General features: G+C 46.2%; 2 protein-coding genes across 3 annotated transcripts in view; both read right to left on the reverse strand.

The window, feature by feature from the left end:
• Window positions 1-14,329: 14,329 nt before the first annotated feature.
• On the reverse strand, window positions 14,330-85,241 carry LRRC43 (leucine rich repeat containing 43). Of its 2 annotated transcripts, XM_075341825.1 has the most exons (12): window positions 85,133-85,241; window positions 84,737-84,985; window positions 68,999-69,109; window positions 67,160-67,299; window positions 64,400-64,638; window positions 62,713-62,885; window positions 53,411-53,486; window positions 37,592-37,728; window positions 34,525-34,632; window positions 34,057-34,254; window positions 31,862-31,952; window positions 14,332-14,568 (listed from the first exon to the last, which is right to left on the reverse strand). In XM_075341825.1, exons 1-12 carry the CDS (start codon window positions 85,217-85,219, stop codon window positions 14,471-14,473), a joined length of 1,707 nt encoding a protein of 568 aa, XP_075197940.1. In that variant the 5' UTR covers window positions 85,220-85,241; the 3' UTR covers window positions 14,332-14,470. The 2 variants fall into 2 exon arrangements, with proteins under 2 accessions (XP_075197941.1, XP_075197940.1); XM_075341826.1 differs by lacking the exon at window positions 34,525-34,632 and having other exon boundaries at window positions 14,330-14,568.
• Window positions 85,242-101,713: 16,472 nt separating this feature from the next.
• Window positions 101,714-144,179, reverse strand: part of MLXIP (MLX interacting protein) — a 154,656-nt gene continuing 112,190 nt past the window's right edge. The window contains 10 exon segments of the mRNA XM_075323284.1: window positions 101,714-102,353; window positions 105,132-105,261; window positions 109,021-109,144; window positions 110,117-110,244; window positions 116,871-116,972; window positions 126,182-126,285; window positions 133,753-133,933; window positions 134,783-134,904; window positions 136,676-137,270; window positions 137,686-137,795. Coding sequence (XP_075179399.1) covers window positions 102,244-102,353; window positions 105,132-105,261; window positions 109,021-109,144; window positions 110,117-110,244; window positions 116,871-116,972; window positions 126,182-126,285; window positions 133,753-133,933; window positions 134,783-134,904; window positions 136,676-137,270; window positions 137,686-137,795 — 1,706 coding nt within the window. The 3' untranslated portion in view covers window positions 101,714-102,243.

Genomic DNA, 144,179 nt, shown 5'->3' on the forward strand with positions numbered 1-144,179 from the left:
CCACAGTCCGATCTACCAGAACCAGCAAGTCATGTCCCACAACAGCGGCCGCCTTTAAACTAGACGCCCCTGCCAAAGAGGCTCACTCGGCAGGGGACGCCAAAGAGAGGGGTGTAGGAAAACAGAGCCAGCCACGGAACAAACTTGCATCAAATAGCCCCACCCTGGAAGTATTACTGGAAGGGATCGCCGTACAAGGGTTAATGGATACTGGGTCTCAGGTATCCACCATCTCCGAGCAGTTCTATGAAGAGTGTCTAAAGCCGCGGGTTGCCTATGACCCTGATACCGCCATCAAGATCAAAGCAGCCAATAATCTACCCATTCCGGTGACGGGAGTTGCCTGGATGAACACCGAAATCTGTGGCCAAGATCTCGGGAAGAGAGGGATAATCGTGGTCAGGGAAGGCTTTGGATCAGAGACGCCCATGATTATTGGGATGAACATCTTGAAAGACCTCAATCTGGTGTTGTTTACCAAGAAGGGGCCCAAGTACTGGCAAGAAGTGACCGCACATAGGGCCACCCGCCGTGCCTTTCAGCAAGTGGTCCGGACCTGCAACCTCCAGCGAATGACAGAAGAACAACTGCCGCTGGCCATGATCACCGTACCCCGCCATACTAGGATCACCTTACCGGCTGGGAAAGAGACAGTTATCTCACTACCCCTTAGCACCACGAGACAGCTTGAAGGCGTGGAGGTGCTGATCGAGCCGCGCACCCCGAAGGAAGGGAAGCTGAATCCACTAGTCGCTCGAACTCTAGCAGTAGTGAAAAAGGGAAGAATTCCTGTCAGGCTGGGCAACACGGCTAACGTGAGCGTTGACCTAGAAGCCGGGACACAGCTCGCCCGAGTCTACGCTCTAACCGAAGAGGTGAACCCTATGAGCCCCCTCCAGTTTGTACCGTCTACAGAGGGAGATTGGACAGTGACGGTCTCTGCCATGGCCGCTGTCGCGGGTGACACCAACGCGGGGCGAGAACTACGAGAGAAGTGTCAGTTGGACGTATCCCAATACTCCAAACGGGAGGTGTCCCAGGTGGAAGAGCTACTTCAAGAGCATCAGGCGTCCTTTGCCCGGCATGACACCGACTTTGGGTGCACCACCAGTATCAAGCACGAAATCCCCACAGGTGACACTGCTCCTATCCGTGAAAGGTACCGCCAAATACCTCCCCAGCAATACCAAGAAGTGAAAAATCTCCTGAATTCCATGCTACACGCTGGAGTGGTACGAGAAAGCCAGAGCCCCTGGGCTGCACCGGTGGTGTTAGTCAAGAAGAAGGACGGGTCCCTGAGATTCTGTGTGGACTACCGCCGTTTGAATGCTTGCACCATCCGGGACTCATACCCTTTGCCAAGGATCGAAGAATCCCTGACAGCCCTGAAGAAAGCCAAATACTTCTCTTCGTTGGATCTGGCCAGCGGATATTGGCAGGTACCTATGCACGAGAAAGATAGAGAGAAGACTGCTTTCATCCTACCCATGGGCCTGTACGAGTTCGACCGGATGCCCTTTGGTCTGAACAATGCGCCGGGGACTTTCCAGCGGCTGATGAAGCGCTGCTTGGGAGACTTCAACTTCGACTTCACCCTCATCTACCTGGACGACATTGTAGTCTATTCGGCCACATTTGAAGAACACCTGCACCAGCTGGGCCGTGTGTTCAGTAGGTTGAGAGAACATGGCCTGAAGTTGAAACCCAACAAGTGCCGTCTTCTGCAGCCCGAGATCAATTATCTGGGCCACCGGATCTCAGCCAAAGGTGTCCAGCCGTCTTCAGAGAAGATAGCTGCCGTACGGGATTGGCCGCAGCCCACAAACGTCAAGGAGGTCAGGGCTTTCCTGGGGTTGGCCGGCTACTACCGCCGGTTCGTCAAAAACTTCGCCCGGCTTGCTGCACCCTTGCATGACCTGCTTCGAGGGACCACCAACAGCCCCAGAGGACAACCCATCAGCTGGGGACCCAGCCAGGAAGAGTCCTTCCAAGCCCTAAAGGGTGCCTTAACGTCTCCCCCCATCCTGGCATATGCGGACTACAACCTGCCCTTCCAACTACACACCGATGCCAGCCTACAGGGTCTAGGGGCAGTACTTTCACAGGTCCAAGAAGGCAAGGAACGGGTCATAGCCTATGCCAGTCGGTCCCTACATGAGGATGAGAAGAACCCCACCAATTATAGCTCGTTCCGGCTGGAGCTGTTGGCCCTAACGTGGGCTATGGCGGAGAAATTTGCGGGATACCTCACGGGGGCTGAAGTACTAGTCCTGACCGATAACAACCCATTGGCCCACTTGGAAAATGCGAAGCTCGGAGTCATGGAGCAGCGTTGGATGGCTCGGCTCTCCAAGTTCCATTACAAGATCAAATATAGGGCTGGAGCCGAGAATCAAAATGCGGACAGCCTGTCTAGAGTGTCATACCCCTTACTCAACCGAGACCGGGATGAAGAATTAGAAGGGGACGAGACGCCTGACTTTGCAAAGCTCGCCCAACAGATGATGGATTACCGCCAGTTCGTTGTGGGCGAAGCTGGAACTCCAGTGGGGGTCGCCTTGCCACCCCAGGAGTGGTGCAGGCTCCAGGATCAGAACCCTGAATGGGCTCTACTCAAACAATGGGTGAAGCGGCAGCAGAAGCCTCCCGCCGATATACGGGCACGACTGTCTACCGGGACCTTGACCCTGCTCAGTCAGTGGGACCGGCTGATTCTGAGAGAAGGAGTGCTATACCGGAAGGTTCTCTTGTCGCACATGCTGGAGGAATGCACACAAGTTGTGGTGCCTGAGCAATTGGCCCGTGAGATGGTGGCCCAAGCCCACAAAAGGAATGGACACTTCGGAATAGACAAGACCTTTCGATGGATTCAACAGTCCATCTATTGTCCGGGGCTCCGCAAGCTGGTTGAAGACGTCTGCCAGACCTGTCGCACCTGTGAACTACACAAGTCCCCTGAGCAGCGGGCACCTGTCCAGTCAATTATATCATCCAGGCCCCTTGAGCTGTTGATGGTGGACTACCTGCTGATTGGGACGGCGAGCAGTGGCTATCAGTACTGCCTAGTCATGGTGGATCACTTCACAAAATTCGCTGTCGCTGTTGCTACCAAAGACCAGACGGCTGAATCGGCTGCACGGGCCATCTGTCGACAGTTCATCCACGTCTATGGGTGTCCGGAGAGGTTGCACTCCGACCAGGGGGCTTGTTTCGAAGGCCGAGTCATCGAAGAGCTGCATCGGATGTATGGGATTCAGAAGTCGAGGACCACTCCTTACCACCCACAAGGGAACGGTGCATGTGAACGCTTCAACCGGACTCTACTCCAGCTGATCCGCACCCTGGCCGATGATAAGAAAGACCAATGGCCCCAATTCCTTCCTGATCTAGTATGGGCCTACAACAACCAGGTCCACTCCGTGACTGGTTACACCCCACACACCCTTCTCTTTGGCCGCCCCGGAAAAGGGGTCCATGACCTGAACCTATTCCGCCCTGGAGATGATGTCTGCCATAACTACCCCTCCTGGCTAAATGCTCACCGACAGAAGATGGAGACTGTACACCGGCTGGTGAGCCAACAAATCCGGGGCCAGATACATGCTGATCCACTCCCCTTGCAAGAGCAACCCTTGAAGTTGGGACAGCTAGTCCTGCTCCGTATCAAGAAGCCACAAGGGAAACTTCGAGCCAAGTGGGAGACTGAAGTCTACCGGGTAATCGAACGCCCCTACCCCAACGGGCATGTATACCGAGTGCAGGGTGAAGACAGTCGCAGCATTCGCACTGTGCACCGAAATATGTTGCGTCCCTGCCGATCCCAGCCTGACTCCCCTACCACGGTACCCGGAGGGGGTGACGCTGCTAACACGACTGACATCACGGACGTTTCCCAGCATAGTGATCACGTCGACTCTGAGACCGGTGACCCACCTACACAACCCAGTTCTTCCCCCGGAGTGCTGACTGAAGTGGGGCGTAAAGGCGGTGACTGGGAGGGGAACAACCGACCCTTGAGACGCACTGACCGCACCACTGCTGGGATCCCGCCCGGGCGGTCTTACAGGGACCAGTAAGTATGGCCCACTTCTCAACCAACCCCTGTGACATCTGCAGTCATCGCTGCCTGGGAACCGACGGTAGTTGACAGGGACTGCCAACCTTTAAGTGGGGGGGTATGTAATGGGATCAACAATTCAGACTGCATCATTAATGTAGAAATGGATTTGAATATTGCTTCAGCACTTGCCCACAAGGGGGCAGTGTCAGACTGTGCAATCACAAACACAGAGGTGGGAAATCCCCTGCTGCAGCTTGTGTGTTCTAACCAGGAAGAAAAAGTGCAGGAAGATTATTCAGCCCCGGAGTTCAGTCAGGAGAGAGCTGCGTGTGGTCTCCCTGAACAGAGGGCTCTTTTGCCACCGGATTCTTGGAGGAATCACCCTGTGGAAGTGGTTTCTGCCAACCCCGGTCTCAGAGACTTTGTTTTCCCTGAGAATCTAACCGGACTGCAGAGCATCGCACCCGGAGTGCATATCCAGGGGCTGTGATAACTTGACTGCAGAGCATCGCCCTCTGAGTGCAAGTGCAGGGGCCGTGACCTCCCTTCTTCTGCTCGGTGTGCCCCGGGACTAAAAGACTGACTAGAATCCGTTACCAGCGGGAGAAGATCAAAGGAAAAGACCGAGGAGCTGCATCCCTTCAGCGCTGCACCGGGACCCATCATCGTGAGACTACAGGCCTGCGACGTGGGAGCGGCATCTTCTTCTGGGATAGACTGGTACGTGATTGTAGGGAAAGTTAGGGAAAGTTGCCGCCATTTCTTTGTTGTTTTTTTCTCTTTTCTTTTTTTTCTTGCTGTGCACCCGGAAGGAGTGAAGATCCGGGGACTCCAGTATACACATGTGCGCAGATAGTTCGGTTGATTGTGTTATAAATATGTTTCATAGTAAAGAAATGTTACTACCGGTAAAATCTGAGTATGGTGATTTTGTTGGAATAGAGCATACACACAGACCCGCGGCCCTACCACCGGTCGCTTCAAGATCACAAATTATTCTAATGGCCATGCCCTCATAACCTATAAACATAAGATCATAGTGTTGTTCCCCACCCTCACACTACCTATAATTCAGTGTGAAGCTGGAGCTACTCCTCAGTACTCCCGCTCTGTTTTGGGATGTTACATCACACATCAGGGTGCATGCTGCTAGTAATAGCCAGCCACCTGATATTATCTGCTTCTGTTCGGTCTGACAATAGGGGGCGTGATCAGGCCTCCTGTTCTTGTACTGCAGAGAAACAGATATTTTCAGGGGGCTGGCTGATAGCAGCCAAGAGCAGGCCATGCCCCTGATTGTGTGATGTAATGTCCCAGAAGGTAGAGGGAGCACCAAGGAGCAGCTCCAGAGTCACATTGAACTACAGGTACTGTAAGGCTGGAAAACAGAACTATGGATCTCCTCTAAGTTTACAAAGGAACGGCCATTAGAATAAGTTGGGGGTTTTTTGTTTTTTTTTTAAATCTCATTTTAATCTCCCCTGGGTACCCCTTTAAGAGTGTTTCAGCGGTTTCTCAACATTTTGCACGTTCATACTAGGAACGTTGGTAGTATGGAAGCTAAGGTGAAACAAATTATTAAAATAGGTGTCAGAGGAGATTGTAGGAGATGGCTATTAGGTAGAGAAGCCCATTGGATATTTGTCCTACAAACCAGACAGCCAAATGGATAAAATTTGCAACAGATTCTTATCTACCATGTTTTTCCAAAAATAAGACACTGTCTTATATATTTTTTTGCCCCCCAAAAAAGCACTAGGGCTTATTTTTGGAGGAGGTCTTATTCTTGGAGAAACACAGTTTACCCCCCAAAAAAGCAGACCTCCCCACTTCCCAGGAGACTCATACTCACCAGACCTGGACGTCTGCGTGGCTCACAGGTCCTCCCTGTGATCTCCGGTCGGTGCTACACGCCGTCCTACCCTGCTGCTAGCTGACATACTGACACACACAGCCGATCGCAAACACACACAGCCGATCGCACACATCACATAACATCCAGCGCTTACGGCCGCAGGGAATGATGAGAGCAAGTCACATGTCCCGCTGCAGGTCCTGTTCGTTGCGCTCCACCGTACTGCCTCTCAGGATTCTGCCGGCGAGAAGAGATCGGTGTCGCTGGATGAGGTATGCGATCCGATGTGTGTGCCATCCGATGTTTTTGTGTGTGATTTGATGTTTGCGTGTGATCCAATGTTTGTTTGTACGATCTGATTATGTGTGCGATTTGATTGTGTGTGCGATGTGTGTGTGTGCGTGCGTGTGTGCATGTGTGCGCGTGTGTGCATGAGATCTGATGAGTGTGGGTGTGTGATCACTGCAGGTCCTGCCGCTCAGCGTCGGGTCAGTGTAATTGCCGGGTGCCGCTGTTTGTAATGAAGTGTCCTGCAGTATCTGTAACCTTTTTTAGCTGCACGGACACTTCATTATTGATCCGGGACTAGGGCTTTTTTTCGGGGGAGGGCTTATATTTAAGCCTTGCTCCGAAAATGCTGAAAATTCCTGCTAGGGCTTATTTTTGGGGGAGGGCTTATTTTTGGAAAAACACGGTAGCGTTATTGAAGATATAATAAAAAGGAATTTGTGTTTTCGATATTTTTTTTTTGTTTTGTTTCTAGTTATTTTTTTATTATTTTGTGGTTTTGTAATTCAATATCTGAAGGTTATCTTCATGTGGAAAATGCACACCCACTGAATAACTGTGATGGATTTGAGAAAGGTTAGAGGGGTGGGGTGCATTTAATTTTAAATTTCCTTTTTTTTTTTTTTTTTTTTAAACTTTGAATTTTTATTGAGATTTTCAATTTACGTTTTTCATACATAAAATAAAACATAAAATTCACAATTCTTATCGAACCTAGACAAACAATGACAGGACAGGTGAGGAGGGTTAGGAGGGGAGAGGAGAAATAGGAGGGAAGAGGGAAGGGTTTCAAGAGTCCATGCTCTTTCCATAGGACCCATAGGCCTCAGTCTCACAGATCCTCCTGTCCCGCAAAGTAGTCCCATGGTGCCCACACGGCCTGGAAGCGGTCAACTGTGTCATGCAATAGTGCCGTGAGATGTTCCATGCGTCTAACGTCCAGTAATCTATACTTGAGGCTCTGGAGTGAGGGTGTCCCTGGCTGCCTCCAATTCTTTGCAATTAAGCATCTGGCCGCCGTAAGGATGTGGGACAAAAGCTTAGAGGCCGTTTTTCCCAATCCCCCATTCCCAAGACCCAGAACATAGATCAGGGGATCAAGATCAACCTCTATATATAGTACTTTATGGATCAACCCTCTAACCCGCTCCCAGAAGGGGACTATCCCTGGACAGGACCAGAATATGTGCAGAATGGTGCCCCTGCCTCCCCCGCATCTCCAGCAACAAGCCGGTATGGAGGGGTCTATGCCATGAAGGAAATCTGGAGTGTGGTACCAAAATAGCAAAATTTTATAGATATTTTCCTTATATAGTGTGCATATTGACGTCTTGGCGGCGTTTCCCCAGATTGCTGCCCATTCCTGAGGAAGTATCCGCCTTCCCAATAGAGACTCCCATTTCCGCATGTATGGAAAAGACCCCTCGGGCCCCTCCCGTGAATCAGAAAGCAAAATGTAAATTTCCGAAATCAGCCCCTTAGTATCAGTGCCCCTTCTGCAAATTTTCTCAAAATCTGTGGGAATCGAGGCCCCTGCCCTGCCAAACAAGGAGCCAGCCAAGTCTCTGATCTGCAGATATTGGAAAAACTCTCGATTAGAGAGAGAGAATTTATCTCTAAGGTACTCAAAGGAATGGATCTGCATTGTACTTCCATCTATAATGTCTGCAAATCTGAATAGACCTGCCTTGAGCCAGGGGTGCACCATGTCCGACTCCAGACTGCTTGGGAGCAAGGGTTGGTATATGAAGGACACCAGAGGGGAGCAGGGGGATGCCAAAGGAAATCTTCTAATGCAAAATGCCCAGAGGTCCCTAGTGAACTGCATCGGTCCAAGAAGAGGGGGGGGCGAATCACACCGGGCCGGGGGCCACAGGAGCGCGTTTGGATGTATAGGCGCCAGCCAAAGTTTTTCAATCTCAGTCCACCTGTTGTATGCCCAAAGGGACACCCAACAGGGGATCCTCCTAAGATGGGCCGCCCAATAGTATTTTAGGATGTCCGGGACAGAAAGCCCCCCCCTGTTTCTCCGAGCCATCAACACCTCCCTGGCCACCCTATGACGTTTGTTACACCAAATAAATCTAAGGATAGCCGCCTGAAGGGACTTCAGCTCCTTTATTGGTACCTTAACTGGGAGGGTTTCAAAGAAATATAATAATTTTGGGAGCAAGCTCATTTTAACCGCCGCAATGCGCCCCATCCACGAAAGAGGGAGGGGCAACCACTTGCTCAAAAGAGTTCTCAGCTCTCGGAAAAGGGGGGGAAGTTAAGGTTATAGAGGGAATCATAAGTAGATGTGAGGTTAACCCCCAGGTACTTGACCGCATCTGTCTTCCAACGAAACTTAAAATTCAAACGCAGGTAATCCAGGGCCACCGGGTCGAGATTCAAGGGCATTGCCTCCGTTTTGCTAGAGTTGATCTTATACCCCGAAAGGCTCCCGTACCTACCCAAGGTGCACATTAAAATTGGAAGGGACACATGGATGTTAGTAAGTGTAATGAGCACATCGTCGGCAAAAAGTGAGATTTTAAACGGTTTATTCCTGACCAGGACCCCCGAGATGTCTGGGTTGCTCCTGACCGAGGCCGCGAGGGGCTCTATGCATAGCGCAAAAAGGAGGGGGGACAGGGGGCACCCCTGCCTGGTGCCATTGGAGATGAGAAAAGGCTTAGAGATGTGGAGGGGGAGTTTGATAGAGGCCGTAGGAGCGCTATACAGGGACTTCAAGGCCCGCATAAAGCCACCCGAGATCCCAAAGACCTCCATTGTCTTGAAGAGAAAAGGTCACGCAAGGCGGTCAAAAGCCTTCTCTGCATCTAGACTCAACACCAACGCCTGTTGCTTCGTCCGATTTGCCACATCCACCAGGTCTATGACCTTCCTGGTGTTGTCCCCCCCCTGACGGCAAGGGACAAAACCCACCTGGTCTTTATACACGAGTTGGGGCAACCATCGATTAAGCCTGGCTGCCAAGAGCTTGGTGAACATCTTCAAATCGGAGTTCAAAAGGGCTATTGGTCTATAATTAGCACAGTCCAATGGGTCCCTGGGTGGCTTGGGCAGGAGGATTAAATGGGAGTGTAGCATGGATGGAGGGATAGGGTCACCCTGAAGGAAAGAGTTAAACAAGGCGGCCATGTGTGGGAGGAGCTCCGCCGCAAACACCTTGTAATAAAAATAAGTAAAGCCGTCCGGGCCCGGTGACTTCCCGCCAGGCAGGGCTTCCAGAACTTGCTCCAGTTCCTCTGTAGTAATCTCTTCATTCAAAGCCGCGGCTGCTCCGCAAGGCAGTGAAGGGAGCTCAAGGGCCGAAAAATAGTCCCCAAGTGCCCCAGCCCCGCGCGAAGCCATGCCCGGGGGAGCCGGAAGGTTATAAAGCTTGTTGTAGTAATTGAAAAAAATGTCAGCTATTGAAGCGGGGTGATAGTGGATAGTGCCCTTTTCGTCGCGCAGAGCCTGAGGGCATGAGGATGTAGCGCGCTCCTTAAGCTGCCTGGCGAGTAAGGTATGAGCCTTATTACTCCTTTCATAGTATCTTTGTTTGGAAAAGGTTAGCAATTTTTCTGCTCTGCCAATTGCCAAGTCTCTCAACTTTTCCCTAAGGCTGATGACTCTCCTAAGAATAGTCAGTGATGGGGCAGCCGCCAGTCTCCCCTCCTGTAGCTTAAGATGGGCCGTTATAGAGTCCCGCTGGCTTGTGGCATTCTTTTTAGCCCTGGCGCCCTCTCTAATGCATAGTCCCCTCATCACTGCCTTGTGAGCTTCCCAGAGTGTTGCCGGCGACGTGACCGTGCCCGTGTTCAACTGAAAGAATTCGACCAGTTGCTTATTTAAAAAGGCCCTAGTGTCGGGATTTTTGATCAGAGATTCATTAAGGCGCCAATGCTGAGGCCTAGGTCGAGGACCATCTTTCTTGAAGTCCATTATGAGTGGGGAATGGTCTGACCACGTAATGGATCCCATTTCCACCCTCTCAAGACGCCCCAGCAGCTGTGAGTCAATGAAAAAATAGTCTATTCTGGTGTGCGTCTGATGCGGATGCGAGTAGAAGGAAAAGGCCTTCTCTCCCGGGTGGTCCACCCTCCAAGCGTCGTATAAAGCCCCTGATCTAATGAGCCTCCGAAAGTCCCGGGACAAATTTTTCAAAGCACCCGATGGAGGGTGTCCACCCACAGAGAGTCTGTCAGCCACCTCCGAAAAAGGGATGTTAAAGTCTCCCCCCAACACCGTAGAGGCCGGTGCCAGTCCGCCTATCAGATCGAGTATTTTCTTAAGAAAGCGTATCTGCCCTTCATTAGGTGCATAAATGTTGGCCAGTATGTGCGGGGATCCCCCCAGTTGGCCCTCCAGAATCACATATCTACCCTCTGGATCGCAGTGAGAACCCGTAATTTGTAGAGGACAACTGGAGGATATTAAAATAGCAACTCCCCCCCTCTTGGAGCCCGAGTAAGCCGAGTAATGGATGGGAAAGCGGTGGGACGCAAATTTGAAAGTGTTTGATTCCACAAAATGTGTTTCTTGGACAAAGGCTATGTCTGCCCCTGATGTTTTCAGTTCCTGTAGCAGCAATTTCCTCTTACGGGGTGAATTCAGACCTTTTACGTTAAGAGAGATAATGCGGGTCATATCTAAAACTTAGAAGTAAGAAAAAGCTAATGGCACACCTATACCGTCGGGGGCATGACTTCCCCTGTGAAGCCGGCCAGAGGAGATGGTCCATACGACAAAGGGCCGCAGCTCCCAGGGACTCTAGAAGGGGTGGTACCTGAAAGGACACATAAGGAAAAAACATCGGGGAGGGGGGAAGACAAGGACAAACATAGAAATGAACATGAATTAAGAACAATAACCAAAATGCATAAACCTTAGGCATAGATTCCCGGGGGGTCAACCAGGAAGGGAGAGACCTAGAGGGAGGTTCCCCAACCCGTCTGAGCTAAGAGAGCCACCCACCTCACTCCCCAGTAGCCCTCCCACGGGGGTCAGTCCAGTGGGCACAGGCCCGTGCCAAAAGGAAACAAGGGAAAAAACAAAAAAAAAACAAAACAAAACAAAAAACCTCAACCACTAACTCCAAGTAAGGGGACCGGGCTCCCGCCAACCCCCTACCACCCACGGCATCATTGTGGCTACAGCCCCCCCCCCTTATGCAGCTCAACAGACCCAGAGGGCCGCAGATGACACAATGGACAGTCAGAGGCTTGCTGTAGAGAGAGTCACAGTATCACAAAGCATGCTCAGCCACTGGAACTCAGAGGGTATAAGAAATAGGCACCAACCAGGTTAAGAAGTGTCCTCAACGGTGAGCCGGGGAGGGGGGCGACCCGCGGCCCCTACCTCCTCTCCCCCCCAAAGCCCCACGCCCTCCACCCCTCACCTTGGACCACACGGGAGGGGGCGGCCCTTCTAACCTTTGCAAGTCCCAATCTGGGATACAGACCGCTGGAATGTCCAGTGCTTCACAGAACAGAGTGGTATCTGCTGGAGTGCGAAGGGTCGCCGATTTACCCCCTCTGCGCGCTGTTAGTGCAAACGGGTAACCCCAGCGGTATGGAACCTGGTGCTCCTTCAGGCTCGTGAGGAGGGGTTTGAGGTGCCGCCTTTTCTGGAGTGTGATGCGAGAAAGATCCGGGAAAAGCTGGATTTCCTTGCCATTGAACACAGGTGCCGTGCGCCTCATTCTAGCCTTAGCCATGATCAGTTCTTTGGTGGAGAAGTCGTGAATGCAACAAATGATGTCCCGGGGTTGGGTGGATAAATTCTTCGGCTGTAAAGCCCTGTGTGCCCTGTCCAGCTTGATGATGTTAGAAGGGGGAGCGTCCAACACTTCATTAAAGATGGATTGTAGTATGGAGTTTGTGTCCTCGGGCCCATCTGACTCTGGGACCCCCCTCACACGGACATTGCAACGGCGTCCTCTGTTGTCGAGATCCTCTATGTGAGACTGCATATCCTCCATTATTTTTTGTTGCGATGTTGCCAGTTTGTGTAATTCTGATACATGGGATCTGGTGATGTCATGCTCTTCCTCCAGGGATTCAATTCTGCCAGACAATTGCTGCAAATCTCTCCTCACTTCAGCTATTTCTGACCTGCAAGTTGCTTTAACCTCACGTATGAGGCATTGAAAGTCCTCTTTAGAAGGAAGTTTACTTATGAAATCATGCATGTCCTTATAGAAGGTGTCTGGCCCTTTAAGGTGAGCACCTGCAGTAATAGACGCTGGAGTTTTAGTCTGGTGCTGGGGAGGATGATCTCCACACCGAGGCCCAGAGGGGGGAAGCAGGCTGCTCTGTTCCCTGATATTACCAGCTGTAGCTGCAGTCCCTTCTTCTCCCGGCAGTGGGGAGGGCTGCCCCCCGACCTCCACCTTATCTCCCACAGCCACTATGTGCTCCTGGGCCTGCTGCTGCTGTGCCTGAGGATCCGATGCAGTGCAGGGCTGCTGAGCCAAGGCATCCCCTGTTGGATCTGCTGCAGAGATTCCTCCACTCCCCCCTGTGTCCCCGCTCACCCACTCCTCCTTCTCTTGCTGCTTAGCAGGCCGGGCCAGTGCCTCCATTTCCCCTCCATGCTCCTGGAAAGATGGCATCCGGGCCTCCCCTGGACCCTGTTCCAGGCCCAAGAAAGTATCCAGCGCCGTGGTGTGCAGCGGGGGGGCCACCGATGCCTGCTGCGACGGTTTAATCCTCCGTGGTCCCATCCTGAGAGCCGGTGAGTAGGTTTGTGCTTATGATAAGTGCTAATTTAGCTGAGGGTCAACAGGAGCTCCTCTTCCCCACGTCCACTCAGCTCAGCATCCTGGACACGCCCCCCTAAATTTCCTTTTTAACGGAGAAGTTAGTACATTGACCATCTATGGATTAAAGAATGATGATGTGACATCTACTTAGAATGTTGTGTTTTCACATGGATTTTGAATAAAGAATTAAGAGTTTATCCTGGAGCATGGAGTGCCAACTTTTTCTTTAGTTGGATTTATATTCAAGCCTTCCCAGGCTGTCAAGCAGTGGGTATGTCAAGAGTTCAAGCGCAGGTAGCTGTCCCATTTGTTTGTGCATACACATTACATGGTACAAAGTTCAGGTGCCCAATTCCTAGTTGTGAGTGACACATCCTCCCCCCTTCCCTCTGCGCTGCTGCAGAGGCTATGTCCCTAGTAGCAACAATACAGTCATGGCAGATAGTGTTAGTACCCTTGAAATTGTTCCAGAAAAGAAAGTACCGTATTTTTTCCAGAAAAGTATAGTAATTACACATGTTTAATTCCTTTATGTGTATTGGAATTGGAAAGTACCAAAGGATTTTGGGTCTCAATGTAGTGCCCAGTGTCAGAAAGTTGGGTTGCATCATAGGTCAAGGATCTTCAGCAGGACAATGATTCCAAACATAAGTTAAGAAGCCCCCAGAAAAGGATGAAAACAAAGTGCTGGAGAGTTCTATAGTGGCCAACAATGAGTCTGTATTTAAATCTCATTAAACACCTGTGGAGACATCTCAAAATTGCTGTTGGGAGAAGGCGCCTTCAAATATGAGAGACCTGGAGCAGCTTGCAACAGAACAGTGGTCCAGAATTCCAGTTGAGAGGTGTAAGAAGTGATTGATTGCAGTTATGTATTCCTAAGGGTGTGCAACCAAATATTAAAGTTAATGGTGCCAATAATTTTGCCTGCCCCATTTTTGGAGGTGGGTGTGAAATTATGTTGCATTTTCCTTTTACTTTTATTTCTGTGTTGTTCCAATGCGCACAAAGGAAATACCCATGCGTATAACAAAACTTTTAATTGCAATAACGTTCTGGGAGAAATAATTTATTTTCTGGAACCATTTTAAGGGTGCAAACCCTTTTGGCCATGGATGTATCTATCCAACCCCATCCGATTGATAACGGATCTTTACGACACAACTACGGTAGCACTATGCTAATACAGTATGTAATATGGGAGCCCATATGACCACTCAGGTGCGACCTGTCTTTGCCATGAATTGTTACTGAATTTGAGAATATTTCTTAGTTTGCATGTTGAATAATAAAAGAATAGAACTGATATAACCTGCAGTGAAGCAAAAAATAAAAAATAGCACTGGCATAAATCTACACACACATTCTGACACTGTACGTGGCTTGGAGAGTTAAAAAATAAGGTAGAGACTTCTTTGCACATCATGCAATTCAAATGTATTAACATAGGAGCTGTGCCACAGTAAATAAGCATCTGTTCTCAGTAGTCACATTGCTGGGCGACAGCAAACACGGCTCAGCACGCGAGCTGGACTGAAATCTCTACAGATAGGGCCATCAGGGGAGGGGACTCTTCTGTTGGTTTATTTTCAGCATCTTTTCGTTTTTCTTTTCCTGTTTAATACAACAACAACAAAAAAAGAAAACTGGATAAAGCTGAATAATATAACACATGAAAGTGGTCTCCAAATATAGAGCAGCTGCAGCCAAAATGTTCAAAAATATGTAAGCGGAAAGAGGTCTGAAAACATTACACTTTTTTTAAACTTATACGAGGACTATATTTAAAGAGTTAGAAATGCAATTTATTGGAATGAGAAATAATTTAGAAATGTTCACGAAAGGTAAAATTATGACATTATTAAATGCAACAAGGCCTCATTCAGACATCTGTGCTTTCACTCTCATCTTCTATTCTTGTTTTTCGTTGATAGAATATGGAACCATTATAGTCTATGGGGCTATTCAAATGTCCATGGTTTTTTTGGACTGAGCATCCCGTAAAAAAATGAGACTTGTCGTTTTTCAATTTGACTATGGGGAGATAAGGTATGCACACCAGTGACTATGCAAGGGGAATACATGAAATAGCAGAAACTGCTGTGTGAATACTGACTTGAAAAATCCAATAGCTATGTGCAAGAGTGAATATGTGAAAAATGGAATCTGCATTACTGCCATGAACATATGAATCAAAAGAAATTTAGCTACTGAATTGATCAATGCAATAGAGCCCCAACACTACGCCAAAGTATTTCTCTACGTTGGGGTCCCTAGCTTGTGTGTGTCCTCTCATGCAGTTAAAAAACCTACCGTGTATGGGAAGCTGAGACCCAGGCTATTTATGCGTATGATATGGATTGGCAATAGGTGTGGTTGGGGAGGGTTCACAAACAAAAAAATACTAACAAATAGGAATAACGTTTGGAACACCATTCTATTTGTTAGTATTTTTTTCGTTTGTGAACCCTCCCCAACCACACCTATTGCCAATCCATATCATACGCATAAATAGCCTGGGTCTCAGCTTCCCATACACGGTAGGTTTTTTAACTGCATGAGAGGACACACACAAGCTAGGGACCCCAATGTAGAGAAATACTTTGGCGTAGTGTTGGGGCTCTATTGCATTGATCAATTCAGTAGCTAAATTTCTTTTGATTCATATGTTCATGGCAGTAATGCAGATTCCATTTTTCACATATTCACTCTTGCACATAGCTATTGGATTTTTCAAGTCAGTATTCACACAGCAGTTTCTGCTATTTCATGTATTCCCCTTGCATAGTCACTGGTGTGCATACCTTATCTCCCCATAGTGATGTTTTTTTAGGTTTTTGCACCCAGTTCGGACTTAGAATGGTGTTCCAAACGTTATTCCTATTTGTTTTTCAATTTGAGTCACTGATCAAATTCACCCATTCAAGTCTGTAGGTCCTAGAAAAACTCAGACACCACCTTAGCTACATCCTAGTACTGTCTGTATTTCAGGTTTCTTTGCTATAAAAAGCTTTGAAAATCTACATCATCACTTAAAGGGCACTTACCAGGTGTAATATGCACACAGAACCACGAGCAGTTCTGGATGCATATTTCTAATCCCTGCCTATAGTAGCATAGATAAAGGGATCTTTTGAAAAAAGTATTTCTAAAGAGCCTTTATGATATGCTAATGAGGCTAGGGACAAGTCACAAGGGCGTTATTTCCCATGGCTAGTCTGCCCCCTTAGTATGTTAGTACGCTCCTGTGAGCAATGTCCCTTTATGAGGTAATAACTCTGCAATCGATAGTGGACGCCATTATTCGGCCCTGGATCACCATAAAGACCATTGGCATAACATGATCGCAATTGGGTTTTGGTGATCGGAGCAGAGAGGGATCCTCTCCCTCTACAAGCAGATCGATGTCGCTGTCATTATTGACAGCGACATCAGAGGGGGTGAATGCACGCGATCCGTTCTCGCACTGATCGTGGACGTTACACCAGGGTGTCAGCTAGGATACATAGCTGACACCCACTGACGATATCGCCGGCACTGCACATGAGCCAGCGCAAGTGTACTGTCATTACGGTGGTTTACGAACTCTGCACCGTACATGTACAGCAGATGTCGTGAAGGGGTTAAGATAAAATACTAATAATGTTTCTACCAAAATATATTCTCATAAAAGTAGCTTGATATTTAAAAGCTAGGAACATCTTTGACATAAAAAATAATTTATATTCTTTACATGTTTGTGGTTATTCTTATTTAAAGGGAACCTGTCAAGTGCAATATGTGTCGCGGGCGGAGGAGGGAGCGCTGCGCTCACCACGCTCGGGTCCGGCGCTGTTGCTGCTGCTGCTCGGTGGCTCGAGCGGTGGGCCGGATCCGGGGACTCGAGCGGCGCTCCCGCCCGTGAGTGAAAGGGTGTAGTTTGGGTTTGGGGACTTGGTTCGTGACGCCACCCACGGTTTGTGGTGAGGTTGGGACACCCCCGCTGCTCTGGACGGGGATCCTGGGAGCGATGATAGGGAGCAGCCGAGATGGTTCTCTCCCCTCCGTGGGTAGGGGGGTTTGTGGTCCCGGGGCCCGGTGAGGTGACTGGGAGGCAGGGTTGGCGAGGTGCAGGGTCGCAGGGGCAGCACGGTGCCAGACGTACTCACTCAGCCAAGAATGGATACAGAGTCTCCGGTAAAACAAACGTCTGGATGGATGGGTCCCGCAGCCGGCTGCTGTGGTTACCCCCGGAAGGTTGGTGGTGGCTGCCTTTCCCTGCACCTGTTGTGTATCTTCGGTCCCGATGGCTTCCCACCGGTAACCCGCTCCCCAGCTTGGATAGGTGCCGGAGGAGCCCCTTTTGCCCGCAGGCTCTGGCCCTGGGAATTCTAGCTGTGGCGGTAGCTGTATTTCCCTTTCTCGGTTTGGAGGGTTGCCTTCAGTCAGGTCTTTGCTGCTAGGAAACCCCAGAGGTTCCGGTCGCTAATGGATTTGACCGGTTTAACGGCGACTCCTAGCCTGGTCGAGGTCCGTAGGCCCTGCCGGTTTGTGCTGGCTTCTCTTCGCTCCCTGGTTCGGTACCGGCGGGCCACCGCCCGTCCCCGGTCCTACGGTTCCGCGTCAATCAGCCTCTCCTGCAGACGGCCACCACCGTCTGCCAACCTTGCTCTTGGTGCCCGGGCCACGAACCCGGACATGGTCAGTCTGCTCCTCTACTGCTACTTTCCTCCTCCTTCACTCTCCCTAACTTCACTGACTTCCTTTGCCGCCTCCAGGACTGTGAACTTCTCAGTGGGTGGGGCCAACCACCTGGCTCCAACCCACTTGGTGTGGACATCAGCCCCTGGAGGGAGGCAACAAGGATTTGTGTGTGACTGGTGTGCCTATCTCGGGGTGTGGGGTGTGTTGTTGCAGTACCTGTGACGACCTGGCTTGTCCAGGGCGCCACATTCCCCCTTGGTTAAATGCAGACCGTCCGCGGGCTGCCCATCCATCACCGGTTTTATTTTTGTAAAACTGTAAAAGAGGTAGAAAACATGTAAACAGTAAACACAAGTATTTTTATAAATCTTCCCATAACGGGAGGCACGGTACTTTTAACGTTACAACATATTTTATTAACAGTCGGCTTCCGCTCTCTCCCGCCCAAACAACCTGGCCCTGATGCTGCCCCTAAGAAGTGGGCAGCACCCCTTGACCCCAGTCCATATCCAGGCTGGCCGAGCGGGTACGGGTACGGTATTTCATACCCTACGGTCACTTCAGGGGACCCGCGTCCATGGGAAACCCCTGACCCCCGGAGGATGGCCACCGGTCCAGGTGGTGGCCGGGCCCCAGCCTACTCTGCTGCGGGCCCTTCCTCCAATCTGCCTCTCCGGAGGCGGCTATGGAACTAAGCCAATTATTTACATTCCACAAGTTTGTGGTTGCCCTGCTAGTTCTCGGGCTTGTCCGTAAGTAGTTCCTTACACACGGTGAAAAGGGTCCCTACGGGGGACAAACTTGTCGGCAATGGCCGGTTCAATCACGGTTGATAATCAGGTTAACATCGGTTGATTACTTTTCATTCATTTGACAACGGTACTGGTGGTCCCAACGGGGACAACGGTGCAACGGAGGGACCGCTGACTTTGGGGCAGCTACCACCGCAGGGGGTCGGCCCACTCAGGGACCGGACGGTACATCGCGTTCTCCTTCCATAAGCAGTGCAGCCCGGAACCGCTTGATCGCCGCCGTTGGAAACGGTGGCGGGGGCAGCGTGCTCGGAACCTCCTCCATCAGCTGCACTCTCTCTGGACCTCCAGCTGTGGTGCTGGCCCCCGGTTCCCACGCAATCAAGGCTGGTTCAGGAGCTTGGGTGGCCTGATCGCGACGCGGCACGGCCGCCGCGGCCCATTGGTCACGGGCCCATACCACGGCAACCATTCTGCGCATCTCCGCCTTCCAATCCAGCAGCTGCTGCAAGCTCTGCGCCCTCACCTTCAAGCAGAACCGGCCCAGCTCCCGCTCCAGCCTAGCAGCGGTCCCGGCAGGGAGCTCACCCGGGCCACAATCTTCAAAGGCTACTCCTCCTCGGTTCCCCCAGAGCTTAGACGCTCCGGTAGCGGGTGCTCCCGCGCTCCAGCCCGAGGGCGACGCCATCTCTCCATCCGCGTCCCCCCCTTGGTCTTTTCTCAGCACCTCCTCTTCATGGGCGGAGCTTCGGCTTTCGCGCCTCCACTGCTCGAGAACACGCTCGAGCGGGAAAATCTTCGCGCCCAAGATGGCGGCTTCTAAGATTTTTCGTCCGGACACCACCGGCGGGACACAAGGCGCACTTCTGCCAGCCGGCAGAACGGTAAGATCCTGCTCGTGACACCAAGTTGTCGCGGGCGGAGGAGGGCGCGCTGCGCTCACCACGCTCGGGTCCAGTGCTGTTGCTGCTGCTGCTCGGTGGCTCGAGCGGTGGGCCGGATCCGGGACTTGAGTGGCGCTCCCTCCCCGTGAGTGAAAGGGGGGTAGTTTGGGTTTGGGGAGTTGGTCCGTGACGCCACCCACGGTTTGTGGTGAGGTTTGGACACCACCACTGCTCTGGACGGGGATCCCGGGAGCGATGACAGGGAGCAGCCGAGATGGTTCTCTCCCCTCCGTGGGTAGGGGGGTTGGTGGTCCCGGGGCCGGTGAGCTGACGGGGAAGCAGGGTTGGCAAGGTGCAGGGTCACGGGGGCAGCGCGGTGCCAGATGGCACGGTGGTACTCAATCAGCCAAGAATGGATACAGAGTCTCCGGTAAAACAAACGGCTGGATGGACGGGTCCCGCAGCCGGCTGCTGTGGTTACCCCCGGAAGGTTGGTGGTGGCTGCCTTTCCCTGCACCTGTTGTGTATCTTCGGTCCCGATGGCTTCCCACCGGTAACTAGCTCCCCAGCTTGGATAGGTGCCGGAGGAGCCCCTTTTGCCCGCAGGCTCTGGCCCTGGGAATTCTAGCTGTGGCGGTAGCTGTATTTCCCTTTCTCAGTTTGGACGGTTGCCTTCAGTCGGGTCTTTGCTGCTATGAAACCCCGGAGGTTCCGGTCGCTAACGGATTTGACCAGTTTAACGGCGACTCCTAGCCTGGTCGGGGTCCGTAGGCCCTGCCGGTTTGTGCTGGCTTCTCTTCGCTCCCCGGTTCGGTACCGGCGGGCCACCGCCCGTCCCCGGTCCTACGGTTCCGAGTCAATCAGCCTCTCCTGCAGACGGCCACCACCGTCTGCCAACCTTGCTCTTGGTGCCTGGGCCACGTATCCGGACACTGTCAGTCTGCTCCTCTACTCCTACTTTCCTCCTCCTCCTTCAATCTCCCTAACGTCACTGACTTCCTTTCCCGCCTCCAGGACTGTGAACTCCTCAGTCGGTGGGGCCACCTGGAGGGAGGCAACAAGGATTTGTGTGTGACTGGTGTGCCTATCTCGGGGTGTGTTGTTGCAGTACCTGTGACGACCTGGCTTGTCCAGGGCGCCACATATGCACCCAGAACCACGATCAGTTCTGTGTGCATTTTGCTAATCCCTGCCTAACTGTCCCTGTATCTAGTAGCATAGATAAAGGGATCTTTAGAAAAAGTATTTCTAAAGATCCTCTATGATATACTAATGAAGCCAGCAACTAGTCGCAAGGGCATTACTTACCCCAAATAGCCACCCTCTTATCATGTTAGGATGCCCACAGGGGCGTGCTAAGATGCTATTCAATGTAGCATCATCAGTGGTGATATGCGTAGCTGTGTCTGCGATGAACGCTGAGCTGAATGCCCCACTTTGCTTTGCTTAGTAACCCGATGTGCACCTTGGCTACGTGTGCAGGGAGCCAGCGCTAAGCAGTGTACGCTGGTAACCAGGGTAAATATCGGGTAACCAAGCAAAGCGCTTTGCTTAGTTACCCGATATTTACTCTGGTTACCAAGCGCAGCACTGTTACACGAGTGGCTGGTGGCTGGTCACTGGCGAGATCTCTGATTATAGGCCACTAAGATCAAAAGGACCAAATAATCAGGTACGACGCACAAAAACACTTCCTCACTCGGTCAGGCAAATAGCCACTATACCTTATTGTTCTCAACAGTTATTCCAGGGAACCGCCCTCTACAATCTGTCTCAGAGATTCATTAGTCATATATGAGGAATAAACTGGTGAAAAAACACTACCACTTAATTATATATATATATATATATATATATGTAATTTCTTCTATCTCATAAATGACTATTATAGAAATGGAGTGATCTCACCACACGGCGGGCTTAGTATTTCATCAATATTCCATATAGCGTGGAAAAATGCTAGTTAGCCTCCTTGGCTCTCCTATGGCTCCATCCACATTATGAACCCGGCAGACATCATATAACTCCCACGTTTATATGATGTCTGCCGGGTTCATAATGTTGATGGAGCCATAGACGAGCCAAGGAGGCTAACTAGCATTTTTCCACACTATATGGAATATTGATGAAATACTAAGCCCGCCGTGTGGTGAGATCACTCCATTTCTATAATAGTCATTTATGAGATAGAAGAAATGACATATATATATATATATATATATATATATATATATATATATATATAATTAAGTGGTAGTGTTTTTTCAGCAGTTTATTCCTCATATGACTAATGAATCTCTGAGACAGATTGTAGAGGGCGGTTCCCTGATATAACTGTCTGTTGAGAACAATAAGGTATAGTGGCTATTTGCCTGACCGAGTGAGGAAGTGTTTTTGTGCGTCGTACCTGATTATTTGGTCCTTTTGATCTTGGTGGCTTATAATCAGGGATCACATTTTATATTCACGGTTTTATTGATTGGATATAATTTTAACAAGCACTATTAAAAGTTATATTTTAAGAGAAAAAAATTTCTTTCATGCTGTTCTACTCCTGCTATAGTGAATAATTGACCATTTGGAGGGATAATATATATTTTTTCATACAGTATCGTGCTATATTGGATCGCTGGCGAGATCTGCCTGATTGACAGCTCACCAGCGACCATGTAGCGACGCACCAGCGATCCTGACAACGTCGTATCGTGGTCGGAATCGCTGGTACGTCGTTTAGTGAGACGGTACCCTAAGTCTGCAATGGAAATTCAACACTGCCGTTTGTAATTCTGACTATTTCATACAGATAGAAACATATAACATTAGGAAACAGGACACAAAAACACAGACTATCTATTTTCCCTACATTATTTTCTTTTATTTCATAATAGGAAAGATACCGTATATGTTTATCTCCTGTTCAGATTCGATTATTGTTGATTTTCTGATTACATTTGCTGGAAATTTGTTCAAAACATTTTTCTTATGTACTAGATTTTCGGACTCGTAGAAGCGCGTTCACAATCAAAACGGCTGTCGTATAGCTATACTATACAAACTCCCTGACTTACCTGTATATTTTAGGCTGGAGCCACACAAGCATATGGCATCCGATGTGAGAGCAACGGATGCAATATGCTAATGACCCCTGCCTCCCGCTGTGCTGGAAGTGTAAACCAAGTGTTGTCATGCCACTGTGATCTGATCCTGCGATCGCAGCACAGCCTTGGAGTGGGAGGGATTAATCTTTCTATCTCCTCCATTGCCAGCTGTTGCAATTTTCGCACTGCACTCTGGTGTCATCTGAGTGCAGGGCGATGTTTCACTCGCAGCCATAGACTAGTATGGGTGCGAGTAAATACGGATTGGATTCCACCCGCAGCATGCTGCAACTATTTTCTCAGTCTGAATAGGGCTGAGAAAATAATCGCAGATGGGAACGGCCACACAGAGTAACAAGGGTCCAAGTGGAATGCAATTTTTGTTTATCACATTCCACTCTGACCGTTTTACTTGCCGTGTGTCCTAGTCCTTAAAGGAACCCAATAAAGACTGAAATTTTACTGCACATGGTGAATGCCGCTACATATTTTTCACAATTGATATATTTTCTGACATTGCCTTTTATCTTCTGCTTTTCAATTCTAAGATTGCGCTCCCTGTGTGTGATCTTTAGATACTTCCTGAATTTTATGGAAATTTTTAACATATTTAAAAGGTTTTAATCATCCCCCACCCTCTCAATATTCCCCTTCTTTCCTTAAGGGTAAGCAAATTAAGTTCTTTTAAGGCAATCTGTTGCTAGCTGTATGCTGCCCTAACAAGGAGCATTGTATTACCTGCTGGATTGCATCCAATAGCGCCGATTAAAAACAAAAACCTTTTTTCCTCTAGCAGCTTTCACGAGCCAACTATGTCCTGCGACCACCCAGTCCTCAGGAATCATTATCTGCAGCAGCTCTTTTAATGGGCATTTACATTGCAAGATAATAGTTACAACTCGTCGTATAAACAGGCTGCTGAATACCCGACAAATGAGATTTTTTAAATTATCTTTTGCTCAGCGTAAAACATTATCGCTCCTGGTGATGCATAGTCTCACACTGCCGAAAAGCATGGCATTCTGTGTGCACTAAGTGATCTATAACGCCATGTGCACACATTGAGTATTTGGTGAGAAGTGCAGTGGACAGGAGAGGTCTATAAATCCCATCCACTTTGCTGGAACTGTAAAACGCTGTGTTTATGATGCAGCAAAAATACACAGCATCAAAAACTCAGCAAAAGCTCATTGTGGGCACACAGCATGATGGATCGCTCAGTGTGCATCATTTGCTTTGGTCTGCTTGTTAAAACAGGCAAACGGCCGCTGAGCTAAAGGCCCATTTACACACAACGATATCGCTAACGATATGTCGTCGGGGTCACAGAATTCGTGACGCACATCTGGCGTCGTTAGCGACGTCGTTGCGTGTAACAGTTCAGAGCGAGTGTTAACGATCAAAAATACTCACCTAATCGTTGATGGTTGACACGTCGTTCATTTTCAAAATCTCGTTTGTCATTGTGGACGTAGGTTGTTTGTCCTTCCTGAGGCAGCACACATCGCTATGTGTGACACCCGAGGAACGACGAACAACAGCTTACCTGCGTCCTCCGGCAACAAGGTGGGCGTGTCGTTAATGTGACTGGTTTCCTCCCCTCTGCTTCTATTGGTCGGCCGCTGTGTGACGTCGCTGTGATGGCGCACGAACCTCCCCCTTAACAAAGAGGTTGTTCGCCGCCCACAGTGACGTCGCTAGGAAGGTAAGTATGTGTGACGGGTGTTAGCAATATTGTGTGCCATGGGCATTGATTTTGTAGCGTGTAAATGGGCCTTTATACCTCAAGTTGGTCCGTGTAACTGACCTTTAGCTTATGGTATCCACATTCAGTGTTGGGTGAGTGTTTCCACATCAATCCTGCACCTAAGTTCACTTGTGTCTCTCTATAAGCATTTTTTACGCATGCATGTTTGTCTTAAAGTGGGTTGAAACACAGGCAGCAGAGAAAAGTTGCCCGAAGAAAATAAACAAGTTTATTATTTCAGATTATAGTGGTATAAAGTCATGCATAATTATAGCTTTCACCATCTCATAATGAACACTATAACTTCCCACGTCCCGATACAAAAAAAATATAAAGATATAGGTACTGTAGATAATTGATAGAAATACAGTGTATTAGATAAAGAGATGGATATGCTACAGCTATTTTATTTCACAACCCCCCTTACATATTATTCACTTGCATTCTTTAGTGCCTTTCATGTGGCACTAAAGAATGTTTAGCCTGATTTAACCTAATAAATAAATAAAATAAATAAATGAAAAACCTGACATGGGATCACCTCTATTTTTGCTAACCAGTAAAGGTAAAGCTGATAGTTGCGAGTTGATATTATCAGGATGGAAAAGTCCATGGTTATTCGACCCTTCCCAGCCTAAAAATAGCAGCCCTCAGCCTCCTCAGAAGTGGCGCATCACATTAGATGCTGAAATTCTGGTGCTTCGCCTCGGCTCTTCCCGATTGTCCTGGTGCAGTGGCAATCAGAGTAATGGTTTGTGGGGTTGATGTCAGTTGTGTAGTGTCAGCTGGCATCAAGCCCTAAATCAAAGGCTATGAAGTGTCAAAATGAAGCTCCATAGGCTTGAAGCAGCAGCCAGTCCCAGCTCACGCTGCGCTCAACAAGACTTGGGATTCTGATGAGCGGGATGTCAGGAATGTCACCACTCATCATTCCTTGGACTAAGTCGGAATCCCTGGACTATGGTGGACCTGCATTGTCTTTTTTTTTTCTTAAATAAAATGGTGAACCAGGGAAAGTGTGAAGGAGTGTTTTTTTTCTAATAAATTATTTGCGTGCGCGTGCGTTTTTTCTTTTCACTTACTGGGTTAGTAATTGGGGTGTCTGATAGCTGCCTCTCCATTGCTGACACCAGGGCTTGATGCCAGCTGACACTACACAGCTGACATCAACCCCAACTGCCACCACACCAGGGCAATCTGGAAGAGCTGAGGCGAAGCGCCATAATTGGCGCATCTATTGTGCTGCTAATATCAGCCCACAGCTGTCTGGTTTACCTTTGCTGGTTAGCAAAAATAGGGGGAACCCCACTTGTTTGTTTTTGTTTTTTTAAATGTATTTATTTAGAGAGATGTCCAGCAAGCACTTCCCGGTCGTATTAAAATAAAAAAATATATTTTATTCAATCCATGTTAAAAATCCTTCCGTATATGACACCATTATAAAATCAAATGAAATATATGACAAGGACACGTTTCGGACTCTATGTCCTTATTCATTCCTAGTATGTTATACAAAGGATCAAAAATAAAAGGGCGTGAAACCAGAAAAACCAGGTGAGACATACTGAATTATATGAGTGTAATTGTCCGAAACGCATCCTTGTCATATCTTTCATTGGATTTTATAATGAATGTCATCTATGGATGGATTTTTAAAGTGGATTGAGTAAATTTTTTTTTATTTTAATGACCAAGACATGCATACCAAACATCTCTCCCCCTTCTTGTACATGGGGAGGCTCTGTGGGGGCTCATACTGTATATAGGGATTATGTGGGGGATCATACTGTATATAGTGAGCTATGTGGGGGCTCACACTGTATATAGGGAGGCTATGGTGGGGCTCATACTGTATATAGGGAGGTTATGGAGGGGGCTCATCCTGCATGTAGGAAGCTTTGCGAGGACTCCTGCTGTATGTAGGGGGCTGTGTGTGAACTCATACGGTAAATAGTGGGATATCAGCATACTTAATTCTGCTCAATATTAAGTGATACAATCTATTAATATAACAATTATTTTTAATATTAATATTGAGCAAAATTAAGTTCAGCCTATTGGTTTGGCCCTGCACAACATTCACGTGCTCTCATGTGACCCCTAAGGAAATGTAATCTTCCTATAGCTTAGTCCAGTCATGGCATGGCCCAAACTGTAGCCCTAAACCCAATTTTTTTCCAAAGTGCCAACATGGCAAATAATTGATTTTAACCCCTTTACGACCGGCCGATTTTTCGCTTTCCGTTTTTTTTCCCGCCATTCTTCCAAAAGACATAACTTTTTTATTTTTCAGTCAATATGGTCATGTGAGGGCTCATTTTTTGTAGAACGAGCTCTACTTTTAAATAAAACCATACGTTTTACCATATAATGTACTGAAAAATGGCAAAACAATTCCAAATGTGGAAAAATTGCAAACAAATTGCTATAACACTATTGTTTTTGATATATTTTATTCATTATGTTTACTATATGATAAAACGGATGTGTGAGTATGATGCCTCAGGTCATTGCGAGTTCGTAGACACCAAACATGTATAGGTTTACTTTTATATAAGGGGTTAAAAAAAAATCAGAAGTTTGTCCGAAAAAAGTGGCGCACGTTTCATGCCATATTCCGTGACCCATAGTGTTCTCATTTTTCTGGATCTAAGGCTCATTGATGGCTTATTTTTTGCGTCTCAGGCTGCCATTTTTAACGGTACTATTTTTGCGCAGATGCAACGTTTTGATCACCTGTAATTGCATTTTGCGCAAAATTTGTGGCGACCAAAAAATGTAATTTTGTCGTTTGCAATTTTTTTTGCCGCTACGCCATTTACTGATCAGATTAATTGATTTTATATTTTGATAGATTGGGCGTTTCTGAACGCGGCGATACCAAATGTGTGTATATTTTTTATTTTTTTAACTTTAAATTTTCAATGCGGCGAAAGGGGGATAATTTGAACTTTTAGGTTTTTGGTTTTTTTGTTTTTTTAATTTTTTTTTTACTTTTTTTTATTTTACTAGTCCCCCTAGGGGACTATATGGATCAACAATCCAATCGCTCTGCCATATCTGCTGATCACAGCTATACAGCTGTAAACAGCAGATATGCTAATTTTCTGTCTCACTCAGCTCTGGGCCGATTGAAACCGAAAGTAATTCATGTGAGCTACAGGAGTCATCACATGACCCTGTGCTACCATGACAACCACCGGAAGTCACGTGATCACGTCACGTGACTTCCGGTATCGGCTGGTAAGTAAATGTTTACCGTCGATGCCGTTATAATGGCGCTGTCACATAATGACAGCGCCATTTAAGGGGTTAAACGGCACGAGCAGATAACGATTCTGCTCGTGCCTAGCAGGGACACATCTCAGCTGTGAAAATCAGCTGAGATGTGCGCCGAACGCTGCATGCTGCCGGTGGCAGACTGCGGGCAGTAACACTATGACCGCTAGGGCGTAATATTACTGCCCGCGGTCGTTAAGGGGTTAAACTTACCTTTGCAGTCTTCACTTCTCCTCAGCAGGGGGCATCAAGCTTAGGCGTGCTTACCACACATTGAAGCTCAGCCACTCCCACTGCCCTTTCCAGACACAGCAGTTGGATTGATTTTTATGGAAAGAAAATACAGAATATTAGACAGGCAGACAGATTTTAGCCTGGAATGCAATTAGATTTCACCCTGAAATCCACATCTACATTTCAAAGTCTGAACATCTTGAAATCCCATAAAGACAGTCCTCCTGTTTTGTGACTGTGTGTGACGCCTGACACTCGCAGAGCACCGCAGGGCCTGACACTCGCAGAGCACCGCAGCGCCTGACACTCGCAGAGCACCGCAGCGCCTGACGCTCGCAGAGCACCGCAGGGCCTGACGCTCGCAGAGCACCGCAGGGCCTGACGCTCGCAGAGCACCGTAGGGCCTGACGCTCGCAGAGCACCGTAGGGCCTGACGCTCGCAGAGCACCGTAGGGCCTGGCGCTCGCTGAGCACCGCAGGGCCTGGCGCTCGCTGAGCACCGCAGGGCCTGGCGCTCGCTGAGCACCGCATAATACTACTATACATTGCAAAATAATTCTGCCACACCATGACCAAACATTATCACCACATTGAGTCTGAATATAACCACCATCCTGTTACTGAGCAAAGCCCACTGCACCAAGACCTGTGGGTTCACACCACAAATCCCCAGGGATAATACACACAGTGATGTCACAGTACAGAAATAATATACAGTGGAACCTTGGTTTACGAGAACAATCCGTTCTGGGAGTGTGCTTTTAAACCAAATTACTCGTTCAGCAAAGCAATATTTCCCACAGGAAATCATTGCAATACAGACAATTCCTTCCACAACTTGTTCAATGTCCCATCCTGGTCCCCTATTGTGCCATTCCACACATGCACAAACACACACATATTATGCTCACCTTACCTTCCATTCCATAGCCGGCCTCCTGGTTCTTGCAGTTTGCCAGTACAGGATGTGTATCGGGTAACCATTGCGATCGATGCCGGATCTTCCGCTGCCAGAGTGCTGACATCAAAGGCAGGAGCCACTTGCCTCTGATTGGTCAGCGCGCTGCCTTTGAGAAGCGGCTGACAGTGGAAGTTTCTCCATCGTCACGATAGTTACCCGATACACATCCTATAACGGAGAACTACAAGATTCATGAGACCGGTGATGGAATGGAAGGTAAGGTGAGCATAATATGTGTGTGTGTGTGCGCGCGTGTTTGTGCATGTTTGTGCGGACTGCAAGAGCGGGTCAGAGCGCGGTTAAATTACAGAACCGGAAGTGTGTGCGGTGAGTATTTGCTCGAATAGCAAAGCTTGCTCATAAACTGCGTTACAAATTTCAAAAAAAATTGTTTAAAAGAACAGAGAGTCCTCAGTGGTTGATACCTTTTAATGGCTAACTGAAAGCCATTAAAAGGTATCAACCACTGAGGACTCTCTGTTCTTTTAAACAATTTTTTTTATCTCTACTGGCTAACACGGTACAAAGATATATTTTACTTGTTACAAATTTCAGCAAGCTTTGTTCGTATAGCGAAATACTCGCACATCAAGTTACTCGTAAACCGAGGTTCCACTGTATATACAAAAAAGGGGTGCACACCCAGACAAAATCAATAAAACCGCTGTATGATCACAATATGACAAAAACAGAAGACGAAAAAACTCACACATAATGGATGCCCACACCAGAAAATGGAAATGCTAGATATAAATATAACAATCTTTATTAAATCCAAAAGGACAGTAAAAACACATAATAAAATTATTTAAAGGGAATCTGTCACCAAATTTGGGGCCTATAAGCTGCAGCCACCACCACTGGGCTCTTTTATATGCAGCATGTTAGAATGCTGTATATAAGAGCCCAGGCCGCTGTGTAGAACATAAAAATCACTTTATATTACCTACCGCTCGCCTAAGGGGTCAGTGCGGCGCAGATCGGTCGGACGGGTGTCAATGACAGGATAATGACAAACATTGTGTCAGTAAACATAAACATAATACAAACATTGCAAGAACAATTGTTGATCTATGATCCTGTTATGTTTATGGGATATAATTGTGATATAATGTACTGGTGAATGTGTTATAACATAACAGGGGTGATTGAATATTGCCTATGGGATGTATATTATGTCCAAAAAAACATCTAGTTATTACTTGCAATGTTTGTATTATGTTTATGTTTACTGACACAATGTTTGTCATTATCCTGTCATTGTATCACGTTGTTGATAATGTTGTGATATATAAGATCTCCTTGAAATGTGAGGTTGTTCGTTGGAAGCCTAATGGGTTTAAATATCCTCATTTTGTTTCTATGTATAAGAATTTACCTAGTGCGCATGCCTGCTGTGCTGCCCGCTGGCTTCCCATGCCGCGTCTGAAGCGTCCCGTGGTCTCCATGGCTCAATTATCACATGGGCCATGACGTCACGGGCACGTGATCGCGGCATATGGGATGCCTATTTCAATAGCGGTGGTGGCAACGGTTGTCATGCGCCGCGTCATCAGGTTAAATTCTTCTCTGTCCAGCCGATCACATGATCCAAAGGTACACCTCCATAGGTTGCTCCAGCCTTTTTAACCAGCCTGCCCCTCACCTCTTCCTTGAGAAAGCTACTGCGAAACACGTGTCGGAGTGTGAGGGTCACGGCAGGATATTTTCAGGTGATGTAATTTGTTACTTTTTACTTGTCTGTGTGCCTGTTTCGCCAGCTTGCCCATCAACACCCGCTCCCCTTTTTGGCATTGACTCAGCTGCCTGTGCGTTGCATGCACTGTGCTTTGTTAACATACATATTTGTTCACCTTATTTGCTTGGTGAACTTTATATTATATATCCAGCCCCATTTTGGGATGGTTGCCCCGTTAAGGGGTGGGAATTGCACTGGTAGGATCCTGGTGTATGCTGTGCACAGGTAGCATGTAAGTCGAGATTAATGAATGGTAGTAAGTGGTTGTATTCTATTACTAATGGAACGCCTTATTGCTGTACTCTGAGTCCTGCACATGGTGATTTATTTATATGCTTTGCATTTTGGTGGAGTTCCACCTGTATGGCAATTAATTAATTATTTATTATAACCAATGTGTAATACAGGTCTATAGGATACAGCAATGCGTTCAGCTTTCATTATTTAATCTAGAGGTGTGCTGGCGCAGGTGTATATTCCTCCACCTGTGAAAAATCATTTTTCTTCTAATTTTTCCTGTCTGTGTCCCTCTTTTGTATACGGTGCCTTTTGCTTGTTTTTAAATATTTAATGAATATCAATAAAGGTGTCTTTTTTACTGTTCTTCTGTGTCACTCCCTTAATATGGGCGTCTACTGATGTCCATGGTTGTGTTCAATTCTGTTATCTTCTTGTCAGGTCTCAGCTTCTTCTGCTCTGTCATCTTCTTGCCAGGTCTGTGCTGTTTCTCCTGCACTGTTAAGCTTTCATTTTTCCCGCGGCTGTGCTGAACAAGCTCCGCCCCTCTCCTGATTGGCTGTTCTCCTCCTGGCCGCTCTCACAGTTCTCTGACTGATAGAAGACGCTGCCTGGCCACTCCCCCTCTACAGCAGGGGCCGCGCTGTGCAGTGTGGGTGAGTCTGCTCCTCTGTTGGTTCCTGCAGCTATTCACATAGTGCGGGCCCCACCACCCCCCTTAATCAGCTGCTTGGTCACGGCCCGGGGCAGCCTCCCGTGCTGGCAATGATTGAAAGTAAAAGTGCACACACCGTGGGAAGCCACTCTGGGCCCCTTTAGGTCAGGGGCCCCGTAGCAGCCGCGTGGTCTGCCTCTATGGACGGTACGACACTGATCTGGGACATCATTGGTCGGCAATTTCAAAGGGAACTGCCAGCAGCGTAGCTTGATGATTTGCATGCCAAACTACATTGAGTGGCAGAACCTTCCTCAGATCCTCAGACAATCATTGATAACCTCATTAAACCCATTAATATCATGCCTGGTGTGTAAGTGATTGTATTTCTGCATGTGGTGCTCATATTTGATACTGAAAAATCGAGATATTTTTAATTTTGTTTCCATTTTTTCAAAATTTGCACATAATTATAAATGCCTTCCAATCCTGTGAATTCCATAACTCTACAAATGTTCCTTCTTAGTGCTTCAATTTCAATGATAAGTTGTGTAAATATAAATGGATATGATTTCAGATTATTTCAGCAATCTCATGAAAAAAAAAGAAAAAAAAAAAGTAAAATAAGTCAAAAGTTACCTGATAAAGAGCGAGGTGTTTTAGGAGATTCTGCATTTTCTCTACCACTTTTCGTCTTCCGCTCCTTGGTTTTGTTGCTGTTTTGAGGGCTCTGAAATGAAATCATAATTGGTTTAATAATTATGGTTACATACACTGCTCAACATTGAAATTGCAACATCAAGTAGGAAAAGTCATGAAATTATAAATCACAGGATCGACATAGTCATGTTATTATGCAAAAATTGAAAAATGGACACATTAAAGTAAATCTCTATTAGTATTGAGTATGAGCGTCTCAGAAATACACACATGCCTTGGCTGCTTTTAGTGAGATTATTAATGGTTGACTGAGGAAGGTTCTGCCATGCATAATGCATTTGGCGAAACCATCAACATCCACTGCTGTAAGCTCCTTTTACAATTGCTGTCACAGATGTGCTCGACGAGACACACATTCGGAGCTGCTACAGGCCATGGAAGCGCTTTTAGGCCACTCAGGTTGCCTTCAGTAAGCTTGGCATTGTCATGTTGAAAAATGGCTTCTGGGACACTATAGAAAAATGGCCGTACCCCTGGTTCCATGATCATATCAATGAAATGCTGAGCTATTACTGTACCTGTAATGAAAACTAGAGGGGTCTGATTACCATGCATTATGCCACCACATATTATAATCCCAGTAGTAGGACCTGTGTGATGTTCTCTTGTGAAGCCCTCTTCATGGTATTACCCCCATAGTGTCCAGATGGAAACCGGTGACTGGAATACAGGTCTATTGTCTTCGTCAATAAGTTCTGCTTTTGTCTTCAATGCAATGTTAGCCAGAGATTGATCTTTAGAGTGCATAGGCAACACCATTAAGATATCTTCACCCCGATCCTAGTCCCATAATTATGGTGTGGGGTGGCATAATGCATGGTAGCCAAGCCCATTAGTCTTCATTGCAGGTCTACTAACAGCTCAGCATAACATTGGTTTGTCATGAAACTAGTAGTATGATAATTTCAAGTGTCCCATAAGTTGTTTTTTAATACGAGAACACTAGGCCACATGTTGCTTGTGCTGTGAACAGCCTGCTTGGTCTAATCGTGCTACCATGGCCTGCAAATTCTCTGAATTGGTCTCCCGTCCAGCATATCTGAGAAGTAATTGATTGGCGATTGCAAAGGGAACGGCCAGCAGTGGATCTTGATAATTAGTGTGCCCAAATTAATTTAGCGCGGTAAAACATTTCTCAGACAACCATTAATAGTCTTATTGATAAAATGCCAAGGCATGTAAGTGCATGGAATTCTTTCTTCCTGTGACGCTTATACTAAATACTGAATAAAATCAAAATAATCTGAAAATTACATTGTGGTTTACATTTTTAATCATTTGCATATTATTAAAATGTGTATTAATCCACTGTTCTATATAATTTCACAACTTTTCCTTGTTACTGATGCAATTTGAGGAGTATATTTCAGAAGATAATGTATAACCACACATTGACTTTATACTTTGGGGATCTTTAAGTATTCTAACATCGTTATGGTACTTAACGGAACTAAAGCAAAGCAAACACCTGTAATAACTGCATAATTTATTTTATCCAAAAATCAACTACTTATGTTTACAAGGGCATATATAAATGTAGCAAACAGATTGAATTGTGCTATTTATGGGACTAATACAAAATCATTAGAACATATTATGGTTAAAAGTGCTGGAAGAGACAGTAAGCGCAAATAGGGTCTTATCCTAAAACACTGTTAGCAAAGTTGCTCTAAGGGTAGACTCATCTGGTGTGGCTGTGAGAGTCACAACCACTGTAATGGTGTAAATACGGCTGCAGCAGAACCCACGTGGAGATGCAGTTCAAATATGAAGAGAAAAGGGTTAATAAACCGCGCTGCCGTAGAAAGGAAAATCAATGTAAAAGGAATGATTTTATTTGTCTACGCGTTTCAAAGCCTTATGGCTTCTTGCTCAGGACAAATCATATGTATATGCTTGTCCTGAGGAATAACCATAAGGCTTTGAAACGCGTAGACAAAATCATTCCTTCTACATGGATCCTCCTTTCTACGGCAGCGCGGTATATTAATTTTAACCCATTTCTATCCATATTTGAACTATAAAGTATTACCATTGTATCCAAATCATTCTTGAAAAATGTATTTACATTTATACTATTGTAGTAGATGACGCTTAAGTTGTGAGTGCATCACCTTGTCTCTTGCATCCCGATGCTCTAAGTTGTTGTAAAGTGGCTCCAAATTACAAATGGAAAAGGTTTGCATCTCTCCAGAGACCAGCTTTTGTAAAGGCATTACTGCAGATCCCAGAATCTTCAGAATTGGGGGCTCATGACGAAGCTCAATTAGATTTTCTTTCTTCTTCTTATTCTTTCCATCAGTTTTCCTTTCCTGGAAAAAAATATAAATGAAGTTATATAGTAACATCCAAAACACCTTTTAGGGATTTTTATTTGTATGTTAACCTTCTGACTTTCCCAAAACAGATAATGGAGGGTGAATGAAGATTTTGGCACTTTGAATTTCAAAGCCCAATCCTTGTCTTCTCATGAGACGTACCCTGACACTCGTTTGTGCACCAACAATAAGCATTTATGGGAATGAGGGTAGCAACACTATATGTATCCACAGGTTTGGAGCAGAATATTAACCCAAACTTACCCTAGAGCCACTTTTGGCCCTATCTTTTTCCTTATCCTTTCCACCAACATTTTTGTCATGTTTTGATACAGCAGCAATCTCCTCCGGATCTTTGGGCCATGAGAGGATCTAATAGAAAGGTGGATTTGTGCAGGAGTACCATTATTGCAGAAGTAACACAAGAATTATTCATAATTGACACATTAGCATGGTCTTGGTCTGCATTAACATTGCTACTTTTGTGTAAAACACTGCAGTTACACATTTTTGATATTTAGATGTGAGCACTGGCCTTTGCATAAAAAGGTAACTGGCCTATCAAGAGTTTCTCATATGCAATGACAAAATAATTCACTTAAAGAAAACATTACCAATCTAATATATAAAGCTGAATGTGTGTATGTATGTATGTGTGTATGTATGTGTGTGTGTATGTATGTCCGGGATTGGCATCTGCACCGTCACAGCTACAGCCACAAAATTTTGCATACTCACACGTCTGGACCCAGAGAGCGTCATAGGCTATGTTGTGAGGCGAAATTTTAACCCCGCGTGTTCCAATTTACCAATCAATTTTGCCCCTATCTACATAATGGGAAAAAAGTGAAACGAAAAGTGTATCTGCACCGTCGCATTTACAATCACGAAATTTTGCACACTCACATGTCTGGACCCAGAGAGCATCATAGGCTATGTTGTGAGGCGAAATTTTAACCCCGCTTGTTCCAATTTACCAATCACTTTTGCCCCTATCTACATAATGGGAAAAAAGTGAAACGAAAAGTGTATCTGCACCGTCGCATTTACAATCACGAAATTTTGCACACTCACATGTCTGGACCCAGAGAGCATCATAGGCTATGTTGTGAGGCGAAATTTTAACCTCGCGTGTTCCAATTTACCAATCAATTTTTCCCCTATCTACATAATGGGGAAAAAGTGAAACGAAAAGTGTATCCGCTCCGTCGAATTTACAATCACAAAATTTTGAAAAAACACCTCATGTGACCCAGAGAACGTGGTAGACTATGTTTTGACAGGAAAATTTAACCCCGCGCTTTACAGTTACTCTCCAAAAAACATGCCTTCATTAAAGTAAATAGAGCCTGGAACTACAGGTTATTAGTAGGAGCTGTGAGTGGTTGCTATAGGAACAAAAGACATTCATAGTATAAGAAGCTTATATGTGAGGTAATAAGTTGTCGGTTGGAAGACAGATAGAGACAGACAGAGAGAGAGACAGACAGACAGGGAAAGAGACAGACAGAGACAGACGGTGAAAAAGACAGACCTGGAAAGAGACAGATAGGGAAAGAGACAGATAGGGAAAGAGACAGACAGACATGCAGACAGGGACAGAGACAGGCAAGGAGGAGACAGCCAGAGAGACAAAGATAGATGGGAAAAGACACAGACCTTGATAGAGACAGATAGGGAAAGAGACAGAGAAATAGAGACAGACAAAGACAGGCAGACAGGGAAAGAGACAGACAGAAAAGACACAGACAGAGATGGGGAGACAGACCTGGGAAAGAGACAGACCTGGGAAAGAGACAGACCTGGAAATAGACAGATGGGAAAAGAAACAGAGAGATAGAGACAGACAAAGAAAGACAGACAGGCAGACGGGGAAAGAGACAGACGGACGGGGAAAGAGACAGACGGACGGGGAAAGAGACAGACAGACGGGGAAAGAGACAGACGGACAGGGAAAGAGACAGACGGACAGGGAAAGAGACAGATCTGGAAAGAGACAGACGGAGCACATTACTTGGCCGATTTAGTTCAATCTGTGTGCAATATCTGTGGTGATGAAATATATGTTGTAAAATGCTTCTATTAGCTTAGTTTTTGCCTTTTAATACTTACATTTCTATCTATTTGTTTTGTGGTTTTTGTGTGCAGAATAAATTTTTGTTAATAACTGCTGTTAACAAAATAGAATGTATTAACCCGGGCGAAGCCGGGTAGTACAGCTAGTACACTATAAATTTCCCTGATAGTGTAGACTGTTTTGCCCATCTATGATGATTTTCTATTTGGCTGATATATATAATTAAAGGGATTGTCCATTACTCTGGGAACCACTTCTTAATCAGTATATGTTTCTCCCAAGTAAAACAACAACCATACTCACCTCCAGTGCTGGCGCTGTTCCACTGCTATCGGAACTGACTCTCTCAGGGCACAATGTCATGCAAAACGTGCAGCCAATCAGCGGCTTCTTCACTGTCCCATCCTTCAGATTTAACTGACATCCGAAGAAGGTGAGAGTTGCAGCTGCTCTCTGACTTCTTCCAGATGACTGATTTATTCGAAGGAGGGAACAGAAGCAGCCAATTGGCCACGGGGATCATGTGACGAAGTAATGTCATAAGCCATGGGAGATTCAGTGGCGATACCACTGTAGGCGAGTATACCAGTATAGCTGTTATTATTTTACCTGGAGAAAACAGTGATTGAGAAGAGGTTGTCCAAGTAGTCGACAACTCCTCTAACGAGTGTGTGTTTGTGTGTGTGTATTATGCACTCGTACTCAAAATTGTTGGTACCCCTTGTTTAATGAAAGAAAACCCACATTGGTTACAGGAATAACTTGAATCTGACAAAAGTAATAATAAATTAAAAATCTATGAAAATGAACAAATTTCAAAGACACTTACAGGGGTTTTCTGCCCTAAATGCACAAGTCTGCAGTCACTGTGTGTCACTCTATGTGACTGCAAACTTGTGAATCCTCACATCTTCCACACTGTGCGCTGTGAGGATTTGCCAGTGTAAGAGCCAAGAACGTCAGTCATGTGGCCGTGAGTATGTGATATGCGTACTTTCCGCCAGAATCTAACTAGATGGGTTCCACCTCGCTCATTACACTTGCCTAGAACACTAATTCTATGAAGCAAAAATCAGTATCTATGTCACGTATTTATACCCCTACTGACCACATTGAATTGTGAAGTTTCCTTTTAATCATTGTTTAGAAATGTCAGTGTATTAGCAAGTCCTTGTGGAAAGAATTCTTTATACTATATGCTAAATACTAGATGTTAAAGGACTGTGTACTTTATATGCTGGGCTGTTTCATTACCTTTTCCTCTACGATAGTCACATTCATTCCACAGAGAAAAAAAGACTTTAAACACAATAGATCTGATGATGTGTGTTCCTTCGCATACTCATATTCTATAGTTTCATTCCAAACTGATCCAATAGATTTGTAGAGACCTGGGACAGACACAGGGAAGAAGATATAAAGTAGCAACTTGCCATGTCATGTCATATTATGATGTACGGTAAATGTTATATTTATGAGTCATGATAATGTCCTAATGATGTAGTTATCTACTATTGTTATATTTATGATGACATGATTAGGTCATAATGTTATATTGATAATGTTTTGATTCTATCAATTATATCATGATTTTACCATAATGATGCCATGACAATGTCAGAATGATTTAATGTCATAACACTCTATTTATGATGTTATAACATATTGTGCTATTATTTTTAATGTCACGATGATTTCTCAATTATGCAATATTGATATAATTGTTTAATAACGCTATATTTATGTTACCATATAATGCTATATTTAGGACGTTATATATATAATGATATGACATTTATAACTCTATATTCATGATGTCGTAATGATATGGATACATGGACCATAAACTCATGACACAATAATCCAAAACACTGATGACACAAGTAACATTTTGTTCAGGTACATATTTAAAACATGGATGTGTGACCTTATATAGGAAATTAACTTTATATACATTGGGTGAAATAAGTATTGAACCAATTTTGTAAGTAAATAGAGTTCTAAAGGGGCTATTGACATAAAATTCACTCCAGATGTGGGTAACAACCCATCCAATCCACACAGGCATATAAATCAAACCATAGATGTCCATAAATTAAGTTATGTTTAATAATGAGATATGACACAGGGAAAAGTATTGAACACATGCAGAAAGAGAGATGAAAAAAGCCATGGATAGTCATAACACCAGCTGAAATCTATTCATAATTAGAAAGCAATCCTGCCACTTAGTGAAAAATAATATCAGCTGGTTCAACTGATTGTCTATAAAACGTCTCATTATCATGGTGCCATACAGGAAACATCTAATGATGGGTAAAACCAGTGAGCTGTCTCAGAAGAGTTGTCCAAGAGTCAAGGAACACCTCTGGAGAGCTACAGAAAGACCTGGAATCAGCAGGTACAATTGCTTCAAAGAAAACAATAAAATAATGAAACAACACTGCAAGACAAAGCAGTGCAAAATAGGGTCCTATCAGAGGACAATCAGGTGGAAAAATCCACACTGGAGCAGATCACCTTTGACGGTTGTGAAAGTCACAACCAACTGCGAAACACTTGTAGGACATGGATGCTGTAGCCCCAAATGGAAGTAGAGGATAAACTGTTCGATTGACAGGGGGTGGTACCTCGCTGCCGTGCTGAAGAGACAATGCTGGTTTTATTATAGTGATTATATTTCTATGCGTTTCGGAGAGAACCTTCTTCAGGAGTAAACACATATCCATATAAGATTATTCCTAAAGAAGGAGAGGGGTTCTCTCTCGAAAGGCGTAGAAATAAAATCACTATAGTTAAATCTCGGATTGTCTCTTCAGCACAGCAGTGCAGCATCACTTCTGTCTATCTAACGGTACAAAGAAAACAATAAGTAATGCAGTCAACCTCCACAGTCTATATGCACACTCACCATGCAAGACTCCATTGCTGAACAAAAAGCATGTTCAAGCGCTTTTAAAGTCTGTTCAACAACTGTGGGAATATAGTCTGGTCAGGTGATATAAAAATTGAACTCTTTAAATGCCATAATACACACCATGTTTGGAGGCCTTTAACACCATACTAACAGTGTTTGGAGGTGGGATCATCATGGTTTGTGGCTGCTTTTCAGCATACGGCACTGGCAAACTTCATATAATTAAAGGAAGCATAAATGGGCAAACTGAGTAGTGATGGGTGGACCTAAAATGTAAAAGTACAGATCTGCGAGGGTTCAAAAGATGTTACGTCTGTAACGTTCGTTCCGTAAACAATGCTTCCAAGTCAATTGAGGAAACGTTCATTACAATGGACGAATGAACGTTACTGGCCTTGATTAACATGGACGTATTGTTCATGAATATCTCCCATGACAAGGGCATTCGAGGAACACAATATTTTCTTGCTACCAGGACCAGGAGCTGTGACAGATATAACATCTTTGTCACACAGCTAGTGGAGTTTATACTGGCGCACAATACCTTTGTCTTTAATTGCAAGTACTTCCACCAGCTATGGGGAGCCCTTGTGCTCTCATGTATGCTAATCTATTCCTGGGCTGGTGGGAGGAAACTATGGTATTCTGTGATGAGGAAAGGTGGTGGCAATCACACATTGCCTTTTGAAGTAGATACATCGATGATGTGTTTGTACTGGGGACCGGGGATGAGAAACAATTTTCAGACTTTATCACCAGTCTCAGTTTGAACGATATTGGCCTCAGATTTACCTTGAGATTAGCCACAGTGAATTGCCCTTTCTAAACATTAACATCAGTTGAGGGGAGGACGGTTTATTGATAACAAAAACATAATCAGAAATCCACAAACAACCTATTGCATTGGGATAGTCATCACCTACTTCCACTTAAAAGGGGATACCTAAAGGAGAATTTCTTAGACTCTGTAGGAATTGCATGACGAACATGGACTATAGGGCACAGGCTGATGAGAGAACACCAAAGCTGGGAAGAAAGCTTCTTCTTCTTCTTCCCCAGTATTACTTACCGCAAGGCTCCCTCATTAAAAGATTGTCTACTCCACAGTCATTAGCAGAAATCACCTCTTGAAGGTACCTGGCTCAGTAGGAAATGTCTTTTTTTCTTTTTTTTTTCTTTTTCATTGTGGCAATTGCAAGTTTTGTGAATTCATGAGACCCAGTAAATTTATTCAGAGCGCAGCAAATGGGAAAAAATTATTCATTAGAGACTTTGCAAATTGACAAAACCTTGGAAGTCGTATATGTTGCCACTTGTAGTTGCCCACTCGACTATGTTGGCAAAACCATCAGGGAACTTCGTAGGAGAGTGGGTAAACATCTTGGAAATGTTCGTTATAAATCGGGACACTCCACTGGCTAGGCACATTAACAATAATCATGGAGGTAACATACATCAGGTCTCAGTTAGTATTACTGAGGTCATTAAACCCAAACTTAGAGGGGGGAACCAAAAACAACACTGTCCTTCAAAGAGAAAGTGAATGGACCTTTAGGATGGACTCCGTTAATCCTAGAGGTCTTAATGAACAGTTGTTGTTTGCGTGGTTTTTCTAAAGATCCTCCATCTTACGGTACAGTCGATTATGATAGTCTTCTTGAAATAAATCCCTGTCCTATAGGGTTTTTATAATCACTTCTAGATATACATCTCCTCCCATGTTACTATTACTCCACTCCCATAGTACCCCCAAAGGACTATAGACGTATATATGTCACCCTATCACCAACAATCAGTATTACTGGCACGGTGACACAGGCTTTGATCCATTCTCTATTATTTGTTGTTATGTAGCGTGAATATTCACCAATCATCAAGGTGATATTTTTAGGTGCCTTACATCTATGCCACTTGTTAGGGAACCTCTATGTTGGCCCCAGTTGAGCTGAACGCTCTGTTTAGATAGTGGATGTAATACAATACTACTGGGCATGTGCAGGAGCTTCATAGCTCCCTGCGCTCTTTTGTCACTAGTAGTAGAGCACATACGCATGTGCGAGGCTTTCTATCTGACAGGAACGCAGATGTTTGCTGCATGCACAGGGCCACATGTGTCATCGTGCGCTCCAATACTTTTCTCCATAGAGCGCATGGTTAGTACGGATGCATTATCCTCGAGCGACATGGCCTGTGCTCCACCAGAGGTTCCGATAATAGAGCACATGCAGACACCCTCATGAATCGAGCGGCAGTATTCAGATCGTTCTTCCCTTGTAGGTAATATAGCAGTCAGTTTCCTGCGGAGGCAAGGGTGGGGGGGGGATAAACTATTACAGATGTACAACCTGTGGAGACTAATTAATATGGAGGTGTTAACTGTCTGGGAGGATATGTATATAAACATGGCAATTTTGGCCGCTATCACTTCTCATCGTTTTACATCAGCAGACAATTATTAAGCTCGAGCATTAATATCAACAGGCCATCAGGCCAGGCTATACCCATCCATGGACTGTTATTACAGCACTAAGTCTTAACTACCTCATAGCCAGGAGAATAACAGACTGCTAAAAGCAGCCTCCTGAAAAAACGATAGGGGAGAAACGCGTCAAGGCAAAGTTTGAGGAAAGGTTTGTATGTGGATATCATTGGGAGAGAGATAAATACCCCCTATACATCAAATTTTTCAGTATATTTACACTACACCTGCCAATATGTTTTATTATAGCAACTTATTGCACTGTGCACTTTATTTAGTTATTGCACCTTTTTCTGGCAGGGATGTATCATCACGATAGAGGCAGCCGACAGTGAATGGGGGCACCATATCGTTAAATAGGGAGCAAACCTACGCTGGCAGGTAGGACAGAAAGAAGTGCCTTGATAGGGCAAGCCATCACCATTTATTGTGCACCCCAATGGTTTCATCCAGTGTTAATAATCATTTGTTTATCAGTAATCATTTGTTTGCTTGAAACACCTTGGTGTGGGTTATTTTAATACATATTTAATAAATTGATGTTTTTAAGGGTATTTTTCTATGAATTGCTAAAAATAAATGAATTAAAAAAATTGGCATAGGATCCTCCCCATATTATGATAACCAGTCATGATAAAGCATACGGCTACAGGTTGCAGCCCCCAGTCATGGTTATCTTGTCTGTGTATCAAAATTAGAACCGCATGCGGGTTTTTTTTATTTTTATTTAAATAAATAATTTAAGAAAATGGCATGCGGGCCCCTCAAATTTGATACCCAGCCATGATAAAGCAAACAGCTGGGAGCTAGTATTCTCAGGCTGGGGTAGGCCCATGGTTATTGGGCCCCCAGCTTAAAAGTAGCTGTCTGCAGCTGCCCAGGATTGTCGCCTCCATTAGAAGCGACAATCGCGGAACTTTACCCGACTCATCCCGATTGCCCTGGTGTGGTGGCAATCGGGATAATAAGGGGTTAATGACAGCTCACAGCTGCCACTAAGCTCTAGGTTAGAAATGGGAGGTGTCTATGACATTACTAATCTGTAGGTGACAAGAAATAAACACAAACACAGAAAAAATGCTATATTTGAAATAAATACAACCCCCCCCCACTCTTTCACCAAGAGTGGGTGGTGGAACTGTGGAAGGATCGAAGAGTGGAAGTGGAGCTGGGGTAGAGTCTGGGTGGAGTGTCAAAGGGGCCTGAAAAATTTACCGATATGGCACCCTGAAATTCCTGGTGGAAGCCCTGATCATGGCACTTTCATTTGAAATTGCAAAAACCTGGTGACAGATTCCTTTTAAGAAATGAAATAATGTGTAATAAAGTAATGTAAAAAGAAATGAAAATAAAAAAAAGTACAAATAAAGATGAATATTAAGGCAAAGCAAAAAAAGAAAGAAAAAAGTACTAAATGAAAAATCAAGAGAATAAAGAAACAGAAATAAAATGAATGAATGAACTGGCATGCACAACAAAACATACTGAAAAGACATCAAGTGTAATTATATAGAACTACAGTGGAACCTCGCTTAACGAGTAACCCAGTTAGCGAGTATTTCGCTTCACGAGCAAAGCTTGCTGTAAATTTGTAACTCAGTTTACGAGCAAGCTTTGCTGAACAAGCAAAATGCTCAGCGCACACACTTCCGATTCCGTATTTCCTCCGCGCTCTAACCCGCTCTTGCAGTCCACACAAACATGCACAAACACACACGCACACACACATATTATGCTCACCCTACCTTCCGTTCCATCGCCTGCCTCATGGTTCTTGTAGTTCGCCGGTACAGGATGTGTATCGGCAACCATAGCGACGAGGAAAGAACTTGCTCTGGCATCGGAAGTTCCTCCCTCGTCACGATGGTTACCCGATACACATCTTGAACCGGTGCACTGCAAGATCCATGAGGCCGACGATGGAATGGAAGGTAAGGTGAGCATAATATGTGTACTCTCCGTTCCATCGCCGGCCTCATGGTACTTGTAGTTCACCGGTACAGGATGTGTATCGGCAACCATCGCCACGAGGGAGAAACTTCCGCTGTCAGCCGCTACTCAAAGGTTGCACGCTGGCCAATCAGAGGCAAGCGGCTCCTGCCTTTGACATCAGCGCTCTGGCAGCGGCAGTTCCTCCCTTGTCGCGATGGTTACCCGATACACATCCTGTACTGGCAAACTACAAGATCCAGGAAGCAGACGATGGAACAGAAGGTAAGGTGAGCGTATGTGTGCGTGTGTGTTTGTGTGTGTTTGTACGTGTGTGGAATGGCACAATAGGGGAACAGGATGGGACATTTAACAAGTTGTGGAACAAATTGTCTGCATTGCAATGATTTCCTATGGAAAATCTTGCTTTGCTGAACGAGTAACTTGGTTAACAAGCACAGTCCCAGAACGGATTGTTCTTGTTAACCAAGGTTCCACTGTATTGGCAAAAAGGGGAGTGTACCTGAATATAATTGCAGTAAGATGAGCAAAGTAATGGGCCAATTGCGAGAGAAGTCAGGGCTGTCTGCGGGATAAAAACGGGTCTAGATACATCCAGCTAGTCAATAGTGATTGGTTAGAATATTTTGGAGCACTTAATGATGTTGTGATATGATATAATTATAACTTTAAAAAATATACCACAAAGGTAATAAATCTTACAGATCCAATTGCCAACAAACCATGAAAAAATTCCCTATTAAAAATATATCTTTATTCGGTCAACTCACTAAAAACTGTCAATACAGTAATATAGAATAGCCACTAAAAGCTGGATAAATGGTGAGGTAGGGACAGGTGCGACAATTAATGATATTCCAGAGTGATATTATATATAATTAGGCAGGGGTAGGCTAATACTCTCCCTCTCAGGTTTCCCCCTACCTACCAGTAATAATTATAACTTTATAATGTTTTGATGATCTCAGTGCTAACTTTATGATGTGGTAATCCCACAATTGCTATGAGGACATGAACATTATAGTTATTAGGTCATGATGATTGATGATTTAATTATATCATAATGATAGTATATTGATGTTGTTACAATATTGTAGTGATGATGATTGTTATAATGCTATATTTATAAGGTCATGATGATTTTATCATTATGTTCTATTTATTGTTTCATGATGTCATAATGGTGCTGTGATGATATTAAACTGATGTGATAGTACTAGATTTATTATGTCATAATACTATATGTACGATGTCATGATGATGTCTTGATGAGGTTGCGCTATATTGTTTTTAAGATGAAGCCATGATGATAACGCATGATGACGTCATAAAGATTTATGATGTTTTGGTATAGGCGGTTTCCTTGACTGGAGACTGCCCTTCCCGTGGTTGTTCCTTCCCAGGGAAAGACCTGGCTAGTTTCCTGCCAGAGTTGAGAAACATGTGATGGTGTCTCCGCGGCATTCTTGTTTTGCATATTTTCCCAGAGGGCCTTGTCACTGCGTTGAGAAACACGTGATGGTGTCTCCGCGGTGTTGGATGTTGATCTCCCCGAGGTCAACCATCCTTACCTATAAAGATTTATGATGACATGATATAATACCTGTGTTGGGATTAGGTCCTAAAGCTATATTTAGGATTATATTATTATTATTATTACTACTACATATTTCTAGAGCACCATTGATTCCAAGGTGCCATACATGAGAAAGAGTACATACAAAATACAGATATAAGTTATAATGAATAGGGATGATCGACTACCTCAAATATTTGGCTTCGCGAATATTTGCCGAATAAGTTGCTGCTATTCGACTATTCGCGAATATTCGATGCGCAATGTAAGTCTATGGGAAACCCGAATAACAACTATTCGGAACAATTCGGGCTTCAAATAAACTTACATTGCGCATCAAATATTTGCATAGCGGCGACCTATTAGTCGGATATTCGCGAAGCCGAATATTTGAGATATTCGATCATCCCTAATAATGAACTAACAATTACGGACTGTTACAATGGAGAGGGGGCTGTGCCCTTGCAGGCTTACAGTCTACATGATAATGGGGAGGAGACAGTAGGTCACTGCATGCTGTAAGCTTATTAAGGGATTCTTTAATACCATATTATTTTATGACATGATGTCACTATATTGCTGTTTTAGGCTGCTTTCACACTTCCGTCTTTTTCCATCAGTCACAATCCGTTTTGTGAGTGATGTGACGGATGCATTGGAGGTTGTGGTACAACTGATGGGACGGATCCGTTAAAAAAACTGAAAAGTTGTAGCAGTTTGTACCTGGCAAAGAGAATCCAGCTGTAGCCGTGGGTAACTTGAGTGACGTCACCGCTGACAGCTCGACTCACTTCAGTTGCACCGTGGAGCTCACAGCGAGCGGCGGTAGTCTACGGCCGCTCCTGTCAGCTTCCGATGTAGCAGAGCTGAAACCATCATGGGACCTCATGTGGATTATGTCAGACCTGGAGCGGTATTTGGGGATTAATAAAGTGGTGAAAGAGGGTGTTTTTTTGTCTTATTTCAAATAAAGGATTTTTCGGTGTTTGTGTTTATTTACTTTCACTACAGTTTAGTGATGGGGGGTGGCTCATAGACACCTGCCATCACTAAGCTAGGATTTAGTGGCACCTATGAGCTGCCATTAACTCCTTATTACCCCGATTGCTACCACATCAGGGCAATTGGGATGAGTCGGTTAGAGTCCCGGGTTTGTCGCATCTAATGGATGTGGCATTTCCGGGTGGCTGCTGGCTGATATATTTAGGCTGGTGGGCTCCCCATAACGTGGGGCGCCCCATCCTGAGAATACCAGCCCTCAGCCGAGTGGCTTTACCTTGGCCGGCATCAAAATTTTGGGGGGGACCGCACAACACCCCCCCCCCCGCTGAAGAAGACAACACGATATGCGCGTTCAGTATGGGTGTGGGGTGTTTTATGTTTCCAAAGTGTTCAGTGGCAGCAAACTAGGCAGTCTATCCTTATGGGTACCTAATGACTTTCTCTGACATACCATGTGCTTCCCTCTTCCAGCTCTAATCTGGACATAACCTCATGGGATTATGCACACTGTATTTCTTAACCACGTATAATAGATGCCTTGATCCATTTCGGACATACACCTTTAAATTAACTATTTCCACATGCTGCCACTAGACACATGGTTACTTTCTCCCTTCTAGGAGTCCCCCATTAACTATCCCTTACCATGTTGTCATTTTAAGTCCTTTTTGTATGTATTTTTTGTATTTAACAAATGATCTAAATATTTGTGAATATGGTACTCTGTGCGTTTTTTACACATATTTATGTAATTCCATTGAAGGAGTTTATTCTAAACTACCAATCCTTTACATAAAAAGGGAATGACTAATAATTTGAATATTAACATTACCTATGCACATATTTTCCCTTCTTTAAAATCTGTGTTTTTTTGCATAGAGGTACATGTCAACTGATCAGATCAGCCAATATGTGCAGGGAAAGCTGCGGGGCTCGGCATCAAAGGGATGACACTATGTACTAGCACATCGTCATAAGTCTTGAAGGAGTTAAACATGTTATTGTGGAAAATGTATTTTTTTTTCAATATCACAATTTTTATTAAAAATAGAAATGAGAAACTTTGCAATTTTCTAAGTGCTCACTGAGGTTTTTTAAGAATCTTAACTTCCTGTTCCAGGAAATCTGTATGTAGATAGCCACATTTGTCAAACTCTGACCCTATCTTATGTATTGAAGTGTCTGATAAGCCCATGCAAAAGTCATTGTGATGGAGGAGCAGGGTCACCTGTGACATTGTGACCTGTGTTATGTGTATAAAGGGGTTATCAGTCTGGAATCCTGCCTCTGATTAGGAGGCAGGATGGAAAGTCTTCTTGAAAGGACACAAAGCGTGAGTCTACAATAGCCCAAGTATCCAGTATAAAAATTGTAAGATTATTGACTTTGTTGTTTTATGCTTTTTTTTCCCACAGCCCAATCTTTATTAAAAAAACAAAGTATAATTAACTCCTTCACAACATCTGCCGTGTATAGCACAAGGTAGAAGCAGCTGTATGGAGCGGGCTCACAGGCAATACCCGGCAGGTAATTGCTGTATATTATACCCAGCATCTCTGTGAATATTCGCGAATATTAAATCCCACTGTCAAACTCTGACAACGGGATTTAACACTTGCCGGCATAGGGGCTCACCATTTTCAGCTCCTATAGCACACCCGTGATGTGATTGCGGGTCTGCTGAAGACCTCCGTGCTTGTGATAGCAGAGCTCCTTTGAAACTCAGCCTGTGGCAGGGCTTCAAAGGAGACTGTGATTTCTGTTATATGCAGCAGTACTGTGGCATTGTTTTATATAGCACAAGCAATCAAATGTTCACAGGTTATAGTCTCCTAAGGGGACAGTGAAAAGTTAAAAAACAAAAAAAAAAATCACCCCCTTTACCCTATGAAAAATAAAAGATAAAAAAAATGCAAATGCCGAATTAAGAAAAGTCCAATCTATCAAATATAATATTAATTACCCACAATTGGTAAATACTGTAAACAAAAAATAATAATTAAATAACACCAAAATTGTTTGTATGGCCACTGCACTACCCCCCAAAAAAATTGCTGTAGAAAAAGATCAAAACCTCATACCTATATCAAAATGGTTTAAGTAAAAAGGTAGTCTCACCCCGCAAAAAAACCACCATCATACAGCTCCATTGATCAAAAAATGAAAAAGTGTCGGTTGTTGGAGAATGGCGACATATTCCCTCTCCCCCACAAGTTTTGTGTGTTTTTGTTTTGGTTTTTTTTTTTGCAAACTTCTGCTTTTTTTCCCCACCATTAAAATAATAATTTAAAAAAATGAACGTTTGGTATCACTTTAATCGTTCTGATGAGCGGAGTCGTGTTGTCAGGTAATTTTTACCACAAAATGTACATCGGAAAATCAATTCAGCAAAAAACAAAAACAAAAAACAAACCTTCAGAATTGTGTTTTGTTTTGGTTTTTTTCCTTCACAATTTCTCAATATTTGGAATTTTTACCCTTTTTACTGTATGCTATGTGGTAAAATGAATGGTGTCATTCAAAAGTACATCTAGTCCTGCAAAAAAAGAATCTTTCAGCTTCCATGTTTTAACGTAATTAATGTACTAAAGTCACTTTTGAGGAATAAATTATCATTAATTTGTCAAGTGTGCTCCACCATGAGCCATCCTCACTTCCATCCACCGTTTCAGAAAGTTGTCAGAACTGGCTTAAAATGAATCAAAGTATCTACATTTTTGCAAGTTTGCTACATTTCAAATAGCTCTATCACATTTCTGGCACAAAGTATTTGATGGATCAGCTTCAAAGGTCTTAAAGGGAACCTTGTCACCAGGTTTTCCCAGTATACAATGAAGCTACCACCTTTAATTGGTCTATTACCGCAGTCTATCAACCTGTATATGAGCCTCCAGCTCTCCTCTGAATCTTGCACCTGCAGTTTAGGTGCAGCCATACTTTTTTCTGCCCTACTAATGTGCATGAGGCGCCACGGACTTTAATTCCAGTTTATTACAAGACTTTGCTCTGTTTTTAATAGGTGCAGGATTCATAGGGATTAGTGATGGGGGGGGACTCGCAGATATGCAAATCGGTGGGTCTAACTGGATTTAAAAACAAAAAAATCTGTTCCAGCCCGGAATTGATCCTAGATATTTGGCTGGACGCTGGTCCCCATATAAGGCTGGTTTCAGACGTCCGGGTTTAATCAGGTACCAGTCACACGCATGGTTATGGTTACACGTGTGTCATACGTGTGACATCCGTGTTTGCATACGTGTGAAACGTACTGGATAAAACACGTGTCTCTGCAATGAAAAGATGTTCTATATTTACCTCTCTCCAGCGGTGCTGTCTCCAACTCTGCTGCCTCCCGCTCCTATCCCCCGCTCATTATTTTAATTGATTATTCACTGCCCGAGGATCTGTAAACCGGAGCATCACCGGGGACAGCGTCAGACAGCACCGCCAGGGACAGGTGAGTTTGTGCAGTGACATTCAGGGGGTCATCGGAGTTCCCAATGAACTCTCATGATCCCCTGGAAGTCACCATTATGACACTCGCTGTAGCGCAGTTGTCGCAGGGGTGTCATCGGGAGGTCATCAGAGTTCATTGGTAAATTCGATGACCTCCTGGACGTCCCTTCACACACACTGCTAGCAGGATACTCACCTGTCACTAGTGATGTCCCCAGCGATGCTGTCCTCAGCGATGCTGTCCTCGGCGGTGCTGTCTCCAGCGCTGTCACCGCGATGCCCCTGCTCCCAGCTGCTTACTGCAGTGAATAATCAATGAATATAATGAGCGGGGGTCAGGAGCGGGAGGCAGTAGAGCCGGAGACAGCATCGCTGGATACAGGTAAATATAGAACATCTTTTTATTTAAAAACCCGTGTTTTCTTCGGTCCGTGTCACACTGATGCCATACGGATCACATCAGTGTGTGGTCCGTGTGACACCTGAGCTGCCGGAAAAAAATGGACACTTCTCCATGTGAAATAGTGGGGTCACACGGTTCGTGTGAAAACACAGTTGTGTATGTACACAATAGGGTAACATGGGTACGTTTGACATCCATGTTAAAAACGGATGTCACACGTACCTAAAACACAGACGTCTGAAACCAGCCTAAGTCTGTAAGGCCTAGAATCCGGCGCTGTAAAATGGTGGTACAAAGAAAAGGACAATTAGAGCAAGCGTACTATACTTACAGCATCTCCAACGTGGCTGTAAATGCTTCCCGGCCGTTTACTCTTCTTCCAGGGCCGCTTATTTGCCTCAGTCAGACGCGCCCCAAGGCTGTGTGACAGCATCTGACTGCTTGCAATCACAGACCCTGTCTGCGGGTCACTATCGTGGTATAAACAAAAAGTCATAGAGACCACCCATATTGTGATACCCAGCACAGATAAAGCATACAGATACAGGCTGCAGCCCCTAGCCATGTGTTTATCTTGGCTGTGTATCAAAATAAGAGGAACCGCATGTATGTATGAGGCTAATAAGCGGCCCTAGAAGAGTAGTTAGTGGCTCGGAAGCAGTTACAGCAAGCAGTGCAAGAGACTCTAAGTATAGCATGCTTGCTTTATTTTACTTTTCCTATATTAGAGGATATATATATATATATATATATATATATATATATATATATATATATATAATATAGAGAGAGACCGAGAGAGAGAGAGAGAGAGAGACCGAGAGAGAGAGAGAGACCGAGAGAGAGAGAGAGAGAGAGAGGCCGAGAGAGAGAGAGAGACAGAGACCGAGAGAGAGACAGAGACCGAGAGAGAGACAGAGACCGAGAGAGAGACAGAGACCGAGAGAGAGACAGAGACCGAGAGAGAGACAGAGACCGAGAGAGAGACCGAGAGAGAGAGATCGAGAGAGAGAGAGACAGAGAGACCGACCCCGGCACTGGCACTCGGATACTTTTGAAACCGCGTAGATCTGGACTATTACACTCCAAGTTCATCCATCACTTATAGGATGTATGGATGTTGTAACACGAGTCATCTGTATCAATGAAGGCAGGAGGACAGCAATGGACGAGCATACATTAAATTAGGTAGAGAAAACAAAAACAAGGTATTAATTAACCTCCCTGGGGGCACAGATCCCAGATCACTGATGCCTGTCTGACCACACTGTGCTGATTATCTTATCAAACAGGATGCATTTCTTAGGCTATGCAGGCGGAGTTGGTGGCTAAAATACAGGTTGATGAACTGCGATAATAGACCAGTAAAAGATGGAGGTGGCTTCAGTTTACACAGTGTGCAGAATTATTAGGCAAGTTGTATTTTAGAGGATTTTTTTATTATAAATCAAAAACTATGTTTTCAATCAACCCAAAAGACTCAAATATCAAAGCTTACTATTTTTGGAAGTTGGAGTGTTGTTTTTTTTTACATTTGGCTATCTTAGGAGGATATCTGTTTGTGCAGGTAACTATTAAAGTGCAGAATTATTAGGCAATTTAATAAAAACCAAATATATTTCCATCTCACTTGTTTATTTTCACCAGGTAAACCAATATAACTGCACAAGATTTAGAAATATTTCTGACATGCAAAAACAAAACCGCAAAAAAATAGTGACCAATATAGCCACCTTTCTTTATGATGACACTCAACAGCCTACCATCCATAGATTCTGTCAGTTGCTTGATCTGTTTACAATCAACATTGCGTGCAGCAGCCACCACAGCCTCCCAGACACTGTTCCGAGAGGTGTACTGTTTTCCCTCCCTGAAGATCTCACATTTTATGAGGGACCACAGGTTCTCTATGGGGTTCAGATCAGGTGAACAAGAGGGCCATGTCATTATTTTTTCATCTTTTAGAACTTTACTGGCCAGCCATGCTGTGGAGTAGTTGGATGCATGTGATGGAGCCTTGTCCTGCATGAAAATCATGTTTTTCTTGAACGATACCGACTTCTTCCTGTGCCACTGCTTGAAGAAGTTGTCTTCCAGAAACTGGCAGTAGGTCTGGGAGTTGAGCTTCACTTCATCCTCAACCCAAAAAGGTCCCACAAGTTCATCTTGATGATACCAGCCCATACCAGTACCCCACCTCCACCTTGCTAGCATCTGAGTCGGAGTGGAGCTCTCTGCCCTTTACTGATCCAGCCTCTGGCCCATCAAGAGTCACTCTCATTTCATCAGTCCATAAAATCTTTGAAAAATCAGTCTTAAGATATTTCTTGGCCCAGTCTTGACGTTTTATCTTATGTTTCTTGTTCAAAGGTGGACGTTTTTCAGCCTTCCTTACCTTGGCCATGTCCCCAAGTATGGCATACCTTGAGCTTTTTGATACTCCAGTAATGTTGCAGCTTTGAAATATGGCCAAACTGGTGGCAAATGGCATCTTGGCAGCTTCACGCTTGATTTTGCTCAATTCATGGGCAGTTATTTTGTGCCTTTTTTACCAAACACGCTTCTTGCGACCCTGTTGGCTATTTTCCATGAAACGTTTGATTGTTCGGTGATCATGCTTCAAAAGTTTGGCAATTTCAAGACTGCTGCATCCCTCTGCAAGACATCTCACAATTTTGGACTTTTCAGAGCCCGTCAAATCTCTCTTCTGACCCATTTTGCCAAAGGAAAGGAAGTTGCCTAATAATTAAGCACACCTTATATAGGGTGTTGATGTCATTACACCACACCCCTCCTCATTACAGAGATGCACATCACCTGATTTACTTAATTGGTAGTTGGCTCTCAAGCCTATACAGTTTGGAGTAGGACAACATGTATAAAAATTATCATGTAATCAAAATACTCATTTGCCTAATAATTCGGCACACAGTGTATATTGGGAAAACTTGGTGACAGGTTCCTTTTAATACAGATTAAGAAGTATAAACAGATTAACAACAAGTCATAAGTAGAAGGAGCTCACAGATGAATTAAAAGTATAAGCAACACAACAAGTTATAGTCATAAGACACACTGACATGCTATAGGCGTGCTACATATTTCCATTCGGCAAGTTCATGCAAGTGTTGTGGTATTCAATAAATGATGCCCCATTAGTTGTTTTTTTTTTCACATTATGCATAAAGATTGTCTAATTTTATTTTCACTTCAGTAAAATTATCTATAAATATAGTCCTGTGAACCCACACACTGTCATTTTTCCACACTATAAACACAGAATAAGTTACCAGTGTGAAGGTTCAGTGGGTTAAGCTGTACAGGCCCTTCAGTGGTCATCTGCTGCAGCTGGTTGCACATATATGGCTAAAAGTAAAATGAACATCACCATAAGTTATACAAACAATAGCAAAAAATACTAAAAATCAACAGCGTGCTTCCTTTCTTTGCTACATTACAACCTTTTTTATGCCTTTGTTAGTATGTTGCAATAGTAGGTGCATTTATTGAAATGCATGTATGTTTCATCAGCTAGCTATTCTGTTCATCTACAATCTACAGTGTCTTAAAAAAGTATTCAAACCCCATGGAGCTTTCCACTTTTTTTTGTTTGTTTAACACATTACTCTCACAAACTTTAAATGTATTTCATTGCGATTTTATGTAATATACCAACACAAAGTAACAAGTATTTGTGAAGTGTAAAGGAAATGATATATGGTTTTCTAAATCCTTTAAAAATATAAATCTGAAAATTGTGAGGTGCAATTTTATACAGCCCCCTGTTTTATGTTCCCCCTAAATAAAATCCTGGCAATCAATTGCTTTCAGAGTTACCTAATTAGTAAATTGAGTCAATCTGTGTGTAATTAATTCTCATTGTAACTACAGTTGTTCTGTGGAGGCCTCAGAGGTTTGTTTGAGAACATTATTGATCAAACAGCATAATGAAAACCAAGGAACACACGAGACAGGTCAGGGATAAAGTTTTGGAGAACAATAAAGCAGGGTTATGCCCTCACTCCTCTAACTACACATTAGCAGACAGCCAAAGTCATAATAACTTGTCACGTATTTCTCCCAAAAAAGTATTGCAATTACACGTTTTGTCACACACGTTTATTTCCTTCCTGTGTATTGGAACAAAACAAAAAAAAAGAAAGCAAAACAGGCAAATTGGACATAGTTTCACACAAACCCCTAAAAATGGGCCAGACAAAACTGTTTGCATTTTTCCAAAATTGTGGGTAAACAACTTTGTTTCCAGCATCTGAAGCTTTTTCATAGTCACCTGTGCAAAGTAACAGCTGTGAACAATACGAAAATCACAATCCAAGTTAACTCAATCTTTTCTTTTTGTGTGCCACATTAAGCATGAAGAATAGAAAGTGGAGAAGAGAAATGTCTGAGAACTTGAGAACTAAAATTGTTGAAAAATATCCACAATTTCAAGGTTAGAATTTCATGACCAGATATTTTGATTTTCATTTGTCAAAGGTGCACAACATGATTAGAATTGTTCAACCCATGGCACATTTGCCATTTTTCCTGGACATGGACAGCAGAGTCAAACTGATGAAAGGTTGCACGCGGGATAGTCGGCTTGGTGGATAAACACCCCAATCCATTTCCAAAGAAATTCAAGCTGTCCTACCCGCTCAAGGTGCATCAGTGTCAGGGAGAACTATCCGTTGACATTTGAGTGAAATGAATTGCTATGGCAGGAGACCCAGGAGGACCTCACTGCTGACAAAGACATAGAAAGCTAGACTACAGTTTGCCAAAATGTACTTGAGTAAGCAAAACTCCTTCTGGGAAATTGTGTTGTGAATAGATGAGACAAAGATAGCTTTTTAGTAAAGCACATCTTTCTACTGTTTACCTAAAATTGAATAAGGCCTACAAAGAAAAAGAACACCGTACCTACAGTGAAATATGATCAAGGTTCAGAGATGTTTCAGGCTTGTTTTACTGCCACGGGCACTGGGTGCCTTGACTGTGTGCAAGGCATCATGAAATCTGAAGATTACCAAAGGATTTCGGGTCGCAATGTAGTGCCCAGTGTCAGAAAGCTGGGTTTGCATCCTAAGCCATGGGAAGTGATGGGCGGACGCGGACTGTAAAAGTCCAAATCTGCACGGGTTACCTAGCATCTATGCACCAATCCCGGGCACGGAGTTCTCAGAGAACTCTGGGTAATTATCCGGATCCGACCACCCTGTTCATTAAAAAAAAAAAAGAAAAAAGAAAGCAAATAAGAATAAAGCAAGCGTGTTATACTTGCCAGTCTCCGCACAGCTGTAACACTACTTCTGAGGCCTCTCAGTAACCTCATGCATAGGCACTGGTTATTGGGCCCCCCAGCCTAAAAATAGCAGCCTGCAGGTGCCCAGAATTGTCACATCATTAGACGAGATACTCCTGGAACTTTACTCGGCTCATCCCAATTGCACTGGTGTTGAGGAAATCGGGGTAATAAGGGGTTATTGACAGCTCATAACTGCCACCAAGCCCTAGATTAGTGATGGGGAGGGTACATGAGACCCCATTAATAATCTGTAAGTGAAAAGAAAAACCCCCCACAAACACCGAAAAAATCCTTTATTTGAAATAATATACAAAAAACCCACCCTCTTTCACCCGTTTATTAACTCCAAACATCCAGTTCCGACGTAATCCACATGAGGTCCCATGACAATTCTGGCTCTTCTGCATATATACTGTACTCAAAGCACGTGGGCACAAAACATGCCCGTATGCTGTGTCTTTAGGCAGAGACTGAGCTCCAGCGATGAGAAGTGACGTCACTCAGTTGATTTGCGGTCATAGCTAGAGATTCCCACGGTACCCCAGCTTTGACCACAGGTAAACTGACCTCAGGTAACCTCATTAAACACAGTGGCCTCACCTCAGGTGAGGTCACTGAGTTCATGGACCTGCATCTCCTGGCAGAAAAATGCAGGGTTTTTTTGCCAAGAGATGCAGATTTGGTGCTGAAATTTCTACACCATCATCCTGCACCTAATCTTAATCTTCTGGCAAAAAAAAAATGCGGTTTTGATGCAATTATGATGCAATTTTTTGCCGGGAGATGTAGATTTGGTGCAGGAATACGGTGGATAAATTTCAGCACCAAATCTGCATCTCTTGGCAAAAAAAAACTACACAAAAACTATTTTGATGCCATTTTGGTGCAGTTTTCTACCAGAAGATGCAAATTTGATGCAGAAATCTAGTGCAGCCATTTCAGCAGCCCAATTTGCATCTGCTGGCAGAAAACCACACCGAAACGGAGTCAAAACCATTTTTTTGTGTATTTTTTTTTTGCCAAGATATACAAATTTGGTGATGACACTTATACACCATATTCCTGCACCAAATTTGCATCTGCTGGCAAAAACCGCATTGTGTTTTGATGCGGGTTTTTTTTGCCAGAAGATGCAGATTAGGTGCAGGAATATGGTGTAAAAATGTCAGCACCAAATCTGCATCTCTCGATCTCTGTGACTTCACTTGAGGTGAGGTCCAGAGTTTAATAAGGTCACCTGTAGTCAGTTTACCTGTGGTAACAGCTGGAGTACAGTGGGAACCCCCAGCTGTGACTGCAAAAAAACTGAGTGACGTCACCGTTCATCACTGGGGCTCAGTCTCTGCCTGAAGCCATAACGTGCAGACATGTTCTGTGCCCATGCACTGTGACTTTAGTATGTATGTAGCCAAACCGGAATCGTAATACGACCTTGTGTGGATTATGTCAGAACTAGGTGTTTAGGATTAATACAGGGGTGAAAGAGGGTAGTGTTTTTGTATTTTATTTCAAAGAAAGGATTTTGTCGGTGTTTGTGTTTATTTCTCTTCAATTCCAGATTAAAATGAGGGAGGGTCTCGTAGACCCTTCCCCAATACTGATCTGGGGCTTCATGGCAGGTGTGAGCTATTATTCACCATTTATTACCAGATTGCTCTGGTGCAGTGTCAATTGCGATGAGCCAGGTAAAGTTTGGGATTGTCGCAACTAATAGATGCAACAATTCTGGGCGGCTGCAGGATGCTATTTTTAGACTGGGGCCCAATACCCAAGGGCCTTCCCAGCCTGAGAATACCAGCCCCCAGCTGTCAGCTTTATCATGGCTGGGTATCAAAATTAGGGGGGCCCCATGCATTTTTTGTTTTTTTTTTTTAAATATTTACATAAAAAATACAAAAAGAATAAACAAAAGAAGCTGCAGAGGGTCACTTATATTTTGATACACAGCCAAGATAAGCACACACCTGAGGGCTGAAGCCTGTAGCCGTATGCTTTTTCTGCACAGGGTATCATATTATGGGGGGACCCTACACTATTTTTTTCATTTATTTACTTATTTTTACACCACGCTGGCACACAGAATGGGGTGCAGTCTGACTGCAACTAGTCACAGACGTCGAGACTGCCAGTGGGCGGGGATGCAGTCAGGGCTGGCTCCAGGTTTTCGTGGGCCCTTGGCAAAACAGTCTCAGTGGGCCCCATGCACACACACACACATACACCAATACATCCACATACAGGCATATGTACATATACATATTTAAACACAAATTCACAAACAAAAATACATATAAAACAGACATAAATCTATACACAGTCATACTGTGACATACATAGATATACACATCAAACATGCACACACAGGCACATTAATGATATTATTAATATGGGGAACCCTGCAGCAGCCTCACTCACCTCCCCCGCTTCTCTTCCTCCAGCTCCTCCTGGGCATGTAGCTGTGCTGGCCACTGCATGATGGCTGTCACTAACAGTCATGGCCATACACAGTGCACAACGACACTGCTGTATATACCTCACAGAAAGGGCTGAGGGTAAATACATCCCTGTGGACATAGACAGCACTGGGGGCATACACATTACTAGGAGGCATACACATTACTGGGGGGCCTTGGAGGCATACACATTACTGGTGGACACAGGGAGCCTGGGAGGCAAAAAGATTACTGGGGGACCCTGGGGGCCTGTGGTATATACACATTACTGAGGAATGCTGGGAGGCATACACATTACTGTGGGATGCTGGGTGGCATACACATTACTGGGGGCCCGGGGCCATACACATTACTGGGTGACGCTGGGGGCACATGCATAGTGGCCCCTAGAGACATTGGTGGTCTGGGGGCATACACATTACTGAGACATGTTAGGAGCCTGTGGGATATACACATTATTGGGGGAACATACATATTGCTGGGGGCCTTTGAGATGTATACATTACTGGGGTTGCTGGGGGCCTTGGGGCATATACGTTACTGGGGAACCCTGTGATCCTGGGCGGCATACACATTACTGGGGGACCCTGGGAGCCTGTGGAGTATACACATTATCGGGGAATGCTGGGGGCCTGAAGGGCATACACATTACTGGGGAACACTGGGGGCCTGTGCGATATACACATTACTGGGGAGTGCTGGGGAACTGAAGGGCATACATATTACTGGGGGGAGTGGGGGACATAGACACTACTGGGGGACCCTCGGGGATATACACATTACTGGGGGAACGCTCGGGGCCATACACTTTGCTGGGGGAGCCTGGGGGCCTGTGGGATATACACATTTCAGGGGGTGCTGGGGAGCTGGGGGAAATACACATTAGGGCTATACACGTTACTGGGAGACCCTGGGGGCATACACAAAGTGGCACTTGGGGCCTGTGGGACACACACATTCTGGTCCTCGGGATGCTGTGGTATATGCAGGCAGGCGGCAACACCGGAGGACACTGGGGGCCGGCAGACGCTCCTCTTCATCTGTGGGACAGGAGCACATTGCATGCTAGCTCCACCCACAGATGAACCCTGGGCTGTGAACGCTACAGGAGCGTGTTTGGCAAGTTTAAAGTGCTGGCAGCCAGCAAAGTGAGGCTGCCGGCCGGAGCACTGTCTGAGGTCCCCGGAAAGCTGCCCGGGGGCCGCTGGAAAGAAAGTGACCGACCTGCTCCTGCCGACCGCAACTGGGTCCCTCCCGGCTGTCCAGGGCCCGGCACTTGTCCAGGTGCGCTGGGTGCTGACGACGACCCTGGAAGCAGTGCATATGCATGAGGTTAATGAGTGGCCCCGGAAGTAGTGTTACATACACACAGAGACTGCTAAGTACAATGCGCGTGCTATAATCCCCCTAGCGCTGTTTACCTTCATTTTAAACCGCATAATTCGGGTCCCCATAGACGTATATGGGAACCGGCATCCAGCCAGATATCCAGGATTAATTCTGGGTCTGAACTGGGGTTTGTTTTTTTATTTTTTTTAAAAAATCTGGTTCACCCCACCAGTCCCGGGTATCTGCAGGTTTGTCCATCAGTAGTCAGGGATTAAATTACTCGTTGCCGGACCTGGTGATGTCAGGTCTGGGGATGTCACAGGGTGGCCCTTTCGCCTGGTTTCATAGCGCCGAGGTGTACAATAAAGGAGGGGGTGGTGATGGATGATAGTGGAGGTGGATTTCGTGACGCCACGTGCGGTACACGCACAGGGAATTAGTCGCCGCTGCTGTCACTGTCCTCCGGAGCGGATGGTAGTAGCAGCTGAGGTGTTTCTGCTCCCCACAGGTGGAGTGGGCCCCGGGGAGGATGATGAGGGAAGTAGTAATGGCAGGCGCCAAAGCGCGGAGCAGTGGTGCCGGGAATGACAGGCGGACACAGTCTCTGCGGGTTACAGGTGTTTTACTCACAGTTCTTTAAGTGACCCGGTTGCCGCTTCTGAAGAACTGCCCACCGCTGTGATGAGCCCCAGCCGATCCCGAGCAATTCGAGGTCACCGCCGGTGTTCCCACTGTGAGTCCTTTCTGGTCGGGTCCCTCTAATCCTGGTGTATGTGGATATGGAACGGGTCGCGGGTGTTTCCTGCACTCTGCGCAGACCCTGGAATCCCATGTAGCTGTAGAGAACCTGGGCTGAGCTGGATGCTCCAAGCCTCAGGTCCTATGATGCTCCCAGAAGTTTGAGTAGAAGAAGATTGGACCGAGGCCCCATCTGTGTCTCTCACCCCAAGCTGTGCCCAGGGCTAACTGACTATGTGGGAAGATGCTCCTTCCATTTTCCCCAAGTGCTGCCCGCCCCCCAGGTGATTGTTCCAGTGACCGGGAAAGTCCCATGCTTCGTGATTGCCACACCCCTATCTACCCCAGGCCATCCCCCCAGTGGGAAGGCACATACCTGTTTGTGGTGTGTGAATGTGAGAATCACCAGCGATTAACCTTTCCTCACCCGGGATGAGTAATACATCTTAAGGAAGATGCAGTACCCTGTGGTGACTGAAGCATCAGGGGCACCAGATCTAAATCCCATTGAACATCTGTGGAGAGATCTTAAAATTGCTTCCAGTTGAACGGTGGAAGAAACTTGTTGATGGTTATAATAAGCAATTGATTTTAGTTATTTATTCCAAAAGGGTGTGCAACCAAATATTACGTTGAGGGTGCCAACAAGTTTGACTTGCAAATTTCTGGAGTTTTGAGTGATTTACAATACAAGGTAATATTGTGGTACAGTGTTAGCCGGAAAAATCTATTGAAATACTTATTGCCCAAGAATGACAAAAGTATTTTAGGAGTGATACCTTTATAGGCTAACCAGACAAATTATATTAGCAAGCTTTCAGAGCACAAAGGCTCCTTCAGGCAAAATTCATTTGTAATAATGCCTGAAGAAGGAGCCTTGATGCTCCGAAAGCTTGCTAATATAATGTTTCTGGTTAGCCTATAAAGGTTTCACTCCTAAAATACTTTTGTCATTCTTGGGGAATAAGTAGTTCAATGGAGTTTTGATTGAAATTACTGCATGTCCGATTTCGCTTTTTTTTTTTTTTTTGTTCCAATACCCACAAATGAAATAAACATGTGTATGACAAAACTTTTGTAATTGCAATAATTTCCAGGGAGAAGTACTTCATTTTGTGGAACAATTTCAAGGGTACCAACACTGACCCACGGGTGTCTTCAGCCTTTATTGCCAATGCTAATGTCGGTCTCCTACAATTTTTGACCTGCCGGATCTCTCCACTGTTTGTTTGCTGGAGCAAACCAGAGGCCACTTTTCAATGCAAATCTATGAGAGCCTCGTGCTGGTTCATTCCGGCTCACCTAGACTTGCATGGAGAGTTTGTGATGGCCAGTCAGAAGGTGTGGACACAAGATGGCACCGTGGGACCGCAGCGGCATCGATAAAAGGAGGAGATGGTGGAGTGCAAGTATATGTAGGCTCAGGGACTTTAGATTAAAAGAGTCACTCTGGCAGTGAAGAAAAAAAAAAGAAAAAAAAAAAACAAAACGCTGAAATGGTGCTGTAATGGATAAGCCCCTTGGAGCATATGTGACACAAGGGTTCAATTGTCTCTACCTACTGTAGTCCATAAAACAAAGGATTTCAGGTGGCCTTTGTCTTACCATAAGTCATTGATGGTCTATAAAGATTGTGATCTAAGACGATAATTCTTTATGTTAAAATGACAATTCCCACAAAACCAATGTATTCATTTCTGCAGTGACCTGTGGCCTAGACTGGGATTCCACTATAATCAGTCTTTTAGTACGCCTGAAATCTCTATTGTATGGGTCAGTATGACCACCTGTCTAAGGCTGGGTTCACACATAGCGACAGCGACAACGACGTCGCTGTTATGTCACCATTTTTTGTGACGTAACAGCGACCTTGTAAGTCGCTGTTATGATTGCTGCTTAGCTGTCAAACACAGCGACGCAGCAGCGATCATAACGTCGCTACATGTGCAGAGAACAGGGAGCCGGGCACACTGTTTAGCACAGGCTCCTTGCTCTCCTAGCTACAGTACACATCGGGTTAATTAACCCGATGTGTACTGCAGCTACATGTGCAGAGAGCAGGGAGCCGCACACACTGCTTAGCGCTGGCTCCTTGCTCTACTAGCTACAGTACACATCGGGTTCATTAACCCGATGTGTACTGCAGCTACATATTCAGAGAGCAGGGAGCCACGCACACTGCTTAGCGCTGGCTCCTTGCTCTCCTAGCTACAGTACACATCGGGTTAATTAACCCGATGTGTACTGCAGCTACATGTGCAGAGAGCAGGGAGCCGCGCACACTGATTAGCGCTGGCTCCTTGCTCTCTTAGTTACAGTACACATCGGGTTAATTACCTGATGTGTACTGCAGCTACATGTGCAGAGAGCAGGGAGCTGGCACTGGCAGAGAGAGCGGCAGAGGCTGGTAACGAAGGTAAATATCGGGTAACCAGGGAAAGGGCTTCCCTTGGTTACCCGATGTTTATCTTGGTTACAGCTTACCGCAGCTGCCAGATGCCGGCTCCTGCTCCCTGCTCGCTTCATTTCTTCGCTCTCTCGCTTTGAAGAAAACAAACCAGGGCTGTGTGTAACGAGCAGCGATCTCACAGCAGGGGCCAGATCGCTGCTCAGTGTCACACACAGCAAGATCGCTAATGAGGTCACTGTTGCGTCACCAAAACCGTGACGTAGCAGCGATCTCGGTAGCGATCTCGCTATGTGTGAAGCACCCCTAAGCTGGGAAAACTCATAGTAACTTTAATGCTCAGATTTATGACTTTACCGGACTCTCTTGCATGTCACTGCTGGGCTGATCCTCAAGGACTTCATAGCAAACATAATAAGTGACTGTAGTTACCGGATAGTCTCCTGAGAGCTGCTGTTCAGTGTGTGGATTTGGAATACCTTTTACTTTTCCTATGTGCACATAAAACTTTGCTTTATTCTCTAGGACCTCTGCAAAACAAAGAACAGTTTAATTCTATGGAAATAATGGAAATACCATGATATTGTTATACCAGGATATAATTGGGACATATTTAGTTTATATAGTACATTTCAAATGTATTTTTCATTAAGGGATTAGTGCGAGTGGTCGCATGACACTCGGCTCACGCTCGCAGCACAGCAGGAGCCGAGTGTCATGTGACTGTGGTCCGATCCTGTGATCAGACCACAGCTGCAGAGGAGTGAGAGGGACTAATCTCCCTATCTCCTCTGTTGACGGCTAATGCAAGAATCGCATTGCACTCCTCTGTAATGCAAGTGCATTGCGATGTTTCTCTCGCCCCCATAGTCTTGAATGGGTGCGCGTGAAACTGGATCGCATTGCACTCGCAGCATGCTGCAAGTGTTTTCTCGGTCCGATTAGGGTTGAGAAAAAAAAATCGCTCATGGGACTGGCCCCATAGAGTAACATTGGTCCGAGTGGAATGCGATTTTTTTTTTATCGCATTCCACTCTCTCCGAATTACTCACCGTGTGTGCTTACCCTTAGAAAAGAAATTATATATTTGTGTGTATATATATTATATATATATATATATATACACATATATACACACACATACTTCACTAACACAACTAGCTATAAACAAAGATTGGGATACCTGCTACAATACAGTATGTAATATAGATATTTTAATATTACCTTCTAGTTTCAGAAAACTCCATTACTTAGACACAGTTTGTAAAAAAAAAAAAAAAAAAAAACAAGCTGTTTACTACTTTTTCCTGGTTCCAACATGGCGTTACCATTGAAACTCAATGTCCATTATTTTCTGCAGCGTTGAAAACACATCATTGGCTATGTAACCAACCGCTGACCTCTGTTACTCCACCTGTATGGATGGCACAAGCCGGTGAAGTCACCGATTGGCTTTAGCCCTGGTGACATGATTGTTAGCACTGCAGACGTTATTAAACAATGGGAGCAGCAGTGGAGACTCAGTCCTAGACCCAGGGAAAGTAAGTAAAGCACAGTGCAGATTAAGAGATCTTGGAATAAAAATAAGTTCTACAATTGCATGCATTAAAAATGTTCCTGTGCTGAGATAATCTTATATATGTGTCCCTGCTATGTACTGTGTAATGGCTGTGTCTGACCGTACAGGGACATAGTTTGATCATACCACAATACAAAGTATTGACTCAGGGGGGCTGAATGCAAATGCACGCCACAATTTTCAGATTTTCAATTCTTGTGTATATCCACACTACAGGCTCTGTGTCTTCTGGTATTTACTGCTATACTTCTTTGCCCGCTGTCCTGGTCCTTACTGATCCACATGTCATCCATCAGGTCCTGCCCACTGTGCCATCACCTTTGGACTGTGTGTTGCTTACCCTGACCTGTGACTTGGTGAATCAACCTCATCAGGTAAGCCCATAACACTTTAATAAAACTTTCCTAATATGTTTTGGAAACATGAAAACTACTATCAGGAGTAGGTCATCAACAAAAATCTCACCTTTCTTTTTTGATAGTCCACTGAATTTATATTTTTCATCCGGTAATATTAAAATATCATCCAGGACGCATAGCTTTGGAAGACAATCTATAGTGTAGCCTCTATATGAGGTGATAAAGGTCAGGGGATTTCCTTGTAGCGTGAGAATACGAAGATTTTGTAAAGTAGAAATTGGAGAAACTAGAGTAAAGAGATCCGTGAGGTCATTGAAACTAAGGTCAAGAGAAACCAAATTTGGCCTAGAGAAAAAATATATAAAGGAAATGACAATTTCGGTTGAAATGTTTAACAGGTGTCAAAATATAAAATGATAAGTCTCAGACTATACAGTTAGGTCCAGAAATATTTGGACAGTGACACAAGTTTTGTTATTTTAGCTGTTTACAAAAACATGTTCAGAAATACAATTATATATATAATATGGGCTGAAAGTGCACACTCCCAGCTGCAATATGAGAGTTTTCACATCCAAATCGGAGAAAGGGTTTTGGAATCCTAGCTCTGTAATGCATAGCCTCCTCTTTTTAAAGGGACCAAAAGTAATTGGACAAGGGACTCTAAGGGCTGCAATTAACTCTGAAGGCGTCTCCCTCGTTAACCTGTAATCAATGAAGTAGTTAAAAGATCTGGGGTTGATTACAGGTGTGTGGTTTTGCATTTGGAAGCTGTTGCTGTGACCAGACAACATGCGGTCTAAGGAACTCTCAATTGAGGTGAAGCAGAACATCCTGAGGCTGAAAAAAAAGAAAAAATCCATCAGAGAGATAGCAGACATGCTTGGAGTAGCAAAATCAACAGTCGGGTACATTCTGAGAAAAAAGGAATTGACTGGTGAGCTTTGGAACTCAAAAAGGCCTGGGCGTCCACGGATGACAACAGTGGTGGATGATCGCTGCATACTTTCTTTGGTGAAGAAGAACCCGTTCACAACATCAACTGAAGTCCAGAACACTCTCAGTGAAGTAGGTGTATCTGTCTCTAAGCCAACAGTAAAGAGAAGACTCCATGAAAGTAAATACAAAGGGTTCACATCTAGATGCAAACCATTCATCAATTCCAAAAATAGACAGGCCAGAGTTAAATTTGCTGAAAAACACCTCATGAAGCCAGCTCAGTTCTGGAAAAGTATTCTATGGACAGATGAGACAAAGATCAACCTGTACCAGAATGATGGGAAAAAAAAAGTTTGGAGAAGAAAGGGAACGGCACATGATCCAAGGCACACCACATCCTCTGTAAAACATGGTGGAGGCAACGTGATGGCATGGGCATGCATGGCTTTCAATGGCACTGGGTTTGGTTTATTTGTCCAATTACTTTTGACCTCCTAAAATGTGGAGTGTTTGTAAAGAAATGTGTACAATTCCTACAATTTCTATCAGATATTTTTGTTCAAACCTTCAAATTAAACGTTACAATCTGCACTTGAATTCTGTTGTAGAGGTTTCATTTCAAATCCAATGTGGTGGCATGCAGAGCCCAACTCGCAAAAATTGTGTCACTGTCCAAATATTTCTGGACCTAACTGTATATGTATTCAGCACAAATATTATAGGTCATAATGTTTTTGATGTAAACTTAAAGGAGTTTTCCGGTGTAAATCAGTGAATCCTCACATTGCACGCACTATGCACTGTGAGGATTTGCCGGTGTCAGAGTTGGAAATGCTATATGAAGATAAGGTATGCACACCACTGACTATGCAAGGGGAATACATGTAATAGCAGAAACTGCTGTGTGAATACTGACATGAAAAATTCAATAGCTATATTTGAGAGTGAAATGTGAAAAATGGAACCTGAATTACTGCCATGAACATATGAGCAAAAAGAAATTTAGCTACTGAATTGATCAATGCAATAGAGCCCCAACACTACGCCAAAGTATTCCTCTACGTTGGGGTCCCTAGCTTGTGTGTGTCCTCTCATGCAGTTAAAAAACTTACCGTGTATGGGAAGCTGAGACCCAGGCTATATATACGTATCATGTGGATTGGCAATAGGTGTGAGTGGGGTGGGTTCACAAACGAAAAACTACTAACAAATAAGGAATAACGTTTGGAACTCCATTCTATGTCTGAACTGGGTGCAAAAACCTAAAAAAAATCACTATATAGAGATAAGGTATGCACACCAGTGACTATGCAAGGGGAATACATGTAATAGCAGAAACTGCTGTGTGAATACTGACATGAAAAATTCAATAGATATATGTGAGAAATACTTTGGCGTAGTGTTGGGGCTCTATTGCATTGATCAATTCAGTAGCTAAAATTCTCTTTGTTCATATGTTCATGGCAGTAATGCAGGTTCCATTTTTCACATTTTCACTCTTACATATAGCTATTGAATTTTTCATGTCAGTATTCACACAGCATTTTCTGCTATTACATGTATTCCCCTTGCATAGTCACTGGTGTGCATACCTTATCTCCATATAGTGATGTTTTTTTAAGTTTTTGCACCCAGTTCAGACATAGAATAGAGTTGGAAATGCTGTCATGTGGCTGTGAGTATGAGATATCCACACTCTGCGCCAGAATTTGATTAGATGGGTGCAGCCTCGCTCAATTAAAATGTATTGAGCAAGGCTGCGCCTATCCAGTGCTTACGTTTTGAGGATTCACATGTAGTGACTGCAGACTTATGGATTTAGACTGGACAACCCCTTTAAATATTAATATTTAAATGAACTCCGCTATGATATTTTCTATTGAAATATAACAAAAAATGTAATCATCTATAAGGCAAAATGACCTACCAGATATCTGCTGCAAGGAATAAACTCTCTGTGGAGCACTGAATTCTGTTATAGGCAAGTCCTAAATGTTGTAATAACGGAGGTGGATTTATACTTAGATCTTTTAAGCTTGAAATATGGTTAGAACATAGCTCTAATATCTGAAACAAATAATAATAATAAGGTACAGTCATATGAAAAAGTTTGGGCACCCCTATTAATGTTAACCTTTTTTCTTTATAACAATTTGGGTTTTTGCTATTTCAGTTTCATATATCTAATAACTGATGGACTGAGTAATATTTCTGGATTGAAATGAGGTTTATTGTACTAACAGAAAATGTGCAATCCGCATTTAAACAAAATTTGACCGGTGCAAAAGTATGGGCACCTCAATATAAAAGTGACATTAATATTTTGTAGATCCTCCTTTTGCAAAAATAACAGCCTCTAGTTGCTTCCTGTAGCTTTTAATGAGTTCCTGGATCCTGGATGAAGGTATATTTGACCATTCCTGTTTACAAAACAATTCCAGTTCAGTTAAGTTTGATGGTCGCCGAGCATGGACAGCACGCTTCAAATCATCCCACAGATCTGGGAACTGGGATGGGCATTCCTGAACATTGTAATTGTTCCTCTGCATGAATACCTGAGTAGATTTGGAGCGGTGTTTTGGATCATTGTCTTGCTGAAATATCCATCCCCTGCGTAACTTCAACTTCGTCACTGATTCTTGCACATTATTGTCAAGAATCTGCGGATACTGAGTTGAATCCATCCGACCCTCAACTTTAACAAGATTCCCGCCGGTGCTGACATTTGCCACACAGCCCCAAAGCATGATGGAACCTCCACCAAATTTTACTGTGGGTAGCAAGTGCTTTTCTTGGAATGCCGTGTTTTTTTGCCTCCATGCATAACGCCTTATTGTATGACCAAACAACTCAATCTTTGTTTCATCAGTCCACAGGACCTTCTTCCAAAATGTAACTGGCTTGTCCAAATGTGCTTTTGCATACCTCAGGCGACTCTGTTTGTGGCGTGCTTGCAGAAACGGCTTCTTTCGCATCACTCTCCCATACAGCTTCTCCTTGTGCAACGTGCGCTGTATTGTTGACCGATGCACATTGACACCATCTGCAGCAAGATGATGCTGCAGGTCTTTGGAAGTGGTCTGTGGATTGTCCTTGACTGTTCTCACCATTCTTCTTCTCTGTCTTTCTGATATTTTTCTTGGCCTGCCACTTCTGGGCTTAACAAGAACTGTACCTGTGTTCTTCCATTTCCTTACTATGTTCCTCACAGTGGAAACTGACAGTTTCAATCTCTGAGACAACTTTTTGTATCCTACCCCTGAAAAACTATGTTGAATAATCTTTGTTTTCAGATCATTTGAGAATTGTTTTGAGGAGCCCATGATGCCACTCTTCATAGGAGATTCAAATAGGAGAACAACTTGCAAGTGGCCACCTTAAATACCTTTTCTCATGATTGGATACACCTGCCTATGAAGTTCAAAGCTCAATGAGGTTACAAAACCAATTTATTGCTTTAGTAAGTCAGTAAAAAGTAGTTAGGAGTGTTCAAATCAAGAAATTAATAAGGGTGCCCATACTTTTGCACCGGTCAAATTTTGTTTAAATGCGGATTGCACATTTTCTGTTAGTACAATAAACCTCATTTCAATCCAGAAATATTACTCAGTCCATCAGTTATTAGATATATGAATATATATACTGTGTATATATATATATATATATATATATATATATATATATATATATATATATATATATATATATATATATATATATACACATGAAACTTTTAGCCACCGAAAAAATAAATTAGTATATTTACCTTTAGTTTTTTGGGAAGATTACCAGAGTCCACTGTCTTTAATTTATTGGCACTCAACACAAGTTCTTCAAGGTTCTGAAATTTAAGGAGCTGTGCATCTACTTCAGTTACCTGTGAAGACGCAATGGAAAGAGGATATCAATTTGAGCAGTGTAGGTCATTCAACTAAGAAGTGCAAGTGATCACTGTTGGTCGGGTTTAAATGTCCACTTGGAAATAGGCCATTCGTAAATTGCACAAATCCATGTGCTGCTCCGAGTGCACATGTGTATTGCTGGGTTGTAGAGCTGCCTCCATTAATTATTCTGGTCTGTAAAGTATACTAGAGTAGTGCATGCTGCAATTTTTTTTCAACGCAGAAGTCCACATAGAAGAATCAGCCATTTACACTGATTGACCATGGAGATCATGATTCAGGCCGGTTTTTCCGGTCCCCGCTCACGTGATCACTGGTATACACCGTATACTGATGATCACGTTACAGTAAATGACAGCGCCGGTAAAAAATGATTTATCTCCCATCTGGCATGAACAAACATCTCAGATGGGAGATAAATCTCCTCCCCGGTCCCCCAGTGTCGCCAAAGTGCCCCCCCGACCCCCAACCCCCTCCTGAAAATCCAAGATGGCCGCGCGCACAGGCCGCATTTACCCTTTTCCTCTGGTTTCTGTCGCATGTGCCATGACACATGCGACAGAAAACTGCTCCCCAGGCCCTGCCAGGTCACCCCCTATTCCCCCCCGGTGTTCCCCGTACCTGTCGCAGCTCTGATCCCCCGCAGCCCGCTCCTCCTTCACAGTAGATGCTGGTCACATGTGCAGAGCGGCTGACAGCCAGCTTCCTGCTTTGCTTTCAGAGACGCTGGCTGCTGCTCACAGTCTGCAGCTGTGACCCGGGGAGAGTGGGTGCAATGTCATTGCACCCACACTCTTCACATGGAGGGTCTGCACTCCTAGAAAATGGGGGATACGTTCCCTGAGCGTTCCCCCCCATGTTCTAGAAGGTCCAGAATTGTCGTGAAACTTCCAAAATGGATTACAGCGAACCCGATTTTTTTTTCTTTTCAATAAATTGGTGAAAGAGGGAATGTTTTGGGGAGTGTTTTTTCAAATAAATTTTTTTTTTTTATTCATTTTTTTTATTACTGTCAATTAGTTATGTCTGGTATGTGATAGACGCCATGACATCACTAACTGCTGGGCTTGATGCCAGGTGACATTACACATCTGGTATCAACCCCATTTATTACCCCATTTGCCAGCGCACCAGGGCAACGGGATGAGTTGGGATGAAGCGCCAGGATTGGCAAATCTAATGGATGCGCCACTCCTGGGGCGGCTGCGGCCTGCTATTTTTAGGCTTGGAAGAGTCCAATAACCATGGCTCTTCCCACCCTGAGAATACCAGACCCCAGCTGTCAGCTTCACCTTGGCTGGTGATCTAATTTGGGGGGACCCCACATTTGTTTGTTTTTTTAATTATTTATTTATAAATAATTAAAAAAAAAAAAAAAAACAGCTTGGGGAGCCCTCCAAATTGATCACCAGACAAGATGAAGCTGTCAGCTGTGGTTTGCAAGCAACAGCTGTCTGCTTTACCCTAGCTGGCTATCAAAAATAGGGGGGACCCCACTTCATTAGTCAGGCACTAAAGGGCGCCAGCTTAGAATATGCAGGAGGGTGGGACGTTATATATGTTTGACATTGTGAGGCAAATCCCGGGATATGAAGATGAATTATGACTCCAGTCATAATCCCTCATCACTCCCTGGCAGTGCCCCCTCCCTTCTTGTTCTCAGTGTTCCACTTACACCTCCATGGCCATGTCCTGTGATATGGAAATTAGGTGGCTTGGGGACAATGGACACAGGATGACTCCCTGCCGTGACCCTGTAGTGGGGGCTGCTAGCTAGTTAGCAAGGCTATGGAAATAGCCAGACAGAACGACTCCAGTAAAAAATGGTTCATATCTCGCAAGCCATATTTCCGATAAATATGGCAACCATAAAAATGGTGTCTCCGCATGCGGACGATGCCGGCACACCCTTTTTATGGGAGCAGGACATTGGGAAATGCCCCAGGCGTGATATCAGCCAATGGGGAACTGGCAGACAGGTCATGAGTCCCCTCGTTCTGTAGCTAAATTCATAACTGTCACAATGAGAGCATTGGCGTCCGCCTACGACGCTCCCAGGCAAAGTTATGGCCCATATTCCATGTTGGGATATTGTCCATAACTCAAGCCAGGGGTGGAGCAGTGCTCCCTGTGAGGTCACGAAGGTAGGAGGGGACCTGGACTTGCCCAGGTTGATAACCCTACTTCGGCCATTTTCCAGTGTTCTTTTCGCTGGGGGCACGTGTAGGAAACATCTGTGGGAAGGATCCTAGAAACCTGGTCTACAGCGCCCCCCTGTGGCCAGACGCAACAAGGTAACTGCTGGAACTGTGTATGCCTGTTTGTAACCCATGCTTTGATTGTAACTGTACTCTGACATATGTATATTCTGTAGATTCCCTATTGTATATATTGTAGTTTCTAGTGTGCTTTAGGCTGATTAAATTATATAATTAATCTTGGGCTGTTCTGTTATCTCGATCTTGAATCCCACGTCTGTGTGTTCGGCTAATAGTTACCGTGAAGCGGTTGGTGGCAGCGAGTTTGTGCCAAGGATTATTGTGGGGAGGCCAGTGAGATTCGGGGAGATTTTATATATTCCGCCCGCGGAGGTCGGGGGAATATATACCTTACTCTCACCGGGGACCCTTCAATAATCGGCATAAGTAGTATAGCGGCCTCCTTGCTTATGGTCGGGCAATTCCATAATTGGCCTGACTATAAGAGGGGCGCTAGAGAGCGCGTCACGTGCTCTGTCTGTCGGTCGGGAGGTATAAAGGAGGGGTGACCCCCACTTGTTACCCCCCGATTGTGACGTACTGGTAGCCAGCGCGGGGGATTTCTGAGTGACCCCCCCGGTGGTTTGTGACATATTGGTGGCATAGCGGTGGGATCGAGATAATAGTGTGTGTGAGTGTGAGACCCATACTCCCAGACACTAAAGACTGCCTGCAGCAGCTGTGGCTGCTGGGGTCTTCAGACCAGCTCAACACTAGAGTGTCAGAGTGCAGATACTGTAAGGTGTGTGGAGGCATCAGGTGTCAGTTCTGTGTCAGTGACCAAAAGTCTGCAAGAATGGCTGATGGCACCAGGAGCAGAGCTATGCAACTGGCCAATGCTAAGGCAGGAGCCGAAGAGAGGGAGGACGGTGCTGTGGACAGCAATGAGGAGGTTGCCCACGAGTCCTCCAGGAGCTCGACGCCAGAAAACCGTTCTGCCGAGGACATTGCGCAACCTGGCACTGCTGGACAAGATGAGGAGGAGCTCACCCAAGGTTCCTCAACGAGCCAGATGCCAGCCCTCCGCTCTGAAAGGGACAGTGAATCGCCTAGCTCTGCAGCGTGCCGCAGATCACCACGTGCCATTCCACCGAGCCTGGGAGGCTCGGATAGCCTTCTTCAAATGGCTATGGCCCTTCTCCAGGCTGGAGACCAGGAGGGCTACAAGGGACTCCTGGCAGAGCGCAGGGCAGAGCGGCAAGCAGCGCGTGAGGCTGAGGCTGCGGAGCGGCAGGCAGCGCGTGAAGAGCGCCAGGCAGAGCGTGACTACCAGCTGCAGCTAGCTCAGCTCCGGCCCTCATCAGCCACACGTGACCTTCAAGACACCAAACTTCCAAAGGTCCGTGTTGAGGACTTCCCAGTGCTGGAGAAGGATGGAGACTTGGACTCTTTCTTGACTGCGTTTGAACGGACTTGCTTGCAGCACCATCTGAACAAGGACCAGTGGGCCAAATACCTGACCCCCCGTCTAAGGGGTAAGGCCCTGGATATCCTTGGGGACTTGCCTGCTGAGGCAGATCAGGGCTACGACACCATCAAGCGGGCCCTGATCCAACAGTACAACCTCACTCCGGAGTCCTACCGCAAGAAGTTCCGGACCCTGCAGAAGGGACCAAAGGACTCCTGGGCTGACCACCGGCGGGCACTTGCCCGAGCTGCCGACCACTGGACCCAAGGCCTGCAGCTTTCCACCGGACCGGAGATCCTGGACTTGTTCATCACGGAGCAACTCTTGTGGAACTGCCCTGAGGATCTCCGCCAGTTCATCCGAGACCAGAAGCCAAAGGGGTCCACGGCTACAGCTGCCCTGGCCGATGACTACACCAACAATCGGGCTCCTGAAGCCAGGAGAGCAGCCACCAGCAGCACCTGGAGAGGGGGTAAGATGAACTCTGCGACTGCCCCACCTGCCCCTAGACTGCAGGGGGTGTCCCCCCTCAACTCCCCTCTCCAGGCCCGTGGCAGAACCAAGACGGTGCCACCAGTGCAACCTACCTGGACACTTCAAGGCCATGTGCCCTCAGCGTCCCAAGGCCCCGGCTCCGTCCCCGTCCCAAGGGCCGCCCAAGGTGTATTGTGTGGGTGGGGGTGGTGGTAGGTCCCTGGACAGCTTCCAACCCGTCACCGTCGGCCGGTCTGTGACCATAGGACTGCGAGACAGCGCCTCGGAGGTGACTCTGGTGCGGCCTGAGATGGTGTCCCCCCAAGACTTGATCCCTGGAAAAACCCTCGCTGTCTCCGGGATTGGAGGCACTGACCCGGCGCTGCCTGTTGCTGACATTTATGTGGACTGGGGCGCAGGGCGAGGGGTGAGGGAGGTGGGGGTAACTGATCGGATCCCTGCAAACGTGCTACTTGGGACAGATTTGGGGCAGATAACCTCCCAGTTTGGGCCCCAACCAAGGGCTGAACCTTCAGCCAGTACTGACATGCCTCCGGACAATGTTAATGTGTTATCTATGAATGATGTAAGGGAGGAGGGAGTGAACTCTGATATTTCTGCTTGCATAGACACCATAGACACACACACAGCTGCAGCTGTGACAGGGGAGGGGGTCAGAGAAAGGTGTGACAATGCCTCTACAAGTAATCAGCCTGTGAGCTGGGATCTGTTGCCCTCTGCAGGGATAAGCAGAGAGCAGGGTGCTGCAGGGGGAGGACCAGTGTGTGGGGTGGGGGCTACCACAGCAAATGTGGGGTCCCCAGAGATTTCACAGCGGGGTTCTGTTGCTGCAGGAGGGGAACAGGCAGGTGAGATTGGGGCCGGTCCAGGAGCGGAAGTGCTCCCAGGTAAGATCTCGGTGCATGGTTCCCCCACAACCGGGGTGTCAGGAAGCCAGGTAGGTCTGCCTGAACCGGCGACTTGGTCAGGAACGGAGGAGGAGCAGGCACGACCCACGGTCGCAGCGGCTGTGGCCGCTGTCACCCGCAGTGGGAGTGCTGGAAGCCAAGGGGCCTCCCGGAGGTCCGATAGCTCTTCCCCTTCTGACCAAGTGGCAGCCGAGTCAGGTGGAGGCCAGGACACAGGTCCCGGGGTACTGACTGAAGATGTGACAGTCTCGTCGATTCTGGCCACATCTAGTCAGGGGTTTCAGGCAGCGTTAGAAGCTGACGACAGCCTGAAAGCTCTTAAGGAGCAGGCGGCACAGCCTCCCTCGGACTCGGACCCGGAGCGAGTGGTCTGGGACCAAGGACGGCTGTACCGGGCCACGGTCCAGCAGGGTTCACCGGAGGCGTGGCCCAGGGACCGACAGTTGGTGGTACCCTATCCGTTCCGGACGGAGTTGTTGCGGATCGCACATGAGATTCCGATGGCCGGACACCTAGGGATCGCTAAGACCAAGGCCAGGTTAAACCAGCATTTCTACTGGCCAAAAATGGGGGCCGATGTGGCTGCCTACTGCCGTTCGTGTGAAACCTGTCAGAGAGTGGGGAAGGCGGGGCCACGCCCCAAAGCCCCACTGGTATCTCTGCCCATCATCGATGAGCCTTTCAGGAGGGTGGCTGTGGATCTGGTCGGCCCGCTGGCCATCCCCAGCAGCTCCGGGAAACGCTTCATACTGACGGTAGTGGACTATGCCACCCGGTACCCAGAAGCAGTGGCCTTGTCGTCCATTCGGGCTGACAAGGTGGCCACCGCATTGCTGGAGATTTTCTCCCGAGTGGGTTTTCCCCAGGAAATGCTCACTGACCGGGGGACCCAATTCATGTCCCAGCTGATGGAGGCCCTCTGTAAGCAAGTCCAGGTGCGACATCTGGTGGCCAGCCCGTACCATCCACAGACTAATGGCCTGTGCGAGCGGTTTAATGGCACCTTAAAGCAGATGCTTAAGATGTTGGTCGACTCCCATGGGCGTGACTGGGAGCGGTATCTCCCACACCTGTTATTTGCTTACCGGGAGGTTCCACAGGCCTCAACAGGATTCTCACCGTTTGAGCTCCTGTACGGGCGACGTGTGCGGGGCCCCCTGGCTCTGGTGAAAGAGGCTTGGGAAGGGGATTTGGCCACCCCTGGAGTGTCGGTTATCGAGTATGTCATGCGCTTCCGGGACAAAATGCAGGCCTTGACGCAACTGGTACACGACAATATGGCTCAAGCCCAGGCCGATCAGAAGCGTTGGTACGACCAGAACGCTTGTGAGAGGACCTACCAAGTGGGTCAAGAGGTGTGGGTACTGGTCCCCGTACCACAGGACAAGCTTCAGGCAGCCTGGGAAGGCCCATACCTCGTGTACCAGCAGCTCAACCCTGTAACGTACCTGGTCACCCTGGACCCTGCCCGTGGAAGGCGGAAGCCCTTCCATGTGAACATGATGAAGGCACATCATGAGCGGGAGGCATGTGCGCTCCCCGTGTGCAACCTGCCCGAGGAGGGAGAAGCGGAAACCCTCTTGGATATGCTAGCCCAGGTTAGGGCAGGCGGATCCATTGAGGATGTGGAGGTTGGCCACCAGCTCTTGGAAGACCAACGGTCCCAGCTGTGGGCCACCCTCCTCCCCTTCCGGGGGTTGTTTACCAACCAGCCCGGAAGGACTGACTTGGCTGTCCATCACGTGGACACTGGGGATCATCCCCCGATCCGGCGTTCAGCATATCGGGTCTCCCTGGAGGTGCAGCAACACATGCGCCAGGAGATTGACGAGATGCTGAAGCTGGGGGTGATCCAGGCATCCAACAGCGCTTGGGCCTCGCCTGTAGTCCTCGTCCCTAAGAAGGACCGAACCACTCGGTTCTGCGTGGACTACAGGGGGCTCAATGCGGTCACGGTCGCCGATGCGTACCCAATGCCACGCATCGATGACCTGCTCGATCAGTTGGCCGGGGCTCAGTACCTGACCATCATGGATCTGAGCCGGGGATATTGGCAGATCCCCCTGACTCGCAAGGCCAGGGAACGCTCTGCCTTTATTACCCCATTTGGACTGTACGAGTCCACGGTGATGCCATTCGGGATGAGGAATGCCCCTGCCACTTTCCAGCGGATGGTCAACACCCTGCTCAAGGGACTTGAAGGGTACGCGGCCGCGTACCTGGATGACATTGCCGTCTTCAGTCCCACCTGGGAGGACCACCTAGAGCATCTAGCACAGGTGCTCAGGCGGATCCACCGGGCAGGTTTGACCATCAAGCCGGGAAAGTGTCAGCTGGCCATGAGCGAGGTCCAGTACCTCGGTCACCGGGTAGGTGGGAGAACACTGAAGCCCGAGCCTGAGAAAGTGGAAGCCATCGCATCCTGGCCCACCCCCAGGACCAAGAAGCAGGTGATGTCTTTCTTGGGGACCGCTGGGTACTATAGGAGGTTTGTTCCATGCTATAGTAGCCTGGCAAAGCCCTTGACGGACCTCACCAAGAAGAAGCTGCCCTCTGCAGTCGATTGGACAATGGACTGCGAGACAGCCTTCCGGGCCCTAAAGGACGCCCTGTCCAGCCCGCCCGTGCTACAGGCAGCCGACTTCACGCGGCCGTTTGTAGTACAGACCGACGCCAGTGACTTCGGCCTCGGTGCGGTGCTCAGCCAGGTGGACTCTGCGAGCCAAGAGCACCCAGTCTTGTACCTGAGCAGGAAGCTGTTACCAAGGGAAGTTGCCTATTCCACGATGGAGAAGGAGTGCCTGGCCATAGTGTGGGCCCTGCAGCGTCTGCAACCCTATCTATACGGGCGCCACTTCATCGTGGAGACGGACCACAATCCCCTCAGCTGGTTGCACACCGTCTCTGGGACGAATGGGCGATTGTTGCGATGGAGCCTTGCGCTCCAGCAATACAACTTCACCATTCGCCACAAAAGGGGCCGTGACCACGGTAACGCAGACGGGCTGTCCCGACAAGGAGAGGTCGCGGACGGGCGCACGGGGGAACACCGGAGTGTGCTGCCCCCTAGCGCCCTCAAAAGGGGGGAGGTGTGAGGCAAATCCCGGGATATGAAGATGAATTATGACTCCAGTCATAATCCCTCATCACTCCCTGGCAGTGCCCCCTCCCTTCTTGTTCTCAGTGTTCCACTTACACCTCCATGGCCATGTCCTGTGATATGGAAATTAGGTGGCTTGGGGACAATGGACACAGGATGACTCCCTGCCGTGACCCTGTAGTGGGGGCTGCTAGCTAGTTAGCAAGGCTATGGAAATAGCCAGACAGAACGACTCCAGTAAAAAATGGTTCATATCTCGCAAGCCATATTTCCGATAAATATGGCAACCATAAAAATGGTGTCTCCGCATGCGGACGATGCCGGCACACCCTTTTTATGGGAGCAGGACATTGGGAAATGCCCCAGGCGTGATATCAGCCAATGGGGAACTGGCAGACAGGTCATGAGTCCCCTCGTTCTGTAGCTAAATTCATAACTGTCACAATGAGAGCATTGGCGTCCGCCTACGACGCTCCCAGGCAAAGTTATGGCCCATATTCCATGTTGGGATATTGTCCATAACTCAAGCCAGGGGTGGAGCAGTGCTCCCTGTGAGGTCACGAAGGTAGGAGGGGACCTGGACTTGCCCAGGTTGATAACCCTACTTCGGCCATTTTCCAGTGTTCTTTTCGCTGGGGGCACGTGTAGGAAACATCTGTGGGAAGGATCCTAGAAACCTGGTCTACAGCGCCCCCCTGTGGCCAGACGCAACAAGGTAACTGCTGGAACTGTGTATGCCTGTTTGTAACCCATGCTTTGATTGTAACTGTACTCTGACATATGTATATTCTGTAGATTCCCTATTGTATATATTGTAGTTTCTAGTGTGCTTTAGGCTGATTAAATTATATAATTAATCTTGGGCTGTTCTGTTATCTCGATCTTGAATCCCACGTCTGTGTGTTCGGCTAATAGTTACCGTGAAGCGGTTGGTGGCAGCGAGTTTGTGCCAAGGATTATTGTGGGGAGGCCAGTGAGATTCGGGGAGATTTTATATATTCCGCCCGCGGAGGTCGGGGGAATATATACCTTACTCTCACCGGGGACCCTTCAATAATCGGCATAAGTAGTATAGCGGCCTCCTTGCTTATGGTCGGGCAATTCCATAATTGGCCTGACTATAAGAGGGGCGCTAGAGAGCGCGTCACGTGCTCTGTCTGTCGGTCGGGAGGTATAAAGGAGGGGTGACCCCCACTTGTTACCCCCCGATTGTGACGTACTGGTAGCCAGCGCGGGGGATTTCTGAGTGACCCCCCCGGTGGTTTGTGACAGACATCTATCCATTCATCCATTGTAGCATTTTACGCTGTGTGCCCACAATCAGGGTTTGCAGCGTTTTGGGCGCAGAGTGTTTTCCCTGCATCCATAATGCTGCGTTGTGCAGTAGAAGCACAGTGGAAGGATTTTTAGAAATCCCATGCCCACTGTGCTTCTTTTCTCCGCAGCATAAACCGACCTGTGATGCAGCTTCCCGAGCCTCAGCATGTCAATTTATGCTGCGGAGACAAGAGTGCTCTCTGCAGGTAGAGTAGAGCTAAAGTCCACAGCAGTCTGAACCCAAATCGCGGGCATGGGCAGCTGCGTTCTCCCGTGGACAACACTCACATCTCTGCAGGAAGGCTGACACTGTATACTAGACGCCGTGTCGCTGGATCATGGCCACATAGCCTAACAGTGAGAATATTGTTGCTTCAACAACATTTTTGTGAAGTACCTGTGGATTCAAAATGCTTACTATACTCCTGAATAAAATCCTTGAGGGGTCCAGTTTCCAAAATGGGGTCACTTGTGGGGGGTTTCTGATGTATATGTACCCAAGAGGCCCTGCTAATGTGACATGGTGCGCGCAATTTATTTCAACTTTTCCAAAATTCAAATGGTGTTCCTTCCATTCCAAGCCCTCCCATTTATCCAAACAGAGATTTTTGGCCACATGTGGGGTATCCCTGCGCTCACAAAAAAAACTGGATAACAACTTATGAAGTCCACGTTCTGTTGTTGCCTCTTGAAAAAGTGAGAAATGTGATGCTAAATCAACATTTTTGTGAAAAAAATGAAAATTTTCAATATGGCAACCTAAGCTTATCAAATTCTGTGAAGTATTCGTGGATTCAAAATGCTCAATATACACCTAGAGATTTATTTTCACAGCTCAACATAATAAACTTCTGTGAAGCACCTGAGGGTTCAGGGTACTCACCAAACATCTAGATAAATTCCTTGAGGGGTCTATTTTCCAGAATGGGGTCACTTGTGGGGGACCTCCACTGTTTAGGCACCTCAGGGACTCTCCTAATGCAACATGGCGTCCGCTATTGATTCCAGACAATTTTGCAGTCAAATGGCACTCCTTCCCTTCCGAGCCCTGGCGTGTGCCCAAACAGTTGATTTCCACCACCTATAAGATATCAGCAAACTCAGGAGAAATTGCACAATAAATTTCTTGTTGATTTTTTTCCTGTTACCCTTGTGATAAAAAGCTACCTGGTTGAAGTAACAATTTTGTGGTAAAATTTTATTTTTTTATTTTCATAGCTCAACGTTATAAACTTCTGTGAAGCACCTGGGGGTTCAGGGTACTCACCAAACATCTAGATAAATTCCTTGAGAGGCCTGGTTTCCAATATATGGTCACTTGTGGTGTTTTTTTGCTGTTTACGTACCTTAAGGGTCCTCCAAATGCGACATGGTGCTTGCAATCTGTTTCAGCCAAATTTCCTTTCCAAAATTCAAATATTGCTCCTTTCGTTCCAAGCCCTCCCAATTGTCCAAACAAAGGTTTCAGATCACATGTGAGGTATCACCGCGCTCATAAAAAAGTGGGTAACAAACGTTTGGGTCAAAGTTTTGGAATTACCTCTTGAAAAAGTAAGAAAATTGATGCTAAAGCAACATGTTTGAGAAAAAAAATGACAATTTTCAATATGACAACGTAACGTTATCAAAATCTGTGAAGTACCTGTGGGTCCAAAATGCTCACTCTACCCCTAGATAGAAGCCTTAAGGGGTCTAGTTTGCAAAATGGGGTCACTTGAGGGGGGTTTCTGCTGTTTAGGTACCTTAGGGGATCTGTAAATGCAACATGGTGCCCGCAATCTGTTTCAGCCAAATTTGCTTTCCAAAATTCAAATATTGCTCCTTTCGTTCCAAGCCCTCCCATTTGCCCAAACAAAGGTATCTGACCACATGTGGGGTACCGGCGCGCTCATAAAAAAGTGGGTAACAAAGTGTGACGTCCAATTTTTGGTGTTACCTCTTGAAAAAGTAAGAAAGTTAGTGCTAAAGTAACATTTTAGGTAAAATGTTAATTTTTATTTTTTTTCATTCAACATTACTTTAGTTCCTGTGAAGCACCTGAAGGGTTAATAAACTTCTTTGACATGACTTTGAGTACCTTTAGGGGTGTAGATTTTAGAATGGTGTCACTTTTGGGTATTTTCTGTCTCCCAGGCCTCTCAAAGTCACTTCAAATGTGATGTGGTCCCCAAAAAATGGTTTTGTAAATTTTGTTGAAAAAATGGGAAATTGCTGCTGAACTTTGAACCCTTCTAACTTCCTAACCCCAAAAAAATTTGTTTCAAAAATTGTGCTGATGTAAAGTAGACAAGTGGGAAATGTTATTTATTAACTATTTTGTGTGATATAACTCTCTGGTTTATGGGCATAAAAATTAAAAGTTTGAAAATTGCAAAATTTTAATTTTTTTTGACAAATTTCAGATTTTTTCACAAATAAAATAAAAAAATATCATCCTAAATTTACCTCTAACATGAAGCCCAATATGTCACGAAAAAACAATCTCAGAATCACCGGGATTGATTGAAGCGTTCCAGAGTTATAACCTTATAAAGTGACACTGGTCAAAATTACAAAAAATGGCCTGGGCATTAAGTATAAAACTAGCTTCGTCCTTAAGGGGTTAATAACCTGTTTGCTGGAGAATGTGTCATAATCAGAATTGTGGAAAACAGTCCATCTGAACTTTACTGAAGCTTTAAAGAGACTCTCAGATTCCCTCATCCAGGGAACTAGTCTGATTGCCATATGTCAAGTTGAAAAGGAATTTTTTCCTCCTAATGTGGCGCTTACTTTCTGTTGCATTGTTTTTTTTTTGCCATCCTTAGGACCAACATGTTAGGATAGGTCATGGGTTGAATTCGATGGACCGGAGTCTTCTTTCACCCTGAAACACTGATATATTTAGGGGGTTTCTGGGTCCCAAGTTTGTAAGTTTGAGCAAAATCAAGAGATATTGTAGTGCCCCTGAAGCCTTCAGGGAGCTACAAGGTACTGCATCCCCATCAGGATGCAGGGCCTACCCCCAGGGACCCAGAAGACCAGTGCCGGTAACAACCAAACACTCCAGAGAATCCCTGTTTTTCCCCAAATTCCCCATAGACTGATACCAGGCTAGGGGTGGACCAATGGATGGCCTCCTAGACGTGGAGCCAATCCAGTCCACTAGATGACCAGGTGGGAGGTGCAGACAGTGGATAGTTAGTCGGTGACAGAGGAAGTGAGCAGACGCACTGACAGGAGTGTGACAGTGACCTGAGGGCCCAGGTGGTTGGTTGCCGGTGGAGTACTCCCGGAGCCACGCACCAACGGGGTACAGAATCCTAGGTCAGGCAAACGCTCCAGGCACACCTGATAAAATCTGCATAGTGAGGGGAACATCAAGGACCTTACTGACCTTGAAGTTGAAGATACAGTAGCAACAGGAGAACCGGGGAATAGGACCAGAGACTCCGACCCCACAGGGTTCACGCTACCATCAAACGGACTACAGTTAAGAGACTACAAGGAGCGGACCCCCAGCAGCACCAAGCCACGGGGACCCACCAACCAAAGAAAGGCGCAGAGGAAAGAAGCCACCAGGTCACTAAACCAGTACTGGGACTAAGGGGACCTGCAGTTGAGACAAGCCGGCCTCAGGTGACCAGTTTCCAGCTTACTGTGAGTAAAGGAACCAGTTACACTGCAACCCCTTGTGTGGCCTACCTTCTTTCAACACCCATCTACATCATCTATCCTCTGGGGCCCAGACCTGCTTGCGTAGGGCCTAACAACCAGGCTGCCACTAACACCAGCCCCAGTAGTGAGAACTGTGCAGCGGCAGCTCCATCCACATAGCCGCAAACCGCAACTGGCGTGACGTGATAAACTTTCTTTTATTATCCCCTGTAAATATACCCCCTTTTAAAAAGCACCCAGGGCACGGAACTGGGCAACGGCCACCAAAGTGAAATCTCCCCAGTTATACACCACCTGGGACCGAGTACCCCATAACCCTGGGAGACACAATCTAGTGTGCCAGATAGACTTCATCAAACAGAAAGCAGCAATTATAAAAGTGATATGGGACAAAAAATAGTGTACGGTCTGGCCATAGACAAGAGAGCCTTGTTTTCTTTTGCTGCCCCATACAAAGCTGGCTTTCCCATATGGTACACTTTCTAAAAATGATTTGTGACAATCAATCACGTTATATTTTGCTTGCTACAAGTTCTGCTACACCACAATAGTATTAATACCACTGTTCAGACATAAATATTTACTCACTTATATAGCGCCATCACATTCCATAGTACGTTAGATACATCATCATCTCCGTCCCCTTTGGGGCTCACAATCTAAGTTCCCAACCTGTATGTCTTTAGAGTGTGGGAGGAAATTGGAGAATCTGGAGGAAACCCATGCAAATTCTGTGAGAATACATAAACTCCTTTCAGATGTTCTTTTTGGGATTTTAATCCAAGGCCCCAGCACTGCAGGACTTCAGTGCTGACCACTGAGCCACAGTGCTGCCCACTGAGCGACAGTGCTGCCCTTATGCATATATGTGCCCTAGAAAAAGGATTTTTTTAAGAAATTTCTTGAGAGTGAAGGATTAATGCACTTACGTTAAAAAAACGCACCAATAACACACCGAAAAACGCATATGTTTTTACCGCGTTCTTGGTGCGTGTATTTGCAGGTTGGTCCCTGCGTTTTTCAATGCTTTAACAGCAATAAATAATATAGATAATAGATAATCGATAGATAGATGGATGGATAGATAATGGATAGCTAGAAAGATGGATAGATGAATATATAAATAGATAATAGAAAGATAGATAGATAATGGATAGATAGAAAGATGGATAGATAGATGGATAGCTAGATAGATAGATAGATGGATAGATGAATAGATTGATAGATAATGGATAGATAGAAAGATGAATAGTTGAATATAGATTGATAGATGGATAAATCATCAATAGATAGAGGACAGATCAATCAATCAATAGATAGAGTCCCTGTGAGGACACACTACAGTTCTCGCGAGCAGTAATGTGTTCACATTACCAACCGTGAGAAATGACCTGTAGTTACCCCTGCAGCATCGCTCACTGAACGAGGCTGCATTGAGTATGTGTCAGACGCGGCTGGATGCAAGCGTCGTGGGACCTCGGTGGATTACGCCGGAGCTGTGTGTTGGGAGGGGGGGTAATAAAGTGGTGAAAGAGGGGGCTTTTTTGTATTTTATTTAAAATAAAAGGATTTTTCGGTGTGTGTGTTTATTCACTTTACTTACGGGTTAATCATAGAAGCGGTCTCATAGACGCTGCCATGATTAAGCTTGGACTTAGTGGCAGCGATGTGCTGCCATTAACTCGTTATTATCCTGATTGCCACCGCATCACAGCAATCTGGAAGAGGCAGTAACACGCCGGGACTGTCGCATAATGGATGCGACATTCTCAGCTGCGGAGGGGGGGGCATTAATCCTGGCCCTCGCCCTCTCCAGCCTGAGAATATCGGGCCGCCGCTGTGTTTACCTTGGCTGGACGGTAAAAATACGGCGGAGCCCAAGTAGTTTTTTTTTTTTTTTTTATTTTTAATATCTACATTTGATTTCTATGTGTATTCTATATGTCTGTTCTGCGTGAGAGTGTGATGTGTGTGTGTTTACTCTGTGCTCCGCTTCCTCTTCCTGTCATACTGACATCACTTCCCTGCAAACCGCAGGGCAGTGATGAACATTATGTCCCGAAAAACGTGAAATAACGCGGGAATAACGCAGGAAGACGCAATGAAACACGTTATATAATAAAATGTGCTATTTTTAAGATATAAAAACATTGCAAGAGACATCTATTGTAAGCAACCATTCTAGTCTAGTTTTTGGTCATGCAAATATAACAAACGGTATATATACCATATTAACGTCGAGAACGCCTTCTCAGGGGTAACACATCTGAGAGGGTCTGACCACTAACAAGTGAGGCAAAATTAGTTATCACTGTGGATGGTGGAGTCAAGCAGTGGACAACTAAATTCATAATGAGTGGAATAACGTTAGAAGTTTTAACAACTACGGTAAACATAGGACAGTGTAGGAGTTGGGAGAAGGCACCATCATTCATTAGGAATGACACACATCCACTCACCTCTTTATCAACTACTCTAAGCTGTTTGAAGTAAGAATAGATGAATTGATTGGTGAGGTTTTCTGGATATTGGGCTGCAAGTTCCTTTAAGTGCTGAACTTCAGAATTGAACTTGTCATTAGGTTCCCATGGTGAGCCTGGCTGGTTCAGAAGATCATGAAGAGTGTCCTGGGTCTCCAAATCTTGGTCACTGTCTTCCCAGTAGGTATCTGCAGAGGGTTTTTTTCCATCTAGCTGGTGAGATTTGTTCTAAGCAAAAGTATATTATATGTTTATGCTTAATTCTCACAGCTCATCAGACCAAGTGACTACAATATAAACCATGTCATCACATTGCAAGGAAGGCCATAACAATAAGGGTAACTACATTATAGATAAAGGATGTGAGGGAATTACCCAGCTTCCAGTACTGCAAGGAAAGGAGTTCAAGCACAGAGCTTCCAGCTGCTGTCTCACAGCCTCAGTCACCGTGATGTGATCCATAAGGACATTTCAGTCCAGCACCGCCACCAATAATGGAGTGGAAAGCACTTGTATGAGATTCTGGAGAAACATTCTTTGTTGTCTGGAGACCGCATTCTGTTGCTTAGTAACCATGCAATATCCTGTTTGACCAGTATTGAAGATTCTTTGTATTCTAGGCTTCTGCATGATCTTGGCCAGACCTTATGTGCACAGTATAACATAGGATACTTTTAGCTGAAGCTTCTACAGTAACATTTACAGTAGCATGTAAAAGTTTGGGCACCCTTGGTCAAAATTACTGTTATTGTGAACATTTAAGCAAGTTGAAGATGAAAATCTCTAAAAGGCAAAAAGTTAAAGATTACACGTTTTCACTTTTAAATGAACAAAAAAAAAGGAAAATGGGCTGATGCAAAAGTTTGGGCACCCTGCATGGTTAGTACCTACTGTAGTAGCAACCCGTGTAGTAGCACTCCCATTGGCAAGTATCACAGCTTGTAAACGCTTTTTGCAGCAGGCAAGAGTATTTCAATTCTTGTTTGAGGGATTTTCATCCATTCTTCCTTGGAAAAGTCTTCCAGTTCTGTGAGATTTCCGGGTCGTCTTGAATGCACTGCCTTTTGAGGTTTAGCTACAGATTTTCAATGATGTTCAGATCAGAGGACAGTGAGGGCCATTGTAAAACCTTTAACTTGCGCCTTTTGAGGTAGTCTATTGTGTTTTTTTATGTGTGTTTAGGATCATTTTTCATTTGTAGAAACCATCCACATTTCAGCCAACTTTTTTTTTTTTTTTTTTACAGATGGTATGTTTTGCATCAATTTATTAAAATTTCATTGAATCCATTCTTCCCTCTACCTTTGAAAGATTCCCCGTGCCCTTGGCTGCAACATAACCCCAAAGCATGATTTTTCTACCCCCATGCTTAATTGTTGGCAAGATACTTTTCCTGAAATTCTGTGCCCTTTTTTCTCCACACATACATTTGATCATTGTAGCCAAAGAATTCTATTGTAATCTCAACGGTTCATAAAACTTTGATCCCCTAACGAAGGAGGCACATTTTGCACCTCTGAAACGCGTTGGAACCCCTTTTGCCCGCTACAGGCTTCCGTAGCCTGTCCTGAGCCCTGTGACATCACACGCTCCTCCACACACACGCGTCTTAGTATCCAGGGAAGCCGCCGGCCGGGGCTCCTGGATACAGACGCCAGCTCTGACTTGCACCCCTTCCACCGGGACACATCTTACCCCGTGAAGCCTGCCCGCAGCACAACGCAAGTCCTTGCACCCACTGGGAAGAAGCAGCTGCAATCCTGCAAGTCAGCCATCCAGAAAATGCCATCTCAGCAGCAGCCCACGCTGGTCAGATAAGGATTCACATCTACATTGACGGTTATCACATATAACAAGTAAGTTGTCCCTATTCATTTAAAATCGTTTAAAATTGTGTTTAAACTCGTTTAAAATTGTGTTTAAACTGTGCTGACCCTCACTCTATCACTTTGTGAGCGCTATAGTCTCTTGTTACTAATGGTTCATAAAACTTGTTTTCAAAGTGCATCAGACTTCTATAGATGTTATGTTGTATACTTCTGAAACTGAATTTTATGGTGATACAGGTTTTCTTCCATGACGGCCATATTTGTGCAGGTGTCTCTAAACAGCAGAACAATGTACCAAAGCTCCAGAGTCTGCCAAGTATGCCTGAAGGGCTTTTGCAGTCAAGTGCAGGTTCCGATTTGCCTCTCAAGCAAGCCTACGAGCAGCTCTCAGACCTTCTCTTATCCTCCACGCTTCCTGTTAACTGCCATTTAATTACATATCGAACTGAGGAAAAGGCAACTTGAAACTATTTTGCTATTTTCTTATAGCCTATTTGTGTGCCTCCACCATTTTCAGAGTGCTAGGCAGCTGCTTAGAAGAATCCATGGCTGCTGTTTTTTGGCACAAGGTTAGAGGAGGCTAGGTTTTCATAAAGCTGTGAAATTTGAACCACCTAGCCTTTCCTAATGATGATCATGAACAAGCCATAACCCTAACAGGTTAGTTAAGGTCTGAAACATCAGTCAAAGTTATCAGAGCACACAAATCTCCAAGGCTGTCCAAACTTTTGAATCCGCCCCTTTTCCTAATTTTGAACATTTAAGCAATGAATACACTGTATATATTATTAAAAAGGAAATATGTTATTTTAGCTTTATGCTTTTAGAAATAATTTCACCTTCAATTTGCTTAACTGTTGACAAAAACCGTAATTTTGATCGGGGGTGCCCAAACGTTTGCATGCCACTCTACATGTAAAAAAAAACAGCACAGGACTAACCAGGTTTAATCTTAAACATTCCTCAATAGCTACATGTCCCAGTAGTATTATCAACTGTGTAAAATGTAGGTGGTGAATACGCTGTGGAGGTTCACATCAGATTTGAGAGTGGAATATCCAGTGTTTTACAGTTTGAATAACAAATTTTTACCAAATCTCATCCACTCTCTGTGGAAATAATCAACGTGGAATTTAACCTGTGGTGCGCAGTTTAGATCTGCAGCATGTCAATTTATGTTGTAGAGTTTATGTTTAGTAAAGCATGGAAAGAAATCTACAGTAAATACTGAAGTAAATCTGCAACTTTTCTTAAATTCAAATCCTCTGAAAAATATATTCAAATGTAGCAATTTTTACAGGAATTTGCTACTGTCTCATGGACATCCAGCAGAAAAACTAAATGTACTTCTATGGAAGGAATGTTTCAGCTGCAGAGATTTCAGTAATGAATATTCAGCATATAAATAAAAGATTGAAGCAAAAGGAATAATTCATGTTATGCTTCCTTCAGCCAGTCTCTTAAGCCGGGGCCACACGGGGACTACTGCGATCCTCGCATGACACTCGGCTGACACTGGCAGCACAGCAGGAGCAGAGTGTCATGCAAGTGTCACTGCAACTGAGGAGGTCCGATCTTGCAATCGGACCACAGCTGCTGGGGGGTTGGCCGGCACTGAGGAGAGGGAGGGATTTAGCTCCCTCTCTCCTCCGTTGCCAGCTATTGCCATTCTCGCCCTGCACTCGCTATACACCGGTGCAATTTTTTTTCTTTCACCCCTTAGACTTGAAGGAGTGCGAGAGAAACACAACGGTTACTTACCGGTAGCCGTTTTTTCCAGAATCCATGACCGCACCACGTGAGAGAGGGATCCGCCCAGCAAGGACAGGAAACCATTCTGAATAAAAGGGCGGTACTTCTCCCCTTCGTCAGTTGATTACCGAGAATGAGAGGACCTCCAACAATTGTTAGAACTTACTCCACCACCACTAAAACACACACAAGCACACCGAAAAAGTGCACACCAAGGATGAGAAAGGGAGGGAATATAAGGGTGCTGTCATGGGTTCTGGAAAAACCGGCTACCGGTAAGTAACCGTTGTGTTTTCCCCTCACCCATGACAGCACCACGTGAGAGATTTCCAGAGAAAACCATTTAGGGAGGGACCACCGCCTCAAGCACCCTTCTACCAAACGAAAGAGCAGCCGAGGAGGATAGGTCCAACCAATAGTGTCGGAAAAAAGTAGATTGTGAGGACCAGGTAGCGGCCCTACAAATTTGTTCAATAGATACCTGTGTGCACGCTCAGCCCAGGAGGTAGACACCGCTCTGGTGGAATGGGCCCGGATGTTCTCCGGAACAGGCGCTCCACTGGAGGAGTAGGCCAAACTAATGGCCTCCCTAATCCACCTAGCAATAGTACTCTTGGACACCCCCTGACCCTTGGTACTACCCTGAAAGGAGATAAATAATGACTGTGTCTTCCTCACTGCCTGTGTGACCGAAAGATAGTGTAGGAGGGCCCTTCGTACATCTAGGGTGTGAAATCTACGTTCCCCCTCATTAGTGGGACGGCTGCAGAATGAGGGCAGGACTATTTCTTGCGTTCTATGAAAATGAGAAGCAACCTTCGGGAGATACGCTGGGTCCGGACGCAAGATGACTCTATCCTCAAGGACCTGAGTGTAAGGCTGCACTACTGACAGGGCCTGCAAATCACCGATCCGTCGTGCCGAGGTCAATGCGACTAGCAATACGGTTTTCAGGGTAAGTAATTTCAGGGAGATCTTAGTCAGGGGTTCAAAGGGGGGTCCCGTGAGGGCATCCAAGACCAAGTTCAGGTCCCAGGGAGGAACCTTCGGTATGATCACTGGCCTAGTCCTACCACTAGCCATAATAAATCGTTTAATCCACTTGTTGGCCGCCAGGTTACAATTGTACAGGGCTCCCAAGGCAGAGACCTGAACCTTGAGAGTGTTCACCGCTAACCCTAGATCAAACCCCTTCTGAAGGAATTCCAAAATGCACTCCACAGGGGCCTCCGGACCCAGAGGACCATCAGAGAATTGCAGGAATTTTTGCCACACTCTCCCGTATATTTTGGTGGTAACAGGCTTACGGCTCTTTAACAAAGTAGAAATAAGGTCAGGGGAAAAACCTTTGCTCCTTAACAGCGACCTTTCAAATTCCAAGCTGTTAAATGGAATCCCTTCGCTTGCGCGTGGAATACTGGTCCCTGTACTAACAGGTCTGGAACTTCCGGCAGAACCCAGGGATCCGTGACAGACATTGCCCTTAGGAGAGAAAACCATGGTCGTTTGGGCCAGAAGGGGGCGATAAGAAGTACTCTTGCCCTGTCCTCCCTGATTTTTTGCAGAACGGTCGGCAGCATGATAATCGGAGGAAACGCATAAGCTAGCCTGAAGGTCCATGGAACCTGTAGCGCGTCTACTGCAAAGGGCTGGTCCGAGGGGCTTAGCGAACAGAACTGCACTACCTGCCTGTTCAGTCTGGTGGCAAAGAGGTCTATCTGCGGCAAGCCCCAGAGAGTCACTATCTGTCGAAAGACCCGAGGATTCAAGGACCATTCCCCTTGCCGCAGTTGATGGCGGCTGAGGTAATCTGCCGTGACGTTGAGACTTCCTTTGATGTGGAGAGCCGAGAGGGAGAGAAGATGCTGCTCTGCCCAGAGAAACAGTCTGTAGGACACCTGCATGAGGGATGGGGATCTCGTGCCCCCTTGGTGGTTGACATATGAGACCGTGGACTGGTTGTCGGACATGACCAGAACATGCCGCCCGCGAAGATGAGGGAGAAAGTCGTGTAGGGCACGCTCCACCGCCCATAGCTCCCGGAGATTCGAGGGTTGCGCCGTCTCCTGCGGCGACCACCATCCCTGAGAAATGTGCTCGAGAAGGTGAGCCCCCCAGCCGGACTGGCTGGCATCGGTAGTGACCACCCTCCGGTCCCGAGGTAGCCAGGGAACCCCCACAGACAGATTGTCCACGGACGTCCACCAGAGGAGAGATCGTCTGACCGCCCAGGACAGGGTGACGACCCCTTCCAAACAATCGTTTAATGCTCTCTGGGCATACAGAACCTGCCACTGGAGAGCCCTGGAGTGGACCCGACTCCATGGGACCGCCAGGAAGCAAGATGTCAGAGTACCCAGCAAGGACATAGCCTGCCTCAGAGACATCCTGGGATGGTGGATCGCCTGCCGGGCCAAGGCTGAAACCCTCCGAATCTTGTCTGCTGGCAAAAGGCACTGCTGACACACCGAGTTGAGAGTGAGACCTAGAAATGATTGAACAGTGACCGGGTCCATCCGGGACTTCTCGTAATTCACCATCCAACCCAGGTCCTGTAGAGATTGTTGAAGGTATTGAAGATGAACCGTACATTGTTGCTTGGAGTTCCCAATCACCAGGAAGTCGTCCAGGTAAGGAACCACCAGAATATTCCGTATCCGTAGATGAGCCGTCATCTCTGCCACTATTTTCGTAAAAATCCTGGGGGCGATAGAGAGCCCGAAGGGGAGGGCTCGGAACTGAAAATGACTGACCAAGTTGTTGATGGAAACCGCCACTCGCAGGAACTGCTGAGAATGAGGATGGATAGGGACATGGTAATAGGCGTCCTTCAAGTCTATCACTGCCATATAACAGTTGCGGAACAGCAGCTTTATGGCCGACTGAACACACTCCATCTTGAACGGGAAATACTGGAAAAACTGGTTGAGACGTCTGAGGTTTATTATCGTACGGAAGGAACCGTCCGGCTTTCCTACAAGAAAGAGGGGGGAATAGAACCCCTTTCCCCTTTCCGCCACGGGCACCTCGCACAGGACTGCCTTCCCAATCAACATCCGAATTTCCGATTCTAGAGCATGTTGCTCCGACTGTGACCCCCGAAGAGGAGTGATGACGAAACGCTGTGGTGGCTGAAGTAGAAATTGGAACTGGAGACCGTCTCTGACAATGGATCGAACGTAGGCGTTGGAGGAAATGCTTTCCCACCGCTCCAGAAAGCGAGAAAGGCGTCCTCCGACCGGCAGCCTGGCGTCACTGGGCAGACTTCTTTGAGGCGGCTGGGGCGCCCCCGAACATGAAGCCGGAGTCCCGCTTTGGTCTGCGCTCCCACCGCCGATTATCCGGGGGTCTGCCTTTGGAGAATCTCTGCCTCCGAAAGGGACGGGATGAACCAGAGTGGAATCTCGGGAAGGACTTTTTGCCCTCTGACGCTTTGTCCAGCACATCCTCCAGCTGTTTCCCAAAAAGCAGGTGACAGTCACAGGGCACCGCACACAATCTGTGTTTGGATTGCAGATCTCCTGGATAGCCCTTCAGTCATAACGCCCGTCTGGCCTGATTAGACAAGCCCGCAGAACGAGCTCCCAGCCTAATAACATCCGCTGAGGAATCTGCCAAAAAGGCTGCAGCCCCCTGGAGAAGCGGAAATTTTGACAGGATCTTGTCACGGGAGGTGTTATCCCGCAACTGATCCTCAACCTGTTGGATCTAGATCATGAGAGAACGGGCTGTACAGGTATTTGCGATGGCCGGCCTCAAGCTCCCCGCAGATGTCTCCCATAGGTGCTTAAGAAGGACATCCGCTTTTTTGTCCAGGGGATCTTTCAACGTACCAGAGTCCTCTAGGGGAATGCCTCCTCGCCGAGAGGACTTCGCAACGGCAGCATCGATCCGGGGTGCCTTGTCCCATATGGCCGCTACGTCCTCAGCAAAGGGATATTTCCGCTTGGAGGAGGAGGGGAGAGAGCCCGTTTTGTCCGGACACTTCCACTCCTTCTGAATAAGTGCCTCAATTTTGTTGTTGACCGGAAAGGTACGCTTCTTCCTATCTTCCAGACCTCCAAACATCACATCCTCCAGGGATCTAGAGGATTTCTCCTCCGTCAACCCCATAGTAGCCCTGACTGATTTGACCAGGGACCCAACATCTTCAATGGAAAAACACGGTCTGCCTCCCATATCACCCTCTGAGGACGAGGAGTCTGAGTCTGAGGCCGTACCGGAGGAGGAGTAGGAAGAAGGGGCAGAGTCTACAGGTTTCGATTTCTTCTTTTTTAAGAAAGCCTTCATGGAGTCTTGTACCTCTGAGCGGATAGCCGAACGGACGTCCGCCGAGAGTCACGGGGATTCCTCCGCAATTGTGCGACGGATACACCCCTGACACAACGGCTTGCGCCACTCCTCTGAGAGGGGTTCCCTGCATAGGGGGCATTCCTTATGCTTCTTTTTGGACGTGGATTTCTTAGGGGCCTAAGAAGGGTAGACAAGCAGGCAAGGGAGCCATGAGTATAATGACATTCACGAAGATCCACTCACCACCATAGGAATGAAGGGTACCGGTTTTGAAGGCTGCTTCGGAACATCCACAGGTCTCACCGGAGCTGTAGAGTCATGGGAGGATCTGCTGTCATGGCTGCCATGGCCCGTCCGACCAGAGTCGCTCCGGTCATCTGTTTTCCTGCCCTGCTGACGACGCACGGGAGAGCGCTGCTGCTCATCCGTGTCCATTGCAGAGCCCAGGCACCAGCCCCTGACAGCGCCAGAAGAGCCGTTTTAACACTAATCCTCCGCCTTCCGGTCCCAGGTGAGGCTCCTCCCCGCTCTCCATGGTGCACGGCCAGGAGTGCCTAACTACCGGAATGGCGGGCCGCATGGACCATATCGCTGCATGGACGCCGCCATCTTCATCCGGTGACGTCATCGGAAGGCCCGCCTCCATCTCCCAGCGTGCCCGTCGCGTGTGCGCACACCCGGAAGTTCCAGGCAGCATGGAGCGCAGAGCAGGGGGAAATGAGCGGCGGACCGGGAGCCCCCGAGCGGTACCTGCCGCCCGCTCCCGCACGGACACTAGGACCCCCCAGGGCAGGTGCACGGCGCTTCCAGCCCCGAAGAACGGTGCTACAGGACTCACCCTGCTCTTCCAGACACCGGACGGGGCTGGGTAAGTAGGCGTCTTTTCCTTTCTTTTTCTTCTTCTTCTGCTTTACCGCCGGTTTTCAGAACAGGGGTCTCCCATCAAGGACAGGAAACCAACTGACGAAGGGGAGAAGTACCGCCCTTTTATTCAGAATGGTTTCCTGTCCTTGCTGGGCGGATCCCTCTCTCACGTGGTGCTGTCATGGGTGAGGGGAAAACAAGGATGCATGCTGCGATTGTTTTCTCGGTCCGATTAGGGCTGAGAAAATAAATTGCTCATAGGTGCTGGCACATTAGACCAATATTAGCCTATCAGTGTTTTATCACATTCCACTCGCTCTGATTCTCATGCCGTGTGTCTTAGGCCTTAAAGGGAATCTGTGAGCAGGATTTCACCTGTCTCCTGTCATCACATATTTAACATGTCACCAATTTTCTTAGTAAATATATTTCTAAAACTGCTGTTGGTCTGATTTTCTTACCAGATGATGATAATAAATTTAGTGATGTGTAATGAGAAATGACACAGGGAAAAAGTATTAAACACATGAACAAAGAGCCATTTAAAGTTATGATACCAGTAATTAGGAAGCAATCCTGTCACTTAGTGAAAAAAAATCAGTTGGTTCAACTGATATATATATATATATATATATATATCACACATATGCTATTATAAAAAATAAAAAAATAAAAAAAAGCATCTCATTACTAATGTGCCACACAAGAAACATCTCATCATGGGTAAAACCAGCAAGCTGTCTCAATACCTTTGCAAGCTTATTGTTACAAAACATGCGCCTAGTTGCACTATACAGAAGGGGTCTTGAAGCCAACAAAAGCTTTTGTACAAAGTAGTAAATACATTTCAATAAGTATTCAATATTTTTTCCAAGTCATTTTTCATTATTACACATCACAAAATTTATGGACATCTAGGTTTTGATTTATTTGCCTGTGTGGATTGAATGGGTTGCTATGGAAAAAGTGAGAAATTCATGTCAAAGGACCTTTAAAAATAGAGTCTTAGAAAATTGGTGAAGTGTTCAATACTTATTTCACCCACTATAAATAGTTTGGGGTGTGAGATTCAGCTGACAGATTTCCTTTAAAAAGTTCTTTAGACAACATATTTCAAAAGAAATCCCAGTTCAGTGAAAGACAATTTTATCTTGGGAACCCATGGCCAAAATCAATACCAATAATCTCTATTCTGCAGGGAACAATTTCCGCAAGATTTTTAACTGTCTGTGGGAATTTGAGCTCTTGGTTTCTAAATATTTGTGAAATGAGGCATTAGATGAGGTCAATCTCGCTGTTGAAATTCCAATTCACACAAAAGGGATCTCTACTTGGTTTCTTGACACTAAAGCAGGTCTTTATGGATCAAATTTTGTGCAGTCATGATGAAAGTCTCAATGTGACTATTCAACTTTTTACAGTTGTCTAAAATGCTTTTGCGCTGCTACTTGAAAAACATCCCTATGACCTTATTCCTTCACCAGATTTTAAAGTAGGCACAATGGCCCTGATTCATCAACACCAGCGATTCTCTCACCAGGCTTGAGTGGGCGTTTTGGAGTCAGACACTCCCAATGTTTAAGATACATACACCTTTAGGAATCATGAGCATTTCACAAGCTTCATGTGCCTCAAATGTTACTCCAATCAGGGACTAGAATAAGATTTCAGGTGTAGGGAACACCACAGATAGTCATGAATTAGATGAGCTGTGAAGTTACCCACTCTGTTCCAGCTCCACTTATTTTGGCAGAGCTGGGAGAAACGTGTGCAAAACTGTTACGACATTTGCTGTTTTCATACAACGCCATGGGATAATCATTTTACGACTTTTCAAAGCAATTTACGCTCGAATTCTGGTGAAATTACTTTAATGAATTGGGGCCCAAGCATTTTGGTAGGTGGCATTCTCTACCCATCTGCCAAACCATGATTCATTAGCCTCCTGCCAGATAGTGAATCGTGATGGTAAACGAGCTTCATCAAAGTAGTGCGGTGTCCTCTTTCCAACTGGATGTGTATGATGTAGAGGTCGTGTGTAGAGATTGTCTGCTTTGTTGCAGTTACTTCTGGATACATAGGGGCTAATCCAAACAATTTTCTGTTGCAGAACTGTTTGTAATGTCCAAAAAATGCAGTGACTTTTTGCACTTATGCCAGCTCTGCCAACTTTTTGAAAAGTGAAAGAAACTGGAGTAAAATTATTACAAAATGTATACCAATTCTGACTTTCATACAATTCTTGTGATGGCATGTAACAGCTAACAGATGGCCAGATATATTATCACAATGAATTTAGCTTACTTATACTGTACCATAAATTTTACAGCACATTGAATACACCATCATCACTGTCCCCATTAGGACTTACAATCTATATCACCATCAGTAAGTCTTTCAAATATGAAAGGAAACCAGAGGGTTGGCGCATCTTACTCCATCATACAAAGCGCCAGTCTAAACCTGGGCCATAGACGTCATAAAAAATAGCAGATATATGCAATCAGAAGTGTCTTGAAGCAAAGATAATATCCAATGCGGTGGTTCCACGGAGTGAGCGGTCAACATTCTGAATCCAGGTAGTTTATTAATTAGTGAGATCTTCTTTCACTAGCCATTATTAAAGTTTGGTATTCAGAGACTAAGCTTATAAAGATTGCAAAGAAAGAGACTCTGGGGCAGGTGGGTGTTGGGTCGTAAGCAAGACACCCCACTTGCCATTTATAAAAATGATGTCTTATTTTACAGAGAAACTGAGGCCTAGGAGCTTTAAATTATATTTTTACAAGACATGTATGCAGTATAGATCAAGTAACTGTCCATACTGGTCGGTACAAATGTGGAAATCCGCCATAAGAAATTCAATGCACACCAACAACTCAAAATGTCAAATGTTTATTGCTTTATTCCATGGCTGGTAAACATTACACCCATGCATGGGACTAAGTAAGTAATAGACTGTTTTATATAGGCTGTTCATCTTTAACCTTATGCGAATGTTTAAATAATAAACGGAAAATGGACATCAGAGATGAATAATCCCACTATAGAGGGTTATGGAAAAAAGGAAAAATCACAAACCGTCCCAGAGTAAAATATTGTAAAGTTTTGCGCTGTCTTACACTGAGTATAATTTTACATGTACACATATATCATCCACACATGTAAAACAGAGGTAAAAATTACCTAATTGGTATCAGTATCTGTTGAAATAAAAAAAAAACAAAACAAAAAAAAAATGTTGAATCCCAACACAGTTTTACATCAAAGATAGAGACATTGCGTGCGTGCGCGCGCGCATGTACGTGTGTGTGTGTGTGTGTGTGCATGTACGTGTGTGTGCATGTACGTGTGTGTGTGCGTGTGCATGTACGTGTGTGTGTGTGTGCATGTGCGTGTGCACGTACGTGCGTGTGCGTGCACGCACGCATGTACGTGCGAGCGCGCGCATGTACGTGTGTGTGCGCGCGCGCATGTACGTACGTGTGTGTGTGTGTGTGTGCGCGCGCGCATGTACGTACGTGTGTGTGCGCGCGCGCATGTACGTACGTGTGTGTGCGCGCGCATGTACGTACGTGTGTGTGCGCGCGCGCATGTACGTACGTGTGTGTGCGCGCGCGCATGTACGTGTGTGTGCGCGCGCGCATGTACGTGTGTGTGCGCGCGCGCATGTACGTGTGTGTGCGCGCGCGCATGTACGTGTTTGCGCGCGCGCGCATGTACGTGTTTGCGCGCGCGCATGTACGTGTTTGCGCGCGCGCGCGCATGTACGTGTTTGCGCGCGCGCGCATGTACGTGTTTGCGCGCGCGCGCATGTACGTGTTTGCGCGCGCGCGCATGTACGTGTTTGCGCGCGCGCGCATGTACGTGTTTGCGCGCGCGCGCATGTACGTGTTTGCGCGCGCGCGCATGTACGTGTTTGCGCGCGCGCGCATGTACGTGTTTGCGCGCGCGCGCATGTACGTGTTTGCGCGCGCGCGCATGTACGTGTTTGCGCGCGCGCGCATGTACGTGTTTGCGCGCGCGCGCATGTACGTGTTTGCGCGCGCGCGCATGTACGTGTTTGCGCGCGCGCGCATGTACGTGTTTGCGCGCGCGCGCATGTACGTGTTTGCGCGCGCGCGCATGTACGTGTTTGCGCGCGCGCGCATGTACGTGTTTGCGCGCGCGCGCATGTACGTGTTTGCGCGCGCGCGCATGTACGTGTTTGCGCGCGCGCGCATGTACGTGTTTGCGCGCGCGCGCATGTACGTGTTTGCGCGCGCGCGCATGTACGTGTTTGCGCGCGCGCGCATGTACGTGTTTGCGCGCGCGCGCATGTACGTGTTTGCGCGCGCGCGCATGTACGTGTTTGCGCGCGCGCGCATGTACGTGTTTGCGCGCGCGCGCATGTACGTGTTTGCGCGCGCGCGCATGTACGTGTTTGCGCGCGCGCATGTACGTGTTTGCGCGCGCGCATGTACGTGTTTGCGCGCGCGCGCGCGCGCGCGCATGTACGTGTTTGCGCGCGCGCGCATGTACGTGTTTGCGCGCGCGCGCATGTACGTGTTTGCGCGCGCGCGCGCATGTACGTGTTTGCGCGCGCACATGTACGTGTTTGCGCGCGCATGTACGTGTTTGCGCGCGCGCGCATGTACGTGTTTGCGCGCGCGCGCATGTACGTGTTTGCGCGCGCGCGCATGTACGTGTTTGCGCGCGCGCGCATGTACGTGTTTGCGCGCGCGCGCATGTACGTGTTTGCGCGCGCGCGCATGTACGTGTTTGCGCGCGCGCGCATGTACGTGTTTGCGCGCGCATGTACGTGTTTGTGCGCGCGCATGTGCACACACGTATATATTTGTTTTGTCTTTTGTTCTGTAGCCAAAATCTACATAACCCCTTATGAGGTCCCATTTTCAGTAGCGCATATAGACCTTCTATGTATAATCACCTCCTTTGTGGATTTCTTTTCTTGCTGTGCTTTAAAATGGAAAATGTTTCACTTGAAAAGGTTTCTAAACCTTAAAAAAGGACCATTGCAGCATGTTTTGTATATCATACACTTGTTTAAGTTAACAAAACCACCCCTTTTTATATATACATCTCATACAAGTCCTTAAAATATGCATAACACTGTATCCTACATCTTTTTTTTTTCCAACCATTGAAAACTTCCATTAACAGTTACTTTATTCACTGAAATGCTGCAATTACAAAAATAAAATAAAAAAAAAAAAAAGTTTGCATAATAAAACGCTCGACTCTTGAAATTTATTCATTTCCAAATTCCTATTAATAAATCATGCAAAGCTCAAAAATGGACAAATGCATAAGATTCCATAATATCTGAGCTCCAGGAACAATCTTGCATGGTAAGTATTCTTATATTGTGCCAGAAATTAAACATATACCTTTGAGAAAGAATACTCCATGTTTTACAGGGAAAGCTTAAAAGGGGATTACCCATAAACAATATAAATCACCTATAGACAGTCTAGGTGATAAGGAGTGGCCAATCACAAGAATGTCGTCCCCAAAATCCCATGTCACTGAAGCAGTACTGAGCATGTGTGCCAACTACTCTATTGGAGTGGTGGTGCACATGCTCACTACCACTCCTTTCACACATGAGACTTTGGGCTTCAGATCCTGGAATTGAAAGGGTGTCTAGTTACAGAGACCCCCACCAATCATACAAACCTACGAATAGGCGATATATTTTGTTTATAGAACTAGCCCTTTGACACAAGTTTTTTTTCAAATGGAACATTTTATAATGTTCATTTAAGTAAATGAAAATGTTTCCAGGCCGTAAAGGACCATTTGCGGCTTGTTTTGTATAGATCATTCGTCTCATACTGTAAACCAAATTTAGACCAGTACAGGAGGTAGGTTACTAGATCCAGCAGAGCCTATTGGAATGCAGGCGTTACTCTAATGAAACGTGGTCTGACATACAATACGTGCCAACATATGTATTTTGGGAGCTAGAAGAAAAAGTTGAAAATCTTGAAAATCAGAATAAGTAACAATATAGCCACATTACAATTTGGACTATTCAATACAATTTAATCAGCTCAACTTTTCCCATGAAAAGTTTGGCAACAGTTCCCCCTCCCCCATCTTCAAAAAAAATAAAAAAAAGTCTCACTGGTCAGGCATGCAGCAGTCTATAAGAATATTATGTAACATAGAATTAAAAAAAAAAAATGATACATATAAAATATCAGTCTGCCTTGACAGCAATGGAGAGGCAGAATAGCAGAAACCTCAGCAAATCTTCATTTACCATCATCACAGTGTTACCGTAAAAGAGCTTGTAAACCTCTAGATTCTTAAAAAAAAAAAAAAAAAAAAAAAAGGAAAGAACAACATGTCCTGGCATCATACTTCATTGCAAATCACTTTGAAAATTTAAATAAGCTAGCAAAAACCTGAGTCAGATAACATGTAACATAAAACTTAATAGGGGACCGGGAATCTAATACTGAAAGATGTTCAATTCGGGTATATTAAATAGCAGTGAATGAAAACACCAACAAACTCTATAGAAAAGTCCCAGAATTTCAATGTCTTATCGGTACTTGCAGACGGTCCGTGATAATTTCTGTATGACAGCACTAGTTTGTTTTTTCTTTGAGAGTCATCACTGCTTGTTATGAGGCCAAGTGTTCTAGTGTTAAACAGAATTAATGTGGGTGTAAACTGGGTGACTTTCGGCATTAGGCTACATGCGCACGCTGCATCTTTTTGTGTTTATAAACTGCAGCCAAAACTGCACGTGGTCAAGGAGAGCCTGGAAATGTCACAAAAAATGCTTGTAATTATAGGCGTGTTTTTGGTGCGTTTTTCACAACATGCGTTTTTGCTGCGTTTTTGTGACAAATGTTGACAAAAACGCAGGAAGAATGAACATGCGCAATTTTTTGTCACAAACTTTTGACAAATAAAACGCTGACAAAAACTGCAATGTGCGCATAGTAAATCTGACTTCTCATAGACTTTGCTGGGAAGTCAAATGTCAGAAAGTTCTGACAACAAAACTGCAGCCAAAAATGCAGCAAATAAAATGCAGCGTGCGCATGTAGCCTTAAACGACTGCCAATTAGATATACATTTGATCTGCAGTCATTTAAGAGGCAGACTGCATCTCCCTTGCCCCCAGAATAATCAGTAATAGATTACACTTTGCGACATGCTGTCGAGAACAAACCGTATTTGTGCTGCCGAGAACAATTTTTTTTTCCTTTCTGTAAAAGCTAGCCAAAACATAATTTAACCTGACAAATTAGCCTGTTAACACTGCCAGATTATCGGGAAACAAATCTTCCTAGAATCGTTCCTGATAATCGTGCAGACTAAATGTATCCTAAGGGTGAGCACAGACGATCAGGCTTTGCCTTTTCCCTTTGTCCAAAGCGCAGCGTTGTACAGTAAAATGGATGGGATTTATAGAAATCTCCTGCCCATTGAGCTTCTTTTCTCTGCAGTGTAAACTGACATGCGGCGCTGCTTTACTAGTTTCAACATGTTAATCTATGCTGTGGAGATGCGAGTGTTCATAGCAGGGAGACTAGAGCCAAAATTCACAAGCAGCCCGAACCCTGACCATAGGCACAGGCAGTTGCGGTTTCCTGCAGAAAGCACTCGCAGCCCCGCAGGAGAAGACACGCTATGTCCAGGTTGCAGTGTGTTCGGATAGTGTGCACATTCCCCAATAGGGTGTATTCATACATCTGTGTATTACTGTTCAAATATGGACCGGAATTCACAAATCGGCCATAGGTCTGCTGACCTAAACTTTACAACACCCATTTATGCCTATAAAGGGTGTCATTTTTGGATAAGGAGACCAGTCAGTGAACCACCGTCCGTACTCTGAACGTGACACACCGCTGTGTGAATACAGCTTTTGTAGCAAAAGGTAATAGAATGGTTGGATGCTGGGAGGTCAAATGACCCCATGGAGAATATGGAACTGCAAGGAAAAATAAGTATTGCTATTAGGATGCAAGAACAGAAATGAATTCTATTAATGGTTTCCAACGTCTAAAAACTTGTCATCAAATAAAACTGGCCATAAGCATCATGAGCCGTCAGATGTCAGATGAACCAATCTACCCCAAGCAATCAATTCTGATCCCCCCCCCCCCAGTAACAATATGAAGCCAAGCATTATTTTTTTTCAGCTGAACAATAGTGTTGTCCATTAAAACATAACAATAGAACAAGTATTAAACCCCCCCCCCACTCACTATATTCTATTCTAGCCTTAAAAATGTAGACATTGAGAAAAGGCCTTACAGACATTTGGCTGATGGCACATTTAGTGTCTCCTTTTATACAGAACTTGTGGGCATTCTCTTTTCACCACTATTAATAGGACTATATCATGACTATAGTACAGCTGCTAAATCCTGAAAGAATAAACACTTTAAATATGGAGGCTGAGGGTTCAATAAAATAAAAATCTCTATCAATTACATCACATAAATGTATTTCCCTTTGACTGTTTCTGAAACTCGGCATCCACTTCATCAGCTTTGTTGTAGTGGTCAGTGCAGAAGGTGTCCAGTCATTTCTGCTCTTCGAAGAGGAGATGCCTTACAAAATCACCAAGACAGGGATTCCCTGAATGGACCTGATGACCAACCACCGGTTTCTTCAGCACGGACGCTCAGGCGGAGTGTTGAAAGACGTCTCGTAGAGAGCGATGCAAGGTAACAGCACAAGCATTTCTCTCCCAGTTATGGAGAAGGTCATTAGTTATCAAGTCTTGCTGTTCTTAGCGACGGCCTGTTTGGCTTGCTCTGGCAAACTTAATGGATCAGATAAGATGGACGTTGTCGTGCTCAGATATCGTAATGTCTTTAGCACCACTGAGAGACAGAAAGATTCAGAAGATTAAATCAGTGTAGTCACTGTTAATATATTAACCCCTTCATCCCCAGCCTATTTTCACCTTCCTCACCGAGCCAAATTTCACAATTCTGACCAGGGTCACATTATGTGATAACTCTGGAATGCTGCAATATTTTCCAGTGATTCTGAGAATGTTTTTTTCGTGCCACATTGTACTTAATAGCGCACCAATCAGCAGGATTTTCCTATATTCCCTAAAGCCAGTACTATACTATAAGGCTGATTCTATACATACCTATTTGTCAGCTAGGATGTATAGGTTTTGAAACAGAAGTAAAGTTTGGAAAATGTACAGCTTTTTGAATGGCAGTAGCTGCAGCAGCTGATAGCTGGGGTGAGTTTTGATAGTGATTCCCGCCACCTGCCTGTTGTTCCTCCCCATGTTATGCTAATTCTATTATAGAATCGTTTTATTAAGGGATTAAAAGGACCTGTGCTGATCTCATACCCATGTGATCAGAAGGGGCAGGGCCTCAGCCAACCCAGCTGATACCAGGCAGCAACAGTTTTTCTTTTGCCTGAGGCCCCGCTCCTTCTGGTCACATGGGTATGATGTCAGCACAGGTCCTTCTAGCCACTTGGAATTAGCATAAACAACAGATATGGGGAGGACAGACAAGACAAGGGGCGGGAATAACTAATCACAACCCACCCCAGCTATCAGCTGATCGGCAGCTGCCGCCAATCAAAAGTTGCTCATTTTACAAACTTTTCCTTGCTTCTGTTTCAAAACCTATACATCCTAGCTGACAACTAAAGGTATGTATAGAATCAGCATGATAGTGTCAGTATAGCAGTGGCTTTAGGTTATATAGGAAAATCCTGCTGATTTGTGCGCTTTACTGTTAGTAGTAAATTTTGGTTGATCTGCATTTACTTGTGAAAATAATGACAAATTTTACAAAAAAAAAAAATGTAAGCGGTTATGTCACAAAAAATCATTAATTTAGATCATTTACCACATGCCTACCTTAGGTAACATCAGTTTTGAACGTTTTTTTTTTGGGAGGGGGGGGGTGTTTAAAAATTAGAAAAGTTAAAAGATTACAAGCATTTTTTTTTTTTTTAGGGACACCACCACATCTGAAGTGACCTTGAAGATCTTATGACAGAAAATACCCAAAAGTGACACCTTTCTAAAAACGTCACCCCTCAAAGTGCTCAAAACAACATCTAAGAAATTTAGGAACTTAAGCAATGTGAACGGAAAAAAAATAAAAAATTTTACTTTTTACCCCCCAAATATTGCTTTAGCCCCATATTGTTTATTTTCACAAGCATAACATTAGAAAATTGGCAAACAAATTGGTCTATTTCTCTTGAGTACACAGAGACCCCATATGTGGTGGAAAACTACTGTTTGGGCGCATGTCAGTGCACGGAAGGGAAGGAGCGGTGTTTGAATCTTGGAGCGCAGCATTGTCTGGAATAGATAGCGGATCCCATATCGCGTTTAGAGACCCCGAGGGGCCTAAACAGTGAAAACACCCCCCCCCCCCCCTCCAAGTCACTATTTTGGAAACTACACCCCTCAAGGAATTTATTTAGATGTGTAGTGAGCACCTTGAACCCACAGGTGCTTAGCAAAATGATAATGTTGAGATGTAAAAATACATTATCACAAAAATATTGCTTTAACCCCTATTTTTTTCATTTAACTAGGGCAACAGGAGAAAAGGGACTTTACAATTTGTTTTGCAATCTCTCCTGGGTAGACAGATACCCCATGTGTGGTGGAAACTTACTGTTTGGGCGCACAGCAGGGATCAGAAGGGAAGGGGTGCCATTTGAATTTTGGAGCGCAACATTGGTTGGAAAAGATTGTGGATGCCACATTTGAAGATCCCCTGACATGCAAAAACAGCAGAAACCCCCACAAGTGCACCTATTTTGGAAATTAAAGGGAGCAATTTAGGAGATTCCCTAAATTGAATAACATACAGCTGTGAAAAAAATAAAACATTTTCACTAAAATGTGGCTTTAGCTCCAAAGTTTTAATTTTTAAAAAAGGTAATAGAAGGAAATAGAATTTGTTAAAGAGTTTCTCCTCAGCTCGCCAATGCCCACATGTGGTCAAAAACTACTTTTCATGCATAGTACAAAGCTCAAAAAGGAAAGGAGTGCCATATTGGAGTTCAGATTTAGTCGGAATAGCTAGGGGGTGCCATATCACATTGACAGAGCCGCTCACATGCCAGAAAAACAGAGTCCCCTTCCCATAAGTGACCTAATTTTACAAACTACACCACCTAATGAATTTATCTAGAGGTGCAGTGAGCATATTGACACCACATGTGTGTCACTAAATTTTATACCATTGAGCGGTGAAGAATGAATAATTATTTTTTTTCCCCAACAAAATGTTGTTTTAGTCCCAAGTTTTTTGTATTTTTTTTTCATTTTTATAAAAGCTAGTAAGAAGGAGAAAAAAAAAAGAAAAAAAAAACAAAAACGACCACAGAGTTTGTTGTGTAACTTTTCCAGGGCGGTGACGGCAACATCCCTGGCTGTGACAGCGGGAGCTCTAATATTAGTTACGCCGAGCTCCAGGCAGAGATCACACGGGCACAGACCCTGTATCTGCATGATCGCTATGACATAAATTTACGTCATTTTGCGGGCAACCCGTAACAACCATGAGGTAAACTTGCAGCAAATGTTGTTAAGGGATTTAAAGTATGAAGACAATATTAACAGTAAAACAAATCATGCTTAGTATGCATTATGTACTTACTGGGCCTCAAAGCCGGGAGAGAGCAATGTAACTCTAGCCATTCTAGAGTGGTACTGTATAACTCATCTATGTTGGTTGTCGATACCATGTCATTGAACGAGTCAAACAATGGTTTGATGATGATGCTGAACTGGATTGACAAACAGAGTTAAGGCGTATTACACACAAGCACCATTCCAATCTATATATCCAACTCTTAAGGTACCGTCACACTAAGCAACATCGCTAGCAACATCGCTGCTAACGAACAACTTTTGTGATGTAGCAGCGATGTTGCTAGTGATGTTGCTGTGTGTGACATCCAGCAACAACCTGGCCCCTGCTGTGAGGTCGTTGGTTGTTGCTGAATGTCCTGGGCCATTTTTTAGTTGTTGCTCTCCCGCTGTGAAGCACAGATCGCTGTGTGTGACAGCGAGACAGCAACAACTAAATGTGCAGGCAGCAGGAACCGGCTTCTGCGGACACTGGTAACCACGGTAAACATCGGGTAACCAAGAAGCCCTGTCCTTGGTTACCCGATATTTACCTTCGTTACCAGCCTCCTCCGCTCTCACTGTCAGTGCCGGCTCCTGCTTCTTGCACGTGTAGCAGAGTACACATCGGGTAATTAATCCGATGTGTGCTGTAACTAGGAGAGCAAGGAGCCAGCGCTAAGCGGTGTGCGCTGCTCCCTGCTCTGTGCACATGTAGCTGCAGCACACATCGGGTAATTAACCCGATGTGTGCTGTAATTAGGAGAGCAGGGAGCCAGCGCTAAGCTGCGTGCGCTGGTAACCAAGGTAAATATCGGGTTGGTTACCAGATATTTACCTTAGTTACCAAGCGCAGCATCTTCCACGCGGCGCTGCTGGCTGGGGGCTGGGACACTGGTTGCTGGTGAGCTCACCAGCAACTCGTGTAGCTACGCTCCAGCGATCCCTGCCAGGTCAGGTTGCTGGTGGGATCGCTGGAGCGTCGCTTAGTGTGACATCTCACCAGCAACCTCCTAGCAACTTACCAGCGATCCCTATCAGGTTGGATCGTTGTTGGGATCGCTGGTAAGTTGTTTAGTGTGACTGGGCCTTTAGCCAGCGTCATGAAGATCTAAAGGTCCAGTCACACTAAACAACTTACCAGCGATCCCAACAACGATAGGGATCGCTGGTAAGTTGCTAGGAGGTTGCTGGTGAGATGTCACACTGCGACGCTCCAGCGATCACACCAGCAACCTGACCTGGCAGGGATCGCTGGAGCGTCGCTACACGAGTTGCTGGTGAGCTCACCAGCAACCAGTTACCAGCCCCCAGCGCCGCGTGGAAGATGCTGCGCTTGGTAACTAAGGTAAATATCGGGTAACCAACCCGATATTTACCTTGGTTACCAGCGCACGCAGCTACACGTGCAGAGAGCAGGGAGCAGCGCACACTGAGCGCTGGCTCCCTGCTCTCCTAGTTACAGCACACATCGGGTTAATTACCCGATGTGTGCTGCAGCTAAATGTGCACAGAGCAGGGAGCAGCGCACACTGCTTAGCGCTGGCTCCTTGCTCTCCTAGCTACAGCACACATCGGGTTAATTAACCCGATGTGTCCTGCAGCTAAATGTGCACAGAGCAGGGAGCAGCGCACACCGCTTAGCGCTGGCTCCCTGCTCTCCTAGCTACAGCACACATCGGGTTAATTAACCCGATGTGTCCTGCAGCTACATGTGCACAGAGCAGGAGCCGGCACTGACAGTGAGAGCGGCGGAGGCTGGTAAAGGTAAATATCGGGTAACCAAGGACAGGGCTTCTTGGTTACCCGATGTTTACTGTGGTTACCAGCCTCCGCAGAAGCCGGCTCCTGCTGCCTGCACATTTAGTTGTTGCTCTGTCGCTGTCACACACAGCGATCTGTGCTTCACAGCGGGACAGCAACAACTAAAAAATGGCCCAGGACATTCAGCAACAACCAACGACCTCACAGCAGGGGCCGGGTTGTTGCTGGATGTCACACATAGCAACATCACTAGCAACATCGCTGCTACGTCACAAAAGTTGTTCGTTAGCAGCGATGTTGCTAGCGATGTTGCTTAGTGTGACGGGGCCTTAAATCTCCCCATGGTTTTAAGTCCTTGAAAGCAGCCATTTCAAGAGATTATCTATTGTCCTCTAATAGGACATTATCTCATTCCAGTGCTGAATTTACAGCTACATTACGGCCTCCATGCTGATTCTTCTACCGTAAATATAGTTAGGGCCAGAAATATTTGGACAGTGACCGAATCTCTGTGATTTGGGCTCTACACGCCGCTATTTTTTATGTAAAATAAAACAACCGAGATGCAATTGAAGTGCAGACTTTCAGGTATAATTAAAGGAGGTGAACAAAAATATCCTGTGAAACGTTTAAGAATTGCAACAGTTTCTCGACAAAGCTTCCTCATTTCAGGTGCGCAAACGTAATTGTACAATTTGCTTTACCAGTAATAAAATGTTCCTTTTTAAATACTTTGGAGAGAATGTTTTGCAGGTTTTGGGTCATTGTCCATCTGTACTGTGAAGCACAGTCACAACGACCTTGCTGCACTTGGTTTAATCTGAGCACAAAGTATAGCCCTGTACACTTCAGAATTCATCTGGCTGCTTTTGTCTGGTCTAAATCTTTTCTTCAAGTGTATTGAGCGAGGCCATGCTCATCTAGTTGAAATGTGGCTGGGGGTATATGCATATCATATAGTCGCGGCCACATGACCACCATTCCTGACTGACAATGGTGAATCCTCACAGCACAGTGTGTGTGATGTAAAGATTCACAAGTCTGAAGTCACATAAAGTAACTGCAAACTTATTGATTTAGACCGGACAACCCCTTTAAGGCTGATTAATGGTTTGCACTTTGTGGTGAACCCTCTGTATTTGCGCTCCTGAAGTCTTCTCTTTATAGTAGACAGACACTGAAACACCCACTTACTGGAGACTGTTCTTCCGTTGGGTGGATGCTGTGAAGGGTTTCTTCTTCACCATGGATAGGATTCTGCGATCATCCAACACTTGTCTTCTGTGAATGTCCAATTGTTTTGGAGATCCCAAGCTGACCAGTGTCCTTGATTGTTTTTGCAGAATAGACCAAACTTTTGATTTGACCACTCCTAACATTTCTGCTCTCTCTGATGGATTTCTTATTTTTCCCTGCCTAATGGTCCGTTTCTCCTCCATGTTGTGGGTTCACAACAACAACAACAACAACTTCCAAGTGAAAATACCACACCTGGAATCAGCTCCATACCTTTTAACTGCTTTATTGGTTATGGATTATTGAGGAAAGAGGCCAAGCTGTTTTTGAAATAATTGTCCAATTACTTTTGAGCTCTTCAAAAAGAAGCAGCTACATATTAGAGCTGTGAATCATAAACCCTTACTCAAATTATGTTCGTACCCTCGAATTAAAGCTGAGCGTCTGCACTTTAAGCCCATATTTATTATATAACTATCTTGAACATATTTTGGTAAACCGCTACAAATGCCAAAACTGGTGTCACTGTCCAAATATTTATGGACCTAACTGTATGTGAAAAAAGGATAGAAGATCAGGAATCCTTCAAGTCAGTGTTTGCCCAGTATAGGAGACCTCATAGGAGCTAGTCTCTCCCTTCACTCTTCTGGTGTCTCTGAAATAGTGAGATAGAGGGCAGAATCAAAGAGGGAAAATTAAAGGAAAAAAAAAATTCAAGCCAAAAGTAAGGAAATTACTAGAAATAGAGTGATTCCTCATATTGTAACACACACACACACACACACACACACACACACACACACACTCTGATGAGTCACCTGAAATGACCAGTTCCCTGCACCTAGCACAATATTAGATTTTCAAGATATAGTGGACACTTGTCATAAAAGAAACTGATTAAAACCTAAAAAGGATACAATCCAGAACTTCCAGTTTTCAAGTGTTCTGCTTTTCACATACTTGTCAAACAAATCCCTAATGTGATCAACCCTCTGAGGAGTGACGGGTACCCCAGTGGCAGGAAGCTGCTCTTGATAGGAACTGTAAACGACAAACAACAAGTTTAATAAACATACAAAAAAGAACCTTTTAAAAAAAAAAAAAAAAAAAACACAAAAAAAACCACAACAAAACTTTACTATCTTATTCAATATTACACACATTACGATCCACCTAACGCTGACCCATTACCTCTCTACACGTCAGACATGTAGGTCCTTATATCTAAAACTAATGTTCTGATTGACATGGGTGATTCAGACTCAAAGTTCAGCAGTTTCTGATTTCCAGACAAAGAAATCTGACACAAAATTCTAAGCAAAGCTCAATTCAACACAATTGTAGTTTGCATGAAATGTTGCATCAGATAATGAAGGTCTGGAGTCAAGGTGATGTATAGTATTAAAATAGGTTTGGATGAGTTTTCTTTTAACGTCAACAAGGAGATAACTGTCCCCTTGCCCCCCCCCCTCCCCATTGTAGATTGTGAGCTCTTACGAGCAGGGTTGTCTTTATTTTTGCTCTAATTACTGTATCTTCTATAACTGTTACTTGCTTGTATATGAACCCCTGAATTGTAAAGCACTGCTGAATATATTAGAAATAAAGATTACTATTAAATAATGTAGGAGTGCATAGCTAGGCAGAACTGCCATTCATGAGCCTAAGGCCCCCCTCATACACATTAGATCGCCGTTGGCCAGCAGCTATATCACCCAACTCTACCATACATAGGAACACTTACTCGCCCAAGTGGTGCTCCTATGTTCTTTAGCAAACTGCTGCCGCCAGACATCTTTGGCAGTGACTTATCACTAAAGAACAAAAGGATTGGCAGTTCGAAATTGGACATTCCGGATCCTTATCTCTCCCCGACAATCACTTGTCGAAGCTATACACAGACTGTTTGTCAAATCCATTGATATTGTATGCGTTAAACCGACATTAGTCTAATGTGTAAAATTTAGCATCAGGCAGGATACTGGTTTGTCTAAATACTAGAGACATACAAACCTGATAGCAAGATGCAGCTCTTCCACCTCTTCCCTGAGTCGTCTGGTTTCTTCTAACACTTGAGTCCTCTCTTGCTGAAGTTTAGCAATATAGTCCACGGTTTTCTGTAGAGTAATTGCATGGCTAATCTGTTGGAAAATCCAAAAACTCATGTTGAAACAATGAACTATGTTGCAAAGGCCGAATGTTATGGCTGAAACATAACTAATAACAACTCAGTATTGCTTCTTCAACGGCATAGCTGAAGAAAGTGGGTGTTACGTGAACAGATGCTTGGAGCTGCTGTTGCAATGGAAGCAGTGGTAAGTAAGCAGCTAAACCAAAAAGATATTCAACCTTGAACAGGTCGTTACCTTGCAGGACTAAAGCAGTGAACTGAATTTTTGCCCTTAAGAAGGGAAAGTACAGCTAGGTCTCTGGTTTCTTTAAAGCAAACAAAAAACGGATTTTTGTGTACTCACCGTAAAATCGTTTTCTCTTAGCCATCATTGGGGGACACAGGACCATGGGTGTTATGCTGCCTATCCATAGGAGGACACTAAGTAGATGCAAAAGCATAGCTCCTCCTCTGCAGTATACACCCCCTAGCCGGGCCAGGCAACCTCAGTTTTAGTACACAAGCAGTAGGAGAAAAAACCAGTAAAAACTTCTCAACAGAGGAACATGAGAAAAGAAGCGTCATAACCAAATAAGGTACTGAGAGACCAAGGCCCAACAGGGTGGGTGCTGTGTCCCCCAATGATGGCTAAGAAAAAACGATTTTACGGTGGAGTACACAAAAATCCGTTTTTCTCTGACGCCTCATTGGGGGACACAGGACCATGGGACGTCCTAAAGCAGTCAATGGGTGGGAAACATAAAAGAAGACAACACAACCCAAGGACTAGGAACCAGTCCCAGACAGCCTGGAGCACCTACTGAGAGAGGTGCTCTACTGCTGTTTGCAGAATTTGCCTACCCAGATTTGCCTCAGTTGAAACCTGGGTATGGACTCTGTAATGCTTTGAAAACGTATGTAGGCTAGACCAGGTCGCAGCCTTACACACCTGTTCCACTGAAGCCTGATGCCGAATGGCCCACGAAGCGCCAACTGCTCGCGTGGAATGAGCCCGCAGCCCACTAGGAATGGGTTTGAGTTTCAAGCAGTAGACATCCTGGATCGCAGAGCGAATCCAGCGAGCCAGAGTCTCCTTTGAAGCTGCCTGTCCCTTCTTAGGCCCCTCAGGAATGACGAACAAAGAGTCCGTTTTCCTAAAGGGGGCTGTCCTGGATATGTAATATCTGAGAGCTCTGACGAGGTCTAACGAATGCAGAGAACTTTCCACCCTATGAACCGGGTGTGGACAAAAGGAAGGCAGAACAATGTCCTCGTTCAAATGAAACGGGGTAAGAACCTTTTGGAAGGACATCCGGAAGGGGGCGCAGAACCACCTTGTCCTGGTGAAAGATCAGAAAAGGCTCGCGGCAAGAGTGCTGGTAGCTCCGAAAACCCGTCTGATGGAGGTAATTGCCACCAGGAATGTTACCTTCCAGGACAGAAGAGCAAGGGAGGATTCCTTGAGGGGTTCAAAGGGAGGCCTCTGGAGACCGTCCAGAACAAGGTTGAGGTCCCATGGGTCCAGCGGCCGTTTGTACGGGGGAACTAGATGGGAAACGCCCTGGAAGAAGGTCTTGACGTGCGGTTTTTGAGCCAGGCGGCATTGGTAGAAGATTGAGAGCGCTGAGACCTGCCCTTTAAGGGAACTGAGAGCCAACCCCGCTTGCAAGCCAGACTGTAGAAAGTCGAGAAATCTGGGGATGGCCAGAGGCATAGGCTGGACGTTAGTTTCCCTGCACCATGGAAGGAAGATTTTCCACGTACGGTGGTAAATGCGGGATGAGCAGGCTTTTGGGCGCTGATCATGGTGGGATTCTCCCCCGCGGTTAATACCCAGGTCTCAATGGCCATGCCGTCAGCTTCAGGGCTCTGGAGTTCTGATAGGAAATAGGCCCTTGGGTCAGCAAGTCTGGAAGGCGCCACGGTGCATCTGTGAGCATTTGTACTAATTCGGCGTACCAGGCACGCCTGGGCCAGTCCGGTGCTATCAGTATCACCGGGACTCCCTCTGCCTTGATCTTCCTGATTACCCGCAGCAGCAGGGGTAGAGGTGGAAATATGTAAGGCAGGCGGAAGTGGTGCCAGGAGCAGACTAGAGCATCCGTGCCAATGGACTGCGGGTCACGTGACCAAGGCTATGAACGCGGGTACCTTTGCATTCAACCTTGAGGCCATTAGATCCACGTCTGGTGTGCCCCAGCGAGTGCAGATGTGTAGAAACACATCTGGGTGGAGAGACCATTCTCCGGCGGCCAGGGCTTGGCGACTTAGAAAATCTGCTGCCCAGTTCTCTACCCCCGGTATGTGTACCGCTGATATCACTGTTCCCGTCTATTCGGCCCAGCTGAGGATCTTGTGGGCCTCGAGATAAGCCGCTTTGCTGCGGGTGCCCCCCTGCCGATTGATATAGGCTACAGCTGTCGCATTGTCCGATTGGACTCGAATCTGACGACCCGCTAGCAGAGGGCAGAACGCTCTGATCGCGCGGAGTTCCAGGATGTTTATGGGTAGGAAAGACTCCTGGGGCGTCCAACGTCCCAGTTCACTGGGAGAAAAGATCTCCCCTTCGATAGGGATGAGGACCGAAGCCACCGAGTGCGTACCTGACTGAAGGCGTCAGGTGAAGATGTCTGTCCAGGGAGAAGGGGCTGTTGTGCCAGGCCGCTAGAAGGGCTAGCTGCAGTGGGCGGAGGTGCAGTTGAGCAAAGGGTACTACTTTCATAGCTGCCACCATCCTGCCGAGCACTTTCATGCTGAATCGAAAGGAGCGAGACGGAGGACGTAGAAGGCAGCGTACCGCTCGTTGAAGAGAGATCGCCTTGTCCTGAGGGAGAAGGATCAAGCCCCGACAGGTGTCCAGGGACATGCCCAGGAAGGTGATGGATCGTGATGGGATCGGGGATGATTTGTCCAGATTCACTAGCCACCCTAAGCGGGATAGGGTGTCCACAGTGATCTGTACGCTGGTTGAGCAGTCGCGGAAGGAGGGGGCCTTGATGAGGAGGTCGTCCAAGTAAGGGAGAACGACTACTCCCCTGGCGTGAAGGACGCTCATGGCGGCCGCCATGACTTTGGTGAAGACCCTTGGTGCGGTGGCAAGGCCGAAGGGTAGAGCTACGAATTGAAAGTGGGAGTCCTGAATTGCGAAGCGGAGGAACTTTTGGTGATCTAGGAATTCCCCTTCGACCATGGATGCAATAATGGACCTTAGGGACTCCATTCTGAATCTCCGTACATGCACATGTTTGTTTAGGTGTTTGAGGTCCAGGATGGGTCGAACTGACCCATCCTTTTTGGGGACCACAAAGAGGATGGAATAAAAACCCCCGAACGTCTCGTCATCTGGGAAAAGTATTATCACTCCTGCTGTTTGGAGCGAGTGGATTGCTGAGAAAAAAAGCTTTGCGTCGTTTGAGAGTCTTTGGGGGGTTTGAGAGAAAGAATTTCGGTCCCGACCCCCGAGTCGGTTCTATGTGGTAACCGGAAGACACAAGGTCTCGCACCCATTTGTCGTCTGAGGCGGCAGCCCAGATGTGTTGAAAGAGCCGCAGTCGACCTCCTACAATGAGTGTGTCTTCCGGGGCGCCGAAGGAGTCATGAGGGGGGAAAACGTCGTGGCCGAGTCTCCCTAGTCCTGGTCTGTTTCGGTCTAGGCTGCCACGACGAAGTGGGTTTCGGGAGAGCTGAGGTCGGTCGGTCCCTGCGTAGTCCGCGGCTGGTGGCGGGGACAGCACGGGATGTCGACCAACCAAATGAGTTCCGAAAGGAGCGGAACGAGGACTGTGGACGTCTGGTGAAGGAAGGACGTCCGTCCTTCAGCTGGGGGAGGGAGGTACTCTTTCCTCCCGTGGCGTCAGAAACAAGCTTGTCCAGACGTTCGCCAATCAGTCTGGAAACAAAGGGAAGGCCCGTGAGAGACTTCTTGGAGGCAGAGTCCGCTCGCCATTGTCAGAGCCAGAGAGCTCTACGGAAGACTATGGTATTTGAGGCGGCAAACGCTGCGCAGGTAGCAGCGTCCATGGAGGCCTGCATGAGGTACTCCGCCGCAGCGGCAATTTGAGCTGTTACCTCTGTGAAGGTATGAGTGAACTGGGATTCCTCAAGCGAAGTGTTAAGGGATTCTGCCCAGACCGAGATCGCCTTTGCGACCCACAAAGAGGCAAAGGAGGGCGAGAGGGAGGAACCCGCAGCCTCAAAAGCAGAGCGGGCGAGGTGCTCCACCTGTCTGTCGGGTCCTTGATGGAGGAACCATCGGGTAAAGACAGGAGCGTCTTTGTGGTAAGGCGGGAGACCGGGGGGGGGGGGGGGGTTGACCGAGGGCGGATCGGCCCAGCCCTTAGGGGCAGGTGAGGCAAAAGGGTACCGGGACTCCATGAGTTTTCGGTTACCGAAGCGCCTGTCAGGCTTCTCCTTTTGCTTTGTGAGGATATCCTGAAACTCTGGGTGATCAGCGAAAACCTTTTGGAGTTTCCTTGCCCTCTTAAAGGAGACCGCATGGTCAGTGGTAGTGGATGGGGGATCCTCCACATGCAGAGTTTGGTTGATTGCTGCTATAAGGGAGTCTATTGCAGTTTGATCATCTGGGGAGGCTGAAACCAAGGAATCCTCTTGGTATAAACAGCATTCTCCCTCCTCCAGCTCTTCAGAAGCTGTGGAGCGTGTGGGAGAGCCTGCCCTGTGTGCACCTGAGGGAGAGTCCGCTGGAGACACCCGGCCGTGTGCTCTTTTCCTGATCCCTGCAATCGGTGAAGCATGTGCCTGGATTACCTCAGAAGGATCCTCCATAGGGGTATCCTCAGGCTGCGTTCCGTCCAGGGACCCAGAAAGGTGTGCAGGACGACATTGCATAGCCAGCACCAGGTTCTGTGACAGTTTTTCCATGGATTGGGATAGAAACTGTGCCCATTCCGGTGGGCTGGGAGCCCTAGGCTCTGGGCTGACGGTTGCGGCGGTGGTGGCAGGGGGGTCTTGGGGGGCTATAGGGGCACAGGACTCACAGACAGAAGAGGTGTGTTTACGTGATAGCTCAGCGTGGCAGGCAGTGCAGGCTGAATAATAGACTATGTGGGCCTTAGCACTCTTAGTGCCCTTAGAATTCTGCATGTTCCTAATAGGAGTATGCCAGGAGGGGGAACAATGGTCAGCAGAGCTACAAAGTGAAGCAAGCACCTCACCAGAATCAGCCGATGGCCCTGTCCCTCAGGAAGGAGTAAGCTCTATGGAGATCTTTGCACGCTTTCCGGGGGGCGGGGCTTATCGCGGCCACGGGAGGGCGGGGCTTAGCGCTAAAAGAGCGCGAAGAAGAAAAAAGTGTGCCCCCCCCCCTGCTGTGGGTAGTAAAAAACGGCAGGAAGGGAGCTTCTGACAGTTTTCCTCCCTCTCCCTCCAGTCAGCACACAGCTTGTCACTGATGGTTGTTATAAGCCGGCTTTTCTGCTAGAGCAAATAAAACAGAGCAAATAGACAGCGTGAGTTCCTGAGCTCTGTGCCCTCCCCCTGCCACTGGGAAATTATCTGTGCAGGACTTTCTGCAAACAGCGAGTGACTTCCCCCCCCTCCTCCAGCCAGCAAGCTAGAGAAAAGTTAACACTCTGTGTTCAGGATCCCTGGGGCTCTCCTCCTTGCAATCAGCAAGGGACTTTCTTATAATAAATACTGTAAATGTCCTGGGAGCCTTCCCTGCACCGTCTTTTCTCCCTTTGTCTGGGAAACCAGTCAGGGGGGATCTCACCTTAAACACTGCTTCAGTCCAGGCAATGGAAATAGCAGAGTCAGCTTGCTGTGTCCGGTCACACCGGTGCCATATTCAACTCAGAGCCTGCAAAGAGGGGCTGAGGAATTGGGCTATAGGGGCACAGGCCTCTACCCTGGGCTTTGGCAAATCGGTGTCTGTGGAACCAGTCGTCCCAGCCCAGGATCCAGCGTCGCAGGAGGGGGTACAAGGAGGCGACACTCCACGTTCCCGCCAGTTGATTGTAGTGGGAGATCGGTCCCAAAAGGAAACTGTCACCCTCAAAAAATAAACCTTGAAAGGAAGTGCCTCCTACAGACACTAAGCTTAAACTGAGGTTGCCTGGCCTGGCCAGGGGGTGTATACTGCAGAGGAGGAGCTATGCTTTTGCATCTACTTAGTGTCCTCCTATGGATAGGCAGCATAACACCCATGGTCCTGTGTCCCCCAATGAGGTGTCAGAGAAATATAGGAATTCAGTATAATTGGCTAAAACTGTATTGGGAACTTAAAGGGAATTGTTCCAAAAACATCTATTGAAGCACCCATAGGAAAAATTATCAATTTACAAATGCTGCGAGTCCTGCTGCCAAGAACCAAACTGTTCCACAAAGTCAAAGAAGCAGTGCAAGATCACTTTAGCTCTATTCACAAAGGGAAGACTAGGACCCCCGGTCCCTGTGATGGGTGGTTATGTGTCTCACCGGTTGGGTTCCCCACAAATGATATATTTTGCATTAATCTGTGGATAGTTCATAAATGTGAATTAGGATAAAAGGATCCACATATCCTGACAACTTAGAGGAGTTTTCTACAGAATTTTATGGATGACATTTAACATGATAAATAGCATGGTGCCCCATATTACACCACACCGACCCTAGAAGTCAATCTGCTGAATGGTTAAATGCAAGGGATTCATTTACCGGTTTGTTGCTTGAGGACACAAAACTGTTCAGTGTGTTGAAGGCAAGCTTGATGTTAAACCTCCTCTTCTGTTCTGCAGAAATATGCTTCAACTGTTGAGTCTGTAAAATAATTGGTTTGATAGACTTGTAAATTATGAATTCCACTATGGAAGCGATATAAAGGGGATGATAGCAGGCTAGGTAATCAGCAATAAATGATCATCATAATCTAAAGTTAACCAGATTTAGAAGAAACGTTCCTGCCATCTGGACTGTGGTAGCCAACCAAAGAGTCAAATTTAAAAACCTGACATATGCAAAAATTCAAATACTAACATTTTTATCCAATAAAGTGCAAATAATACAGTCCAGCAAGGATATATACAAGAAACTGTTCACTTTCGGTGCATCTTGCTACCTTAAACAAATATTGCTGTAGATCCTCAGGAGAATGCTGAGACCCTGCAAGGAGGAACAAGACACCTGAACACCTGTGCGAGGTTTTTTGGGTAACCGCCTTCCCTTGTATATGAGATTTTAGAGTGAGACAACTCTAACAGACCAAATTAGACTTACTGGCTGCTGATATTTTTTCAACGAGCCAACCAACAAGGCTGGTGGTACATCAATGACTACCATGTCCCCGTTAATACGCATGGCGTCATAGTGCTAAGTTGGACTTGCATTAGCAAGCACCAAATGCTACACACTGGTCTTTCATTCTTCTTCTAGCATGAAAGTTTTACTTCTAGGGGTTGTCCAGTGGATACAAAAAAAAAAAAAGTCGTCATTGCCCACCCCTGGTACAGATGATGACTTACTAATTGGTAGGGGTCCGATCAGCAGGATGGAAACTCTTATATGTGATGCAGAACTTTTATTCCAATTAGTAAATGGAGAAGCAGGTTGGACGCCTGACAGCCACTCCATGCATTCTCTGTAGGGCTGTTGGAAAAGACGGAATGCAGTGCATGGCAGACCCATAGGGAATCAATAAAGCAGGGGTTGGGAATGTGTACGGTCACTCCATTCTAATGGGGATAAAAAGTTCCTTGCTCTACCAATCGGTGTGGATCCCAGGCGTCAGACCCCTACCCCTCAGGATTGGTGAATGTGGACTTGTTTTCACCTGACAAGCCATTTATCACCCATCAGTCCTGAGAATTAAAACCTCTGACAGTGAACGGGATAACCTCAATCACCTTGTTACAATGATACTTATCAAGGTGGGGTGGAGTATTTAGGCAACAAGTAAATAATCAGTTCAACAAGTTGATGCGTTGACAGTAGAACCAAAAATGGGCAAGAAGGAACAAGGAACAAATTGTGATTGTTACAGCAATGTGCACACAGAGTTCTTCTGCTTCACTAGACAGATGTGCCAAAGTATTTTTCCTAAACATATACTTTAAACATTGCCATAGGCTATCAAAATCCAGATGGAGGCCAAAAGTGTGTTCTTTTGTCTAACTTCTGACTAGTATGTGTCCGTATAAGATAAACACCTACCTAAACAAGTACAGTCCATTATGGCTACAGTAGTCCCCATTACAAATGGACACCTGCAGAGATCTAGTGGTATCCATGCATTGACAGGTCAGGTCATTAGTACAAGGCAGACCACCACAATATTGCACAGGTGGATTTTATGTTATAGCTGATGTATAAACTAGTAGAAACAATGGTGATCAGTGCTCCATCACAAGTGCAAACACTTCACAGTCCATTTTTATGCTAAGTGTGGTCTAATCGCAGCAACCAGATTCTCACACTACTGAAATAATTCAGAATATAGAATGTGAAGCCACAGTAATGGATCTACAGTACAATTTTAAAACTCGATATATCCTTTTACTGTAACTTTCAACATGCAATCCAAGCATAAGTGACATATTTAAAAGGGATATTGCAATTTCTGTCCTGAAATCAAACCATAGATGGCCATAAATTTGGTGACGTTGAATAATAAGAAATGACAGAGGGAAAAATTATTGAACACACGAAGAAAGAGGTGCAAAAAGTCATGGAACATCACGGCACCAGCTGAAATCTATCAGTAATTAGAAAGCAATCCTGCCACTCGGTGAAGAATAATATCAGCTGGTGCAACTAATGGCCTAAATATATATATATATATATATATATATATATATATATATATATATATATATATATATATATATATATTATATATATAATATATATAATATATATAATATATATATATATATATATATATATATAATATATATAATATATATATATTATATATATATATATATATATATATATATATATATATATATATATATATATATATATATATATATGTCAGTACTAAGGTGCCACACACAATAAACATCTTATGATGGGTAAAACCATTGAGCTCTCTCAAAACCTCTGCAACGTTGTCGTTGACAAAAATAGTGATGCCATTGGTTACAGAAACCTTATAAACTACTGAAAGTTACGGTGAGTATTGTTTGGGTCATAATCCGGAAGTGGAAAGGCATTATTTCATCATCAAACGGCCATGATTCGGTGCTCCCTACAGGATTTTAGATATGTCCATGAGACAAGAACCAGCTGTGGAGATCTACAGAAAAACCTGGAATCAGCAGGTACAACTGTTTTAAAAGATAAGTAATGCACTCAACCGCCAAAGTATGTATGCACACTCACCAAGCAAGACTCCATTACTGAGCAAAAAGCATATTCAAGTGCGCTTAAAGTTTGCATTCAGCACTGTCAAACTTCATATAATTGAACGAAGGATGAATGGACAAATATACAAAAAGATATTCTTGATAAACATCTGCTGCCATTTACAAGGACAATGACAGTAAGACAATGATGCAAAACAGACAGCCATGGAAATTGTCAATTGGTTTCAGAGGGGAAAAGAAAATAAAAAATAATAAAAAAAATAAAAAGTTGCCAGAATGTCAATCATCTGACCTGAATCCAATCGAAAATACAGTATATGAAAAGATCTAAAGTTCAGTTCACAGAAGTAGCCCATGGAACCTTCAAGATTTGAAGGGTGTGTGGAAGAAGGGGTCAAAATCACACATGAGCAAAGCATGAAACTATTTTCTCTATACAGAAGGCAGTCATCACCAACAAGAAGGGAATTTTGTTTACTTACCGAAAATTCCTTTTCTTCTAGCTCCTATTGGGAGACCCAGACAATTGGGTGTATAGCTTCTGCCTCCGGAGGCCACACAAAGTATTACACTTTAAAAAGTGTAACCCCTCCCCTCTGCCTATACACCCTCCCGTGGATCACGGGCTCCTCAGTTTTGGTGCAAAAGCAGGAAGGAGGAAACTTATAAATTGGTCTAGGGTAAATTCAATCCGAAGGATGTTCGGAGAACTGAACCATGAACCAAAAGAACAATTCAACATGAACAACATGTGTACACAAAAGAACAACCAGCCCGAAGGGAACAGAGGCGGGTGCTGGGTCTCCCAATAGGAGCTAGAAGAAAAGGAATTTACGATAAGTAAACAAAATTCCCTTCTTCTTTGTCGCTCCATTGGGAGACCCAGACAATTGGGACGTCCAAAAGCAGTCCCTGGGTGGGTAAAAGAATACCTCAATAAAAAGAGCCGAAACGGCCCTTCTCTTACAGGTGGGCAACCGCCGCCTGAAGGACTCGCCTACCTAGACTGGCGTCTGCCGAAGCATAGGTATGCACTTGATAGTGTTTCGTGAAAGTGTGCAGACTAGACCACGTCGCTGCCTGACACACCTGCTGAGCCGTAGCCCGGTGCCGCAACGCCCAGGACGCACCTACGGCTCTGGTAGAATGGGCTTTCAGCCCTGAAGGAAGCGGAAGCCCAGAAGAACGGTAGGCTTCGAGAATCGGTTCCTTGATCCACCGAGCCAAGGTTGACTTGGAAGCCTGCGAACCCTTACGCTGGCCAGCGACAAGGACAAAGAGCGCATCTTAACGACGCAGGGGCGCAGTGCGAGACACGTAGAGCCGGAGTGCTCTCACCAGATCCAAAGAGTGCAAATCCTTTTCACGTTGGTGAATTGGATTAGGGCAAAATGAAGGTAAGGAGATATCCTGATTGAGATGAAAAGTAGATACCACCTTAGGGAGAAATTCCGGAACCGGACGCAGAACCACCTTATCCTGGTGAAACACCAGGAAGGGGGCTTTGCATGATAGCGCTGCAAGCTCAGACACTCTCCGGAGTGATGTAATTGCCACTAGAAAGGCCACCTTTTGCGAAAGACGTGATAAAGAGACATCCCGCAGCGGCTCGAAAGGTGGTTTCTGAAGAGCCGTTAGCACCCTGTTAAAATCCCAGGGTTCCAGCGGACGCTTGTAAGGTGGGACTATGTGGCAAACTCCCTGCAGGAACGTGCGGACCTGCGGAAGCCTGGCTAGACGCTTTTGAAAAAATACGGAGAGCGCCGATACTTGGCCCTTGAGAGAGCCGAGTGACAAACCCTTGTCCATTTCGGATTGGAGGAATGAAAGAAAAGTGGGTAAGGCAAACGGCCATGGAGAGAAACAGTTATCAGAGCACCAGGATAAGAAGATTTGCCAAGACCTGTAATAGATCTTGGCGGATGTTGGCTTCCTGGCTTGTCTCATGGTGGCAATGACATCCTGAGATAACCCTGAAGACGCTAGGAGCCAGGACTCAATGGCCACACAGTCAGGTTGAGGGCCACAGAATTCAGATGGAAAAATGGCCCTTGTGACAGCAAGTCTGGGAGGTCTGGAAGCGCCCACGGCTGCCCCACCGTGAGATGCCACAGATCTGGGTACCACGATCGCCTCGGCCAGTCTGGAGCGACGAGAATGGCGCGACGGCAGTCGGACCTGATCTTGCGTAACACTCTGGGCAGCATCGCCAGAGGAGGAAACACATAAGGCAGTCGGAACTGCGACCAGTCCTGAACTAACGCATCCACCGCCAGAGCTCTGTGATCCTGAGACCGTGCCATGAATGCCGGGACTTTCTTGTTGTGCCGTGACGCCATGAGATCGACGTCCGGCGTTCCCCAGCGGCGACAGATCTCTCGAAACACTTCTGGGTGCAGAGACCATTCCCCCGCATCCATGCCCTGACGACTGAGAAAATCTGCTTCCCAGTTTTCTACGCCCGGGATGTGAACTGCGGAGATGGTGGAGGCTGTGGCTTCCACCCACTGCAGAATCCGCCGGACTTCCTGGAAGGCTTGACGACTGCGAGTGCCGCCTTGGTGGTTGATGTATGCGACGGCAGTGGCGTTGTCCGACTGGATACGGATCTGCCTGCCCTCCAGCCACCGCTGAAAAGCCAATAGGGCTAGATACACTGCCCTTATTTCCAGAACATTGATCTGAAGGAAGGACTCTGTCGGAGTCCAGGTTCCCTGAGCCCTGTGGTGGAGAAAAACCGCTCCCCACCCTGACAGGCTCGCGTCCGTGGTGACCACAGCCCAGGTTGGGGGAAGGAAGGATTTTCCCTGCGATAGAGAATTGGGAAGGAGCCACCACTGAAGTGACGTCTTGGTTGCAAGGGAAAGAGAGACGTTCCTGTCGAGGGAAGCCGACCTCCTGTCCCATTTGCGGAGAATGTCCCATTGGAGCTGCCGTAGAAGGAATTGCGCGAACGGCACTGCCTCCATTGCTGCCACCATCTTCCCCAGGAAGTGCATGAGGCGCCTTAAGGGGTGTGACTGACTCCGAAGAAGTGATTGCACCCCTGCCTGCAGGGAAAGCTGTTTGTCCAGCGGTAGCTTGACTACCGCTGACTGTGTATGAAACTCTTCCCGAGGTAAGTCAGTGATTGGGTCGGTGTCAACTTGGATTTTGGGAAGTTGATGATCCACCCGAACTGCTGGAGAGTCGTCAGAGCGACTGTAAGGCTGTGTTGACACGCCACCCGAGAAGGGGCCCTGACTAGGAGATCGTCTAGGTAGGGAATCACCGAGTGGCCCTGAGAGTGTAGGACCGCCACGACGGATGCCATGACTTTGGTGAAAACCCGTGGGGCTGTCGCCAGGCCGAAAGGCAATGCCACGAACTGAAGGTGTTCGTCCCCGATGGCGAAACGCAAAAAGCGTTGATGTTCGGGTGCGATCGGCACGTGGAGATAAGCATCTTTGATGTCGATCGATGCTAGGAAGTCTCCTTGTGACATCGAGGCGATGACCGAGCGGAGAGTTTCCATCCGAAACCGTCTGGTTCTCACGTGTCTGTTGAGCAGTTTGAGGTCCAGAACGGGACGGAATGATCCGTCCTTTTTTGGCACCACGAACAAGTTGGAGTAAAAGCCGCGACCACGTTCCTGAAGGGGAACGGGGGTCACAACTCCTTCTGTCTTCAGAGCGTCCACCGCCTGAAAGAATGCGTCGGCCTGAGCGAGGGGCGGAGAGGTTCTGAAGAAACGAGCCGCAGGACGGGAGCTGAACTCTATCCTGTAACCGTGAGACAGAATGTCTCTCACCCATCGGTCTTGAACATGTGGCCACCAGGCGTCGCAAAAGCGGGAGAGCCTGCCACCGACCGAGGATGCGGTTAGGGGATGCCGAGAGTCATGAGGAGGCCGCCTTGGAGGCAGTGCCTCCTGCGGCCTTTTGGGGGCGTGACTTGGACCGCCACGCATAGGAGTTCCTCTGGCCTTTCTCCTGCCTGCTGGACGAAGAGGATTGGGGCTTGGCGGAGGGACGAAAGGACCGAAACCTCGATTGTATTTTCCGTTGTTGAGGTCTCTTAGGTCTGGACTGGGGTAAGGAGGAGTCCTTTCCCTTGGATTCTTTAATAATCTCATCCAATCGTTCGCCAAACAAGCGTTCGCCAGAAAACGGCAAACCGGTTAAGAACCTCTTGGAGGCCGAGTCTGCCTTCCATTCGCGCAGCCACATGGCCCGGCGGACTGCCACAGAGTTAGCGGATGCCACAGCTGTACGGCTAGCCGAGTCTACAACTGCGTTCATGGCTTAGGAAGAAAAAGCTGACGCTTGAGAAGTCAAAGACGCAACTTGTGGAGCAGAATTACGTGTGACAGCATTAATCTCAGTCAGACAAGCCGAGATAGCTTGGAGTGCCCACACGGCTGCAAAGGCCGGGGCAAAGGACGCGCCCGTGGCCTCAAAGATGGACTTCACCAGGAGCTCTATCTGCCTGTCAGTGGCATCCTTTAGCGATGAGCCATCTGCCACCGATACCACAGATCTAGCCGCCAATCTAGAGACTGGAGGATCCACCTTGGGACATTGAGCCCACCCCTTAACGACTTCAGCGGGGAAGGGGTAACACGTGTCAGTGAGGCGCTTAGTAAAGCGCTTGTCCGGAACCGCTCTGGGCTTCTGGACAGCGTCTCTGAAGTTAGAGTGATCGAAGAACGCACTACGTGTACGTTTGGGGAACCGAAACTGGTGTTTCTCCTGCTGAGACGGCGACTCCTCCACAGTAGGAGGCGGGGGAGAGAGATCCAACACCTGGTTGATGGACGAGATAAGATCATTCACTAATGCGTCCCCCTCAGGTGTATCAAGGTTAAGGGCGACGTCAGGGTCAGAACCCTGAGCTGCGACGTCCGCCTCGTCCTCCAGAGAGTCCTCAAGCTGGGAACCCGAGCAGCGTGAAGAAGTCGGGGAAGATTCCCAGCGAGCCCGCTTAGCCTGTCTAGGACTGTGGTCCTGGCAGGAGTCCTCCGCGTGGTACGTAGGGCCCAACCTGGGAGCGCGCTGCGGCTCAGACCAAGAGGGGCCTGGAGGTGATGATCCAACAGGGGCCGGGGCCTGTGTAAGGACCGGTCTGGACTGCAAAGCTTCTAGCAGCTTGGCAGACCATTTGTCCATAGACTGAGCCATGGATTATGAAAGTGACTCAGAGTTTCTCAGCAAAAGAGGAGAACTCTGTCCCTGGCGCCTGGACAGGGGGAGCAGGGGGGTCTACATGAGCCGAGGGGTCCACTAGTGACCGAGGCTCCGGCTGAGCAAGTGAAACAGGGGTCGAGCATTGCTCACAGTGAGGGTAGGTGGAACCCGCAGGTAACATAGCCCCACAAGAGGTACAGGCCGCAAAAAACCCCTGTGCCTTAACAGCTTTGCTCCTTGTGGACGACATGCTATTGTCTCCTAGGAGAATGATCACTGAGGGTATATGGGCAAAAAGAATCCTCCACCGGCAGAATGCCCAAAAAATGGCTGCCGGAGATCTCAGGGGAGGAGTGGAGCCGTGGGCGGCGCCAGGAAAGTGCGGAAATCTGGGGTCCCCACAGTGATCAGTGAGGGGGGAGGAAAACATGCAGGATGCTCCAGCCCTCACATCCGACGTCAGGTCGGCAGTCCCGCCCTTACCCCTGATAGGCAGGCCCGGGGGCGGGATTTTTGCGACTAGGCCGCGATGAAGCCGGGGACTAAATTTGAGACCGCGCCCGACAAGCAGGCACGGTCGGCGCGGAAGTCCGCCGGCCTTCTCAATTCAGCAGCTGCCGCAGCGTCCGGGAAGAAGGTGCGCTCCTGCATATTCCCCAATGGGGACACAGAGTACCTTAGAGTTGCAGGGCCCGGTCCCTGAGGTTGAATCGACTCCGGTCCGGCAGATTCCCACAGGGGCTGCGGAGGGAGCACGGTCCCAGCAAATGGCTGACCGTTCAGGATCCCACTTCTCCCAGAGCCGCTAAGGGATGGTGAAGGAGACGGCATGAGGCTCCGGCCTTTGTACCCGCAATGGGTACCTCAACCTTAACAACACCGCCGACGTAGTGGGGTGAGAAGGGAACATGCCGGGGGCCCCGTGGGGGCCCTCTTTTCTTCCAACCGACATAACTAATATGAGAATGCATGAGTGGATGTGTGCCTCCTTCCACACAAAGCATAAAACTGAGGAGCCCGTGATCCACGGGAGGGTGTATAGGCAGAGGGGAGGGGTTACACTTTTTAAAGTGTAATACTTTGTGTGGCCTCCGGAGGCAGAAGCTATACACCCAATTGTCTGGGTCTCCCAATGGAGCGACAAAGAAAGGCTATTTGATGAAGTATTAAATACATTTCAGTAAGCGTGTTCTATACTTTTTACTTGTCATCTCATTTTTACACATCACTACATTTATGGACATCTATGGTTTGGTTTATTTGGCTGTGTGGCTTGGATAGGTGATTACTGACATTTGGTGAGAAATTCATGTCAATAGCTCCTTTAGAAATAGATTGTTAGAAAACTGGTGACTTGTTCAATACTTATTTCACCCACTGTATACCTATATATATATTATATGAAAATACAGGCTTTTTTAGGTGCACTTATTCAGGCATGGTAGCTGCTGATTATATACGGTTGATAAAAACAAAACTTTCTGTGTCTCTACCCTACCTTGAGTACAGAGTTTTGATGGTCTGCGGTGGTTTTTCCTGAGCTATGCGGTGGACTGAGACTGTGTTCAGATGCACATGGGGATCCTTGCCTTGAATCTCGGCCTGAAACACCAAATACAATTTGTGATAAACAGAATAAAAATACAGATTCAGAAATGACAGACAATTATTAAAGACCAACTACTTAAAAAAAATAAATAAAAAAATATATACTTATTTTTGACATTGCACTATTTTGTACTGAAGGAGAAGAGATCTCTGGTATCCATTGTTATCCATATGTTGAAGATGCAGCCCAGTATACGGCCACATGCACACAATGAGTATTTGGTGAGTTTTTGTACTTCTGTATTTGGAAACCAAAACCAGGAGTGGAACAATCAGAGGAAAAAGTATAATATAAACACCGGCACCACTTCTGTATTATTTACCTTCTCCTGGTTTTGGCTACAAATACAGATGTAAAAAAACTCGCCAAATACTCACCGTATGCACATGGCCTTAGGATCCCATCAAATACTTGGTGCACATGGGTACCCTTGATTTCTATCATTGGCGGGATCACTTCAGAATTTTTAGGTTTGGAGAGAAGTTGAGTTTTATATGAAGGCTATTATTAAATACCGGATTCTACCGAGAACAAGTTAGGCTATGCTCACATTACACTATATGAACACAGTCGTTGTAATGCACCAAGAAAGGCGCCAGCGTGCAAGCCGGCCCTAGCCAGAAGTTAGCTATTCACCTAATTGATGCGGAAACAGTCTACTTTTGGCCTCAGTGTTTTGTGTCGGCATAATATTTTTTAAAACTTATATTAGGAAAGGGAAGCAGACCATGATGGGGAATATTCCTGACATATACCAGTAATATGTGAATAGAGCCTTACACCGGGAAGAGAAGCCAGAGCAACGTATATACATAGTGTATTAAGCAATGTGTGCACGTTGCGTAATTAAATACTTTTACGCTGCGTTCTGCACCGCAGCGTAAAAGCATGCGTCCTGCGTCCCCAGCACAATCTATGTAGATTGTACAAATTCCATCCGCACGTTGCTTTTTAAAATGCAGCGTTCTAAAAAGTAACATGTCAATTGTTTTGTGCGTTCTGGATGCTTTCTCCACTCTGTCTATGGGAAAGGCAGCATCCAGAACACACAAATTCTGCAGGAATTCTGCAGACACCAAACTTTCAGAACGGAGCTTTTCAGCTGCGTTCTGAATCGCACAAGCAGTGACTTCACACTGCGGTGCAGAACACCCTTACGTGCGCACATAGCCTTAAGCTGAAACATAGACTTACTTAGTCCGTCACTGACTGAATTAGGTTACTTTCACACTTCAGTTGTTTCAAATCCACCAGGTCCGTCGTTGTGACGGAACGACGGATCCGTCGTTTAGCTGTCAACGGATGTGTTATTTCACAGGATTCCGTTCACAGGAATCCTGTGAAATAACTGATCAGTCGCGTCCGTTACATCCATTGTGCGTCCGTTTCTTGACAGATCCGTCGTGATCCGTTTGTGTTTGGGACAGCCCAATGGGAGTGCCAGACATGCTGGGCATGCTCAGTAGAACATGACAGGATCCAGCACTGGATTCCGTTGTGTGACGGATTACGGCGGAATCCTGCACCATAAATAACCATTATACCTCTTGACTGATTGGAATGGAATCCTTAGCAGTGAGTTTTTTTGATGCTCCAAAAAAACAAAAACATAAAAAAAAAAAAAACGTTTACAGTGTCAGTTGCTTCCGTCCAACGGTCAGTCAGTCCATGACTGATCTGTCGTGCAGCAGATGCAACACAAGGCCATCAGTCACAATCCGTCATTAATACAAGTCTATGGGGAAAAAAAACTGTTGCAGGATACCGTATTTTCTCAAGGCAACAGATTGTGACTGATGGAAAAGAAGGGAATTTTGTTTACTTACCGTAAATTCCTTTTCTTCTAGCTCCTATTGGGAGACCCAGACAATTGGTGTATAGCTTCTGCCTCCGGAGGCCACACAAAGTATTACACTTTAAAAAGTGTAACCCCTCCCCTCTGCCTATACACCCTCCCGTGCCTCACGGGCTCCTCAGTTTTGGTGCAAAAGCAGGAAGGAGGAAACTTATAAATGGTCTAAGGTAAATTCAATCCGAAGGATATTCGGAGAACTGAAACCATGAACCAAAAAGGAACAATTCAACATGAACAACCTGTGTACACAAAAGAACAAACAGCCCGAAGGGAACAGGGGCGGGTGCTGGGTCTCCCAATAGGAGCTAGAAGAAAAAGGAATTTACGGTAAGTAAACAAAATTCCCTTCTTCTTTGTCGCTCCATTGGGAGACCCAGACAATTGGGACGTCCAAAAGCAGTCCCTGGGTGGGTAAAAGAATACCCCGATAAAAAGAGCCGAAAACGGCCCCCTCTTACAGGTGGGCAACCGCCGCCTGAAGGACTCGCCTACCTAGACTGGCATCTGCCGAAGCATAGGTATGCACCTGATAGTGTTTCGTGAAAGTGTGCAGACTAGACCAGGTAGCTGCCTGACACACCTGCTGAGCCGTAGCCCGGTGCCGCAATGCCCAGGACGCACCCACGGCTCTGGTAGAATGGGCTTTCAGCCCTGAAGGAATCGGAAGCCCAGAAGAACGGTAGGCTTCAAAAATCGGTTACTTGATCCACCGAGCCAAGGTTGACCTGGAAGCCTGCGACCCCTTACGCTGGCCAGCGACAAGGACAAGAGCGCATCAGAACGGCGCAGTGGCGCCGTGCGAGACACATAGATCCGGAGTGCTCTCACTAGATCTAGCAAGTGCAAATCCTTTTCACATTGGTGAACTGAATGAGGGCAAAATGAAGGTAAGGAGATATCCTGATTGAGATGAAAAGGGGATACCACCTTAGGGAGGAATTCCGGGACCGGACGCAGAACCACCTTATCCTGGTGAAAAACCAGGAAGGGGGCTTTGCATGACAGCGCTGCAAGCTCCGACACTCTACGGAGCGATGTAACTGCCACTAGAAAAGCCACCTTCTGCGAAGACGTGATAGAGAGACATCCCGCAGCGGCTCGAATTCAGATGGAAAAATGGCCCTTGAGACAGCAAGTCTGGTCGGTCTGGGAGTGCCCACGGTTGACCCACCGTGAGGTGCCACAGATCCGGGAACCACGACCTCCTCGGCCAGTCTGGAGCGACGAGGATGGCGCGGCGGCAGTCGGACCTGATCTTGCGTAACACTCTGGGCAGCATTGCCAGAGGAGGAAATACATAAGGCAGTCGAAACTGCGACCAATCCTGAACTAATGCGTCCGCCGCCAGAGCTCTGTGATCCTGAGACCGTGCCATGAATGCCGGGACTTTGTTGTTGTGCCGAGACGCCATGAGATCGCCGTCCGGCGTTCCCCAGCGGCAACAGATCTCTTGAAACACGTCCGGGTGAAGAGACCATTCCCCTGCGCCCATGCCCTGGCGACTGAGAAAGTCTGCTTCCCAGTTTTCTACGCCCGGGATGTGAACGGCGGAGATGGTGGAGGCTGTGGTCTCCGCCCACAGCAGAATCCGCCGAACTTCTTGGAAGGCTTGACAGCTGCGCGTGCCGCCCTGGTGGTTGATGTACGCGACCGCCGTGGCGTTGTCCGACAGTATGCGGATCTGCCTGCCCTCCAGCCACCGATGGAATGCCTTTAGGGCTAGATACACTGCCCTTATCTCCAGAACATTGATCTGAAGGGAGGACTCTGTCGGAGTCCAGGTTCCCTGAGCCCTGTGGTGGAGAAAAACCGCTCCCCACCCTGACAGACTCGCGTCCGTCGTGACCACAGCCCAGGATGGGGGCAGGAAGGATTTTCCCTTCGACAGAGAAGTGGGAAGAAGCCAACACTGAAGAGAGGTTTTGGCTGCCAGAGAAAGAGACGTTCCTGTCTAGGGACGTCGACCTCCTGTCCCATTTGCGGAGAATGTCCCATTGGAGTGGACGCAGATGAAACTGCGCAAAGGGAACTGCCTCCATTGCTGCCACCATCTTCCCCAGGAAGTGCATAAGGCGTCTCAAAGGGTGTGACTGAGCCCGAAGAAGAGAGTGCACCCCTGTCTGCAGCGAACGCTGTTTGTCCAGCGGTAGCTTGACTATCGCTGAGAGAGTATGAAACTCCATCCTGAGGTAAGTCCGTGATTGGGTTGGATTCAATTTTGACTTTGGGAAATTGACGATCCACCCGAACCTCTGGAGAGTCTCCAGAGCAACGGTCAGGCTGTGTTGACATGCCACCCGGGAGGGTGCCTTGACTAGGAGATCGTCTAAGTAAGGGATCACCGAGTGGCCTTGAGAGTGTAGGACTGCCACAACGGATGCCATGACCTTGGTGAAGACCCGTGGGGCTGTCGCCAGGCCGAAAGGCAGTGCCACAAACTGAAGGTGTTCGTCCCCAATGGCGAAACGCAGGAAGCGTTGATGTTCTGGTGCGATCGGCACATGGAGATACGCATCCCTGATGTCGATTGATGCTAGGAAGTCTCCTTGGGACATCGAAGCTATGACAGAGAGGAGAGATTCCATGCGAAACCGTCTGGTTCTCACATGTCTGTTGAGCAGTTTGAGGTCCAAAACGGGACAGAATGATCCGTCCTTTTTTTGGCACCACGAACAAGTTGGAGTAAAAACCGCGACCACGTTCCTGAAGGGGAACGGGGATCACAACTCCTTCTGTCTTCAGAGTGTTCACCGCCTGAAGAAGTGCATCGGTTCGCTCGGGGGGCGGAGATGTTCTGAAGAAACGAGTCGGAGGACTAGAGCTGAACTCTATCCTGTAACCGTGAGACAGAATGTCTCTCACCCATCGGTCTTGGACATGTGGCCACCAGGCGTCGCCAAAGCGGGAGAGCCTGCCACCGACCGAGGATGCGGTTTGGTGAGGCCGAAAGTCATGAGGAGGCCGCCTTGGAGACGGTGCCTCCGGCGGTCTTTGGAGGACGTGACTTAGACCGCCATGCAGAAGAGTTCCTCTGGCTCTTCTGTGGCCTGTTGGACGAGGAGGATTGGGATCTGGCTGAGGGCCGAAAGGACCGAAACCTCGCTTGAATTTTTCGTTGCTGAGGTCTGTTTGGTTTGGACTGGGGTAAGGACGAGTCCTTTCCCTTGGATTGCTTAATAATTTCATCCAATCGCTCGCCAAACAAACGGTCGCCAGAAAATGGCAAACCGGTTAAGAACTTCTTGGAAGCAGAGTCTGCCTTCCATTCGCGTAGCCACATGGCCCTGCGGACTGCCACCGAATTGGCGGATGCTACCGCTGTACGGCTAGCAGAGTCCAGGACGGCATTCATGGCGTAGGATGAAAATACCGACGCCTGAGAAGTCAAAGACGCTACTTGCGGAGCAGAGGTACGTGTGACCGCATTAATCTCAGACAGACAAGCTGAGATAGCTTGGAGTGCCCACACGGCTGCAAAGGCCGGGGCAAAAGACGCGCCTGTGGCTTCATAGATGCATTTCATTAGGAGCTCTATCTGCCTGTCAGTGGCATCCTTGAGCGATGAACCGTCAGCCACTGATACTACGGATCTAGCCGCCAGTCTAGAGACTGGAGGATCCACCTTGGGACATTGAGCCCAACCCTTAACTACGTCAGAGGGGAAGGGGTAACGTGTGTCATTAAGGCGCTTAGTAAAGCGCTTGTCCGGAAAAGCTCTGTGCTTCTGGACAGCATCTCTGAAGTTAGAGTGATCGAAAAAAGCACTCCGTGTACGTTTGGGAAACCTAAACTGGTGTTTCTCCTGCTGTGAAGCCGACTCCTCTACAGGTGGAGTTGGGGGAGAAAGATCTAGCACCTGGTTGATGGACGCTATAAGGTCATTTACTATGGCGTCCCCTTCAGGTGTATCAAGATTGAGAGCAACGTCAGGGTCAGAGCCCTGGGCTGCGACCTCCGCTTCATCCTCCAGAGAGTCCTCAAGCTGAGACCGCGAACAGCGTGATGAAGTCGGGGAAGATTCCCAGCGAGCCCACTTAGCCGGTCTTGGACTGCGGTCCGTGCCAGAGTCCTCCACGTGATACCTAGGGGCCACCCCGGGAGCACGCTGCGGTGCAGACCGAGAGGGCCCTGGGGGCGATGATCCTACAGTGCCCGGGGCCTGTGTAAGGGCCGGTCTGGACTGCAAGGCTTCTAGTATCTTAGCAGACCATTTGTCCATAGACTGAGCCATGGATTGTGAAAGTGACTCAGAGAGTTTCTCAGCTAAAACTGCAAACTCTGTCCCTGCCACCTGGACAGGGGAAGCCGGCGGTTCTACCTGAGCCGAGGGGCCCACCAGTGCCCGAGGCTCCGGCTGAGCGAGTGCCACAGGGCCCGAGCATTGCTCACAGTGAGGGTAGGTGGAACCTGCAGGTAGCATAGCCGCACAAGAGGTACAGGTTGCAAAATAACCCTGTGTCTTGGCACCCTTGCTCCTTGTGAACGACATGCTGTTGTCTCCCAGGAGAGTGATCACTGAGGGTATATAGCCAAAAGCAAAACAATTTTACCGACCGCCCAAAGCGGTGTGTGTCCACCAGATTCCCTGCCTAGGGTCTCCCAGAGCTGCAGCCAGAAGTCCTCCACCGGCAGAATGTGTTTAAAACATGGCTGCCGGTGTTCTCAGGGGAGGAGGGAGCCGTGGGCGGCGACTAAAAGTGCGGGAATCTGGTGCCCCACAGTGATTAGTGAGGGGGTTGGAGGACACCTAAAGTGTGCTCCAGCCCTCACTGTCGACGTCAGGTCGACTGTCCCGCCCTTACCCCTGACTGGCAGGCCCGGGGGCGGGAGTTATGGCACTAGGCCGCATGAAGCCGGAGACTAAATTTAATACCGCGGCCGGCAAACAGGCGCGGTCGGCGCGGAAGTCCCGGTCGTCATAAAAATACAGCAGCCGCTGCAGCGTCTGAGACCAAGCGCTCCATGCACCGTCCCCAAGGGGACACAGAGTACCTTTAGATGCAGGGCCCTGTCCCTGATGATACCAAGTCTCCTGTCCGTCAGATTCCCACAGGGGCTGCGGAGGGAGCCCGGTCCCAGTGAATGGATGACCGGTTAGGATCCCACTTCTCCCAGAGCCTCTAAGGGATGGGGAAGGAAAACGGCATGTGGCTCCAGCCTTTGTACCCGCAATGGGTACCTCAACCTTAACCTTAACAGCACCGCCGACTTAGTGGGGTGAGAAGGGAGCATGCCGGGAGCCCTGTGGGGGCCCTCTTTTCTTCCATCCGATACAATCAGCAGCTGCTGCTGACTAAAATGGGAGCTCGAGTGAATGTGTGCCTCCTTCAACACAAAGCATAAAACTGAGGAGCCCGTGAGGCACGGGAGGGTGTATAGGCAGAGGGGAGGGGTTACACTTTTTAAAGTGTAATACTTTGTGTGGCCTCCGGAGGCAGAAGCTATACACCAATTGTCTGGGTCTCCCGAAGGAGCAACAAAGAAAGACTGAAGTGTGAAAGTAGCCTTAGGATGTCTATCATATCTAAACAGACAGCCAATATACAGAAAATAACATATATTACAATTAGATACATCATAGCATGGTGTATTCTTCTGAGCTCACAGGATGACGGAGAGGGCACGGTGCTGCAGTTCTGTAATGGGGTCATCTCTCTCTTCACCAGGTTATCTTGATTTGGACTGGGAAAGATCCGAGAGACAGCATACTGGGACTTCTGGCTGCCCTGAGACTTCTTTGATGGTCCAACAAAAATACTCCCATGGAACTCCGGCATTACAGAGGTCTGTGAGATGAAGACATAGAAGTATGGGTTCCACATACATCTGATGGATGAACCAGCCTTAGCTTGCTTCATCTAAAAGGCATTCTAATACTCGAGCATGTGCAGATGGCGTCTTATATTTAAAATCATACCCGAATCATTTATGAAGTAGAAGACTCCTCAGTAAAACGCAAACAGTATTTTTCCTGAAGGGTCATATTTGTCCTCATTTTGGTCAGTTTCGCAGCGTCTTTACCTTCAGAGGTTTTTTGTTACACACACACAAACACACACACACACACACACAAACACACACACACACACACTAATGACCCTCTTCCAAGCAGAAGCCGCCTGAAGTATGGTCAGCTCATTTCTTATAGCCTTCATGGCTTTCTTTAGCCTTCTTTAGACTTCATGGCTTACAATGCCTCAAATGGTTGAAAGAAAGTCAAGGGTGTGGAACGTATACACAGCAGGTTGTTTTTATACGGCTGTGGATTTCTTAATTCTTTAAGGGTTTTTTTGTTTCTTTAGTTTGCGCTTTTACAGATGGCTTGCTGACAGACCCTGCCTGAAAAAGACGCAATGTGCGCACAGCCTTAATTATTGTAATATATATATATGCCATTACAAAGGCTGGGCCCAGCTTGCTCGTACGATATATACAGTCTCATTGGTGCACATGGGCATTAGGGAAAACATGAAGCTACAATTATAGATTGTTTTATAGCATAGTAACCATTCCTCACTATAGAGAAATTAGGGTCATGTAAAGGCTCATTCCAGACGCGTGTATTACAGATAAAGCTTTAAGACGAGGTTTACACAAGCAATGGTGCAGATCTATAATGATATGAAGAGTCTTACTCCTGCGATTCCAGCCGGTGCGATGACTACACTGGACTGTGTAATCCTTGGCGCTATCAAGGTATCCGTCTTGAGGGAACCAGGCGATACGATCACAGCTTGAGTCTGACCTGGAAAGTGCGCTGAAAAAGAAACGCATTGTCAGAATCTACACCATGTAATACTTAGTGTACAGCAATACTTAAGTAAGAAGGGGCCGGTGACAGACAACTGCTATATTTAAGGGGGAGATTTTCAGAAATAAGTGTTGCCCCTTATATAATAAAGAAGGATATAATCTAATAAACATACTTTCTATATGAATTACTTCTTATGGGTCAAAATCTCTGCTAGCTGTCATTTAATAAAGAAAAAAACCTGTTCTGCCCCACAAAAAACAAAAAACAGTTCTCCATATATGAATAAAATGGGGGCTCAACATACCCCAGTCCGTTATGGTAGCTTAGAAGTTAACCATTTATTCAGCCATAGTGCTGCCTATCCGGGAGCATCTATATATTCACCCAGATCTGATCCAAATTATTAATTAAAATATCCAAATTTGTTTCACTTACAGCATAAAACTGTTTTGATGTTGGAAATACAAAAAATTAGTTTTAGATGCAGATGTAGATAGACTTTGATGCACTTTTTTGGAGTCAACAGCAGATGCAGGAAGATGAAGTGTAATCCTTTGCCCAATAGATTCCTTTACATTTGAATCCACTCCCAACTTTGTGCGTGTTTTTCATTTTTTTTTTTCTTCCTAAAAACTGCCCGTGTAATTCCGGCACAAAGTATCTCCTATAATTCACAATTTCTCACATAGAATTTAGATTAACATTACCTGATAAGCACCCGAAAGCAAAAATGTCAACTGAACAAAGGTCTTCGGGAATATTCTATAATGGGTGCTGTTTCATTAGTGTAAATGATAAGATTTTGATTTGCATTTATGCAAACGAATATAATTGATTATACCCGACCCCTGGACACTGTGAGGTCCTATTTTTGATGTTTCTTCCCTTTTCTTTTCCCCCTCGCTCTTAATTTCTTTTCCCTTCCATAGCCTTGTTCAGTTTTCATATATGAAAATTCAATAAAAATGTATTAATCATAATTCACAATTTCTCTAGGCTATGCAGTACTGTGAAGTGTTTAATATCTACAGGCTTCCCACACTGCTGTAATATGCATCTACCTATAGGTGTCCTCGTTTACTTTCAACTTTTTTTTTTAAGTTATTTCGACGGATTATTTTCATTTTTCTGCAGCACTTTAGGCGGATTCCAGGTGAAACGTGCACATACTAATGATGAACGAGTTTCAAAATACTCAGACAGTACTCGTTACAAGCATCGAGAATCCAATACTCGCATAAGCATTCCGAATAGAGTCAATGGGCAATACTCGCAATGTACCGAGTAACCCGAATTCCGCACTATTCGCTACTCGCACAAATAGCGCAGCATTCGGGTTAGTCGTTCCATTGCGAGTTTTTCCCCATTGACTTGCATTACACACGCTATTCGGTATGCATATGAGTGTGTTAGACAGTACTCGTTATGAGTATCGCGAATACGAGTATTTCAAAACTCGCTCATCATTAGCACATACCCTTAGAGGAGTTATTGGATTTCATTTCTTATTCCAACCTTACTACTTACTAAAAAGTGACTTGATGCTTTTAAACATTCAAAAAAAAAAAAAAAAAAAAAAATGTAAAAAACCTGCGACCCATCCGAGCAAAGTCTAATAGGCGCCTAATACCTGACCCCTGCTCAAAAATGACATGGTTAACTTACAGTTTACCAGAGGAGACTGAAGAAAAGCAGTAGTAATGCTGTAGGGATAATTGTAAGAAATCCTACGTTTACTTTTCGATCATTCCACCAGTGGTGTAAATATCCTTACCAGGAGTAAACAGTAAGGACACAGTCTCTGGCTGGGGCGCAGGCACAATTTTCTGGGGCTGCTTCTTCTTGGCTCCAGAGCTGGAGATCGTATAGTATGTGCTAGAATGGGGGGCACTCTGCGGTGCCACCCCGGCAGGTTGCAGTGAAATGTTGCAAGGCACTTGTTGCTGAGTCGCAAGAATGAGGTTCTGGCTCTGGCTGAAGGTAGTCGCAGAAGGATTGTGAGTCAGTGTGGCCGAGGCAGTGTGTGTGATCACTGTGGAGTTACACACTTGGAACTTATCACTGTCCCGGCTAGCAAAGGAAGGCTGGGGTGTCAGGCGAGGATTTGGAGGCACGGCAGGTGGAGCAGAGGGGGTCTGGAAATTCGTCACTGGAGGTGGAAAAACCGGGACAAAACCGTGCTGGCTGCTTATAGCTGTCTCTGAATTAAACTTGACCGGGCCATGGACAGCGGAGATGCTGCCTAGACTAGACGCTCGCTCCCTTCTCACTTCAGGTACTCGAGGAAGAATGGAAGGAGGCCCTGGAGACGGGATTAACTCCTCATCAAGATTTACTGGTGCAAGGGTGTTTGATGGCAATATAGGAGGCTGTAAGAGAAAAGAGGATGGGTGAATAGGAAGAACATTTACTACAAAAGTCAGCACTAATATTTGGCAGCACAAGGCTAAATATTTTCATTCGAAGCGCAGTCTGTGGCAGAAACTAAGAAGAACTCAGAACAAAATAACAAAAAAAAAAAAATATACAGTCCCTTTCATATTACAGAGGATACTGGTCTATTTAAGTCTATAGTCCAAGTCTATAGTCGGATTCCATGATTATGAACCATATAGCATATGATTTTGAGAATACACTGATATTATTAACCTAGTGACATCTATTCTCTAGGATTCAAGGACTAGAAATTAGAAATGCCTCATTATTTCATCACAAAAACGCCAGGCTCCGAAATGCATACAGAAGGAGATGCACGCAGGATAGTCAGATGAAAGGGTATCTTACCGCCAAGGGCTGATTACAGGAACGCAACGCAGGGTCAGGCAGTGGGACGGCAGGCACAGAAGACGAAGAACTGAATAAAGTGGATGACAGAGATTTGGAAGAGAAAATATCTGAAAAAGAGAAAGATAAATTAGAGAATAAAAATAAAATTAGTTTACAATTTCTATTCGCATGTGACTGAATCATGTTTGTTGATAAGTAAAAGTTATTGTAAAATAGCTTCTTATGATATAGAAGGGGCTGACCAGGTTTGGGACAAGTTGTCTGCAGTCTCTCCATGACACTGCAGATTGCTGAATCGCCGGTATTCCCAATGAGCTGACAGTTATGTGATTGCATGTATGAGATTTGTAGTCACATGCCAACAAGACGCATTCGGCGTCTCAATAAAAGAGAATTGAGAGAAGTTGGATGAGACTAGTGGCTGCAGACTCTTAAGCACGGATAACCCCTTTAAAATGGACCTGTAAGGTCTTCTGACATGTGTTTTAGTAAATCATTATGATCTAGCACTGTCATTTTATAAATTCTGTACTGCATTGTGCCCAGAATCAAAGCAAATTGACAAGGGGAATGAGAACATCTAGTTCTCATATGGGTCATGGACCTGCACACTAAGGCCTTATTCATAAGTCTGTGTTTAACTCGTTGAAGCACAAGGAGGTGCAAAACGGCCGTCGTCCTTAGGGGGCCTGCACTCTGCTCTCTCCCCCGCTACTTTTAACTACACATAAAGATGGAATAAAGCACTTTGGAATACTGAATGGTGTATGCCATGGATTTCCAACTTCTGGACATAAGTCTATGTTTAAACATGTACGTAAAAAATAAATATACATAAAAAGAAGAGTATTGGTGGCACTGGTGCACGAGATGCGCGGCCAGTTTTTATAATCTGTGTTTTTCCACAGATGGATCAGTAACTAAATTACAAAGCTTTTCCTATCCTTTGCAATGTAAAACATGTACAGCACACAGATGCCATACGTGTGCTGTGTTTTTCCACAGACCTATAAAATTGTATTTATATAATGCCAACATATTCTGCAGCACTTTATAATTCATAAGGGACATGTACAGACAATATGAAATATTGTAGAGTAACAATTAAACAGGAGTGAGGGCCCTGCTCAAAAGGTTATAATCTGAGGAAATAGGGGAGGCGCAAAAGGTAAAATTATAAAAAGTGCTTTTATTTTATAGTCCTCTGACCAGTAATATAACAATGCTGCATGAACCGGTCACCAGCCAGTATGTGTACACGTACAGGTACAGAGGACTATTAAGTGCATGGATGATGTCAACAGAAAATACAACAGACCAAATTTGGAAGAAAATGATGTAAGGGCAATGGGAATAATTTGAGAAGTGAGGTGAGGTGATAGGCCAGTCCAAAGAAATGAGTTATTAGGAGCAGCTTAAAAACTATGGGTATTGGGAATTAATTGAATTTTTCTGGGTAGTGTGTTCCAGAAAATTGGCGCGGCTCGTGAAAAGACTTGGGAGATGGGAGTGGGAAGTTCGGATTATAGAGTATGTGAGTCTTAGGTCATTAGCAGAACGGAGGGCATAGGTAGGGTGATGGACAGAGTTGAGAGAGGAGATGTAGGCGGTGCAGAGATTTGTAGGTGAGAGTGATAGGCTTGATATTGTACTCTGCCAGTCATTACACTGGTTGTAAATCTGATACAAAGGGTAGAAGCATCAGTGTAGCTGCTGGAGAGGAATATGATCATGACTCCTACAGGGAGGACATGATGTTAGAGACAGCAAACAGACAATCACTGGTATATTGTAGTAATGCAGGGGTGATGTGAGTAGTGTATAATTGGGTGTCATCAGCATATAGATCAGAAATTAAAGCTCAGCTGGGTGTATGGGCCGCATATAAAAAAAATTGAGAGGGGCCGCATTCTTCGCATGACAAAATGAAATTTTAATGAATTCTTGCTTGTTTATTATAACAAACCGGCACTTTTTTCTTTAGTTAAGTTTATATATAAAAAAGCACTTTTAATAGGAAAAAATAAAATTCATGCTTTATTTTGAATTTTATCACCTTCTTGTAAAATTGTTTTAAAATTAGCAGCATTATATAGTAATCTAAGCCAACATCTTGTAGTAATGTCACCATCTGTGTGCCTGTAGTAAGGTGCCCATCCTTGTAGTATTGTGCCCTGTAGTTTTGTGCCCATCCTTGTGCCATGTAGCATTGTGCCCCCCTTGTGCCCAGTAGTATGGTGCCCACCCTTTAGTAATACGCAAAAAAAAAAAAAAAATTCTCCTCACCTTTCCTCTGTTCCCTCTAATTAGGCTGCGTGCCCATGATAAGTGTTTGCAGCGTTTTGTATGTAACATGTTTCAGCTGTGTCCAAAATACTGCGATGTACAGTACAAGCAGAGTGGATGGGATTTCTAAAAAGTCCATGCCCACTGTGCTTGTGCAGCCCGCAGTGAAAACTGACCTGCAGTGCGGCATTCAGAGGCCGCAGCATATGAATTTATGCTGCAGAGTTGCATGCCCTCCCTAGGGAGAACACAGCGAGGAGACTGCAGCGCCCCGAACCCTGATCATGGGCACCTATGTTCTCCTGCAGAGGAGACTTGCAGCCTCGCAGGTCCCGATTGTGAGCATGTAGCTGCTTATTGCATACCGTGACAATCGCAGCTCTATGGCGGGAGCCGGCACGACTTTACTACAATTGAATAATTTGCGGTGTCGCGCATAGGAGCTGCATACCACCGGCCAATCAGATGCAAGGAGGTGACGTCATACAGCGATGGCACTTCCTTGCATCTGATTGGCGGGGAGCAGCCATTAGTATAGTACAGACAGCTCCTCTGCGCGCCACCGCTAATGATTCAATTGTAGTAAAGTGCTGCCAGTGCCGGCCCTTGGCATAGAGCTGCGATCGTCATGGGGCCTGCGGCTGCAACAAGCAGCCTCGAGGGCTGCATGCGGCCCGCATGTTTGAGACCTCTGATATAGATGGTACTAAAAACAGAATCTACTGATTGTTTGTCCACTAGGGGCAGTGTATAGAGAGAAGAGAAGGAGGCCTAGGACTGAACCCTGAGAAACCCCGACAGTAAGGGGAAGAGGAGCCGGCAAAAGATACAGTGAACAAGTGGTCAGAGAGGTAGGAGAACCAAGAGGGAGCGGCGTCCTTGAGGACGACCTAGCGGAGCATAATGAGGAGGAGCCGGTGATCCACAGTGTCGAATGCAACAGAAAGGTGCAAGAGAGCCAGTAGGCAGTTGTGACCATTAGATTTAGCCGTTAGTAGATTATTAGAGACTTTAGTAAGGGCAGTGTCAGTAGAGTGTAAGGAGCGGAAATCGGATTGTAAAAGGTCAAGAAGAGAATTATCTGAGAGTTAAAGGGAACCTGTCAGCAGAAATTTCCCCTAAAACCTCACAGATTCCCCCTCTGCAGCTCCTGGGCTGCATTCTAGAAAGGTCCCTGTTATTATTGTGCCCCCTTTCTGACCAAAAAAAAGTTTATAAAGAGGTACCTTTTTGGCTTCGGATTCTATAAATCAGACACGGGGGCGGGCAGCCTGATGGCCGTTATTCTGCCCCCTGGTCCTGTATGCCGCCCCCATCGCTGATTTCCATACTTTTGGACGCCGCCCACTGCTCCAGCCATCCCCGCGCATGCCCAGTGCCAGTCTCACGGGACTGAGCACTGTGACTGCTGGTGACGTGTGCGCAGGCAAGTGATTATGGGCGGGACTGTGACTGTTATCAGCAAGTACCCGCCCATAATCTCGTGAGCGCGCAAACCTCTCCAGCGTCACACTGTGCTCAGTGTAGATGCTAGACTGTATGGGCTGCTTCCAGGTATGACATCCCTTTGTCACGTGATAGTATTTTGAACACGCCCCTATCACGTGACAAAGGGACGTCATTCCTGGAAGCAGCCCATACAGTCTAGCATCTACACTGAGCACAGTGTGACGCTGGAGAGGTTTGCGCGCTCACGAGATTATGGGCGGGTACTTGCTGATAACAGTCACAGTCCCGCCCATAATCACTTGCCTGCGCACACGTCACCAGCAGTCACAGTGCTCAGTCCCGTGAGACTGGCACTGGGCATGCGCGGGGATGGCTGGAGCAGTGGGCGGCGTCCAAAAGTATGGAAATCAGCGATGGGGGCGGCATACAGGACCAGGGGGCAGAATAACGGCCATCAGGCTGCCCGCCCCCGTGTCAGATTTATAGAATCCGAAGCCAAAAAGGTACCTCTTTATAAACTCTTTTTTTTGGTCAGAAAGGGGGCACAATAATAACAACAGGGACCTTTCTAGAATGCAGCCCACGAGCTGCAGAGGGGGAATCTGTGAGGTTTTAGGGGAAATTTCTGCTGACAGGTTCCCTTTAATGGTCGGGAGTGGACCAGCATTTTAGAGATGAAGGGGAAATTAGAGATAGGTCTGTAGTTAGTGGGGCAGTTTTGGTTGACGGATGTTTCTTTAAGTAACGGGTGTATGCTGGCATGTTTGAAGGAGGAGGAAAAGATACCAGATGAGAGAGAGGTTAAATATTTTAGTTAGGTGAGTGGTGATAGCTGGGAAAAGGGACTGAAGGAGATGTGAAGGAATAGGGTCACTGGTGCAGGTAGTAGGGTGGGAAGATGCAAGGAGCCTGGTAACCTCTTCTGTGACCGGTTTGACAGAACAAGCTAGATGGGAGATAATTTCTTGTTGGGTATGGTCAATTTCTTTTTTTTTTTTAATAAACAATTGGCCAGATTGTCATTGCTGAGGTTGGTGGTTAGGGCCTGCACTCTTGTATAGATTTGTGATGGGCCTTGCAGCCAGAAAAAAAAAAAATGGACAGGTCTCTGGGTGTTTTGCAAAGAAGGGAATTTTGTTACTTACCGTAAATTCCTTTTCTTCTAGCTCTTATTGGGAGACCCAGACGATTGGGGTATAGCTACTGCCTCCGGAGGCCACACAAAGCACTACACCAAAAAGTGCAAGGCCCCTCCCCTTCTGGCTATACCCCCCCGTGGTATCACGGGTTCTCCAGTTTTAGTGCCAAAGCAAGAAGGAGGAAAGCCAATAACTGGTTTAAACAAATTAACTCCGAGTAACATCGGAGAACTGAAAAACCGTTCAACATGAACAACATGTGTACCCGCAAACAACAAAAAAATCCCGAAGGACAACAGGGCGGGTGCTGGGTCTCCCAATAAGAGCTAGAAGAAAAGGAATTTACGGTAAGTAACAAAATTCCCTTCTTCTTCAGCGCTCTATTGGGAGACCCAGACGATTGGGACGTCCAAAAGCTGTCCCTGGGTGGGTAAAGAAATACCTCATGTTAGAGCTGCAAAACAGCCCTCCCCTACGGGGGTGTCACTGCCGCCTGCAGGACTCTTCTACCTAAGCTGGCATCCGCCGAAGCATAGGTATGCACCTGATAATGCTTGGTGAAAGTGTGCAGACTCGACCAGGTAGCTGCCTGGCACACTTGTTGAGCCGAAGCCTGGTGTCGTAATGCCCAGGACGCACCCACGGCTCTGGTTGAGTGGGCTTTTAGCCCTGAAGGAACCGGAAGCCCCGCAGAACGGTAGGCCTCTAGAATTGGTTCTTTGATCCATCGAGCCAGGGTGGCTTTAGAAGCCTGCAACCCCTTGCGCGGACCAGCGACAAGGACAAAAAGTGCATCGGAACGGCGCATGGGCGCCGTGCGGGAAATGTAGATTCTGAGTGCTCTCACCAGATCTAGCAAACGTAAGTCCTTTTCATACCGGTGAACCGGATGAGGACAAAAGGAAGGCAAGGATATATCCTGATTAAGATGAAACGAGGATACGACCTTAGGGAGAAACTCCGGAATGGGGCGCAGCACTACCTTGTCCTGGTGGAACACCAGGAAGGGAGCCTTGGATGACAGAGCTGCCAGCTCCGACACTCGCCGAAGCGATGTGATCGCAACAAGAAACGCCACTTTCTGTGACAGGCGAGAAAAGGAAACTTCCTTCAGAGGCTCGAAAGGCGGCTTCTGGAGAGCAACTAGTACCCTGTTCAGATCCCATGGATCTAACGGTCGCCTGTACGGGGGCACAATATGACAGACCCCCTGCAGGAACGTGCGCACCTTAGGAAGACGTGCTAGACGCTTCTGAAAAAACACGGATAGTGCCGAGACTTGCCCTTTAAGGGAGCTGAGCGACAAGCCCTTTTCTAACCCCGATTGCAGGAAAGAAAGAAAAGTGGGCAATGCAAATGGCCAGGGAGACACTCCCTGAGCGGAACACCAGGATAAGAAAATCTTCCACGTTCTGTGGTAGATCTTAGCAGAAGTCGACTTTCTAGCCTGTCTCATTGTGGCTACAACTCCTTGGGATAATCCTGCAGACGCTAGGATCCAGGACTCAATGGCCACACAGTCAGGTTCAGGGCCGCAGAATTCTGATGGAAAAACGGCCCTTGGGACAGTAAGTCTGGTCGGTCTGGAAGTGACCACGGTCGGCCGACCGTGAGATG

The sequence above is a fragment of the Anomaloglossus baeobatrachus genome, chromosome 1 (assembly GCF_048569485.1).
Source record: "Anomaloglossus baeobatrachus isolate aAnoBae1 chromosome 1, aAnoBae1.hap1, whole genome shotgun sequence".
Classification (NCBI taxonomy): domain Eukaryota; kingdom Metazoa; phylum Chordata; class Amphibia; order Anura; family Aromobatidae; genus Anomaloglossus; species Anomaloglossus baeobatrachus.

Coding starts and splice junctions, on each gene's coding strand:
- LRRC43 (XM_075341825.1), bottom strand. CDS start 85,219: ATGGATCACATCACGGTGACTGAGGCTGTGAGACAGCAGCTGGAAGCT. Junction 69,110..84,736: donor TTAGAGTAGTTGATAAAGAG/GTGAGTGGATGT, acceptor GCGTCTTCACAG/GTAACTGAAGTAGATGCACA. Junction 34,633..37,591: donor TGACTATCGTAGAGGAAAAG/GTAATGAAACAG, acceptor CCTTTCTATTAG/ATCCTCTCATGGCCCAAAGA.